At 38.9% G+C, this 124,403-nt stretch overlaps 13 protein-coding genes across 27 annotated transcripts; 8 read left to right on the top strand and 5 right to left on the bottom strand.

The window, feature by feature from the left end:
* The first annotated feature begins 2,287 nt into the window (after positions 1–2,287).
* Positions 2,288–11,606, top strand: LOC110159527 (epidermal growth factor receptor kinase substrate 8-like protein 1). Its single transcript, XM_020924083.2, has 19 exons — positions 2,288–2,365; positions 3,005–3,058; positions 3,175–3,333; positions 3,975–4,121; positions 4,211–4,272; positions 6,082–6,185; positions 6,457–6,509; positions 6,592–6,721; positions 7,119–7,207; positions 7,488–7,562; positions 8,411–8,559; positions 9,167–9,311; positions 9,801–9,847; positions 9,927–10,035; positions 10,137–10,259; positions 10,345–10,495; positions 10,852–11,023; positions 11,096–11,228; positions 11,313–11,606. Exons 2-19 carry the CDS (start codon positions 3,029–3,031, stop codon positions 11,397–11,399), a joined length of 1,965 nt encoding a protein of 654 aa, XP_020779742.1. The 5' UTR covers positions 2,288–2,365; positions 3,005–3,028; the 3' UTR covers positions 11,400–11,606.
* Positions 11,607–11,642: 36 nt separating this feature from the next.
* On the bottom strand, positions 11,643–15,863 carry luc7l (LUC7-like (S. cerevisiae)). Of its 4 annotated transcripts, none has more exons than XM_055150039.1 (10): positions 15,654–15,786; positions 14,939–15,009; positions 14,016–14,110; positions 13,841–13,939; positions 13,657–13,767; positions 13,436–13,579; positions 13,185–13,361; positions 12,957–13,087; positions 12,577–12,732; positions 11,643–12,492 (listed from the first exon to the last, which is right to left on the bottom strand). In XM_055150039.1, the coding sequence occupies exons 4-10, from the start codon at positions 13,934–13,936 to the stop codon at positions 12,345–12,347; spliced, it is 963 nt and encodes a 320-aa protein (XP_055006014.1). In that variant the 5' UTR covers positions 13,937–13,939; positions 14,016–14,110; positions 14,939–15,009; positions 15,654–15,786; the 3' UTR covers positions 11,643–12,344. The 4 variants fall into 4 exon arrangements, with proteins under 4 accessions (XP_055006014.1, XP_055006013.1, XP_020779743.1 ...); XM_055150038.1 differs by having other exon boundaries at positions 14,016–14,666; positions 14,745–15,009; positions 15,654–15,732; XM_020924084.2 differs by lacking the exon at positions 14,939–15,009 and having other exon boundaries at positions 15,654–15,863.
* Positions 15,864–15,890: 27 nt separating this feature from the next.
* Positions 15,891–20,260, top strand: fam234a (family with sequence similarity 234 member A). Of its 4 annotated transcripts, none has more exons than XM_055150035.1 (12): positions 15,891–16,029; positions 16,623–16,900; positions 16,968–17,078; positions 17,148–17,330; positions 17,393–17,517; positions 17,616–17,748; positions 17,865–17,994; positions 18,089–18,226; positions 18,299–18,380; positions 18,455–18,607; positions 18,696–18,798; positions 19,463–20,260. In XM_055150035.1, the coding sequence occupies exons 2-12, from the start codon at positions 16,639–16,641 to the stop codon at positions 19,672–19,674; spliced, it is 1,632 nt and encodes a 543-aa protein (XP_055006010.1). In that variant the 5' UTR covers positions 15,891–16,029; positions 16,623–16,638; the 3' UTR covers positions 19,675–20,260. The 4 variants fall into 4 exon arrangements, with proteins under 4 accessions (XP_055006010.1, XP_055006011.1, XP_055006009.1 ...); XM_055150036.1 differs by lacking the exon at positions 15,891–16,029 and adding an exon at positions 16,116–16,246; XM_055150034.1 differs by lacking the exon at positions 15,891–16,029 and adding an exon at positions 16,125–16,256.
* A 6,580-nt stretch (positions 20,261–26,840) lies between these two features.
* LOC110159632 (cytochrome c oxidase subunit 6B1) lies at positions 26,841–28,547 on the top strand. The gene is made up of 4 exons (XM_020924220.2): positions 26,841–27,095; positions 27,613–27,729; positions 27,968–28,068; positions 28,312–28,547. Exons 2-4 carry the CDS (start codon positions 27,624–27,626, stop codon positions 28,363–28,365), a joined length of 261 nt encoding a protein of 86 aa, XP_020779879.1. The 5' UTR covers positions 26,841–27,095; positions 27,613–27,623; the 3' UTR covers positions 28,366–28,547.
* Positions 28,548–28,610: 63 nt separating this feature from the next.
* Positions 28,611–39,600, bottom strand: katnip (katanin interacting protein). 4 transcript variants are annotated; one of them, XM_055150056.1, is made up of 28 exons: positions 39,500–39,600; positions 38,949–39,029; positions 38,117–38,205; positions 37,735–37,913; positions 37,237–37,349; positions 37,056–37,157; positions 36,794–36,931; positions 36,440–36,668; positions 36,109–36,237; positions 35,878–36,026; positions 35,674–35,780; positions 35,508–35,604; positions 35,222–35,431; positions 34,994–35,131; positions 33,712–34,516; positions 32,871–33,605; positions 32,588–32,817; positions 32,415–32,493; positions 32,166–32,343; positions 31,913–32,078; positions 31,604–31,773; positions 31,458–31,522; positions 31,238–31,348; positions 30,952–31,091; positions 30,770–30,871; positions 30,522–30,682; positions 29,993–30,078; positions 28,611–29,887 (listed from the first exon to the last, which is right to left on the bottom strand). In XM_055150056.1, the coding sequence occupies exons 2-28, from the start codon at positions 38,958–38,960 to the stop codon at positions 29,829–29,831; spliced, it is 4,779 nt and encodes a 1,592-aa protein (XP_055006031.1). In that variant the 5' UTR covers positions 38,961–39,029; positions 39,500–39,600; the 3' UTR covers positions 28,611–29,828. The 4 variants fall into 4 exon arrangements, with proteins under 4 accessions (XP_055006031.1, XP_055006034.1, XP_055006033.1 ...); XM_055150059.1 differs by having other exon boundaries at positions 32,588–32,796; XM_055150058.1 differs by having other exon boundaries at positions 39,492–39,584.
* A 351-nt stretch (positions 39,601–39,951) lies between these two features.
* On the bottom strand, positions 39,952–44,070 carry dcun1d3 (defective in cullin neddylation 1 domain containing 3). 2 transcript variants are annotated; one of them, XM_020924300.2, is made up of 4 exons: positions 43,930–44,070; positions 43,191–43,273; positions 42,442–42,992; positions 39,952–41,843 (listed from the first exon to the last, which is right to left on the bottom strand). In XM_020924300.2, exons 3-4 carry the CDS (start codon positions 42,879–42,881, stop codon positions 41,303–41,305), a joined length of 981 nt encoding a protein of 326 aa, XP_020779959.1. In that variant the 5' UTR covers positions 42,882–42,992; positions 43,191–43,273; positions 43,930–44,070; the 3' UTR covers positions 39,952–41,302. The 2 variants fall into 2 exon arrangements, with proteins under 2 accessions (XP_020779959.1, XP_020779960.1); XM_020924301.2 differs by having other exon boundaries at positions 43,191–43,270; positions 43,930–44,067.
* Positions 43,651–46,013, top strand: lyrm1 (LYR motif containing 1). 4 transcript variants are annotated; one of them, XM_055150365.1, is made up of 6 exons: positions 44,194–44,324; positions 44,607–44,717; positions 45,156–45,319; positions 45,385–45,445; positions 45,526–45,557; positions 45,637–46,010. In XM_055150365.1, exons 3-6 carry the CDS (start codon positions 45,161–45,163, stop codon positions 45,748–45,750), a joined length of 366 nt encoding a protein of 121 aa, XP_055006340.1. In that variant the 5' UTR covers positions 44,194–44,324; positions 44,607–44,717; positions 45,156–45,160; the 3' UTR covers positions 45,751–46,010. The 4 variants fall into 4 exon arrangements, with proteins under 4 accessions (XP_020779964.2, XP_020779963.1, XP_055006340.1 ...); XM_020924305.2 differs by lacking the exons at positions 44,194–44,324; positions 44,607–44,717 and adding an exon at positions 43,651–43,955 and having other exon boundaries at positions 45,637–46,013; XM_020924304.2 differs by lacking the exon at positions 44,607–44,717 and having other exon boundaries at positions 44,183–44,324; positions 45,637–46,012.
* Positions 46,014–65,374: 19,361 nt separating this feature from the next.
* On the top strand, positions 65,375–66,676 carry kcnj12a (potassium inwardly rectifying channel subfamily J member 12a). Its single transcript, XM_020924242.1, has one exon. The coding sequence runs from the start codon at positions 65,375–65,377 to the stop codon at positions 66,674–66,676; it is 1,302 nt and encodes a 433-aa protein (XP_020779901.1).
* Positions 66,677–72,304: 5,628 nt separating this feature from the next.
* Positions 72,305–81,186, top strand: med24 (mediator complex subunit 24). 2 transcript variants are annotated; one of them, XM_055150320.1, is made up of 26 exons: positions 72,305–72,436; positions 72,581–72,733; positions 72,814–72,896; positions 72,988–73,026; positions 73,347–73,420; positions 73,522–73,745; positions 73,837–73,948; positions 74,181–74,331; positions 74,723–74,836; positions 74,918–74,971; positions 75,076–75,158; positions 75,350–75,436; positions 75,526–75,637; positions 75,765–75,907; positions 75,986–76,023; positions 76,106–76,188; positions 76,320–76,498; positions 76,582–76,681; positions 76,967–77,145; positions 77,215–77,479; positions 78,552–78,733; positions 78,819–78,912; positions 79,619–79,718; positions 80,032–80,112; positions 80,286–80,431; positions 80,907–81,186. In XM_055150320.1, the coding sequence occupies exons 2-26, from the start codon at positions 72,604–72,606 to the stop codon at positions 81,021–81,023; spliced, it is 2,970 nt and encodes a 989-aa protein (XP_055006295.1). In that variant the 5' UTR covers positions 72,305–72,436; positions 72,581–72,603; the 3' UTR covers positions 81,024–81,186. The 2 variants fall into 2 exon arrangements, with proteins under 2 accessions (XP_055006295.1, XP_055006294.1); XM_055150319.1 differs by having other exon boundaries at positions 75,350–75,454.
* A 292-nt stretch (positions 81,187–81,478) lies between these two features.
* On the bottom strand, positions 81,479–83,861 carry csf3a (colony stimulating factor 3 (granulocyte) a). Its single transcript, XM_020924368.2, has 5 exons — positions 83,703–83,861; positions 83,003–83,178; positions 82,779–82,886; positions 82,323–82,463; positions 81,479–82,244 (listed from the first exon to the last, which is right to left on the bottom strand). The coding sequence occupies exons 1-5, from the start codon at positions 83,716–83,718 to the stop codon at positions 82,053–82,055; spliced, it is 633 nt and encodes a 210-aa protein (XP_020780027.1). The 5' UTR covers positions 83,719–83,861; the 3' UTR covers positions 81,479–82,052.
* A 3,460-nt stretch (positions 83,862–87,321) lies between these two features.
* Positions 87,322–91,700, bottom strand: lrrc3ca (leucine rich repeat containing 3Ca). The gene is made up of 2 exons (XM_020924306.2): positions 91,089–91,700; positions 87,322–88,812 (listed from the first exon to the last, which is right to left on the bottom strand). The coding sequence occupies exon 2, from the start codon at positions 88,737–88,739 to the stop codon at positions 87,948–87,950; it is 792 nt and encodes a 263-aa protein (XP_020779965.1). The 5' UTR covers positions 88,740–88,812; positions 91,089–91,700; the 3' UTR covers positions 87,322–87,947.
* Positions 91,701–95,763: 4,063 nt separating this feature from the next.
* top2a (DNA topoisomerase II alpha) lies at positions 95,764–104,841 on the top strand. The gene is made up of 35 exons (XM_055150401.1): positions 95,764–95,927; positions 96,247–96,393; positions 96,472–96,562; positions 96,639–96,702; positions 96,775–96,920; positions 96,987–97,084; positions 97,163–97,375; positions 97,517–97,690; positions 97,982–98,083; positions 98,355–98,492; positions 98,575–98,713; positions 98,785–98,942; positions 99,051–99,176; positions 99,258–99,368; positions 99,547–99,652; positions 99,783–99,892; positions 99,978–100,070; positions 100,147–100,261; positions 100,334–100,455; positions 100,542–100,690; positions 100,758–100,989; positions 101,061–101,195; positions 101,280–101,480; positions 101,552–101,747; positions 101,829–101,920; positions 102,007–102,153; positions 102,247–102,330; positions 102,421–102,600; positions 102,676–102,886; positions 102,950–103,108; positions 103,285–103,456; positions 103,529–103,581; positions 103,673–103,792; positions 104,179–104,408; positions 104,487–104,841. Exons 1-35 carry the CDS (start codon positions 95,910–95,912, stop codon positions 104,598–104,600), a joined length of 4,746 nt encoding a protein of 1,581 aa, XP_055006376.1. The 5' UTR covers positions 95,764–95,909; the 3' UTR covers positions 104,601–104,841.
* An 884-nt stretch (positions 104,842–105,725) lies between these two features.
* On the top strand, positions 105,726–108,168 carry LOC110159712 (gap junction delta-3 protein). The gene is made up of 2 exons (XM_055150354.1): positions 105,726–105,914; positions 105,994–108,168. Exon 2 carries the CDS (start codon positions 106,126–106,128, stop codon positions 106,951–106,953), a length of 828 nt encoding a protein of 275 aa, XP_055006329.1. The 5' UTR covers positions 105,726–105,914; positions 105,994–106,125; the 3' UTR covers positions 106,954–108,168.
* The last annotated feature ends 16,235 nt before the right edge of the window (positions 108,169–124,403 follow it).

Genomic DNA, 124,403 nt, shown 5'->3' with positions numbered 1-124,403 from the left:
AGTGCATTTCTGTTTACATATTGCAAACATAACACGTGGCACAGATAGCCCACCGAGACTTGCTTAAAAAAGTCCAACGCAAATTTTAGGCAGTCTTAAGGACTAATCACGAGCAAAGACTTTAAAAACACATCAGCATCAGAAATCTGAAAGTCATGATCCGTAATGAGTGAGAGACACTGACGGGAATACTAGTCTTATGTAAATAGACTATGCACTGCACTGGACGGAGACGGGTTGGTTCTTACGCGCATTGCCACGTAGAAAAACTAAAACCAAAAATGGTTATTATTAATGGAAAAAGATCCATTCTAAATATTTAGTCGGAATAGTATGTTGTCGGACACAACATAGAGCAGCATCATGAAACATACCTTGAAAACAGTTCAAAGGAGAAAATGTCGAAAAGTTGTTGGAGTCAAATCAAAGTCAAGTGGTGACGCGCGGCTGCTTTACATAGACCGTCCCACAGCCTCTCCTCATCCAATCACATATTTCTAATGACATCCCTCAAATAAGCTATCTTCTCTCAAGTTCTGAAACATTGCCTGAAACGATCTACTCGACAGGACAATTTGAAACTAGCAGTTAAAAAAGTAGGCATACTCCCCAGAATTATGTGGACCAATTCACCAAATTTTTTTTCCTGAGGGCTGAGAAAAATGTGACCCCCAGGGCCATGGTGTGGACACCCCTGAAATACATTATTAACGTTTGAGAAAGAAAATATTGCTGAAGTACCGAGTCAGGAATTTGCATTGTAGTGGCTACTGGCTATTGCATTGCCTGGAAAGTTCCTCAATATGGGATTAGTCTATCTTGTAACTATAGTTTTTTAAACCAATAACTAAATAAATAAAACACCTGACCTGGTGTCTCCATGAAGATGCATTTAATGCCATATTGTAACTGTGAAACATTCTACGCAAACATTAACATCACAGAGACAAGCAGCTGGCGGACCATCCACCAGAAAAGTTACACAATGCGCATTTAACTAACAATTTAGTTTACAACTTGTTTATTTTGCTACAACAACTATTGTTCTTTGTGAGCAGTGTCCAAGCATTTTACTTGTGGATTAATAAAGTTTGTGTACGTGTAGATAGGTCCACTATTGATCAGAGTAAACAAATTTTGCCCGACCAGCCAGTCAATTTAAAACAAATTCCAATACATTTAAATGGTCACCAGATGTCCCCCTCTCCAAATATTTCTTTTCAGCAGCCTCCACCCATCCACTTTTCACAAAATTACTTCAAAATCAACACTAGAAATCGTGAAATAAATGTAAACATTTGAAACGTTTAAACAAGTAAAACAATGTTTTCTCTGAAACAAATTAGGCTAACTAATGGAAAATAGTCACCATGATTGTTTATCTTCAGTTCTGACCAATTATCTTTGCTGTATAGAAACTGTAGGTAAGTGTATGGACCTTGTTGTTATAGCACATTTAGACTGCGTTCCTTGTTACTGGTCTGTAGAGATTCATTAGACATTATTTACTCCTCTTTACTTTCTCGTGGGATTCCTCTGCGGATGACAGAGCAAAGAGAACAGAGGGGACATTGCTTTCGATGAAACTTTTGAAAGTCCTGATTGAAAGTGCAGGCAGTGCACACATAATGGGGGGATGGGTATTTAGTGAATTGGAGCTCCTGAGCCTGAGTTTTAGGAATATGGCAATCTTTTGTTAGTTGTAAAATATGTCTTGACTTTGATTGGAAAGTATGTGGTTTATGAAGATGATGAATGCTGTAAAGTTGTATAAATAGCGACCATATATATTGGTAATACATATTTTTATTTTATATTTAGTCATTTAGTGAAGAAAAAAAAAAAAATTCAAAACGTTTTTCTGAAAAAGTTTTAATATTAAAGGTCCACCAAGCTATATTTCTGACAGAGAGTACACTACATACTTTATGAAGATGTTATTGCATTGATTAGAATGATTAGAAATATGGCATAAACTATGAATCTCAATGGAGACAAGAAGTTGACATTACCAGGCCAAATTACAAGTTAGATGTGAGAATAGTAGGTGCTGCTCTCAGTATACATGTTTTTCAAGGGTTTTTTGATCAATTGAACCACTCATTTAAAAATGCCAAATACTTAAGTTTACAAAAGTTTCTTAGTGCACTTTAAAAAATATATAAATGTCTTTATGTTTGGACTTGCATGTTGCTGAGTGCACAGAGAGGGGAGCAGAGTGAGTAGTCCCTGAGGTGGGACTCAGGGGCGGGGCCTACTTTGGTACTAATACCACAGTGAGGAGTGACCTGCAGTCAAGTCACACTACTGCACTCAGACAGGTGCTTTCAAAAGACAATACTTCTCTGGAGACTGGGACAAAATAGTAAGTACAACAAATATATGTGCTTTTTCATAGTCAAGGTGAATGAGTGATTGATTGTTTTTTTGTTTTGTTTTTGTTTCTTTGCTAAAATAGCTAGCATATGTTAGCATGAAGTTGCACCACTACATCCACAGCTCAAGAGTAGGCTGTTCTTGTGTGACTTTCAAAGGGCGTGTTCATATTCATCATGACAATAGAGCTCTTTATTTACTTTTCCTATTTTCCCATCCGTTTAATCATTTGATATTTCAATCTACTATGGCTATGACTGTTTACTGAATGTTTAATAACTTTTTTAGAGAGGTGTAGGCTTACTATATTCAGACTAATATTCAGAGGAGGCTAATACTATTTCACCAGATGTCACTCTAGTCAGTGAAACCGCTAATGAGGGAGTGTTAGTGATACTGGTTACATGTTACTCCCATTGACAGGTTTGATGTAGTCTGAGGAGTTCTGAATGGTGAGGTGCACAGTACTGTTGCATAACTGGTTTGGCAGCTCTCCATCTTGTACTCATGCACTGTGGTGTTGTCCCATGTTAGTGGATCACAAATGGGAATCAGCTGACGTAATGTGACTTTGTAGGAGATGTCTTTTCATGTACATCATAGGTTACATTGTCATTTGTATTTTTAGGTAATTGAGAAAGAGACTCAAAAGATGACAAACATTTCACGTCACCTTGTGAACGTAAGTTCAGTTTCGGTAATCATGTCTTTGCTCTTGTATCATGTATCCAAGAAAGAAAGTAGCTAACTACAGATCATCCTTAAAACAGTAACACCAGTTTTCGTGTTGTTCTACAGCACCTCCTGACCTTCTCGCTCCAGGACGGAGATGTACAAAGTGTGGAGGAGGCCCGGGACCGGCTCTCATTTTTGGCCCAAAACAAGAAGTTGTGGAGTCAACAGATGTTTCTGGATGTCACGTTAGACTCTGTCATTCTACGGGACATTCAAAGTCAGGTGAGAGTAACACTCATGTATACTTATTTTAAGGTGAAATTATTAACATATATAACTGTGAAATTTAATACATAAAATATTAGAATAGACAGACACATCACATAACATGTTTTTTGCCTAGAGAATGCTGCTTAAAAGTAAAAAAAAAAAAAAAAAGTCTGGGTAAAATAGCTACTGAATTCTGATCTCACCCTATGGCGACATGCTTTTTGCTGATATTGTCATATTGTGCTTGTTTCTCAGTTTAAACAAGCTATCTGCTCAAAAACATTGACTTTTTGCTACTCACTCCTCATATTCGTCAGCTTTCTACATGTTCTGAGTGTGTGAGAGGTGGATTTAATCAATCATAATGAACTATGACCTCTTAGAAGAAGTGGATGGCTTTAATTACACTTAAACAGACATATATCACTGGCTGTCCACACTGCAAAAAAGCTTGGCCAAAATTTAAGATATAAACACTAGTATGAAGTAGTCTCTGGTCTAGTAAGTAGATAATAAATCTGAAAACAAGATGAATAACCTATTATAAGTCTTGGCCAGATCAGAGAAATTTGCAGTGCATGGACTGATAAAAATATTCAGTAAAATATATTGTATTCTGTTAATTTATTTTTGTATAATGGCATTTTGTTCAGGATGAGCTGGAGAAATACACTTTCAAATCTATTCTACGCTGCGACTCCAAAACAGAGAAGCATTTCCCCTCCTTACTGCTCCTCGTATGTCAAAGTCCCGATCAGAAAAAGCCCGACATTCACTTCTTTAACTGTGAGATGGTGAAGGTAAGCCACACACAACAACCACAAAATAACTCTGCCATGGCTTCATCGCTTCAGGTTTTACAAGTGTGTCTGCTTTTGGATCCCTGCAGGCCGAGCAGATCTGCCAGGACATCTCACATGCACTTTCAGGTCAATATGCCAACAGAAGCAGGTACTGTAAATGTCACTTATAATATAACATATCTTTGTGTCTTCTTGGTACAAGTCAAGTAACAAGCAATTGCAAGAAATGAGCAACACACCAGTACTCAACTGATTAGCATAAAACCATACATTTAATAACAGTGGACCGAGTTTTAAATTTTTTTGAGTGTAGTAAATTTACAGCTTTCAAACAGAGGTCTTTATCATCTGTTTATAAAAGATGTTAGGTTTCTGATCAATATCTCTTAGCTGATAAAAATATTTATTTATAGCTATGTCATATCATCAAGAGGTGATAACTAAGAATATAAAAACAATATAATACAGAAAATTATAAAAACATTTCTTTTCAAACAATAGTTCAAAAAAAGTAAGCATAGATGTAGACAGATGTGTTCAGAGTTCATGTTCAAAGTGCTTACTGTTTATATGTTTCAGCAAGATACATACATCACCATATTACTTGGCTGGTTGTCAACGGAAGGGCATCCAGCATAATTATCTTGAAATATAAGTTGAGATCATTACAGTAAATATTTATGTTGTTAACAGTTGCAAATTAGGATCATTGTCTTAGCAGAGGTCTGTGCTGTACAGATTATTTTTGTTGTTGGATATGTTATGTGATTGATACACCTGTCTTTATTCAAATTCTTAACCTGTCTAAAAAAATTACATACATCCTTCACCCCTCAATATTTGATCTGTATTTGCTTTTCATACTATTTACTGTGCGGCTCCTTTGGCTGTCCATTATTATGTTCCCACTGAATCAAAGTTCCCATTGAGCGGCTCCAGCCACACACAGAGACAGAGGGGACAGTGTAAACAGCTGAGAGACGAGAGAGGAGAGAGGGACTCGTTTTACCGGTTTGCACATAACTCAAGAAGGTGTGACACAGATAACCAGGCCTTTGTGACAGAAAGAGCAGTGAGCGGAGGAGTGATAAGTGGCCTAGTGTGCTCTGGACTTTAGGAAGCTTTGAACAGCTCTCATGTAAAGGACGACTGAAGGACAGATGGATGTGGTGAGACTGATGGATCATTGGTTTTAAAAGGTATTTACATTTTCTGCATGTGTTCAGGAATAGCGTTGACCTCTGGCTCGCACCTGTGGGGTTGTCTAAAGAAAGTTGTTTGATTTGAAATTGAAACATTAGAGAGTCAAAGTAACTGTGTTTGCTTGGCTTTGATCAGTTGAAATAGGATTTGCTTTGACAGCTAGTAGACACTTGTATTCTGTCATGTCTGTCAATGAACATCTTTTTAATCAAGAGGTCCACAGCCAATCAGTCAGTCACAGAAAAACATGTTGTTTGCAAGAGTTCAGTGTTTGGAGGAACTATTTTATACATTTTAAATTATGAAGACTGTATTATTTATGTTCAAAATATATATATTGTAATTAGCAAATAATGTTAATAATATTAAATAACATTAAATAAAAAAATCTAATTGAAACATTTGAGGAAAAATATTTTAATATGCACATATTCCAGATTCATTTGACAGCCAAATTTCCTTTTAGATCAAATGTATGATAAGATCTAACTACATAATGAGTATTGGTTCCTGTTCATTGTTGTTAAAATTGGACTGAGGAGTATGCCATTGTTGCTCAGAATATTTTATTGTATCATATTTCACTATGATATATTTTTTTATTTTTATTACTAATTACAAACACATTTTCCTATCCAGGTAGGTTTATTAAGATTTAAATAGTAAAATAATAATACAGTAATTTATGAACAATGGATGACACCTAAGTGAAGTATTTATATTTAATTATGTAGTGTATGTTTTGATATTTCAGAGGCATTGGAGACATGACTGACCCGCAGGAAATTCCGAGTCCTCCTCACCCACATGCCCCAAACCCTCCACCGGCCAACCCTCCACCTTACCCCGGGCCTAGAGGTAAGAGTTTAAAACCCAACTAGTGCAAGAAAAGTGTTTTAGGTGAGGATAGTGATTAGGCATGATAAGAAGCCAGGCCAACACACAGAAAGAGGCATTTGTGGTAGAGGCCTTGGTTCAGCACAGAGATATCATTGTTAGTTTATGTGTGTAAAGGGGGGTGTTGTGTAGCAGGGGCTGGATGTGGGTAAAAAGGGGACAGGAATGCCAAATGCTGGGAAGTCATGAATGAAAATGGATGCACTGAAACCTCTCCTCTCTCCCAAAACAGCAAACGGCGTCAATGGTCCAGATATTGCTCTCCTGCGCGCGGAAAGAGAAGTGGTAGGAATATGCAACATATCTTATTGCTGTATAAATGTGTGTAAAGTCTAGACAGTTTCATAATGGGCATTTTTATCTTCAGGGTATTTTAAATCACTGCTTTGATGACATCGAAAGCTTCATGGCCAAGCTGCAGCAGACAGCAGAGGCAGCCACAGTCTTGAACCAGAGGAAGAAGAAAAAGAAAAAGAGCAAAAAGCAAAGTGCTGAAGGTAAATGGAGAAGAAGGAGATATATTTGTGTATTTAAGGTACACTGTGTAACATTTCTGGCTTGTTTCCATGGAGATGTTACTGCTTTACCTGGAATGTTCCACAGTATTAAACCTGTCAGTGTAGACAGGTAGATGGCACTACCAGGCCAAGTTACAGGTCAAGTCTGTAGAGCGGTGAGCTCTCTCACAGTAAGTAAACAAAAATAACTGTGAAACACATGTAAATGAATAAATGAGAGGTATACACATACATTTAATGCCATACTGTGAAATATTCCAGTCAAAAGTCCATGGACGGACAGGTGGCGTGTTTTCTGTGAAAGTTATATACTGCATCTTTAAACTGATGCGTTTTATTTAGAAGAATAACAGAACTAACATACTTTTTTTCACAGAGGACCTACTAACTGCAAAAGCCAAGCCACCACCAGAAGAGGAGTTTGTCGATATCTTTCAGAAGTTCAAATATTGCTTCAGTCTATTGGTGAGTAAGATGCAGGAAGAAAAGGTATTTATGAAATATCTAGAAATGTTTCTAGCTAAGGGGTAAATGCTTTTTTCTAAACCACAAATCCCATGTACCTTTTTTCTTATTTTTTTTATCTATAATGGTATACAATACAACATATATTAAATACATATATTTAAACCTACTGATTTCTAATTATGGTACAGTATCAAGACAGTCAGGCAGTGTTTTACCGATATGTTATTGTGCTACCAGTTAATACCAAAAATATGTGTGTATATGTATTTTTCTATAGGCTCGTTTGAAATCAACCATCTCCAACCCATCATCAGAGGAACTTGTACATCATGTATTTAAACCTCTGGACATGGTAAGTCAAAGCACTTTGTTACTCTTGCTATTACTACAAATCTGTACAAGTCAGCCTAAAATATCCATGGCCTCAGATAAGTAAGCGGGAGGAATTGTGTAAAGATGTAATAGTACATAAGATTTGTGATTCTTGGATAAAGCAGTGGTTGTTGTCATTGGACACCAAGTGGAAAGTAACTGTAAGCATGTATCAGGTCAAAATAGTTGTCGTCACAACTCTGGTACTGGAGTGCAATTGTGCGGAACGAACTATGAATGTTGGAACATATTAGTATCAGACATAATATTTAGTGGTTTTATGGAAATAAAATGTATAAAATCAACTGGAATAAACAGTATGTACAAGCACTACTAGATATATGTGGCTCTGTTTTGGCTGTTTTTTTATACTTTAAGATGTGTACTCTACAAGACCAATTATTTATGAAAATTGTATCAATAACAGTAAAACATCAACAAGGCACCCTAAATATGTTATGAGCCTTTTGCTATGTATGCTAGGTTAAACTGGGTCAATAAGCCCATGTATTCAGTCAGAATGGCTCTCAAGACAAATCAGCATAGACTGATTGAGGGAATGATGTGTGATTTGACAATGTTTCCTTTTTACTAAAATGTTAACTGTAGCTAAATAATACACTATAGAAAAGGGACTTGCATGAGAACAAGATTTAATGTAAAGTGTACACCAGTGTCCAGTAAATGCATGGTGTAATACTAGTATTTCTAGTATTAATCTTTTGCTGGTTAATGTTCGATAAGAAGTGTATTTTGAGTGCCACACCTGAATGACACACAAACCTTAGGACTAGTTTTAAATGTTGCTTCTTATGTGTGTGCTTACAGATGGTGAGAACTACAGGTGGGCCAACTATGGGGGCATCAGTGACCAGTCCTGCTCTGACCACTTCAGCCGTGACCCTGCTACAGGACACTCTCAATGAGGAGGAGAGGCAGCTGTGGACATCTCTGGGACCCAACTGGACACAGTCACGGTCAGTATCAACATCATGGAGTTGAGGAGTTAAGTGAACAAACATGGAGCATGGAATCATTACAGCATGATTCCAGACTAACCTTGTGAAGTCTGGAAATATTTTTACTTTCATCTTTGAGCTGGAAAACTCCTATTGTGAAACATTAAAAGAGTATCTGTCAACATTATGGCAAGCAGAGACACCTGATTTATGCTTAGAAGGAGACACTTGAAAGCAGTCCAAATATGTAACGTGATTAACTGATTTAGATACAAGAGAAACTGACTCATATTTGTTCACATACAACTTGATTCAAAGTCATACTGCCACCTTGAACAAATATTTGGAGTAAGTGTGGTGATATAAGACCTCGGAATACAATGTTATGTACTGTATGTTGGATATGGTCTATTGCTCTATTTTGTTTTGCATTTTTACACAATGAATGAACCCCTCAAAGATTGTATAAGGAATCAGATTTCCAAATTTCCATGTGACAACAATACATTGTTAATCCACTTCTAGCGTTATTTCCTAAAGTGTTTAAATGTTTTATAAAACCATGGTATTAGAAGACTTTTAATATATTAAGTGGTTACTGTAATTGCTGCTAATTGTCTCACAGCTCTCAACTCAGAGAACCAATAGCTCCCTACAGCCCTGTGTTCCTGGATGGGTGGAAGCCGGAAGCCTCAAGGCCAGACGGGCAGGTTTGGGAGGATCCAGTCGAGTCAGCACACAAACATGAAGCTCTCCGAGAAAAACAAGAGGTACCAAATACCAAAGTACATGACAGAGACTGGTACTACAAGGCACAATACACATCAAAATGAAAGCAATACAAACTCTTAAGACAACATAGTTGTATAAAATATTAGTACACCGGAGTTACTTGGTCAAAAAAGTTTGGTGAAAATACATTGGTTGAGTTACTTTTACACAGTATGTTTCACTAACTATAATCTGTTTTTGCTTAATTATGCTTGATTATTTTAGGTTGATTAATCTCTAACTGAATACTACTTTTTTCATATATCAGTAACACTTTAAAATAAATCAGGAATATTTTCAGTTACAATTGAAAATTACAATTACAATTACAAAGTACTTCAATACATGGGATAACTTATGGACACCACATAAACAAGCTGCTTTTATACGGAAATATTTTTAAATAATGTGCGTTACCTCATAAATGTTGTCTCTGTTCAAATGGCAAATAGCTTTTATACATTTATATTCTGCTTTCCTACCCACAGCAAGAGCGGCTATCCCAGCTGGCCAAACCCTCAGTTAACGATGAAATGTAAGTCCACCCTAAATGCATTTAAAAATGCTGTTATTGTCCCATCCATTTTAACAAATAATGTTTTGTTTGCTCTCAGAGATAGCTATGGACAGCCCCCACAACCCGACAGACTATACTGCTGCAGTTATGACTTCATAGCGAGAAACAACAGTGAACTTTCAATTCAAAAAGGGGAAGTACTTGAGGTAAGGCTACACTTACACACTATTTTATATTTTATGTATATATAAATATGTTCCTTCATGAGAGGCCAACTGTACTCAGAGCATGCCATCTATCATTGCAGGTGCTTGAATCATCCAAACGTTGGTGGAAATGTCGCAATCGGTATGACCAAGTGGGTTTTGTTCCTCACAACATGCTCGAACCTCTGGCTCATGTGGACAGCCCGGTCGCCAGTGTCCCACATGTAAACAATACGATTTGCACAACATGACATTTGTATACTATACATATCTGTGCATGCCTGATTGTTCCTGTATTGTTCCTCCCAGGTACCAGCCGCTCCTCCTGCTCCTAAGCTTGATAACAGACTGTCACTGATCCCACTTGCCCCGCCACCAGCTTCCTCTCCTTCACCCCAGAGGCCCGTCAGCATGCCTCCATACCTCCCACATGCACCTGCCACAGAGGACACAGACAAAGGTACCACAAGCCTTGAGTCAGGAGAACTGAGGGTGTGGAAATATTTTGGAAACATTTGGCTTGCTTCTGACATTGGTTATATTTTAACAGAGCAATTAGTTTTGTGTTTTCATTCATTTTAAAGTAGCCTACAAAAAATCCTAATTGAGAACTTGAGGTGGAGGAACATAAAACCACACCCCCCTTAAATTAAATATTTGCACACAAGTAAAATAAGACATGGATGTAGTTAATATGTTTTTGTCCAAAGCAGTATATTTCTAAATGTACACCACAAAAGTAAATCATGTTGAATTAAAAACAAAATTTTAAAGTGAACTATAACATATATGTACATATCTGTTGCTGATTTTTAGAAGTTATGAATGAGGTGAATGAGGAGCTGCTCCAGAGGCTGACTAATGGGAAGGCCAATCTGAATAAGCTGCTGGTCATTCCCCGCTCCACAGAGACCAGTGTGCCACTGGACTACCACTCTCCCCCGGAAGAGGTCGCCGAGTGGCTTAGAGGGAAGGGCTTCACTGATGCGTAAGGAACAACTGACATGGAGGCATGGAGTTGGTTAGGTGTACATCATGTTAATATTTTCCTTTCGTTTAGAACTGTTGATTGTTTGGGTGTGTTGACTGGGGCACAGCTTTTCTCCCTAAATAAAGAAGAGCTACGCGCTGTTATTCCAAAAGAGGGCGCCAGAGTCTACAGCCAGCTGACTGTCCAGAAAGCACTGCTAGAGGTAAAAACAATTTAAGTTTGGTCTGTGCAGGTAAAATAAATGCATGCGATAAAATATATGCTTTTTTTTTTTGTTTGTCTACAGGATGCTAGGAGAGCCACAGAGCTGGAAGCAGTTATGGAGAAGCAGAAAATGAAAGTTGATCATAATTTAGAGAGCGGCACATTGTAAAAAAACAAAACAAAAAACAGATAAAGCACGATTGTCACAATTTAAAAAAATCATTAACCAGCTTTTTGGTGTGAAAACATACTGCCAGTCATTAATTTTTAAAATGACATGAGCTTTCATCTTTAATGTATAGCAGAACATAACATGCAAATTTATGCTTATGTTGCACAGTACTAAATTAAACAAACTGTATTTATCTGTGTTTTTAATCTGAGTAAAGGAATAATGTAAAACAAAAACAAATAATGTTGCAGTTTTTAATAACACTTCAAAAAAAGACTATCTCAAGGTAACAATGCAATGACAGCACATATGAAGGTCAAGTAATGCATCCATTTCAATTGCTTTTATTTATTTGTGATGTCTGGTGTAGAGGCCAAAGATAAACTATATACATACAAAAATCAAAAGTAAAAAAAAGATGTCACCAGTACTCCCTAAACTAACGGTGACACTAAAAACTTTATTTTTAAAACTGGCTGAATATTTGTTTGCTGGCCACAACATTGTATTTCAGTCCGATTTTAATTTGGATTTATGTAAAATACAGCCCCATTTTTTTAAATGAAAGATGTTCATTGGGCACCAAGCCTAAATACTAAATATTTTATAAATGTACATTTTGACTTGCTTTTTAGAGTGTAATACATAACAAAACAATAATAATAATAATGTAATGATGTAAAACAAACAACCCATTAACCACATATCTTGATATTACAGTAAGCTACTGAACAAAAACAACCTGTTCAAAATATATTCAGTGGACTTCTGGATGCTTAAAAAAAATAAATCAAACATAAGATGACTGTCCAGTAAAATCAAAGAAATTATACAAGCAGAAAACACATTGGTCAAAGTGAAGGCTGAATGTGACATTGGGTAGTTTGAAAAGAACTGAGAGGTGATGAACACAGAAAGAGGTGGGATGGTGGACGTTTGTCTTCAGAGATCTCCCGTATCCTTGTCTTCTGCTCGTCTGGAGTCTGACTTTCCATTCACACCATCCCTCCTGTCCCGGTCTCGCTCACGAGAGCGGTCTCTAGATGAGCGCTCTCTGTCTCTGGAGGAACGCTCTCGGTCCCTTGATGACCTTGAGTTACAGGAGACACATATGATCAAGAAAGGGTTTATTTAGAACAACACTAGAACGGACCTCAGGTTTGTGACCACTCACTTATGCCTAGAGCTGCGCTCATGACTGTGGCGATGGCCGCGGCTGCGAGAGCGACTGCGGTGCCTCCTCCTTCGATCCCTGGAGCGTGACCGGGACCGACGCCTCTCCCGAGAAGAGGAGCGTGAGCGCCTCCTTCTGCGGTCACGTGAGCGGGACCTAACCAGTTCACAGTATTTAAAAATTATGCTTTTTTTAGAAGAAGCCACACAGACATTTTAGGCCAGGGGTTCTTAACCTTTTCAATCTTGGGGCCTTTTCTGAACAAAGTTAACCTGGGGGCCCTATCTCATATTAAATGTCTTATATAGTACTGATTGTGGGGCCCCCAAGGAGGTGGTCCCGGCCCTATGGTTAAGAATCTGTTTTAGGCCAGAACTTACCGCTTGTGCTCTCGCTCCCGCTCCCTGCTGCGTGACCTTGTCTTCCTTTTCATCCGCTCCTCTTTTTCTCTCTCTTCTCGTCTCTTCAACCTTTCCTGGTTTCTTTTCTCCTGCTTATCACCAACAATTTTCTAAAAACAAGAACATACAAAGACATTTATAAAGAAGATATGTAGGACGGGTGAGATTATGTGACTATACTTGAATGATGGTGTGAATCCTCCATACCTTCAGTTGGTCTAGCTTCTCCCTAATCTGAATGAAACCCAGGTGGAGTTTCCCTCCAAAGTGGTCCGCCAGGCGCCGATCATTGTCATGCAAACCGAGGTAGGCCGAGCAAACCTCACACACACGCAGCTTCTGTTGCTGATAGCTAGAGGCTGGCATTGAATTTCTGTACTCTTCCTAATAGTAAAAGTAAAAATGCAATTTAGATCAGCAAAGACAAAAATGGCACACATGCACACACCCTCTCTTACCTCAGCATCCTTCTTCTTCGTGCGAACCTTTTCTACTTCCTGAAGGACCTTCTGAGCTTCATCCACATTACCCTCAGCTCCCAACTGCTCAGCTTTGGCCAGAAGTTTTCCAATTTCCTCATTTAGCTCATGGACTTTTTCTGCCTACATCAACAAAGTGCAGTGTAAACATAAAAATGCATATTGTCATAATATGCTCAATATGAGACAATGTAACTCACTTTTGCTGCAACTTCAGCACTGATCTCCTCTTGAGTTTCAGTCAAACGCTTTTTGGCCAATTCTGTCCTTCCATCACAGTCAGCGATGAAAGACTCCAGATGTTCCACAGCCTGAACACATGACACATCATAGATGAGGATGAGGATAGGATAGTTGACCACACTGTTTGGTCATTTTACTTACATCCAACTCAAAAAACAGATCCCGCTCCTTGGAAGCAATTTCATAATCAGCTCGAAGGGCCAGGTCATGAATCTTTGCACACTCTCCTAGGTCCATACGCTATAAAAGGTAGAAAAGGGCACAATTAATGCTAAACAGTGATGTAGATGTTAAGCATGGATAAAGATCTACTTACCGTCCCGGACAGAATGTCATGTGGACAGCAGTTAAGAAGATGGCTTTTACACACCCGGTCATCAGTAAACTTCACCCTCTGCCGCGTCTCATCCCCTGAAACAACGAGAAGGACAAACTGAGCGAGAACTCATAACTCAATTGCTTGTTTGGCCTGTATATCCAACAATGTAAAAAATCTGACACATTTGTGTGCATGATTAGCATTCAGAAAAGCACATAATGAGTTTTTTTTTCTTCTTTTATTGTTTTTAAGACGCCTAGTTTGATCTTGTTGTGCACACTGTTGGTAGATAAAATAGTGTCTTTAAAAAAATAATTAAATTTAAGCAGGCTTTGCGTTGAAATTTGTGTTTGAAATTAGTCCTCGGAGAAAGGTTCTATTCTAATTGCAAAATGTCCACAAAATGTGAAAGTTTTTGCAGTCTGCAGACTGCAACAGTAATTTCTTCCTTTAGTCACAGCAATGTCCTTTACAAGTGTCAATGAAAGCACAGTCACAAAATGCAGAAAACAAGCGAAGAAAGAAAGTGTTGTATACACACTGCGATCTGCACCACATACTGTACCCATCTGCATCTTCAAGACCTCAGTTGCAGAATTTAAACCCGCTGTAGAAAAGTTTTAATTGGAACACTGTTCTTGCCCATACCTGCAGTAAGAAGTTGTCATACACAAGTCAGATTGTAAATGAGTTGTGAAAAGGCTTTCTTTGGACTGCTAAAATTACCTTAAGGAAAGGTTCCTGTTTACACTTGAGGCCAGATGTCTTAGCTGAAACTGTATACTACTCCAATGGTTAAGAATCGTGCCACTGAAGCCTTACGCAAGGTTTTCAGTAAAATAAAAACTACAATAACTTCCGGAAGGCAAACAAATTGTTTGGATATGATTTATAACAGCTTTAAAAATTGTATGACTCACGGCTCGATGAACATGAGGCTTTTCTGCAACTCCTTTGCAGATTGGTGTGGGCTGGCAAAGATACACTGAACCTTAATGAATAAAATAAAGGGGCCACAATTGTTCAGTTTGTATGCAACATACGCATGGGAAGAATTTTAAAATAACTTCATCACACACACAACCACAAAGTTACAACACAAATTTCCTATTAAAAATTGAATACAGCTATTCAAGAAGTCTGTCCAAAATTGCCTAGGCTGGTATACCATTTAATGTTTGTAACCATTTAGCTACATGGTCCTACTACAGTCTCTGACTCAAAAGCCAAAAGCCAGGGAAAATACGCTCATTAATGACAAGGCATTGTTTCAGGCGATAGTATCGATTGGGATGTTGTCGAACAAACAGATTCCCCTTTTCCAATACGACTTGTGCATCTACCCTCCCCAGACAGCAGAGAACTAGCCGTTGCAACTTTAGCCCGTGCAAGACATAAATAACAACGCATTAAGCGGGAGAAAAATCGAAAGAACAAAGATTAACGCGTAACCGATGCTAAATCGCTACAAACATTAAATCTAGAATAATCGCTTTTTGAAAATAATGACAATGTAATCAATAGAGCCTCATGTTCTTCACACTCATGCTGCTCTTTAAGATTACAGTCAGCACTTGCAAGTGTTAGCGGTGACTCCATATTGGCTAGCATAGCTAACAGGCTACGGCAACTCACCATCCCTCGCTGTTCCCATCAGCTGGTCGAGCAAAGCTCTCATTTGAGCTTGAGCAGACATGGTTGTGAGTCCGTCGTGGGCTGTTTATAAAACCAATATAACGATATGCAGTCTCCTGATTAGTGTTTATGGCGCTCGTTTGTTAGTTCCTGCGAGCATCACCTCCTCTTGCTGGTTAGCGTTTCTTCTTCGCCCGTTTCCGTTTTGACTTTGGAATTGACGACACTTCCGTTTCGGGTCAGGGTGAGCGGTGGCGATTATCGGGTCCAATCAGAAGCAATAATAACCAGTAACACGTATTTATCTAGGTCGACTCCTGTGTATGGATGTGTCTTTGCACCTGGCAGTCCAAAGAAAAGCCGTGCGCATAAACAGGTCAGCGGTCAGTCATTACTTTGTGGTCTATTAGCGCTAGACTTCACTGTGGAGTGTACACAGTGCAGACTTGTTTGACTGAATCTCAGCGATTGGTCTACGCATGTGACGCTGTCGATCTGTTTTTGGGAGGTCTGTCAGCTCAATACAGGAAGAGAAAAGTTTTCCTGCCTGTTAAACAGCCTACTCTTCCCTTCGGAAACTATTCCTGTCCATGGCAAGTTAAGGTAGTCTGTAATGTTATTTGACTGGGTATGTGAACCTAACTTGCATACATTATTATTACTAATACTTATTTTTTAAGATAGTAATGCAGACGTTTCGTATTGTGACATTAACAGCTGGTCTAAGTACTAGATGGGGTTATTGCTCAGTTTGAACAAACAAGTCGTGTTAGCATTGTAGCAAAGTGGCTTTTGTGCGAGGAAGTCTCTGGAGCTACAGGCAGCTGTCAAAAGGCACAGCATAGCACGAACGTAACACAAATAGCCTGAAACTCGCTGCTGCGGTCACAATTTTAATATAACAAAAACTAATGGATGCCTTTGTTATTTTTACATTTCTGTCTCAAATTATTAACTTGTTATTATTAGGTAATGCACTGCAAAGATGGAACATTCGGACAATCCTGCTGAAGGAGACCCTTTAAAAAGAGAAGATGGGGCAGAGGCAGGCCCGCCTACATCCACTACTGAACTAAAGAAGGGCTGTAAAGACTTGGGCTTTGCCAAGCTCACACACTGGCGCACAGCAGTGTTTTTCTTCTCCTTGTTCCTCTGTCTCACTGTAGTCTTTGCCTTCTCCTTCATCATCCCCTGTCCGGTCAGACCACAGTACCTTATAGCATGGAACAGGATATTCAATGAAACAGGTATTACTAATGTTACTGGGTATTACTAATGTTATTACTAAATTCTGTCTTTTCCTTTCTGTTACAGCCACATATGACTTTCTAGCAGTTGAAGATGCAAGCAAAGACAAGGTGATGGATGTGCTATTTGTCATCAAGAGTAGTGAAGGAAGTCAGAACAATACTTGTGCTGGTGAAGGTATAGAGTCCACATTACTAACACCTGATTATTGCTGAGAAATCTGTGACAATGAGCTTCGCCTTTCAGGTCTGCCATCTCCATGCATCTTTGTGTTCGCTGTTGATGGGACAGATGGAGAGACTCTGTGGGAGCGACCACTGGAGCCAGAGTTACACTGGGCTCAATGTGGTCTGGAGAAAGGCCGTAGCAGGAGCTGGGACTGTCTGGTGTCGCACTCTGATAAACTCACTGCTATCGATAAATACAAAGGTTTGAACTAAAAGGCAACATTGGTGTTGTTTCATCTTGACTAAATTACATTCTTTTTTCAGGAGAAGTTCAGTGGCAACAGCCACACCCAGCTGGGCAGCCCAGCACTATTCCTGTTCTGAGCCTTCCAGATCTGGACGGGGACAAGGTCGGGGATGTTGCTCTCATAGCTCATGAATCTGAAAATGTAAGTTACTTAACTTAAACCGTGTGTGCTTCACATACAGCTAATGCACTTTCACATACTTGTACTGTAACAAATGTATGTTTTTTTGTCTTTCATAGACCAAGATAATTTTTCTCTCAGGGAAAACTGGTTTGCAAATTGGTTCAACAGTTCCTCTTGATGCAACAAAAAATGACAATCACCTTCTCTATCAAACCGAAGGTGGTTCCTTCTATATACTTCTTGAAAAAGGTTTGTTACTAAGTGTTGCTGTATGAGTCCGCAATAATTAATAAATTGAGTGTATATTTACTTGGTAAATAGAGATGAAAACAATATGATTTCATATTTTATTATGTTGCTCACAGACACAGGACTGTTTGGACTTGCACTTTGGAGAGTTGCTGCTAAAGCTAAAGCAGGAATTGATGCAGGTCTCACCAAAGACAAACACTGGGAGAGCAAAGCCAGTGCAAGAGGACTTGTGCACATTTTCAAGTAAGAAAGGATTTATAGATATTTAATTTATCTTGACTTTATTCTTCAGCAGGAGCTTGTTATGATTTATGGAATATTCTTTTTCCTTCCACAGGTCTGAACAAGTAAGACAAGTGTTAAAAACAACAGAAAAAGATGGTGCAAATGTGCTTGTCGTGACTAAAACAGAAGTGGTACAAATTGATAGAAACTTGGAGATATTGTGGATTTATAATACCAGCTCTGTCCTTGGGTAAGAAGTTGTTGATACTGTACTTATGGTATAAATGGGTGCACTAGATAAAATGTGTTCTGTTTATTTTAGAATACCATCTTTTGGCCACTTCAACAAAGATCAAATTCTTGATGTTGTTATTGAGGAGGGTATTGGCAATAACACAAAGAAGGTGAGATGAATGTATATTTGACCTAACATCAACATTTGAAAATTTTGATTTAACATGTAGTGAATTGAGCTTAGGTGATCATTTTGGATGGGAAGTCTGGAGTTGTAGTATGGGAAGTCACTCTTGAGGCCAGTCCAAATTCACCACGACCTGCTTCCATTCACACTACCAATTCCTTCTCAGTTTTTATGTTCTGGGGCCTTGTGCGAGCAGAGACCAACTCATCTGTAATTATGCCAGTTTCTATATTTTTACTCATAAACACGTAGTACATAAGATAAAAAAATATTTTTAAGTAATTGTTATTTCTTTTAGATGCAAATAACAAGCAACCGACGTGCCTACATGCTCCATCCGTTGTATTCTAAAGTGCTTCTTGAGTCGCCCAATGTTGTGGACTATATTATCGCATTCAGAGGTACAAGGCTTAAATTTATATTCTTGGGTTGATGAAACACTATGACCTCAAACATTAAAATGGGAGAAAGTAATGTGCAAACAGACAATGGTCCCTCACTGGTAAAATTCATATTAATCAAATGGAAATGTGTTTGTAATGTCACAATTCCATTATTAGCGGCTATTTGACTGTAACTCTGAGTCCTTTATCTTTTCTGGAGAAGGACCACCAGCCAACATTACTTACATAGTTTGTCACATCTCTTAAGTCAGAATAATCTGTAGAAAATTGTATTTGTATCAAAAGTAGAGATTCGTGCATCACGACTAGGTGAATTTGTGTGGCAAAAATCTGTCTTTTGTGGAGAATAGAGCAACTGTTCACAAATGTTTGTTTGCACCCTGCGTCCCTGATTAGTAATATGACTAGTTGTGCAAGACTGAGAGCTGAGTGGCATTTTAACACATTTGTTCATTAGTCACTGCAAAGTTGAACCATCCCAAATGAGGGTAGCTCGATTTGTTTCAGCTTTTAATACTGACATAATGTGCACCTGCTACAAAATACAATACATCCCATTACAAGTCTGGTAATCCAGATTTTTGGATCCAGATTATTGTAAAGATGATATAGGCTGTCTGTGCTATGTAGCTAATGAAATTTGTATTCTCTTAAATTGCAGCCACATTGTTGGAGCATGGGCGCCACGCTGCCTACTTCACGCTCAGTGGTCCTGGGTCAGAGGGGACGGAGGGGACTGTGATCCTCAGCAAGAGAAAACTGAAGCAGGATGTTCCTGAGAGCCGAGTCATTCGGATTGGCACTGGAGGAGACACAGACACGAATGAGAACATCAAAGAGGCCTTCAACAGACTGCGTTTCAGTGATGAGTGAATAAAGCTGCATTTGTGGTAAATACATAGGATAAGAGACCGTGCAAATAACTATTAAAACTGCTGACAGCCAAAGAGACTTCCAAGGTACAAGGGCTTTTCCTTATCTTACCTCGCTGCAAAATGGGCATTATGTAGTTTTTGTTATTACTTCTTCTCTGACAATCACACCACTGATTGCAAGAAAAATATAGGTCTATTTATATTCTATGTAGTTGTATGTACTAGTCTGTTGTTCAGTCAACGTGTTTGTATGGGGTAAAAGGTTTTTGTTACTTCTGGATGGGAATGTTATGGGTGTGTTTGGTGAAATATAGGCTACTGTACAGTGGAATAATTGATAATATATATTATATAAAGAGTGGAATATACAGAGTTTGAACTTGAGATCAGGCCCTGCTGAGGTGGTGAACTGAGTAGCCAAATAGCTAATTTTGGCAATAAATTCATATGTAATTTAATCCAGAATGCTGGAACTCATGAATGTGGACAGGTCAGACCCAAAGTTTTTTTTTATTGCTGTGGTTTTATTTAAAATTTAAGTATGTTTGATATGCAACAACAACATTAAAACACAACTGAAAATAGTTTATGTGTTTATACATTTAGTAATGTATCTATCTAATATATATATATATATATATATATATATATATATATATATATATATATATATATATATATATATATATATATATATATATATATATATATATATATATATATATATATATATATATATATATATAATATAATATAGATATAGATAGATAGATATATGTGTGTGTGTGTGTGTGTGTATATATATAATACATATACAGACAAAATGTGGACAAAATTGTTGGTACCTCTCTGGGCAATGAAAGAAAAATCTACAAATTTCACTGAAATAACATGACTAAGAAAAGCAATAATAAATAAAAATGTTCTGAAAAATAGCCACTGAAAATCAGACACCGCTTTTGAATTGTTGTTCAACAGAATTATTTTAAAAAAGAAACTAATGACTGGCCTGGACAAAAATGATGGTACCTCTGGAAAAGATTGTCAGTAATTGGACAATATGGACATTTTAAATTTAGTGTTGGGAGTAACGCGTTATAAAAGTAACGAATTACAGTAATGCATTGCTTTTTGCTGTAACGCAGTAATGTAAGGCATTACAGGGGGGAAAATTGTAATATTTTACTCGGTACAAATGTGAGTAACGCGCGTTACAATGCTTTTTTAACCTGGATCGAAGTGGTGTGTTTTTCTTCATACAAATTCGCTAAAATCACCGCGATATCAGCAGCGGGGAAACACCGGAGACGTGGCCGAGTAGACCTTCAGGTAACCGCGGGGAAAGGACTGACACAGAACTCTACGCTGTTTAGACCTGGCTTAGACCTGGGTCAGTTCTGGTTTAGACCTGGGTTACAGTCGTCCGAAGTGCTGTATGTTTGCAAGTTTTCTCTCCGACAAAACCCACAACGTCGACAAAACGTTCTGCACTGACAAAGGCTCCTGCGCTCGCACCCAAAAGGCAGAGGAAGATGCTCACTATCGCACAAAAAGTTGGACTTCTGGACACGCTGAAGGAAGGTAGAAGTTACGTGCTGTAGCAGAGTCTTACACCGGGTCGGGTACTAGAGATGCGCGGATTGCGGTTACAACCGCGGTATCCGCGGTTAATCCGCGGGTCGGGCGGATGACGTGACGAAAAATTATATTTTAATTAAATTCAGGCGGGTGGCGGTTTAACTACTAAAAAAAAAAAAAAAAAAAGTTATTGTTAGTATTGTTACCTACATCTGAAAAGGCGAGTCTCATTGTCTATGCTTGTAGTATGAAGTGTACGTCATGTCCTTAATTAGCCTATTTGACCTCGTTTTTATGTTCTGAAGGTTAAGGTTGTGTCGGGTTATTGATGCCTAAGGTTTACGAGGCACATATTATATGCAGTTTATTTTATTATTTCTAATTTATTTCAGCTGTTTGCCAACACGTAAGTGGCTATAGGGCCATATTTATTTAGTTATGCTTTTTTTTTTTTTTTTTTCGATATCAGATATATTTTAAAACACGCAGACATTATAGCGTAGACTGCCACTCGGGGGATTTAAAACTTAAAGAAAGACCGATGGAGTGAGGCTATGACTTTGAAATAACGTCGGGCAATGGCAGAATGTTCAGAATGTAACAACATCCAACACGAAGGCAAGAAGGTTCAAAAACAGCCTAGTCGGAAAACGTTGTCAGTTAATTAGCTGCGCAAGAAAACCAGGTAAGTTTGGGGTTGTTACGGACAATTAACTGTGTCGGCGGCAAGGTGGGGCATTTGAGGGCCGTGCCCCCCCTAGCGGCCACTGGTGCCCCTCTTGCAACAGGCCGTTATTATTACTATTTTAAAATGATTTTGATTGGCGCATTTCACTTCGGGCCGAGGGCACAAACTTTACTGTGACATCAATGACATCACAGTCTCTGTTTATTTAGTGTAGTGTGATTGGACAACTGTCCTGTCACTTACGTCACGTCACGTCAACCTGCTGCGTCAACTCGTAGCAGCTCCACGATTAGCGGCAGCTGCTACTTTAGCCTAAAGCGCCACACAGGAAATGGCGAGAACAGAGTCAAAGACACTGACAGACCCGCCGCCGGGACCCGGGACTGTCGCCGCTGGGACCCGGGACTGTCTCCGCCCGGACTCGGGGCAGTCGCCGCTGGGACTCTCGCTGCCGCCGCCGGGGCCAGGGCAGTCGCTCGCTCCTCTATCCGCCTTTGCCCGCTCGTTTCTGGGTGTACAAGTTTGACCTGAGCATAGCGCGCAGAGGCATAATTCTACCTGGTGTCCTGGTGCTGATATGGACTGACCGTAACTTTCAGATTTAAGTGGGAAGTGGGATTAAGACTAATTTTACAACCGCTCGTGCACTCGGCTCCCGGACCTCGCGTCACGGACCAGACTGGACCAGGATTTGGACCAGTTTCATCTCTTCATATTGGACAATAGACTTTTGGAAACAGAACCAGTGGGACAGTGGATAGAGGAAACATTCTGCTTCAGTCTCTGGAGAAGGTAAGAGGCTGGTTTTCATTAGTTTGCGGCAAATCTGAACTTGGAGCCTCACAGGTAAAGAGTGTTATAGTTTTAATAGTTAAATAGTGTTATAGTGTTAATAGTTAATAGTTAATAGTGCGTAAATGAGCTGGTGGGTGCGATGGAGCTGCTCTGGTTGTTCTGTCGTGTGCTGTAGGAGCGGCATCTGTGTTCATGTCTTATTGTAGTTTTGCTGACGTTGTTGGGTCTGGGTGTGAGCGGCGTGTTCCGTTGTGTTGTTGCATAAAGTTTGCACTTGGCTGTTCATTGTGCTCTGATCGATACTGTTCAGCCAATACTAACCAAAATGTCTGTTTCTGGTATTTGTTATAATACTACAGCCTATATATATATATATATATATATATATATATATATATATATATATATATATATATATATATATATATATATATCATATATATATATATATATATATTTATAATTTTGCCCTTGGTGCCCCTCCCAAAAATTATACCATCAGCCGCCACTGGTCCTGGTTTAGTCCTGGTTTAGTCCTGGTTTAGTCCTGGTTTAGTCCTGGTTTCGTCCTGGTTTAGTCCTGGTTTAGTCCCGGTCCCTCAAGTCTCAGGTCTCTATAGGACAGGACTGGACGGCGACTCGCGTACCACGCCCATTACAGCCCTGGTGCTGTCCGATGCGTGGCTATTTCTAGTTCAGAGGTGTTTTTGACGAGAGGCTGTTGTTTAATGTTTACAACCAGTGGCAGGACTTATTGTTTTTTAATAAACCTCAACCTTTTATTATTGTCTTGTGTGCCTATCGTCTACCACACAGCCTCAACAACTATTGCAGCTAATAATAATAATAATCTTAATATAATAATGATTATAATAACAACACATAATTAGCCTAATACTGTTAAAGAAAAACGTGTTTGATAGCATGTCTGCTGTGTATGACTCCACTGCGTTAAAATATTTCTCAAATGGCAGTGCCCCCCCTGCTGGTGACCCATGCCCCTCCAGTAGATGTGCTCTGACGCCGACTCTGACAATTAAGAATGCGAACATACACGCTGAGCGAATTTTGGAATGAATGAGCTATAGTTTGCATTTTTATCGAGGCTCCTTAGTTTGTTTGCTGTATGATTGTTCTAAAATCTAAAATCAATCGGCGGATGGCGGGCGGGTGCGGTTTTGAAAACCTTCGGTGCAAAATGGGTAGCGGGCGGATGATGAGTTTTGTGTCGCGGTTGCGGATGAAAAAATAGCCCATCCGCGCATCTCTATCGGGTACCCGCAAATAGTTGCTGAAATCAGGGCCGCGAGCCCGCGGAGCACGGTGTCCATAAAGCGCGATCGGGCGACAGCCGCTCTTACCTCCGTGAGGTGCGGAGCAGAGCCGCTCCTTTCTCCTGCGGTCACCTTCGAGCCCATCCCGACAGTGAGTCCTGTTTTAGTCCTAGTTCAGTTTTGGTTTAGTCCTGGTTTTGTTCTGGTTTAGTTCTGGTTTAGTCCTGTTTTAGTCCTAGTTCAGTTCTGGTTTAGTTCTCCTCTTCAGTCCTGGAATCAGTCCGAGGTTAGTCCTGTTATAGTCCTGGTTTAGTCCTGGTTCAGCTCTGGTTTAGTCCTGGTTTAGACCTGGTTTAGACCTGGTTTAGTCCTGGTTCAGTCCATATACGGCGCAAAAGTTCAGCATCTTCGCAGTTATTTTGGTGAGAGTAACTTAAAGTAATGCAATAGTAATGTAATGCCTTACATTTTAAATGCAGTAATATTGTAATGTAATGAATTACTTTGAAATTACAGTAATAAGTAATAAATAACGCATTACGTTTTTAAAGTAACTTGCCCAACAGTGGTCTTCAACCTTGTCCTCAGTCAGTCTGCCTGTTTAAAGGGGGACGTGTCATTGTGCTGTTTGGAGACATGATGGACCAGAGAAAGTGAAGAAGAAAACTGTGTCAGGAGACTAGAAAGAAAATGATAGAAGCAGGTTAAGCATAAAGGCCATAAGACCATCTCCGAGCAGCTTGATGTTCCTGTGATTATAGTTACACATGTTATTCAGAAGTTTAAGGTCCACAGGACTGTAACCAACCTCCCTGGATGTAGCCGCAAGAGGAAAATTGATGACAAATTGAAGAAATGGATCATACGAATGGAACCAAAAAGCTAAAACAACCTCCAAACAAATTAAATGTGAACTCGAAGGGCAAGGTACATCAGTGTCAGATCACACTATCCGTCACTGTTTGAGATGCAAATCATAAAGTGAAACTGGAATTTGCCACGATGCATATTGACAAGCCACAAAGCTTCTGGGAGAATGTCCTTTGCACAGATGAGACAAAACTGGAGCTCTTTGGCAAGGCACATCAGCTCTATGTTCACAGATGCAAAAATGAAGCACACCAAGCAAAGAACATTGTCCCTACTGTGAAGCATGAAGCAGGCTATATATATATTCATGTTATTCATGTTATATTCTGGGGCTGTTTTGCTCTGGCACAGGGTGTCTTGAATTGTATTTTGGAACGAAATGTGTTGACTAGTGTCAGAAAGCTTGGTCTCAGTCATAGGTCATGGGACTTCCAACAGGATAATGACCCTAAAAACACACAAGAATGGCTAAGAACAAAACATTTGACTGTTCTGGAGTGGTCTTCTGTGAGCCCAGGTCTCAATCCTATTGAACATTTGTGGAAGCAGCTGAAACATGCTGTCTGGAGAAGGCACCCTTTAAAGCTAAGGCAACTAGAGAATTTTGCTTATGAGAAATGGGTCAAAATACCTGCTGATCAGTGCAGAAGTCTCATTGACAGAAATCATTTGTTTGCAAAGTTTGCCTCAAAAGGTTGTGTAACAAAATATTAAGTTAAGGGTACCGTCATTTTTGTCCAGGCCAGTTTCTTTATTTTTGTTTTTCTGTTTAACCATAGGTGAAAAGCAATGTTTGATTTTCATGGGGCAATTTTCAGTAAAATTTTATTTATTATTACTTTTATCAGTTTCAAGTTATTTCAGTGATGATTGTCGATTTTTCTTTCATTGCCAGAGGGGTACCAACAATTTTGTCCACAGACGTGGACAAAATTGTATATTGTATTTATATTATATACACATATGTATGCGCGCGCAGAATAATAAACATAATAAAACCACAGCGGCGCTTGCATGTGCAGTTTTTCTTCTTTAAAAACACTGAAACAAAAATAAAGTTGCTTGTAATATTATATTACATGTTTTTTTTTTTTTTTTTATTATTATTATAGAATACGTTTACACTAAATTGCATTAAGAATACAGTACTGTAATTGGGCCATGTAGCGGAATACGTTACAAAATACATAATTCGGGTATTCAGTATTCTGTAACTCAATACATTTTCAAAGTATTCTTCCTATACCTAACCTTTGATTTGAATAACACGTTTAATCCAAAAGTAGAAACATTTTGTCTCCATCTTGTGTTCAAACAAAGACACTGCATGCATACGTGCCGTTTCATGCAATAAAAACGTCTGACATGCGCACTGAGAAGCCGTTGCCGGTTCAAATCAGTCCATAGATGTATGTGAGAGTGGCACGTACTACTGGGCTGGTCCTGGAGTTTACACCCGGAATAACGCGTGAATCATGACTCAGCGTCCTGCAATGTTCACTCCTATTCTCTCGTGGAAAAGTAACCCTTTGTAGTGTAGTGAAGACTAACATTTTAATATAAAAGTGCAACAATAAAAGGCACTGCGGATAAATGAAATAATCATAAAAATGGGGTCTGATAGAAAAATCAACGTTGCGACATTCACCTACATTCAAGCAAGTCACACACTACCATGGCCATCGACGCTGACCCTATTTGAACCCACAAGAAGTGAGTCGACTCCATGATAATCAGAGGTGATGGGTTTTGACAGGTTGGTTCATTGACAAAGAAATAGAGAGCATATGTCCCAAGCTTTCAGATTGAGCCAAGGTTATCACAACATAATTATTTTTGTCAAGGTAATACGAGCCCAGATACAGGAACAAGTCTGGGCCAATGATTAACAAGTCAGTGAGTGCTTCCGCATTTGCAGAGAACTTTCTATCAAATAAATTATATTTAATAATGAAAACCACCGCCCTTGTAGTCTCTTCATGTGTCTCTTCAGAAGCGGTCCTGTTGCAGCCCATCACCTGAACTTGACCTGCTAAGTGCTCTTATTGTGTGGCCGTCAATTCAATGTGACCTAAGTCCGCCATACCGTTATGATAGCACCGCACGGCACCAGTCTCCAGAAGTGAGCGCGCGTCACGCGTGGAGCGCACAGTGCATCAGAGTCGGACATTCCCGCACCGTTCTTTTCAAGTGTCTTTTTGGGGTCGACACAAGGTATGTTGTGCGTGGCTTATCTTTACTTCAATACGTTTATCTTAGAATTGTATTAGTGTATTGAGCAATGAATGAATATATTGCCTACTACTGGTATTCTCCGCGCCTGAAACGAAAGTGCTAGGCTTATGGCACTATCAGATTATTAAAACTCAATTAGTTCTTCTTTACTTCAGAATGCTTGTGAAATTATTCGCATTTAGTTGACTAACACCTTGATATGTATGATGAAACAAACCTGAATATAGGCTAGATGTAAAGATGAAAGCATGTGAGGCCTGCTGTTGGCATTAGATTGTAATCGAATGGCATGATGGTTTTGCATTTATAATGTCTACAGGGTCATCAGCTGGCCTGTAAACGCGTGGTCATGTTTGGTCAGCAAACCCACGCAACCTGTGTGTCTGCACTTGCCCCTTTCTGATAATTTGTCTATACCAATTTACTGTGTCGAAGACGAGATAATGCTTGTTGACGCTTCAAGGCCTGTTTACATGTTGAAATATCCTATGTTCAGTGGAGGCGCAAATGGCTGAAGAAATACAAGCCAAAATTGAGAACTATCGCACGGCGCCTTTTGATGCCAGATTCCCAAACCAGAACCAAACCAGGAACTGCTGGTCCAACTATCTAGGTAAGATGACAACAAGGTCACAGAAGTGGACATGTTTATGAGCTAAATATGTTAATATTAAGTGATTCTCGATGCCATGCTTTATTTGTATACGTATAGCCAAAAACACATCGCCTATAGACCTACCGGAAATGAATAACAAGAGTGCCAAAAGAAGCATGGCAGTCTGTGACCTGTAATTAACGCAGGTGACCTTTTTATTCGTCATTTGTGATTAACTTATTTTTCTTATCTGCAGATTTTCACAGATGTGAGAAGGCTTTAGACGCAAAGGGGGTAGACACAGCCCCATGTGACTGGTACAAGAGGGTCTACACATCACTCTGTCCTGCATCTTGGGTAAAGATGTTTTTACATATCAGACCAAATTTACTTTGCAAGGACTTTTCTCACTGTATTTTTTATAAAGCTGTATTCCTTTATCATTCCTCTTACTGTATCAATTTGGGAAGTGTCTAAAAGAACTATAGTTTCAAATTCTTTGGAAATTTGTTAGTTTTTTCTGATGTTATAGTAATAACATCTTTACGTTACATACTGCACATGGATACATAAGCTTGAACATTGTGTCTGATACAACAGGTCCAGAAGTGGGAAGAACAGAAAGATGACGGGACCTTTCCAGGGAAGATGTAGGACTGCCACTTCTCTAGGATTATACTGTGTCTTCAGCTACTGTTTGGTCAGTGAAATGACCTTGAGTGGCTTCAGATTCTCTTTGAGATCATAATTCTCCTAAACAGAGCATTATAAGTGTTCATTCCCCACAACTGCTTTGAAATGTACAGCAGATTAATAAATATATTTATGAAACTCTGGTTGGTTTTGGGATTTGAACAAACTTGGTTAAAATCAGGGCCTTTTTAGACTTTTACAATCCATACATTAATCAAGTTTATTGATTGAAATAAATTCTACATCAATTATACACATTAAATAAAATTAGAAAAATAAATGTCACTTATACAACAATGCTCAACAGAAAGGGACCGTTAAACAGAGTAATGTCTATTGTTGCAGTTCAAATAAAATACAAAAAACTGCATTTCATATATGTATTTACACATGTACAATATCTTTACTCCATCTGAGGAGAAGGAAAATGTGTGATGAGGCGCATTGTAGCATAACATAACAATGGTCATTGCTGAAAACACTTTGTCATGCGAGCACTGGAAAAACATTGAACTACAACAGCTACTGATAAGTGTTGTGTTGAATGTAGAAGAACATTTCATCCTTTTAAAAGATTGCTCTGAGGTAAGTTTTAGGTATTTGCATAACAGGTTAACTATGATCCCAAAATCTAAACTAGTAAATGTAGACCTTACCATTTTAAATTGACTTATCAAAGCTGCTTTACAGGCTCAATAACTCGGGAGTATTTTAAAAAGGTCACTTGATTTTCAAACAAGATTCTCTGTCTGGTTCAAAGAAGAGTATTTGGGATTTCAGAAAAACATCTCATAAACTAATCTGTATAGCTAGAGATGTCCGTTTACAAAAGTGAAGAGTTTGAGCCTTGACCCATCAATATAAATCTTAAAGCGCTTCCATGTAAAACCCATACACATTACATACAACATGTTAAGCAAGTAGCCAACAAATAAATAAACAACTACATCTAGGCTAGAATACATATGGATATTAGCGTCTGCATAGCATTGCAATTGTCTGTGAACTGGCAAAGTGTAAATTAGCCAAGGATTCATGACCCAGGCTCATCAGTAGTTGAATAAAAAGTGATTTGGGCATCGCTTTGAGTAGTTACACATCACAAAGCAGCATTTTAATGTGCAGCACAGGTCACAAGTAGCAGCCACAATAATAGTGTAGAGTAGTAGGCACATTAACATGGCTGATGAATGCAGCCTGACTGGTAAAACCTGGTATAGTCACCCACGGCAACGGTACAGCACATGTGAGGCCTAAAGTGAGCTCAGCTGCAAACCCAACTATCCAACCATAAAATGACTGAATCACTGTATAGACATCTATGGTCACTCTTGTCTTCAGTGTGAGCTTTAACTGCCTACAATGGCTCCGCTCCTTTAATTAAATTCACCAACCAGAAATAAGATGACTCCAATTACGTGTAGTCAATACCTCCTCTTTCCATGTTTTCCACCATCGGTCATACATGTTTTAGGCCGAAGAGCTGCAAGAAGGAAACATGTATTAGCAACGGCACAGATAAAAGTACAATATCCATTTCGTTAAACCAGTGCTACAGGTTTGTCATAGGTTTCTTTGTACCACTCACCTGGATCTGCAGTCTGTTTCTTTTTGTTGTAATGGACAATCTGATTCTCATTGGTCATTTTGACATCTTGATCTTCCACATAATTGCTGTAACACAGGAACAATACATACAAACATTGTAAGACAGTTGTAGGGTTGGAGAATAAGAAAAAAGGAAAAGGTTCAAATGGCTAACAGATGGCAAAAGTTGAGTCCAGCTGGTCCAGAGCTTGGGTTCAAGAATGATACAAAAGATGTCATGGAGGGAAAGTGAAACAAGGAGGAATAAGGCATCACAAGAGTATAGAAGAGGTGAGGGGCGAGTGTGGGTTTCTTTCTAAGAATTATCATTGCAGGGATTGACCACAGGGGGGAGCTAACACTGCGCTATTTAGGCTGTTACTCACTGAAGGTGGTATCGGCTGCCACGGGGGCTGAAGTGAGGAAGAGTACAGTTTGTTCCATTTAAATGTTAGAACCATTCAGAAAAATCCCCATGCAGAATAAAAACAGTATGTGTTCCATAAGGTTTAGCTCAGTAATAGAAATACCTGATAACAGTGTTTCTTTCCCTGTGTGCAATGTAAGCATCATCAGTGAAAAGGATAGTGTGGTAAGGTACAAATGGGTCACAGGTTGGCAAAATGCCTCTTGTCACATGAATTACACAGTCCAATATCCCATTATACACTAAGAGGTCATCCACCAGCAACTGTAAAAAAAAGGAAAAAAAAACAAAACAAAGAAAGCCTGATTAGAAGTTCAAGTTCAAAACATTTTGCAAAACAAGACAACCTACCCCAAACTCCTTGACTCCCCGTTGTGGAGTCTTAGAGTAGTTCCATAACTTTATCATAGATACGGTGACTGGCTGATCAAATATCACATATACACGATTGACCTATAAAAAATAAAAATTGTTTTCATATCACTCAAATGAAAAGGAGAATTATATCATGAAATCAACGTGTATGTTCTCACCAGTCCTGGAAGAACTGGAGCCAACCACATGTGTCTCCCATCATGGGTATTGTTAACCCCATCGATTAATTTATCTGGGGTCCGCACATCGCCTGTTACATTGTCCAGTACATTCACACTGTCAGGAAATGCAGCAATGTCTAGAAAGGTTAACAGTTAGGAAGAGTAATTTAAATATGATACAGCCTAAATGAGATCTGGACAGATATTGCATTGCAACTAAAAAAAACACCCTGTAAAAAACAAAACAAAAGAAAAAACCCTGCCAAAAGAAGCTAAAGGATACTGTTGTCACTCAGTGTGATTTTTTCATGGTTCTGGTCATAAAACTCGAGGCCATTGAGACCAATGTAATAAGGGTCACCCCATGTGGTTAAAAGCTGCAACTGAAAGATGACTGACAGAAGAAGGTCAAGGACTATACAGACAATGAAAAAGCATTTACTGAATATGAAAAAGTGTCAGAGAATCAACTCCACACAAAACAACACAAATCTAAAGGATACATCCAGAAGGCATAATAAGAGCCTCATAGTCCATACTAGCCTCTTCTTGTTTCTTAGCATTTTCTCTGAATAACAAAACACAATCCATGTGTGTTAAACTGTTTTTCTTACCAAAGAATATGAGAGCAACATTGTCAGGACAGTACTTGTAAGGGAAGATCTCTGCACACTTTGTTTCAGTTGGTGTCTGAAGAAAATCAACAAAGAGGAGCTCCTGAGCAAAGTCAAAATGGCAGTTACCAGGTCCTTTTCTTATGAGAAAGCCGTCAGATGGAGAGATAGCCACATCATCCATTAACACATGGATCAATTTCACCTGAAAAAAACAACAACAAAAAAAACGCAAGAAACCCAGACAGAGAGTTAGATTAAGTTTAATTTTTACAGAAGTTTAGAAAATTCTAATTGTTGTAGAATTTGAACTGATAAGACGATAGTATGGGTATGTTCTTTACCCCTCTGTAGGAATCCTCAGGTGACTTGTTGTAGTTCCAGATTCGAAGTCCAGCAATGGTCTGGACTTTGTTAAAATTAATGATTAAGGTGTGAGGTTCTCCATAGGAGAAAGGGATCAGCCACATGTGCTGATCATCAGTTGTTATATTATGGCCATCTATAAGTCTATAAGGTGAAGAGAAATACAGTTTTTAGACTCAGTAAGAGGTATCTAACAACACGTAAACAGTACAATCTAACCATGTGACGTACTTATCTAAGGTCCGCAGATCATGTCCATACTCAGGCAGGTCATTGACGTCTCTGGGTGAAGCAGCCATAATGCTGAGGTCTAACGGTAAACTGTCGCCTTCCTTGCCCACCACCTCCAGCCCCGTCAAGCCCATGTAGTAAGAGTCCCCCCAAGTCAACACCATCTCTATTCTAAGGCCTGAAAGAAGTGCAGCGTCAGGTCAGCAACATCTACAACACTGAAAACTGTCCATGTGTCTAGATACTCACACTTTCCAGTGTACAACCCAGGAACATGCTCCACACAGTCTGTTGACTGAGTACTGGAGGGGTTCAGCTGGAGTTTCAGCTAAGATTAAATATATCAAATTGTAATCAAACCAGTATACACTGATTTATATTCATATCCTTTAAGTATTATGATTCATAGAGATGGTGCATACAATGAGATCTTCTTCTCTGAATCCTGCTTGAGTAAACGGTCTTTCCTCTCCCTCTCCATCTGCAGTGCGTGGCCTTTGGAGTTCCTCCTCATACACCAGGTTATCTGGACACTCAGCCTCAGTGAGAAATGTTTCATCATATCGAGACATTGCCTCCAAAATGTCATCATCAGTGGTGAACAGAATAGTGTCACCAAACTGGTCTAGCCCTACAATGGAACAATCAAAAACTGAATTTAACTATATTTAGAAACAGATAAACATGTTCTGACCAGTGACTTACCACCAGAGAGGGTCCCTGATGCTTTGGCAATTTCACCTCTAAATATACAAATGCCATCCAGCAGCATCTCTACCTCCTTCACTCCACGGAATGAGTGAATACGGGACTTGTTGTAGTTCCACACACGGATCATGGCCACATGAAACGGAGCACCAAAGTCAAGAAAAACTGTGTGATTTCGTCCAGGAGTGAAAGGAGCCAGCCAAAGGTGCATGTCGTCCTGTGTGCGATTTACTCCATCAATCAGGTTTGTGACCACACGTGGGTCCTTGCCATAAGCAGGCAGGATGTTAATATCTGGAGGGTCAGCGCTAATGTGAATTGGTTTAAGGGGCTCTCCACTGGAGCTGAACACTTCCAGTCCATTGAGACCCACATAATGGCGATCACCCCAAGTGGACAATATGTTGATCACCAGCCTCTGGCCCTTAGGCAGCACAGGAATCTCAAACTCCTCCTCCCGCTCCATAGAGGGGTCTTCATCAGGAAGAACAAAGGAGGAGGACAAGGGGCTTCTGGGAGCTGTTGAAGGGTTAGTTTGAACAGTGGGTGGGCCACGGCCCTGGCGCTGTAGGAACTCATCAAAGATATCCCCTTCAAACCCCATATTTGAGATGCGTCCCCGCTGGTGCTGATTGAACTTTATGAGGGAGTCCCAAGACTCCATGAGGCTGTCGTCCTGCTGGCTGTGGGCACTCTGTGTTCTACTTGTGTTTACATTAGAAAGGGGGTCATCTATCAAAATAAGAAGGCATGTAAACAAAAACTCTGACTTAAGCATTTATAAGGTATTTAAGATAATTATTTTGCACTACTCATTAGAGAAAAGAATAGATGAGACCTGTGCTGGATAATGCAGACGATCTGAAGGATATTTCTTCTGCCCTTCTGGAAGTGTTTCGGAATGAACTCCTACGTCCACTGATGGGTTTGTCCGGTTTTGATTCTACAAACTCCTCCAGCAGATCACAGTCCAAAGATTCTGCTCTCCGCTGGCCACCATTGGCAGCTCTTTCCCCTCCTCGACACACGCGGCCTGGATTACATGGGAGCTCCGGAAGCATGGAGCTTGATGAGACTGGGGAAGCTTTAGGCTCTGCAGATTGCTGAGGAACTAACCATCTGGGCTTCTCTCTGCTGGTCTCACAGCCTTCAGGGGCTCCTCGATTTAAGGGCTGCAGCCACTGCGGGGCCACTCTAGTAGAGGCAGGCTGAGTAGTGACTGTCTGCTCCAAGACTGCAGATGGCTCCTCAGTGGCAGACAGGACAAAAGAGTTTCTCTGAGGTGAACACACAGAAGATGAAGAGGCCCCAAAAGAGGAGATGGGTGGTAGCGGGGAATGAGAGTCCTGCATGTCCATCATTGCCTGTCCCAAAATCTCTGGTGATGGATTATAGCTTTGGTGTCGCTGAATAATGCTGTCATTACTGGCTCTACGTTCCTCATTGCGCTGAGGGCTAACACCTCGCAGACTGTGTCCCGAGGACACCGGGCTAGAGATCAGGTCTGAGACCTGAAAATCCTGCAGATCGATGGTAGTACTGTAGTCAAAAACCTGGTTACCACAGCCCTTGTCTAGGTCTCCTTCAAACACCAATGTGCTGTTGAGGTACAGCTTTATATGCTTTGCACCAATGTCAAGGTCCTGAAAAAGAGGAAATGTCTATGTATACAAGTTTCATGACACAGTAAGGACAAAGCAAGTACCAGTATAAAAACTACTGTCGGTCATACAAACAAATCTCTAAAATCCAGTTTGTAGCAATTCCATACTAAATCTAATAGCTTCTTACCTTTCAGGCTTGGTTTATCAATCCTAGTTCAACAAAGACATTTATTTATTGGTAATAAATCAAAGCAAGTCACAACTTAGTCCTTGTACCCCTCTATAAACAGTAGAAAGGTTGGGAGAAGCAGCCCACATTTGCCTAACACTAATCCTCTACAGCTAATCTCTAACTGTTCTACATTTGGACAGAATGACTGCTTAAAGAGCCACACCACTACAGCTCCCATCTGAAATGACAATCTGCAAGCATTGAGGATTTATGATTGCTATCAGCAAATATGAGGCAAAATTCATCATCATAGTGTGAATAAATAGCTCAAACCGAACACTAACATTGAGGCTTCGGTTGTAGTTCCAGATTTTTATGCGAGATATCCCAAAATCCAGGGTGCGTTCAGTGTTTCTGATGATGAAATAAAGCTGGATAGGAGGGTGGAAGGGACATGTCCACATATGACGGTCTTTCGTGGTCTTTGAAAATACACATAAAAGTTAGAATATACTGATATAATGAGTGTATTCATTAATATAAATTCTAGTAAAATTAATAAAACAATTTACCTTCATTTTACCATTTACAAGTGCTCCTAGATTGCCAGGGAAGTCAGTGTTTCTAATGTCCAAGTCATGAGGTGACACATACAGCTTCTTGTTTTTAAGGCAGAAAAACTGTAGCTCAGTCAGGCCAACCTGCAGAGCATTCCCCCAGTTGGAAAGAATCTCCATGGTAACATAAAGAGCTGAAGTGACCTCTGTGGAAGACTGTCTTCTCTACAATGACAACAAACTATTCACTCTCTCTCAGCATAAACACTGCCACATACTGAACCATGCAAGTCTGACTTACCAACTGTTTGCTGTGGTCCAGTTTGCCACACTGAGAAAAGTTATACCTAGGGCTAGTTTCCAGCTGTTCCAAAGCCTTGAGAAGTTTCTGCTGCTGTCTGCAAAAGTGGGAGAAATTATTCTATTCTTTTGTCTATGTCTAAATATGCAGTGTCCTTTTTGCCTACCTTGGGCCCATAAGCGTTATTCGTTGCATAGCCATTGTGACACTGTTGTCCTGCTTGTCATGAGCAGTGCTATGCATTAAACCATTCATCAGATTAGGCCCCCTGCCCTATATATAAATATATAAAGGACAAATTTGAAACTGTATACAAGATAAAACCAGGAGGTAATACACATTGGAAATAGAAATTACAAATTGTACTGACCAGGCTGCGATTGAAAGCATCAGAACTCTGCACAGAGCTGTTTTCTTTCTGGATGGCTTGACGCACATTGCATGCCATGTTGTCTGGGTCACGCTCCTCCAGGGAAGTCTTTCTCACTACAGACAGGGGTCTCTCTACTCTCCTTGTTCCTGAAAGATTATGAAAGTGAAGATCATACTTTTGATATTAAATTACATAGCAATGTACATATTATTCACAATGAAATCTTACTCTGACTATCCCAGTCCTTTGATGGGGGTCTGTCTAATGTTTTGCTTTTTACCAACATAGGCTTCGTTGGTATAAAGCTGTCCACATTGTCTTTCCTTTTTGCTGATATAGAGCGTTCAATCTTACGACCTGAAACAGCATGGTAACATTTACAATAACATAAAAAATAAAACACATGTTCATGTTTGAGTAGACACAATTGTTGTGCATCACACATATTTGCCTTCATCCATAGTAAATGTGCTGTCAAAGCAGACAGGAAGGACACACTGCCCAAACAAAAAAGATTGCCCCTAAAATCAGTACTGATTTGCATAGAAATAATACTTGCCTTTAGGTGAGGGTCCAAAGTCTAAGACTACAAGGTTATGGCTATGGGATTCGTTGGCTCGAGAGTTTGACGAAGACTTGGATGAAGTCAGAGGAAGCCCCAGTTCATCCAGGCTCTCTGTACTCTCATCTCTTTCAATGTGTTCATCCACCCACTCCTCCTCAGACTCCTCCCCAGCTGAGCCACGGTTGCTCCGCCGCATGCTAACCTCAAGGCTACGTCGCAAAACCTGTAATATAAATGGGGTCACTACATGCAGCATGGGGTCATTTGAACACAGCAAATAGTATTACATCAAAATAGCAAGTTTGCAATTTGATGATTATGATTCCTAAATCTTTGGCGATTTGTTACCTTAACTTCCTCAAGGTTCAGAAGTACTTTTTCGTTCTGTTCCTCACTATGACTGCCTTGGCTCTCGGATCTGGACCGTGAAAGTTGGCAGGTATTTCTGGGAGAACGCGGGCTGCGAGGTGAGTGAGGACTGGTTCTCTGAGGGAAACATCATGATTAGATGGTGAGGCTAAACTGTGCAGACAGCTGTATCTGGCACACAGCCCCTCCCCTTAAAATCACCCACACAAGCTTAGAAGACACAAGACATGGGCGTATTTACCTCCATATCCATGCTTTCATATGGCTCAAAATCGTCTGAATAGCGTTTTTCTGAGGTTATTTTCAAACTCTGCCCAGTCTCTGAGCGTATTTTCACTGAATCCTGCAAAATATCAAGAAATATTTACATTTACAATATATTTCATGAAGTAAAATAAAGGCAAAACAAAGAATGACTGGACCTGCATCCATTGTTTCCGTTGGACTTTCCCTGGGGCAGTGTGACTCCTTTGCTTCTGAGTATATTCCAGATTATGGCTATCTTCAGTTAACTGGTGGGCGCTTCTACAGGCATCTGCCGATGAGTCAGAGCACAAAAAGGAACATGAGCGGCGCAGAATAGACATTGCCTGAAAGGACAACTCGCGATGCAGTCACATTCGCAGATGGTCTGTAGCTCACTGAGGAAGACCAAAACACTGGCTGCCAGCTAGAACTGTCACTATCATTTATTTACTCAAGCTGGTCATTGAAGCATGCATTGTGAACTACAAGATTTGGGAGTGGGGCCAATAAGATGACGTCCTATACACTCACAAAACAGAGCAACATTCAGATGAATACTTCATAGAAATTACTCTTACATGATACAGATGTTTAATAAATAAAAACTGATTACATAAGATATTACATGGGAGTGTCTTGGTGTTTTTTCTCTGTTTTAACATGCAATGGTGTACCTGCTGTCCGCGCAGGCCTCCAGGAAGGCGGGGAAGTGGTGGCCTTGTGGAGAAAGTTCTTTGGAGCCTCTTTCCGGTTGACTTCAGCATTGGCACCATTAAGATAAATAGAAAAGCCTTGCTCAAGTCGCTCCAACTCAATTTCCTTTGGATCTTTCTCTTTAAGGCGTTTTAGGATTCTGAAACATAAAAATGAACATATGACAATTACCCAGGAAATTTGTTTGTGGTTAAAGTTATTTTATGCATTTTATATGCTTTGAGTTGGTGTCTGACAAGAAAGCAAGCAATCTGAGCAAATACCAACTTAAAAGTCAAGCAGGAAATAAACACCTTTGAGTGTAATCCTATCACTGCTTAACAGGTTGTGCTCACACCTCACCTGTTTTTGTGCTGGAGGGCAATTAAATATTCATCCAGATTGTCACCTGCAGTAGAGGCCAGCCTCCCTCCTTGGCACGTCTTACACTCCTTCATAAACATCAGACAAAGACACATAACAAAAAAAGTAAGTCAGAAGAGCAGTGTTTATTCTGTAAGGCAGCAGACTTTACACAAAATACAACACATACATTAGCTAGTGTAATGCATTAGCATGCATGTGCCGTTTTCACTCTTCACATACATTGTATAATTTACACAATTTCCATGCCATTGGCACAAAGTTTTAAACAAACATGCCACAAATTGCTGTGGGACAAGACAAAAATGTAGCTAAAAGTACCCAGATGCATTGATTTAATTTAAAGGCCTTGTAAAATTACTAGCAGCACTAGTTATATTTATTATTATAGACATAATCATGTCTGTAAATGATGTTGCTGTAAGAATTTTGTCAACATCTATGTCTTCAGAAGTTTTATGGATGCTATAATTTTACTTCTGTGTGTTTGAGTACAACTGAAAGGCAAACAAATAATCAAACCAAATACAACTGCTCATGACACAAGACATGACTGGTTCATACCATTTCATCACAATATGTATATTTTTCATGCAAGACTTGAATAGAAGCAAATACAGATAAAACAGGACCACAGCCCTTACTTGGCCTTAAGTTTTGAGACCAGTCAACTACTCTAGACAGAGCTTCTGCCATTGCCTGTCAGAGGCACAAGAGCTACAAAATGTTTAAGACAGAAGGATGCAAGTCAATGTTAAAAAAGCGAAGTTAAGTTTGAAATTTGTTTAACAGTTGTTGCTGTTCTTCTTACCTTGTTGTCCATTGTGTTCGTGCATTCCCATTTTAAATCACGGAGGGTGATGGCTCCATCATCTTCAGTAATTTAGCTTCACTGCAAACCAACACATGAATATTCCAATGCTTATTCTGGCATCAGTACTAGACCCGCCCGCAAGTGTCTCTAAAAGGACATGGGGCATTTATGACATCCATTCAAAAATAAAATAAAATAAAATAAAATTTATATTTAGTGAATCTATAGCAAAAACAGGCCCACAGTATGTTTCTTGTAACCATTGTGTTGTAACACAGAGGTAGAAGTGTTTGATATCATTTATTTGCAAAGGTAACATGACGTTATTAAGAGGAAACAAAGCGAGTAACAAACATTTTCAGACAGTGAGCCAAATGAAGCCAAGCCATTAGATAAAGTAACACCCAGCTCTGAGGGCTAGCATATGCGGTAATAACAAACTGATATGCTAAGCTACAAAGAGTTAGCCTCTAACGTTAGCTAGTAAACATCAAAACAAAACTATTCATAGTTGGCCGTTTCTAAGTCGGTGATGCTTACATACTTACTCGTTGAGCTAAATGATGCCTTTTCCATTTTTCTCTGAGCGACAGGCCATTTTTCCTCGTTTTTCATGTGTTGTGTTGGTTGGTAACCAGGATGGTTGTCCACCAATGGGAGAGCAGCATAAGTAAGTGAACACGCCCTGAGAGGCAGCCTGAACCTACCACACAGTATCAAATTATTTTAACTACACGTTTTTATATTTGACGATAAAGACATAGAAGACACCATAAATACACACCAGATACACAACAGAGCAATAATAGTAGCAGAGTTTAAACTATATTATATTTACATAATATTTTAGTGAACATCTTTCAACAACTTCTAATTTGCCCCATGACAATCCAGATTAAGTAGTTTTTCTAACAAAAAAATATGCTAAAAAATATAAAACTCTGCCACAGGAATGTCAAAGGTTTGTTAGACAGGTTGTCAAGAAAAAAAAACAGACTCATTTGAAGACAAAAGTTGAACACTGTTTTTATTTATTATAAATCAATACATTTTATATAAAAAGACAAGGGGTCAGAAATAAAATCATTGTAGGTAGGTGTAAACCAAAGGTTATGTCCAACCATCTCCCACAAAGGGGATGGACCAATGACAAGCATGTAAGTCTAAGTAACAATCATCCACTCATTCATCCCCAAATGCTAGCTATACTTAATATCAATCTACTATCTGGAAAGGTTTGAAATGGAAAAAAATGCAGTTGATATCAATCTCTCAGCAAAGCGTTGCAAGAATAGAGACTTAGCATGCCATTAGGTTTTTGTGCAATCCATTACCAGCAGCAGCTATCAGTACTTTGTGAGGTGCACACACATTTTGATAGCAGTACAAAGAAGTCAAGATTTTATTGCCCCCATTTTTCACAATAACAGGGTTGGTAAGTTGTGTTCAGAAATGATCAAAACCAGTTTCCCAACAGACATATACAAGAGTGAGGATAAATCTGGAATATTTGAATTTACAGTTAACCACTTGCAATAATTCAGATGAAACCTACATCACAGAGGCCACAGCAGCACAGTTAAATGCCCAGACAAACCAAGGTGATCACTGCACCTCAAGAACTCAGTCAAGACATACTCCGAGGGGCTGGTGTGTTGAAAATAACAACACTTTTCAGTGTTTTAGTTTTATTTGTTGATACATAGTTTTAGCAACTTTTCCAGGTTCCAACAATAATACTACCATGTGAATACATCACTGTTTGCAGTTTAGGAGGGCAACAGTTGTGAAGGCAACTCAAGTATAGCCAATTCATCCTCACAACACGGCAAAGGCATACAAATTCAAACAAAACTTAATGCAGTCTGAAAAATGTGATTGATCCCAAGCCTCATAGTAACATTCATCTTACCATTTAAAACATATTTTTTAGACATGATCCAATTTCCCTTCTTTACTCAAAGCAAGTCCTTGTACAAAACAAATAGGCAAATGGACTGTGTGTATAATAAAAGATGTTATGGCTTTCTGTTGCATGTTTTAATACCAAACTGCTGGGTTATGGTAGGTAGATAAATGTTAAAAAAAAATTGACTAACATGTCCATTTGCTAAAAGACAAGAAAAATTAAAACAATAAATAGAAGTGCTTAAAACATAAACGTTTTTAGAGCCCTTTCAAAAAACAAAATGTATTGTTGCAAAGCAAGAATCCCAGCCCAACAGAAATGTGGAGAGGACAGCTGAGATGATAATACTAAAATGCGCCCAATGATTCACAGAGTTCACACAGTTCATTTATAGGTCATATGCTTAACTTCGCTTCTTTCAAATTTGTCATGTTTCCACCAATCAGTGACCCCCCCACGTCTGTGAGCCACGGCTTCCCTCTGTTTCCAGTCTGTCTGTTGTGGGAGAGCATTCTGTCTCAGTACATTGCCCCTCTTCCTCCTTCGCCATCAAAGCCTGTTCTGCCTTTTTTCTGTGTTCCAGTTCCCATTCAACAAATGTGTCAAAAAGACTGGGCCATGCCTCATCTTCACTGTAGTTGCTTAGATCTGGCCCAATTGCTTGTGTAAAATTAAGGAACATGTTCCATGTGTCCCTAGAAATGCCACGAATACCTGATGGATTCTCAGCCAGGAAGTCCAGCCAGCGCTCCAAAATTGCAGGTGTGTCCTGTGTAAAAACCAGGCGCCACAAAGCAATGGCAATATCCCGCTGCAATGACCGTTGCCCCTCCTCAGCATCTAACCCAAACTGAAAGGTGAATCGATACAGGTCCTTGAAGTTCTCCTCTCCCTGGGCCTCCAGCAGCATAAAGGGAAAACGTGAGCAGATGCCTTCCAGACTGTCCGCTTGGATGGCCTTGCAACCTTCAACAAACTCCTTCCTGGGGAATTAAAAAGACAACAGAGCAAAATTAGAAAATGTGTTAATTTGACATAGGACGGAAAAAAAAAAATCTTCCTAAGTAGTAGTAATAGTAAAAAGTACTTGCTGGGTCAAAAAACAAAACAAAACACGGAGTATGGAGAAACAGCATAAATGTCAACAAAATGAACAAGCACAAAACTAAAAATCTGAGGTAAACAGAAGTTAGACTTCTGGTTCTGAATAGAGAATATTCAATGGGGGGTGTCTTCCAAAATTGAGAGACATGCTACATCAGACAGCAGCTGTGACTGGTACATCCCAATTGGTACAAGTAAGCATGATAGTTTCAAATCAAGATTCAGTGCAGAGTTCATACATTATTAGATGATGTTTGTAAAGGTCCTAACTGAAGTGTAAATTTTTTCTCTTAAAAAATATAAGTTGTTTTTAACGGAGGACCTTACTGCAATTAGTAGCAGTATACCTTGGCATTGCCAACAAGTAACAATGGAAGTCTTTGTTTTCACTAATAAGCAAACCAACTCACTGATGGCAGCTGTACCAAATTAGGGAGTGCAAAAATATGTTAATGTGTAATTTAAACAGTGTCTTACCGTGTAAACTTGCACATGGTGGCTGCTTGAAACTTCCATGCAAGAACCAGCACTCTAAATTCTGCAGGGTCCACACACAGGTCATTGCAGAATCTTTCCATTCCCTCTTCCAGAATAGCATCTTCCTGTTCATCCTTGTAGCAGGAGAAAAGCTCGTCTATACGTCTCAATGAAAGCCCACCTTCTAGGCACTCCTCTTTGCGTGGTTCCCCCATCACTGCCGGGATGACAGGTGTCTCCACTGTCACCTCCAAAGCCTTGGTTCCATTTGATAACTCGTTGTTGCTTTTGCTACATGGGGCTATGGACTCTTCTTTGTGGCCACCAAAACCTATGGCACAGCCACCTTTCTTGTGGGACTTGGAACCACCTTCCTTGTCTCCACTCTTGCTGCCCAGTGAAGATGTCGGATTCTTACACTTGGTGACACACTGGCCCATGTCTTTCTACCTGGTCCCTCTGCTGTAGTTCCTCCTCACCTTCAGTCCCCGCCCAAGCCACCTAAACGCCTCAGCTCTGGCCTGGTGAGACGTCTCAACATGCCCTCAGTCCTAAGGTAAAGAACAGTGAGATTTGTTATCACAATACAACACAAATTAGAATTATAAAGTACCCAAACAAGCCACTTCTAACAGAATGCCACTGACTATGTCCACAGGGAGCAACTTTAGAAGTAATTCTGATTTGTAAATAAAAGAATTCTGCTGCTGTGGGTTTACTAACGAGTTAATGTTAGGGTATTAACTTACAGAGAGTCCCTCAGATGGCAGGGGCCACAGACCAAAGTGTCTTTCTATTCTTCTCCATCACTGCAACCTTGACATCTGCACTGCTGTAAAGACACATTATCTTGTCATCATAAGCAGAAAATGATATCACTCCCAGTCCCACAAGCCTATTTTTGGTAGCAGTGTTTTAATATTCGCAATCGGTCAAAACATGATAATGCTATTCACTTCTGGGAAATCTTTTAGTTAATAGACACACGAAGTAACGCCCTGTATGAATGGTTCTACAACTAATCATTTTGTGGTAGTCTTTTTAAATTGCAACTTGCGCAAATTTCTTACAGCCAATAATTATTAGTTTAGTACTGATTAAAGGTAGTGACAAGGGACAGCGTCGCTGAAATTACCATTTATAAATGTAACTTTTACTTTTATTTAGACTCAGCAGTTGAATATGAATCAATTCGTTAGTTCAATATTCGTAAATCTAGACAATAACATCTTGTTTTGAGTTTTAACTATTGTAGTGAAGATGTTAACAATCAGTTGATATCCAGAATGACTGGTATTCTATGACTGCTAAAGAGAGTTGTGGTAAGAGATTTAGTAATATAAAATTGCCTGGCCCTGACGGCGTCGCCATAGCTAACACTAGCTAAGCTCGCTTTACCAAAAGTTAGCTAAAGGCTAAGCTAGGTCTTTCGAATAAACACACACAATAACCATAACGCTACTGTATACAGACACACATCACGCCTACCTTTTCGATGAGACTCGCTTTGCCAGGTATGATGCACATCACTCCAGAATAGCACACGATCAAATTAATAAGTTGATTAAGATGGCAAGAGGCGAACTGAGAAACTCGTCGCGTTAGGTTTAACTCGGATTGTTAGCCACCATAGCAAGCCGGAAACTTCCCTATTTCTTTTACAGAAACTCAGCTTTTGAAAAACATACGCACAACCCTTACAGCCTCTGTGTGCTTGGCAATCTGAGTTTTTTCCTGTTCTCACGTCGATGTGAGTAAGACGACCAGTTTGGATAAAAGCAGCCAATTTCTTTGTCATTGAGTGAAGCTACATTTTGGGCATTTTCCTGCATCACTTCCTCCCTCCTCCTACAAGCAGTCAACAGCTGATCTTCATCTCGATGGTACTGATCATGTGTCATTTATTGAACAGTTTACGATTATTACCGGTTAATTACTTATATACTAATATTAAATTTGAAACAGACTAAGAAACAAGTGGAACGATTTGCGAATCGCGATTATTAGAATGTAAAGAAAATTCAACGTAAATTTAAAAATAAGTTTGAACGTAATAACAGTATTTAACATAAAAAAGCATTAAAGATCTGTGTTAAAAGTACTGTGTGTGCTAAGAGTTTGGGGTTAGTTTTTGTACTGTATTTTGAGCAGACCTTACTGTTTAGGTCAGAAAGACGTCATAAGCATGCGACAAATGTTTTAAAAGACAGGGCATACATAGCTATACGTAACAGAGAGGTTGCATCTGGAATCCTGGTAAATAAGCTCAAGAAACAGTAAGTAAAACACATTTGACCATTTCCATAGCAAAATATCTACATGTTATTTACGTTTTCTTGCTTCCACAGCCAACCCCAGTAAACATTTATTCACAATGTTAGAAATTTGGACAGAACACTACTAAATATACCGAGTACATTTATGTTATATGACAATAAATAGATTACAGATTTCATTAACATGTAGGTTCATTGTTATTCCAAAAGCCAAGTTAGATCCAGTGTAATATATATTGTAGTAGTAGTAGAAGTAGTTGCATTCACACATACACATAATATACTACAGCTGCCCTGGGGGGCAAATCACTCATACAAATTCCAAAACACATTGGTGGTGTCTTAATACTCTGGTGTTTAAATGTGTGTGTTTGTGGAACTGAACTACTAACTACTGTAAAATTTAAAAGTGAATGTTTCTGTTCTTCTCATATTCAGACCCCATGACGTCCTCCACCAGAAACACTGTGTTGTCTCTCTATAAGCGTATATTTCGAATTGCAAGGGTTTGGAAGTCTCAAAGTGGTGTCGCAAGTGACACAGACACAGAGAAAAAGTATATTCTCCAAGAAGCTCGCATGTTGTTTAGAAAAAACCAACAGGTGTGTATTTTATTAAACAAATAGATTCAGATTTGTTTATATACTAATCCTGATTGTACTTTTAGCTGTCTGACCCAAAATTGATAAATAGGAGCATAGAAGAATGTGAAGCCCGAATAGAAATTGGTAAATGCAGTGAATGATTCATGTATGATATTTGTCTCTCTATTTCATTTACAAGCTAAGTGCAGATTAACTTTCCACAGGCCTTCATTATAGAAACCCATATCCAAGGGCTGTATGTACCTTTAATTTACAGCATATATGTATATTAATTAATTTGTGAGGTTTTGACCTTTTTTTTTTCTTTTTCCCAGACCTATTTGCCTCCATTAGGATTGGCAACCCAGAAAGGTAGAATGCTCCGAGCTCAACAGCGCCTAAGAAGGCAGGCCAAGCCAGTTTACTTACAGTCACATGAAGAGACCTGATGCTCAGGATCCTGCACCATTAGCAACAGTTTAGATTACCACACACAAGACACTGGAGTATAATGACAAATTGAACTCTTAGGTTTATCAGTCTTTGTGTACATGAAACAGCTGTGCACTAACAAAAGCATGATGTCAGTAAAAGTGAAACCTTCAAAATGTGTATATTTGCATAATCGATGGAATGTTTGTATTTATGTTTTTTGTACAATGCAATTTGAAGATAAAGTTTAGCTAATGAAAAAAAAATGTGTTTGGTAATTTTGGTCTATGGGTCTATGAATACAAACTATTTTGCACTGTACAGGGTTATGTTATGATGCATATTTTAAACTATACTTTCTTTGAATATCAGTTTGGCAGTAGAGGATGAGAAACACTGGCATTTGTCTTAAAAAAACATCCAACCAACATGATGAATATTGGTACTTACTGGAATTGTAAAGACAAGTCTTAAAGTAGGGTGAGATGATACAGTGCTAAAAATCAAATCACCCTGCGATGATCTGCCATTTTGGTAAAATCGTCACATTGTGATTCACTGTTCCTCTGTTTGATGCAGCTGCCTGCTCAAACACTTGACATTTTCCGCATCCATTGGGCAGCCTCTGTAAGGCTCTTACAAGTGGCGAATGGATTTAACCAATCACAGTAAAATGTGAAATCTCAGAAGCAGCAGATGTCTGTATTAACCTTATAGAGGCAATTGAATAATACAAAGTGTGCATGAGTCATGGTAAAATAAAAATATTTTTTGCCATATCACCCACCCCTATGTTAAAGGTACCCTATATAACTTTTCTAGTCAAGGGTCCGTCATCATCTATAGAAAAAAAGGAAAAGAATTAAAAGAATGCCCCCCAGATGGCGCCAGTAGTCTGTTTGATTCGTACGCTGTCCACAAACCTGCATATTAGGTCAAGATGAGCTGTTTATATTACTAGCTTGCAGTTTCAAAACAAAACAACAAAAGTTACTTTGAGTAGATTTAATATTTAAAATGATTATTTTATGCAAAATTAAAAAAATAAATAAAGGGAAGGTTCTCTATGTCCTCTGTTCACCTTGACCTTTTTTTGTCTCGTGCTTCTTCACTAAACCTGCTTATTTTTTATACTAGTGTGACACAATATTTACTTCATAACCATGAATATATTACTTTCCATACCTATATTTTACAACAAGTGACAAATTGGGTGGCAGACTACAGTGGCGGGAAGAGGGCAAGAAAAGGGGCATTTAACTGAATAATTTACCATTTTGGACAGAGCTACTACTACAAACTGCCAAAAAGAACCAGGCACAGAGATAATGAAAATGTTTGGAAGTGTTTTACTGGGTCGTGTGTCACTGAATCTTTTAATTAAAATACTGCAACTCAAAGAATGTAAAACACTGACCTATGGCGTCTCTATACTCTGATTTAAAACGTGTATGTGTTTGTGTGTGAGAGCCCAAATAGATGGAAATCAAACATATTTCCCATTTGGCGTGTTCATTAAGATGCACTGTCCTGATGCATAGCTTTTCAAAAGTACCTTGGCTTAATGTGTGTCTTATCAGACAATTAAGCTACATGCATTTTCCCAGAGAATAGTACATTATCATGTAGATCCTGCATGCTTTCTGGTGATAAATGACTAACTTATAAATAATAAACATTATGTTCACTGATGCTGACATGATATGCCTCAAGTATTATTTAGAACATATTACAATTACAGCTGCAATTTAGATATGTTTCATGACAGTAAGAAGCCTTCTATTTTTGAGTGAAGGTGTTAGGCACAACAGCTGTTTCAAATATGTAAATTGAACAGTATAAACTCATGGAGCCACACAAAACTCTGTGCCATAGGTTAATGTTATAGCAGTTTTAATGGCTGGGCAGTATTATAAGTTTGTTTATTCGATACAATGCCACAGAATATTATCCAGTGGGACTATTTAAAAATTAGAATGTTGTTTGTCTTGACATTCAGGCAAGAGAGAACTGACCTTTTGATCTCCTGAGTACATTGTGAAAAAATATCAACAAATGTTATGAATAGCAGAATGCTAAAAAAGTTTGAGGCTGTGCATTTCAATACAAGTTATGTTAATTATATTGAGCTGTGCTTACTATAGCTGAGCTTTTCTCATGGGTATATTTTTTAAATAACTGAATACAACTTTAAATGAGTAATTCAGGGAATATACTATACCCAGAGATGTCACTAGATTAAACAATTTCATCTTTGCTCTTAAAAGAGTCTATGCTCAGTTTACATGACAAATCCAACAAAAAATATAAGGGTTAACTTCTGTCATCTTTCAAATGCAATCAAAACAAGCTATTAAATGTAAATGTAATTCACTGTTTCAACTAAAAATACTGCATAAAGGCATGTGACCCACTTGGGTAGTGACGTCATGTGCTTAAGGGCTGGGATTGAGGGGAGAAATGGTTCTGTCTGATACAAATATAGACATTTGAAGGTTCACCTGAGAGCAGTGTCATTATGAACATGATAAATAATCTTCAAAAGCACGAAGAATACACAGCGCCAAAAAGAGCACAGTGATCCATCATACAGGCCCTATAAGCCCTTCACTCGCCGTGCATTATTTAGGGGCTTCAGCGAGACCCCGCGGGAAATATGGTGCAAGAAACAGAATATGGGAAAGGAGCCAAAACTAAAAGGAGATGGACATTTGAAGATGTATTTAAATATCCACAGTAAGTTAATGAGGTGATTGTAAATAGGGACTTCTATGTGATCATCTTACCTGGTCAACTTACTGCTACAATGCAGGTCACATTTTCGGTCATCCCACTTGAGCCATCATTAAATAAATATCAAGCTTGTTTCCAGTTCACCAGTGGTCACAACACAGAAGATAAGGGAAACAACAGTGAACAAAAGGTTAGTTGGTCAAATGAGTTGACCAGTAACAATATACAACAAATAATCAAAATAATACTATGAGATATTACTTCTGATTTGCCCTGTGAGGTACAGTATGTAAGGGTTATGTGGAGTGGCTCTGTCTGGATGTCATCCAACTGAGAGGCAATGCTCTGTTAAGTTTTGTCCACTGAGAAGCAGCACTGCAGGATCTCTGCGTCAAGGTGAGGTCATGGGCAGTGTAAAATATTGATGAAAAAGAATGTCTGGAGTACTTCAACAATAAAATAAACATCAAATGTCTAGGGAAGTTTTGTTAACCAATCATGAATATGATCAGCATTATTTGTTATTGTTACATGCACAGGTAAAGCTGGTGGTATGTTATAAAAATATGCATTAGGTAGGGCCTCACAATCAGTGCATAGTTTGTAATGGGTCACAAATGTCGGTAATGACATCTTAGCTGCACTTTATACCTGATACATGAAATGTCAAAGTATGATTGGCAACAATGGGATAGATGTGAGCCAGAGCAGTGTAGAGGTGTTTAACGTTGACTGAATGTGGTGAGGTCCAACTCAAGTGTTGGGTCACAGGGTGAGGGTAACTTGAAGAAGTCATTAACTATTTAGCTGGCCTCCTGATCATGGTATGTAAACAAACATATTCCATGTGAGGGACACAGGATCTTTTGGCTTGGCACACCAGTGAAAGCTTAGATCTCTGAAATCTAAAAATGCCTGCAACAGTCAGAAAAGAGTTCATAATCAAATAGATTTCTGTATGGTTGGTCAGCATCATGCACCAGTGTAAATGCAGAGTGTAAACATGTAGTCACATGCACACACTAATATCAGCAAGCAGTGAGGGAATAATTGTTTTTGTCCTGTGCAGGCTTGCATCTCCACAAAACTGACTCTTATTTGGCCTGAAGTAATTGGCCTGAACAATGTTTCAAAGTAAATTTTTTTCTATTTTCATGGAATCATGCAATCATGCAGGTAACATGTTGGTGCGACCCCCAAAAGTGATGAAGTAATGCTTTAACATGAAAAAAATCTGAAAACAACACCAAAAAACACACATAAGTTATTTATAATAATTTTTAAAATGTTCTGGTTTGTGGCTTATATACTTGATAATGTACTGCATGTTTCAGTATGTTCCATGTTATAATTTCTGCCTTCCGTTTTTGGTTCGATGAACAACAACAACAACAAAAAAATCTTCATTATTATTCATTTTAAAAACAGAACATGTAAACCATCTCCAACAAATTAAATCAATGTTAACAAACGTATCCTTGACTTGATTGTGCTGGCTGTATGCAGGTAGATGGAAAACTCATTAAAGAAGCAGATGAATAATAGAGGAGGTCTTGTTGGTGTTAGACATGCTTGGATTACATCTTTACTGAATGTCATGGGGGGGGGGCAGGCAGGGTGGTTTGGATAAGAAGAGGACATCGAGAAGGAGCCAACACAGTGAAAGTGAGGAGACTGTAAACTCATTGGGCAAAAATGGAACAAAACTTTAGAGTTCCAGACACAAGATGCAAGAATTGGATGCGCACAAGTTCATTGTGCTACGAGAAATTCTCAGTGTAACGCAACCCACCATCACATTTTCTGTGCCAATTACAAAATATATTTCTAATTATGGCTTGGCAATTAATCACATTTTAATTAATTCTTTCATGTCTAATTGTCAATGATCAGCTTGAGTCTTCCTAATTAAGCTGTCTACAACCAATCCTTTGCCAATGAAAGCATGTGATTTTAAGTAGTTTGGAGGAAGACATTGGGCTATTTTGAGTTAAACTTAAAGTCTGCCTTGTTAACATTCACAGAGTCAGTTCTGAAAACCATTTTATTTTGTTCTGGAAAAAAGATATATATGTACTTTTTTTTGCCTTACTACTTTACCTATTTCTAGCTAACTAGATTTTTTTTTTAGAAATACTTACAGATTTTTCATATGAAGCTGAGGCCCTGTAGTGAAAGTGACAACTGAAGCGAACCAGTAGTAGTTCACTTTGCGTGTCAAGTTTCAAGAGACAAGTGTTGCCTGGTCAGCTCTGCAACCAGATCTGTCGAGCTACAGCAAGAAAATAGAGATGGCTATCAAGATATTTACCACAAATTAATACATTAGACCACATCTAAATTAACACCAGTTGATAATGCAAAGTGTCATGGATGTGATTCCAGCCATACTTCCTTCTCTGAGGTGTCAGGGAGCTTAGTGAAAAGTGAAAATGAATAATCACAGGTCTGAAAGTGTGATCCTCGCCACATCCTTTACATATGCCTTGTTACGGGGAGCAGCAAAGTGCAAAGCTAATTTTAGAAAGGACTGAAAAAGCTGATGTCACATCATCTGCCACATTAACATTTTTTTCACACAATAGAAAGCACATTTGTGGCAGATTACTAAACTTTACAAACCAGAATGACACCACTATCTGTATGCTCTTATCCTCTTAATTTTAACAAATAGGTCCACGTGTGGAGGTAATGTATTATGAGGCATCATGCCCCTAAAGTTCCTAGTAACTCCTTTGTCACTTGTATTTTTCAGTGCATTGCTGACATACACAAAGGAAAATGTGAAGCTGTTCCCAATCCATGAAAAGATCCATTTGAAATGATCCATGTTTGGATGAGACTGGGGTCACCATCAATGTGACAGGTAACCAGGTTTGGACCATCACACACAGCTAGTGATTCACTCCAAAGTGAGATTACACAGCACTGCATCAAGGGAGTGTGGATGTAAAAGCACTTTGAATAGGACCAGCATTTTTCAACACAGTCACAATGGTTGGTTTTTAATGCAGGGGCATAGATAGAAGTGTGGTGTTAAAACACATACAGCAATAAAAGGCATGCTGTATTGATGGTAGCGTGTGCACATATTGCATTTTGGGCTTGTTAAGGTTGTTTTTGAAGCCTGTATACTGAGGACCAGGAAATGGGCAGGTTGGTAAAACCCTGGTGTATTTACCAACCTGCCCTGACCCATAAACTAAAAATAGCTGCAAACACAGTTAATTAGCAGTAATGTGATTAGTTAACTTGATTTGGGAGAAAGTGACAGTTGCTGCAGTATCTAATGCATCTCATGCATTTTAGAGTTTATCTTCAAACTTCAGACATGTAAATAATATATTTCCAATAGAATATGAGTACATATACATAGAAATTACACCCGGGGTGGGGGGGTGGGTTCTCAGGTTGGAAATAAGATGCTTTTCATAACTGGCAGACAGAAACTGACAGTCACTCAATGTATTTCTGTAATGCGTTTTGATTAGATGTGGGCCTGAAACAGCATTTAGCTGTTGGCTGAGGTAACTATAGCATCCATAAAAAGACAAGAGGCGTCAAGGAAGCAGATGGCAAATGTGGGCAAAATGCGCCACAGAAAGAAAAAGGACAGTTCACCTGTGACATTCAACAAGTTATCCATTTTAGACTTCAAATCAAATCCTTTTTAATTCTATCATAATAATTTACCTTCAGTGGCTGATTTTAAGAGTGCATTGCCCATTTGTCATAACACCACCAAGCACTAAATTCGTCTTACAAAAGACATGATTGCAAAACAGAACAATTACACAGTTCATTTGATTTGGATTTGCAGATACAGATACAATAATGAGAAATGCATTGCTTTGTCATTTTAAGTATTACACAATGCAACATATTCACTTTATTAGCTAAAAAATCAATATAATAAAAGTAAAAATGGTGGAAACTACAGCTATCTATTAGTGTGCTCTTCCTAAAGACAACTGATTCTCTGAAGTGTCCAAAAGGGACCAGTGTGAAGTAATTATTGCACTGCAGTGTGTCAGTGTTTGCCTCCTCAGATCATCGTAACACAGCTCCAATTACACACAAGCTGATGAGATGCTCCTGCAGAAGAGGCAGAGGGCAACACATGAACCACACATATGTACATAATCAGCTAAAAGGACTCCACTTTTTGAGATGATTAGCATATATATAAGGAAGTACCATTATTAAAATTTTTAATAGACACTGATATTATGTAATGTTATGATTGGAAATTTATGTGTATTGTGAGTGTCAGCTTCTCTTGGAATTTACAATGGAACTCAACCATCATGGGCTGTCCACCTCAAAGCTTACAGTTCAGAAGTAAATTTCCATTAGGCTATTTCATAACCTTTCATAAAAAATAAACAAACAACCAAAAAAAAAAAAAAAAACATAAACTGTAAGCAGCGGTCCAAACTCATTTCAGGGATTTCCTAAAGCATTCCGAGCATCACAACTTTCAAATGGCAAAGTACAGTTTTGGTGTCCTGCCACAGCTAACAACTAGTATGATACTTTGCTTTATAATTTGTTTTATAATTAGACACAGACAGTGCCTATGCCTGATTCTGACCCTAAGAGTAGCTTTTATATCTGAGGCAAAACATTTTATTTTACCACATGAAAAAAAAGTGCGTCCTTTTAATTGCTCATATGGGATGAATACATTTATAAATCCAAAATCTATAATCTACTGTTCCTCTATGCTATAAATCACATTATATTTCCTATTGCAGCTTAGGTCTATGCAAACCAAATAAAGGGAAATATAACTGCAGCGTTAAAGCTAACACACTGTTTGCAGACAGAAGCCTCTGGAGACCATGACGCGGTATAACCAACAGAGACTGTAAATGGTGTCATCTCTCCAGCTTGTACCATGCTGACAAAGTTTGCACTTAGACTCTTATCCCTCCAGTCCACCTACTGTACACTAAAGCTCTGGGGGTAACTCTCCAGTCTTCACACCCACTCAGAAGAGGTGTCCATGCAGTTTATGGGAATACTTAGTGGTGAGAGAAGTGAGACATATAGGGGTAGTTCGCACATTTGGGGAGGTACAATGGAGTTAACAATGGACAGGTCTTGACATTTGGTAGATTTTAAATGTGCAAAACATTATTTTGTCTAGTTCGGGTAACTCCACTTCGCACAATGTAGTTTTATGTAAAGCAGCAGCTCTTTGAGGAAAAAAAGTGAGTGTGAAACATCATATTACCTATCCATAATAAACTCTTTTTGTACCTTTTTGTACCTTTGTACCAGAGACATTTTTCTGTCCAATCAGGTGCTTAGTCAAATGTGGAGACTGCTGCCTGTTACTTATAGACAGTTGTTTCTTGGTCATAGTTCAACAGTAGAGTGAGAGAACGGACCAAGTGTTCTTCACTGGTCTAAGATCAAATTATTAATGACATTTGAAAAAAAGGGGTATGGTATAGGCTAGGAGTTAAGATCATTTTAAGTTTTAGTTTAAAGGTTCTATATTATACAATATTGATTCTTGTGAGCTTTATGCCATGTTCTAATGTTGTTACCTCATCAAAAACATACAGGGAGTTGTGTTTTGTTTCACACATGTTTGAGTGATACTGCATTATATTACTGTCTACATATTCAAAGCTCAAAATGCTGTGTTCCCCCTTGTGATGTCATGTAGTGGTAGATTTCAAGTTGACAGCTACCTTTTACCTTTTTAGTTCAGTAGATTGGCAAATCCAGGGGTGAAATTATCCAAATGATTCTAGTGAAGGTGTAGGGAATTTATAAACAGTGGAGCACTTACTGTATTATCTCATGACATCACAAGTTTGAACAGTGTTTGTGTTTTCTGTTTGACAGAACTGCCTAAATATGCAGGATTTGTGTGTTAAACATGTATGAATTAATTAGATGTGCCATACAATTTACCCGGGGATTATGTTTTCTTCAAAAGACCCTCATTTATCGATTGTGAACAAAAGTACAATGGGACAAAGCCAACATTGGTTGGAAAGCTGTAACATTGTCTTGTATTGACTTAAGTGACTGATTAATGGTTTAGGTCCTTGGTGAACTGGCATAATAGGTCTGGCTGTATGATCACTTAACTCTTAAAATAATGAAGCTACAATTTTGAATTTTGTCCCAAGTAAAAATATCCCTCTGTATTTCATTACTGTTACAGTTACACTTCAGGAGGATGAGAGCTGAAATGAGTTGCAGAAATGGTCCATGTGGGGTCCAGTGGGGGTGCACTAGTGTAACTGTATCCCAGAGAATTTAGAGGTGCTGACGTGGAGAGGACAGTTGGTGATCAGGGTGCCAACAACGCTCTTCCATGCCACCACAACCGCTGCCTCACCCACCAATTACAGGAATTAGATGATTGTTTCCACTTGATAAAAGATTAAACGCTCAATTTCCTCCATGGCCTTGGCTGTTTTAGCTAGACATAGACAACATGGAAAGTGGGATGTTTAGGAAGCAATACGTTTTAATAATGGATACAGATACTGGTTACACACAAGAAGATGAATTAGAATCTAAATAGAGCTTTTTACTTAACCAAAGTCACCACAGTTAACAGTTTGTAACACTGTATGTTGGAGTGTAGAGGTTGAAGCACATTTCTATTAACAAAATCAATAGAGCTCTTGTATGTGCATGCAAGGGCCAAAAATATGCCAGTCCTCCAAATGGAGAGCATGAGGCATCGCCACTTGGGACCATCCTGTCCTTTCACCGTTATTGCCTTTGATGCAGCACAATGAATAATCCTACAGTTGTTTGGATAATTCTATCATCATGACAAGACTGCACCGACATCTGGAATCTGCTCAAGTTGAACAAAAAAAAACCTATGATGAACATTTTAAAACATGTAACTTTTTTGCTGTAATTTTGAAGACACAGAATCCAGTGGTGCATTATATTAAAAAGGGGTATTTTAGTTCTATGGGGTGTTAACTGCTAACACATAACATAATCATAGATCACATGTTACCTTTCATTGTTTTGAAAATGCTATATTCACCCAAAAGAACATGTTTGATAAGTTTCAATTTCGTTTTTGATGCACTGAGTCTCCATTAAGTTTTGCACTTACTCCCCCTTCAGAGCGCTACCACAAAACAATCAGTCTCCTGCTAATGAAATTGCTGCACATTGCAAGTTTCAAATTGTTTATCAAATTATGTGTGTTTTATTATGTGTACAGTTTTGTATCATGCTTTTATATATTTATGGAGAATTGTCATGTGGGAGCATGGACGAAGGAGGCTTTTGAGCTGAGAATTGCGCAGAATCTTACAGCTAACCATAAATAGGGTTTGAATAGGGCCCGAGAGATCACAAAATTACTGAAACATGCATGGAAGACATCTAAAACCTCTTCAGGCAAGGTTTTTTTTTTTTGTTTTTTTTTTTTTTCCCCCATAAAATCCCTCAGTTCCAAAATTTGCTAAATCTATGAGGCCAAATAAAACCAACAAGACAAGGCTTGTTGTATTCCAAGGCAGTGTTTTCTTTCTTTCTCTTTACTGTTCTCACACTCTGTTTGTCTGCTACAATGTGGTAATAATAGTAAAATAAACTATCCAATCCACCAACAAACTGACCAATATTAAAACTTGCTTTAGGGGAGGTAATAATGAAATCAAAGTTAAGATGCTCATTAATAAATATCAAATGAAAAAAACCCTGTGACAGAGTACATGTAGTAGTAACACAATGGCGGCATTTGGGAGTGCTGAGATGGAGTTACAGGTGAGACAAAACCTCAGTGGGTGCAGTGGGTTTCTGGCAGGGCTGACGCAGGTATTGTCGTCTTAATAAGCGCTTCTCTCCATCACGGTGAAACAGAGACGGTTGCTCAATGTCACTTGGCACCTCTTCTTTCACACAGCCGCCGCACTGACCCCATCGGATGACATGCGGACTCCCTCACTGCTGTAACCACTATCCCGGTGGGATAATATTATGAGTGTGCGGCTTTAGGCTTCAACTGAGCAAGGTTAGCCACTTTTTGTTTGTGTCCTTGCGTCTTTATCCTGGTCGTTATATAACGATGCAAATTTGAAAGAGCTAATTATCCGATGAAGAAGTCAGTAAAGCCACGTATTAATCTCATTATATCCACTCTAATTAAAAATGTAATTTGCATTTTTATATTTACTGTTAAGTGTATTTATGTCTCCTCATTGAGCACTGTAGCACTCCAATGAAGGGTGACTTTTAATAATTTTCACACAGCCTCTAGTCTATTTCTCACTTCTTGTCCACACGCCCACAGTGAAAGCTGTTGTGGGATGATGACTTAAAAAGCTCAAAGCCAGACACAACTTAAGTAGATCGTAGGTCAGTGACACCAACTTCTAGGACTCATGGATGACCGAGAGTGTGAAATTCAAATGTGTTAACCACCGTAACAGTGACCAAAAATGCTGAATGTCCTCCCCTTACCCGGGTGTCCCTTCAAATCCGGCCTCTCTGGGGGGAACAAAGGCAGAAATGTTAGGCCTCTGCAGCCGGTGAGCGGGGGCCATTGAGCAATCTTGCCGCTGGATCGGATGCAGTGAATTAGTGTAAAGCCTCGGTAGAAAATAAAGCTGACACAACCACACGGCTATGGCAGCATTCTGAGCTCATGCCACGCAACGCCAAACCCGACATGAAAAAGTCCCACGTCAGGAACAACTAACTGATCAATGCATTCAAAGACTATTGTAGTTGTAGCTGGATGTGAAAAATGTTTCTGGGAAAAATTCAACTGACAAAACTGATGTTACTGTTAATGATTTTGATACCAAAATTGGAATACAAACTAAACAATTTTACCAAAATTGTAGTTAGATTTTAACTCTTAAAAATCATCTTAATTTCATTACAAAGAAAACGGTTTAATTTTTGTGTCAATCGTACAGCATTAACTATTCTCGGCATGTTGCCCTTCTTCACATTCAAACATCTCATGAATGGCCTTTTGCAAGCATCCCCAAAAAGCCCCTAAGCAAAAGCATATGCCTGCACAAAGCCACCATATGCCCTGTTGGTTAATTCATTTTTCCAATACCACAGCCCTATTTTTACCTTGAACCAAAGCCAACATGTTTTTGAATCTTTGTCCAGTCTTCCATATTAGGAAAATAGAAGTATTCTTTTTTTCAAGAAGAACTGTTTTTCAATTACTTTTTACATCTAATAAAAAGAATATTGAACATGAGAAGTGAAGAATGGATCAAAGAATTGCAATCTATGCAAGCACACATTTTTACTTCACCTCCACTAAAGATAAGCATGTATTTATAATGGAGACAGGCACATAGAGGACAAAGCTTAAAAAAGATTCACATTGAGAAAGATTGAGTGGGGAAGTAAGAAGGGTCAATGCACCAAAATAATGTAGTTTATGAAGCCTTTGAGAAAAAGGGTCAGTAGCTGGTAAATTTAGGGTAAAATTAGGGCTTCACTGGGCTCTGCTGCGCAGAATCGACAGATGGAAGATGAGTTCCCAGGGAGTCGGACCTGCTACAAATAGCCCTGTGTGCACACACTCTTATGAGCGCTACACATGCATGCTAACATAAAGAAAGCTAAGATAGGTTTGAACACAGATGCACAAACTCCCACACACCATCCATGAAAACAAGTGTATGTAAGGTTGGTATTCTGGACAACACACCTTCTAATGCCTTTTTTGGTATTTTGACATTCTGATTAAAATACAATTTCAGATTCTCTTTCTTAAAGTGTTTGATCTAAAAGAACTGCTATGAACTGATGAGTAATGGGTGGAACAACTGGGCAGTATAAATTGCCAAACATAAATAGTAGGATGATTTCTTCTTTTATCTCTAAAAAGATGAGCCTAATAGAGAGAAGCCAACATTTAAGATGTAATCAGTTCACACAAGACACTCAACTTGTGTCAGGAGTGACAACATCTGTTACAGCAAACTGCCAGTTTGAGATGGATTCAGATCAGCTGAATCCATCTCTAATGTTACATCACACATTTTCATTTGATGCAGTAGTAAGGTTTATAGGGGGCAACATAATATGATTACTTCTTGCAGAATTGTATGACAAAAATAATATTCTTTTAAACTCTGGTTCTCTGAAGTAGGTTAACACAATATAATACGCTAGTACGAGGCTTGACTGGAGTTTGATCACTACAGGACGAGCCCATCATCTGGGCAGGGGTCAGGGTCAGTGGAGGGAGCAGGAGGGAGTAGGAAGGAGCCAGGACATTGGATCCTGAGCCGATTAATTCCCTCACCCACAGAGTATCAGAGCAGAGGCAGACAGAAGCTTTTCTCAGCAGACCTGTCAGGTGACGATATGGTGAACCATGGACACCCCCAGCATAGAACCACGGCTCATTAGGTAATGAAGAGTCACACTGTAGGTTATAGTGTAGCATGTGAAATTTTTTAATTTTGATTGCATTTTATAACATTTATTTACCCTCCGTTAGAATGTTAATGCTATTTAAATAAGCAATGTGATAGCATGAAACGTGCATATAAAATAAGGGTTTGTTTATGAATTAGTAATGCTTCAAAGTGACCAGCCTCAAAAGGTATAAAATCCAATGCCAAACACAACAGCCTCAATGAAGCCTGAGGTGATCTAACTTACAAGATATACTTATCTGTCTGTGTTTGTCTAAGAGTCAAACAAATAACCAGTCCTCTTCAGTGCACTGACCCAGCTGGGCCCAAGAACAAGAAGGCCTTTTCACAACTGCTGGAGCTAGTGTGAATATAGCAATATCACATTCCTAATCCCTGCAGACACCAGATGAAGTTGCAAAAATTAAATGAACAGGAATTGATCCAAAAGCCTGGAATATCAGACGGATACTCTAAAAATGAAAAACAACAACAACAACAACAACAAAATGTTTATGCTCAAATTAAGGTCCTGTATCTGATTTTTACGATCTCTGAAACATAAAAACAGATGTAGTTCAGTTTGTACAGGCTCAAAGTCAATCCTCACTTTCCAAACAAATTCCTACCATCTCACCACAATGGGTTTATAATTGCTTTTCACAACCTTCTGAAGCCAGATAGGAGTCTTCCCATCACAAAATGTTAACAACAACTATCATGTTAACAGCACATCAGTCTTACTTCCTGGTTTGAGGTCAATAAAAATGATTTATAATTAGATGCAGCACACTCATTTGAACCCTGAGAGTTGCTTTTACAGTATATACCATATGTACTGGAGCAAAACAAATAGCTCTGCATTACATGAAAATACATGATTATAGCCCCTTTAAACACTCAAAAAGTACTGCCAATGATAAAGCTAAAAGCACTAAATGAACTGAGTGGAAAAATTAAGATATCAATAAGGACAAATGATTGTTGTGAGGACAAAGAACACGTCCAAATTACATTATGTCTTATAAAACAGAGACTTCCTATTGAATTATGCTGACAGGGACATTGTGATGGAGAGAGATGGGGCTGTCAACAGCAATAAATGGGCCTAGCTCCTCTGTGGTGTCAGGCCTGGTGAGACTCATTGTAAAAAGATGAAATGCCACAATCACTATCACCACAAAGAGTCTGAGACATTTATTCTTAGACTCCGCTGTATGATACATGCAAATTACACCTTGCTGCAAACTTACTTGACTTCCCACTCTGGTTTGTGTTCTTTTTATACTTGTGTGTTTTTACTAGTTGTGGGTTCTGATACAGGTACAGTGGTCCTCTTATAACCAGTAGATACCATTTCTGTGTCCTTGGGCAAGACACTTTCCCAATATAATATGAATGCGTTATGATGTGAGTGAGTGATAGATGGTATTTGGACAGGCACATTGGCAAGCGTTGCTTGCCAGTGGCCTGGCACATTTCTGTTTTTGAATCTCAGCTATACTGTATGTGTGGCTATATTAGTACTGCACAAATGTACAGAATCAATAAACAATGCATTGCAAATCTGTGGTGAAAAATAATTGAATGCACTATATGAATTAACATTTTTTAAAGGTGCCATCAGTGAAGTGAATCCTCCACTTCTCATTGGTCTGCAATGATAAAAATTTGTTATACCTGTATCCATGGGAGCAGCATCACACTTATCCCTCTCTCTGGGAGGCAATACCCTCTTATTTAAACACAGACATGCAGAGGATATATGATCTGCCACCTGTGATTATAGCGGTCTTATATAACAAGCTTGTGAATGTGTGAACCTTGTGATCTACTGTTCTTTAGACATGGTTGTGTGGAAGCCTTTACATTGTGCAGAAGCCGCCATGCTACCTGTTGCTACCACAGATTCAAATGCACTTTAAAGGGGCATTTTGGGCTCCATTAGTTGACGTTCAGTGCCAAACACAATAGCCTAGTGATGATCGCACACAGGCTACTGCAAAATCACCCTCACAAGCCTGAAATCAGAGAGGCAAAAAGAAAAGCAGACGAAAGAGAGAAAGAGAGAGAAAGGGAAAAGAGAGGGTTCCTGTGCTGATGAATCATTAGTGATAAAGCTGGTGCTGAGCCAGTTCTGCTGTATTTAGAAATTTCTCACTCCTTCAGCCTTCTCCCGTACTAATTGTCATCTCTTTTAGTGTTTGACAGATGACAGCCTCTCACTGTAAGGTTGTGAGAGTCATCTATGTGAATGTCAAACTTCACGGGAGCTGCTAATGTAACCGCTGCAGCAACAGGGAGCAGAAACACCTGTTAGCCTGCATTAAAAACATAATATATGATATTATGAAATCTACTCATAGCTTATAAAGAGCAGAGAGAGCCTTGGTATTTTCATTTCCACAAAGTGTCTTATTGAGAACAGGCTGTCATATTCACAGACTCATGTCCTCAGGTTAAATGCTGTTGATTAGTTGTTGGTGACAAGTGTGAAAGGCAGGAGTCTGTACAGAGATACAGCAGCTGGCAGCAGCATGGACCAGCAGAAACACAGAGCTCCATTACCTACGTCAGAGGTCAATCAGAGCCTTGAGGGGCTGACCCAGTCTTGTGGTCAGTGTGACACTCCACTGGGTAATAAACAAAAGCTCTCTCTTAAGCCTTGATTAAGGGTAACCCTATGAGGTCAATTATGTTATGTATATTATGTTTTACTATATCTATCTATATCTATATCTATATCTATATCTATATCTATCTATCTATATATATATATATATATATATATATATATATATATATATATATATATATATATATATATATATATATATATATAAATATATAAATAATCTTAGCAAAAATATTGGTCAATTGGTCAAAAAGCTTTGGCAATTTTTATTATTTTTTTAATTATTTGTATTTATGTTGATATATTGATATGAAAAGACAAATCTTTCAAATACTTACTTAAAAAACATACATCTAATCTTGTTGATTAGATGTATGTTTGTTATGTATGTTTTATGTAAAAGTTGTAGAAAACAGGTAGTACCATCATGCGAGCAACAGAGAGAGAAGGAGGCTGCAAATGACAGCCTCTGTGACACTATGGAGAGGGAGGGAAGAGGGAGGAAGAACTCGTCGGTGTGAGAGAGGGAGAGAGAGAGAGAGGGAGAGAGAGAGAGACATACTCTCCAACTAGATCGAATTGCAAAGGACTGATATAGAGATAGAGAGAGCTGTACTCAAAAGTGCTAGGGAAGTATTCATCAGTTTAATGAAAATGACCAAGCACTTTCAGAACAATTAGTACCAAAAGACTGTGAAGATGGAGCTATAACAACCTATTTTTTTACCCGGATCACACTTTTTTCTTAATAGCCAGAGGTTTTACTGATGCTTCCTACAAAGCAGTAACAATGAAGACATGTAAAAGAGGCTGCGTGTCTCGGGGTTAAAGCGATGGAGTGGTTTACACAGTTTTGGTGTAACATGTGAAGACGGAGCAGTGGTGGCGGCCGAAGCAAAGAATGCCTCAGTTTGGTTAACGCGGACGCAGAGAGAGAAGAAACTATTGTTAAGTTGTGCTTTCTCAGGAGCAACAAATATTACAGGTAAGGGTAACTGAACCAATATCAGATGGAGAGCTTCCTAAATAAGAAAGAATCAAATAAAAGAAGGATTGTTTAGGTTGACATGGACACCAAAATAATATCTACAGTAAGGTCTTTATAAAAGTAGGGGTGATATTGTGTTTTGCAAGTGTAAGCATGAGTTTTTTGAAGAATCCCACCACAGCAAGATTTTAAACAAGTCAAGAAGCAAGTTAATTAAGAATGAAATATGTCAAAGTGGTACTGCAATTCTATTTTGTGCAAATGATGTGGTTGTTTAGTGAGACATCTAATCTGGTCTCATCCACAGTGTCTTATCAATTGAACACATAAAATAATTGTAATATATAAATTGTTAAGAGTTATCAGTATTTTGGAAATGCCAGAAAGAATTGTAGTACATCAACTAATCACAAGCACAGTGAATCAATCAGCAACTGCACTGAATGTAACACAAAACCAGAGGACAGGTATGAATAAATACACTGCTCTGTCCATCAGCGCACTAAGAGAATCCTTGATGTCAAAGATGAAGAGGACACAGATTATGCAGCATTGTCTGTTAATTCAATGACCCCAACCTGCTTTTATCTTGGCTTAGTTAGTTTACTTTGATTCAATCTGTTCACAAATAGATGTGTACAGAAAACTCAAAAAAACATATTTAAGATACACGATACCCCTTATAGTAATACAAATTGATGAAGCATTCAAAATGTTGCATGTAATATGTGTGATTAAGCCTTAACAAAGGAGTGTAAGTAATTAAAAACAAACACAAAAAAGATGAAAAAGCCGAGTGAAGCATTTGCCTGTGCGAATGATCAATCAATGGCACACAGGTGTGTGAACAGTGGAAAGGCTACAGGTGCAGCAAGTAGACTCTGCTGAGTATACAGCTGTAATGACAGTGGAAGAGGCTGACTCAGACCTCTACCAATCTCTCCACCTCATCACCTGGGACTGCATGGTTGCACAGTCCACGGCACACACTCCTACTTCTTATCATTGCAATTTCAATGTTTAACTCTAAACGATAAACTCACATGGCACATTAAAATGCCCATCTGCATGGTTAAGTGGTGTGTCTTTCTATAGGAAAATACCTGTAGGTTACTTGAGAGCAGACAGGTTGCGTGTGGTGAACTATAGGAAAATACAATGACATTCGAGCCTGTGTTCCTCTTAACAATGGCCCTGGGAGGTGGGCAGGGACCGCAGTGGTACAGCTCAGTTTCCCTGTTTGTCTTTAGATGAGCTCCTCTCTCTTCTCTCATCTCATTGTTTTTGTTAATTCCTTCACTCATTTCGCACATTGAATTATTCACTCTATTCATCCTTAACTGCCTGACAAAAACAGGACAACAAAAGTACCTAAAAGCACCTATGTTATATTATGGTCTGTGGTGTTGTTAGAGCAATGGTTTTTATTTTTAACCTGACTGAAATACTACAAACCCAACAGTAGATAAGCGACATATTATTATTATAATTATATTATGCATTACATGCATGAGCTTTGATAGGGACAACAGTCTTTACATTTGATTACTTACTCCCACAGAACAGGACACTTACCTAATGACCTGAGGGCATTGTAACATCTCATATTTCACTCTATTGATGAGACATGATGCTGCGTTGCAATGATATAATAGGGATTTAGCACTGTGGTTGTGGTGCTGTGGTTGTTTGTCCTGTTAGGGTCAAGATATTAAGTGAAACAATGAGGCAAAAAGCAAGCCTAAGATTAAACTCTTACATAACCAAGTCAGTTTGTTTAGACATTATGTTACCTGCTACTAAGCTTATGTGTGTATATGCCACAGTTTCTTCTGCACTAGCAATGGTTAACACTTGTGTGGTCACACATGTGCACAGTTGTTATCAGAGTCTTGCGCTTGCTAATTCAGGAAAAACAGCTGCACACCTTTGGGAAGTTGAAAAAGTGCAAAAATCTAAAAATAGCATTTTAGCTACAGTACATTTTCCCAGAGCAGTTGTGAGTCAGATCCCAGTGGGGCACATGTAGCCATCATGAGGTAATAAGGTGGACAACTGTAGTAAACTTTCACCTGAGACACAGAAATAGGATGTGTGGCGGACAGAGGGGCACCTGGGACCAAAAAGCAGTCAGGGCAGGACCAAGGCAAACACTATGAACTCTCGCACATCATGGACTCACAAATAAACACCTTGTATGTTAGGACAACCTTACAAAACGAAACACCATAAGGACCAAGTATATAGGGCAATTTACAGGCCCCAGAAAATGATTAATCACTAATCATTCTACAGAACGGGGACACATTTTATAAGGTACATGCAAGTCCTCACACAGTGAGTGTATTAGTCCAAAATACATTTCGAATAACCCTAACCAAAACTCTAACAATATTGTTAAAGGGAACTCAACTTAAATTCAATAGAAAATATGGCAGGTCATTATTAATAAACAGGGTGTCAGCATATACAAATGCAGTGTATACTGTGGACTGTCTCCATCATCTGAAAGAAAGGAGAGAAACTGTCATGTGCCTGAAGAGGATCAGTTGGAGGCCAGTACTTCACTAATGCAACTGACATGAAAAGACACAAGTGCCCTTCATGAAGAGTAATTGTGTTTCAGTGTTTAATGTTTAAATTGGACATGAGAAAGGGAGATAAACAATCACGCAATAATCAAATTTATCAATGTAAAAAGAGAAGTTAAGATTAGACATGTGACAGCAGGGCATAAGTTAGTGAACGATGAATACATAAGCTGCATATATCACTCATGTTTGTCCTTTCCTGACTTTGTATAGGGCCAGGATTAAAGCGGTGTGTGTGAGGAAATGCAGCTCAGACTGTGATCCTGCTGCTAGGGGCTTCGGTCACACACCAGGAGCATGAGTGTGGGCCGCATCAACCGCTACAGCATTGTGTCGTCTGAGGAAGAGGGCCTGCGCCTCAGTACCATGCATGGTATGAATGGCTTTGGAAACGGCAAGATCCACACACGCCGAAAGTGCCGCAATCGCTTTGTCAAGAAAAATGGCCAGTGCAACGTGCAGTTCGCCAACATGGACGACAAATCCCAGCGCTACATGGCAGACATCTTCACAACATGTGTGGACATTCGCTGGCGTTGGATGCTGGTAATATTTACTCTGGTGTTTGTGGTCTCATGGTTGGCTTTTGGTGTAGCATTCTGGGTTATTGCATTATTACATGGAGATTTGGATAATCCTGCAGGAGATGACAACTTTACTCCATGTGTGCTACAGGTCAATGGATTTGTGGCTGCATTTTTATTTTCAATTGAAACACAATCTACAATTGGCTATGGCTACCGTTGTGTGACAGAGGAATGCCCAGTGGCTGTCTTTATGGTGGTATTTCAGTCAATCGTTGGCTGCATCATTGACTGTTTTATGATTGGCGCCATCATGGCCAAGATGGCAAGACCTAAAAAGCGAGCAGAAACTCTTTTGTTCAGCCACAATGCAGTTATTGCCATGCGGGATGGAAAACTGTGCCTCATGTGGAGAGTAGGGAACCTTCGCAAAAGCCACATAGTGGAGGCACACGTGCGAGCACAGCTGATCAAGCCTCGGGTCACAGAGGAGGGAGAGTACATCCCTTTGGACCAAATAGACATCAATGTAGGATTTGACAAAGGTCTGGACAGGATCTTTTTGGTTTCTCCAATAACCATTCTCCATGAGATTGATGAAGAAAGTCCACTGTTTGGGATCAGCCAACAGGACCTGGAGTCAGCAGACTTTGAGATTGTAGTTATCTTGGAGGGTATGGTGGAAGCCACTGCCATGACCACTCAGGCACGCAGCTCATATTTGGCCTCTGAGGTCCTGTGGGGTCACAGGTTTGAGCCTGTTCTGTTTGAGGAGAAGAGTGTGTATAAGGTGGATTACTCACACTTTCATAAAACCTATGAGGTGCCGTCCACCCCTCGCTGCAGTGCCAAGGATATGGTAGAGAACAAATACCTGGTCCCTAACTCAAACTCTTTCTGTTATGAAAATGAGTTGGCCTTCCTCAACCGTGAAGAGGAGGAGGAGGAAGTGGGAGGTGGAAGCAGACCACTAGCAAACCTCAGTCCAGACAGAAACAGCCGGCATGAATTTGAACGATTACAAGCCACCAGGCCACTAGACCAGCGATCATATCGCAGAGAATCAGAAATATGACCCAGGACTGACCTCTGAGGCTAAGATGCAGAACAATGCAAGGTGCCATATGAAAGAAAGACTAGTACTATGATAAAGGTATAAAGTAAAATGAAATTACATGCAAAGAACTGTCAAAACAGTACACAGATTAAAGGAATGTCTTCAGATAAGGAAAAGGTGGACTACAAGACTACTTCCTTCATAGAAACTTGAATCTTTTTTGACAATGTCATTGTTTGGGGCGGGAAGTCATAGAGCTATATTCAGAAATTCTTTATTAAGAAATTTTAGGTGTAAATAAATGGCTTAGATAACTTGTTTTGTGTGCGGTATCAGTTTCCAAAAAAATTTAATCACATAGTAAATATATTTTACATTTTCTGCAGAGTATTGAAGAACACGTAACTCATTCATGTTCTTCTTATATTGCTGTTAGGGTTTTAGTGAAAGAGAAATAAAACAAAGCAATGCATTTAGATGCAATGATGAGCCATGATACAACCCTTCCCTGCAACATTATACTCCAAAATCAACTGAACTGAACTATAATTTTCCAGTACTTACAAGTTGCTTTCAATTCCACAGCTAAAATGAAAAGCACAGACCTTGTCTGGCTATTCAACCGACTGTTGAGTTACTGCTAAAAATAGTACAGAGCAACCACTTTCATTTAAGGCAATACTAGACAGAAATGTTAGTTTTATGTTCCATTTCCTTTAAAACTCAAACTATGCATGTTTTAAACTAAATAAATGCGGAAACTCACTCTGATCTGACACACTTTGTTCTGTATGAACAATGCTAAATTTGAGGACAGCAAATTCTCAAACTTGCTCACTTGAATACATCAAATACAGCAGCCTCAAATATTAGCAATACATTAAATGGTGAGATAACACAAAAAGATGAGACACTACCAGTGTTTCAAAATAAGCAATACACTAAAAAACAAATATATGCTTCTTTTCAGGACAGAATTTTTGGAAATGTTTCTTTCACATTTTACATATTGTACGAGTCATACTGTAACTGTACAGTATCTCCAGTATTTCTCAACCACTGGATACCAAAGTTATAAATATACACAGAGCACATGTTTAATTTAATGAGTTAATATTGTAATTGAATTAAATATATAATATAAGATCTAACTTTCAGTTCCTCCTAAGTTTTCTTACAATTCATCTTTCTGTAAAGACTATATTTATGAATACAGTTTAAACTGGTTATAAAAATTCTAGACTAATGTAAACTTAATCTGTGTGATGACTGATTGTAAAAGCTTGACTATAAAATCCCAGCATGTAAATGCAAAGTCACATATCATTGGTAGCCTCCTTAAGTTATTCCTTTTTTAATAAACTAGCAAACTAAATGTTACTACAAATAATCTGATTGTGTGTATGAAGAAAGAAAAGAGGGTAAATTAAGAACCATAAAATGGTTGTAATGTTGGTCACAATGACTGATATTTTCATAAGTAACTTCACCCATATGATGCTACATATTCTTTTAATGACTTTTTTTAGCTCTTTCTAGTATGAAGTAAAATAGCTTTTTTAGTGAGACTGCTCTGACCGACACAAAACTTGTATTATGCTAATTACCTTCTGGGAAGGTTGTGCACACTGGTGTGTTATTCATGAAGTTTTGGTGGAAACAGAACTGAAATCTTTGTCCTGAGCAGCAGAACTGAACTGTTTCTGTGGCAATATTGCCACTTGAGCCTTTAAAATGAAACCTTATCTAATCATATGCTCATTGTAAACACAGATTATAAATGAATGATGCAGTAAAGGTATAAAACTGCTTATTTTTATATAAAGAAAATTTTTGATAGATGGGAATGAATGCACACGTTATGAAGTGATTACTGAGAAGCAGAAATGTAAACATTTTGGCACCGCCATTTTCAAATAAACATGTATTTCTCTTAAAGGGATGATTGGAATAACTTTTGACCTCTGTAGAAGTCTTCCTATGTCCAGAATAATATCTGCTGGACTTCTTTTCTCATTTAAATGACTTAATTAAAAAGCTATTCAAACTGTTTTGGAGTTTGTCGTTAATAACAAAACACAGTTGCTCACCGGTGTGAGGTGAATGTGAAATCATTAAAGCCCCTCGCCACCTTAGGGTGATCTAATCATGTGATCAGAGAAGGAGCTGCGGTCATGCATCATCATGAGTCCTGGGTCACTACAGGAGCAACACTCATGTCACCTCCTCTAGGAGACTCCAGTGCAGAGCCAATTATTCAAGAAGCCTCATCAATTAATCACTGCAACACTCTAGCCACTGTGAGGCTAGGGCCCTTCATCAGATCAATGAGGGACCATTACTTCACTGTTCTTATTTCTCTCTGAGAGATGACCACAGCCCAGACCTGAATAGAATAATGTGTTTAAATGAGTAGTTGGGAAGAAATTTTAAAAACACTCCAGATGTACATACCAGTGCATAGATTTAAAAAGTGTATTACAGGCTAAAACCTGACATGGCCAAAAATGCCAGTTTAAAGGTGCCGGCTGGACATCACAGTGAGTGACAGATGCAGCATTACGGAAAAGAAAGGAAGGGATAGGTACAGGGTGGGCTGAGCTCAGAGAATAGGTCTCAGCACAAACGCACACTGGAATCAGAGCAGCACAACAAGAAACTTTAGTTATGTTGCAAATCTATGCGTGGCTTGATATTACAAACCGAAAGTCAATTTCAACTTTTAATTTTTCAGGTTAAGAAACTGGTGCATGATTTACAGATGATAGGGTGAATTTCGTTACTGAAATTACCAGTTCGTGTTTTTCTTGTGCAAATTTACAATAAACTAACTAAAGGCTACTAATCCAATCAGTGGATTAATTGAAAGCATTTCAGCATTTTCACACTGACGCCTAAGAAACCCTGATAGAGAGTTGTAATGTAACTCAGTGGTTGAACTCACGTTGCAGCTGGGGCATAAGAGTAGACACAAGAGACAGATACATATATAACAGTTCTTTGGGATACTATTATATTATATATAAATCGCACAACAAAATTAACATTCATAATCCCTTGGGACGGTCCCTTCTGTGTTGTGCCACAGAACAGTTGATTGAGCCACCTGAGGTTGTCGCTCACACATTCATTCACATTCACAAAAAGGCAGCACACTCACCCAACTGCTCTGGTCTAATGAGTTCACCAAGAAGTGACCTTTGAGAAATGCTTGCTTTCAGAAGATGAGGACAGACATGTTTCTGACTGTATGGCACCAATCAGCTGTAAAGGCAGAAAAAAATTAATAAAAAACAAAGTCCTTATTCAACATTGGGTTCATCTATTGTCAGCATTGATTTTAATACTGACCACATGTCTCTCCTTGTATCGAGGCATGTGATTTATTGGAATACAACAAAATGAATGTATTATTTTATTAAGTTGATATTAACTCAAAGTGGCAGGTTTACATTTTAAAAATAATTTAAATGTTGTGTTGAAAAACATGAAATCAGTGTTGCCTAATCTTTAGCAAAAAAACATAACTGTGTATTTTGATATTTAATAAGAGGTTGTCGGCTTCCATTGTTAAGCCCTATTTTTAAATGCTGGGCCAAACTCCCTGTATTCTGGGGTCTTTATGACAGTCAAATGAGGAGAAATTGTGCTAAGGGGGCTATATTAAGCTCTTCAGTTTCAAGCAGCCTGAAGCTCATTGACCAATATACCCCCCATTCTGAAGTCCTGTGAGAGAAGCTGGTGTTTCAAATCCAACTGTTCAGTGGCATTACAACTGATTAAGTTAATAAACACTTCATTATCTATAAATCTGTCTCTAGGGATCCCAAATTACATAAGGCTGCATCATATGCACTCTAATTACAAACAAGTCAGTACTGTATCTTTCATACATTCCTAATACCTCTAATTTACAGAGAATGAGTTGCTGAACTAGCTAAATAAAAACATTTAAATGTTTTTTTGTCCAAATGAACACAATGGCACTGCACTCCCACCTACACTTGTGGTCTAGTGTTACCACAAACCAGTCAAGAGTCCACTAGCCCACTATCTGTCAACAAAAGTGTATTGAGGCTGCCTCGCTGACTCACTGTCAGGTAAGAGCATAGGTGTTACTGTACATGTGACACAAACTGATGACAATATCAACTCACACACAGTTGTTTACTTTTTAGCCATTGTGGATAGTCCTTATCCTGAGTCATGGATGGACAACCTGAGGGAACGTCAGTGGGATGCTCTCATTTCCTGGCTCTAGACCCAGGTAATTACTTAGTTCTGTGAGCCCAAAGGCCTGCAGACTTAAGGGCAGAAAGTAATGTGGATGCACTCATAGGTCATGCAGAGTTTATGAAATGACAACAAATAGTGGGAGATTAAGCCTAGGATAATAATAATACTTAGCACATCTTAGTTATATAATTGTGAGTGTTACTGCAGCTAACTTTCTGACGATGCCCTTCAAACTCAGCTTTATAGAAATCTGTACTGTTACTGTTACATAATCCAGTTGATCTAAACAGTCATGGTTATGAAAATATTAAAAACCAGCAGACACAGGGAACTGCTGGTATCCATATAACCAAGGGTGCTTATGAAAATGGGTGCAGTTCATTGAGAGAAAAAGAAAAATGCCAGACATTCACTTGTATTAAAATCAAGGCTTTTTTTTCCAATATTCAATATTTTCAATATTTTCTAACTAAGTGAGAGGTTTTTTTTCTGTCTCTATGAAAATATAATCATGACAAAGGTAATAAGAGTCAGCAAATCGTCAGTCCATCAGTGAAGTCATGAGAACAGTTAGAACACCTCTGGACTCTCTGGACTCCCCAGGGGTACTCTCATACCTGTCAGCGTTCTTTGCTAATGCATCTTTGGACAGAGGAAGACAGACAGTTCTCTCAAAATACCCTTTCATACAAACACAAGCGTCCCACACGCCCCGTCTGAGTCCTACCTTCACCTTTGCCAGCATGTATGGGTCATCTTTGGCCCACTGGCATCTCTGCTTTAGAACAGAGACCTCAAACAACCTGAGCTTGTCTCCAGTGTCCTCAAGCAGAATGCTGGTCTTTGTATCTAAAGATGCAATACACGATGCTGGCTCTAAAGTGGACGTTGACTGAGATGAGAGAGCAGTCTGCCTTCTAATATGACATAGGCCTGAATACACAGAAATTAGACAGGTTTAACTGAGATGAACTTTCACAGGGGGTTTACAGTGCGTACTTTTAAATACTCAACTATTCATGTATATTACTTTTTTTTTTTTTTTTATACTATGAATAGTTACCATACACGTGTTCTATTAATCAATACACGTGTTCTATCAATTAAGCTAATTAGCAAATTTGTTAAAGGTAATAAACTGCATAAATTGTGCTGCAACATATTTTTAAGAATTTAAGAAACCTCTGGCTGGGCCGCATGATGAGGTCCAAACTTTTTTACGGGCGAGTGTAATTCATGGATCTATAATATTATGGTTTCATGGTGCAATCCAATGATTTACCTTTTTAAGCACGGATGCTTTACTTCGAGTTAAAATGCAATCAAGTCTGACATCTTGTGGTTAAAATTGTTCATGGCGCTGGCCTCTCTTCTCTTAAGCCTTCTAACCAATCAGTGGCAACAATACACAAACCTCAGCTAGTGAACCAATCAACGCCCTGGATCTTTAGAAGAAAGATGGTCTCTGTGGCATTGGTATGAAGCAGTCTGTCCGTAAAATATGAATTAAACAGCTAAAAAACGTATAGAAACTACTGACCGGTAAGCGTTAATAATTAAAATATAATGCATGTAGTAACATTTATATCTGGTCACTGATTCTAAACTCGAATAAATTTACAACACGAGTTGCTAATGGCTAACAATGAAGGAATTGGTTTTGATCTCATCTTTGCTGTTTTTTAGCCTGACTTCCTATAGATTTCCATATGAAGGTTGTAAATCTGAAGCAAGCCATTCTGCAGGCTTGGAAAGAGCGCTGGAGTGACTACCAATGGGCAATCAATATAAAGAGAAACTTCCCCAAAGGAGCGACATGGGACTACCTGAACTTGGCTGGTTAGAGAACTATACCTGAATGGATATCTACTGAGTGTACGGGTAACTTTCTTCAACTAACGTGATTTTGTTCATTCCAGAGGCCCTGATGGAGCAGGCAATGATTGGCCCGTCTCCCAATCCTCTCATTCTCTCTTACCTCAAATATGCCATAAGCTCCCAGGTAAATGTACAGAGCCATGTACTAATTGTGATAGCAATACTGTTTTGTCTTCTAACTTCAAATAACATTTACTTATTTATTGTCGCTTCAGATGGTGTCTTATTCCAGTGTGCTTGCTGCTATTAGCAAGGTAACAAACCTTTAATCACACTAGTGTTAAATACTAGAATTTGAAACTTGATTTTATATGTTTATGTAATTTTCTGCACAAAATATTACTAGTTTTCTTATTATTTTCATATGGTTTTATAATAGTTCTGATAAAAATAGGACAATCAGTACAAACTAGTCATAAAATTTCAAATGTAATTTGTTTACAGTTTTGATACTTCTATGCATTTAGCTTCAGTACTGATTGTATATGGGTATAGCTTTTTGTGACAACACTAATATACACTGGGCTTCTAATATTTTATTTTAGTAATATAGATTGTTTTTTTTTTCTTTTAGTTTGATGATTTTTCTCGAGAACTTTGTGTTAAATCTTTGTTGGAAATAATGGACATGTTCTGCCATCGCCTCAGGTACACTTAATTTTATTTTTATTTTTTTTGTAGAGCATTTATAGTTTTATTATTCTAATCTGTTCTTCATTTTACTTTTCTTCAACACTTGACTTTCAAAGCTGTCATGGAAAAGCGGAGGAATGCATTGGTCTATGTCGTGCCCTATTGGGGATAACTGTGTGGCTGCTGCAGGGCTGTGCTTTTTACTGTGAGAAGCTTCGAGAGCTTGGTCAATTGGCGAGTACAGAAACTAGTCTCATAGCCTGTCAGGAGAGACTTCACACCCTTCTCAACAGTACCAAGAACAGAGCTCTTGTACACATTGCACGGCTAGAGGAACAAAGTAAGTATCTGATAATTATTCCCATTAATATTACAGTTGCAAATGTGTATTTTGCATGATGTATTCTGAATAAAAGTGAATATTTCTGTAGGTTTTTGGAGCAATGTGGAGCAAGCTATGCTTAAAGTGAGTGAGGGTCTAAGCAGTGTTTCTAACCAGGCATTAAAGACTAAGATTGAAGAAAGCCTTTCACTTGTGAAAAGGTGAGATTTGAATAGTTTTTAAACAATGTCAATGGCATAATTAAATGTTTTTATGTTTTTAAATATTAGACAAGTGGCTTACAGACTCTGTCATTCTCTGTTTTGAAGGGCAGGATAAATGCTAATATAATCCACAATAGAATTAATTGACTCACTAACTGCAATTACAGTGAAATGATTCATTGCATATTCCTGTATTTAAGGTGTGATTCTCCTCTCTCTATTCTCATAGTGTTCCACAGATGTTGTCCATGCAGTCAGACCCTCCTGTTAATGTGTCCTTCCCTTCAGTCCATGCCTTTATAATGTTAGAAGGAACCATGAACCTGACTGGAGAATTACAGCCTCTTGTGGAGCAGCTTATGATGATTAAGCGAATGCAGGTGGATTAGACATATTTGTAACATTTTTGGTGGAGCGTCCGTCGAAATGCTTTGCTTAAGAATGTTAGTGCTCTGTCTGGAATGTTTCACAGTATGGTGCTAAACAATTCTATCTTAATGGTGACCAACCCAGACCAAATTGCAGGTCAGATCTGTGGAGAGGCAACCCTGCTCACAGTTAGAATGCCTGTTATTTTTGAGGTATTAAACCACTTGTGATTAAATAAATGTAAGGTAGAGCTGTTTATTGTCATACTGTGGAACGCAATAACATCTCCATGGAAAAAGCAGGTGACGGACTCTCCACCAGAAAAATTACACATGGCACCTTTTATTTAAATGGAAACCTTGACAAACACTAATTTTGTGGGTGTTGTTTTGTTGTATATAGCAAATACCAACACCACTGTTTGTACTGGAGATTTGGAAAGCCTGCTTCACTGGCCTTATTGAGTCACCAGAGGGCACAGAAGAGCTAAAATGGACAGCTTTCACATTCCTCAAAGTATGATATGTCTTAATTGTTAATATTGTTTAAATGTCCTTATTTTAATATCCTATAATATATTTTGATTTTTTTTTCTAGATCCCACAAGTTTTACTGAGACTAAAGAAGTACCCAATGGGGGAAAGGGGACAGGTAAATTTGTCAATTTGCATTTTGTGCTTTTGTTTCACAAATGATCCACTGTGAAAACATAAACATATACTTATATATACATATATCTGTGGTACATTTTGAAGGATTTCATGGATGATGTTAACATTGCATTTGAGTATTTACTAAAGCTTACACCACTGCTGGACAAAGCTGATCAAAGATGCAAGTAAGTGCATATTTGACTGTTGATCAATCTGCCTTGTATTCACTGACTCTGTGAAAACCTATGAGGTTACTGCTGTTGTAATACTGGGCTATACAAAAGTAGATAGAATTGAAGTCTACCAGAATCTTTCAACATAATTTTTCAGATTAATGAATTATTTTATGTTGAAATCTGTGTTTTCCACTCCATAGCTGTGATTGCCTTGGAATGCTGCTACAGGAATGCCATAAGCTGGTACTTTTATCAGAAACAAATACAGCCAATTTAACAGCCAAAAGGTACAGAAATAATGTAACGTATGTGTTTTCTTTTTAACGCATTCTTTTCACTCTGTGCTTTCAATGTAACACAACCTCCTTTTTTTTAGGACGGAGGACAGGGAATATGCCCCAAAGTTGAAAACTGCAGAGAATGCAAACATCCAACCAAATCCTGGTCTTATCCTGAGAGCTGAGCCTACTGTCACTAATATCCTCAAGGTGCAATTCCATAATCCAGTGCAATCCATTTAAATTTTAATGTAGTTTAGAATTAATTTAGCATTATATTGATAACCATTCTTAATTAATCTAACCTATAGGACTATCTTGTGCTCTGTTGTTTTAGACTGTTGATGCAGACCACTCCAAGTCTCCTGAGGGCCTTCTTGGGGTCCTTGGCCACATGTTGTCTGGCAAGAGCCTGGACTTGCTTCTTGCAGCAGCTGCAGCTACTGGGAAGCTCAAATCTTTTGCCCGAAAGTTTATTAAGTACATAAATAATACTTATATATAATTACACTATCATTCACTGTACTTTTTCGTGATACATTTGTTGCCTTTTTTTAGATTGAATGAGTTTCCAAAACATATTGCTGGTGAAGGATGTGAGTGACATCTTCCATTAAGAAATGTTCCTTTGTTGTTTTTATTTTAAGAACTGCATAACAACAGTGCTCTTTTCCTCAGCTAAGTCAGCATCAGTGCGATCTCTTCTCTTTGACATCTCTTTCCTCATGCTGTGTCATGTGGTGCAGACATATGGGTCAGAGGTTTGTCCATGTCACTTTTGATTCTTGTTCCTAAAACAAACCCAACAGTCAAAAGTCATATTATACACCTTTACAAAATATCATCCAAATGTTGGGAATTAAACATTTACAATCTTTATGTGTCACATCAGGTAATACTATCAGAACCCAGTCCTTCTGGAGAGACCCCTTTCTTTGAAACATGGCTGCAGACATGTATGCCAGAAGAAGGTAAGATCCTAAACCCAGATCACCCCTGCTTCAAACCAGAGCCTGGTAAAGTGGAGAGCTTGGTGACCCTTCTCAACAACTCCTCTGAAATGAAGCTAGTGTAAGTTCAGCTTTTTCCTTGCTACATATTTGTGTTATTACCAGTTTCTTTTAATCACAATCCAGTTTCTGTTGTTTTTTTAGTCAGGTGAAATGGCATGAAATTTGTCTGAACATTCCAGCAGCCATCTTAGAAGTTTTGAATGCCTGGGAGAATGGTGTGCTTTCAGTGGAGGCTGTGCAGGTAACCATTCTTTGTACTGTATTGTACTTAATATTGCTATTTTGCTTAAGAAATAACTCAAAGTTCTCACACAGCATAAGACACTACTCAGAAGGGACATATTTGGAAAATGACATTGTCTTTAGTTACTCAAAAATGCAGAAGGATGCTGTGTCATTTCCACTTTCTTTGTCATTTGTAGCAATGCATGACAATATGGAAGAATGTTTTTAATAAGAATCCCCTTTTTCAGCACATCCTTCTCTTTTCTTTCTTTCTGTCTGTTTCACATCTCTGCAAGTGTAGAGGATAACAGATAACATAAAGGGGAAAGTATGTAGCATGGCCATTTGTGCTGTTGCGTGGCTGGTAGCTCATGTCCGAATGTTGGGCCGAGATGAGAGGGAGAAGCCACAGACAATGATTCGACATCTTGTGACACCTCTGTATCATGGAGAAAATACACATCAGTTTTACAATGAACGGTATGACGCAGCATTTATAATCCACACATGCTAAATACTCATTTTAAATTTCCCTTTCTCTCACTCCAGTGTCATAATCATGAGTTCCATCATGGAACACATGTGTGCAGACATCTTTCAGCAAACAGGAGCAACATTGCGCCCCCCAGTGGAAGGTCATGAACCCATCCCATACCGCAACCTTCTACCAACCAAGGAACCGATTCATGCTACTTTGAGTCAACAGTTCCAGGCAGTTTTACGGAAAGGATGGGTTGACAGTCGAGCACTGCATCTCTTTGAGAGTCTCCTGAACATGGGAGGGGTCTTCTGGTTTACTAATAATTTAGTTAAGGTTAGTTTATTTATCATAATGTTGGTAATTTGGAAAATAGTATGTACTGTTGTTGTGTCTTTGAGCAATTGGCAGCACCATATGGTATATGAGTGGTTCGGAATGCTGTTGATGTACATTGGTAGCTGCTGTACTGTCAGTCAACCCCAGGGCAGCTGTAGTTAACCATCAAAGTACCATGGGTATTGACTTTAGTGCAATGCAGTGAGTGTCCAAAAAAGTGCCATCTAAAATATAAATATATATATACTTTCTATGACACAAATTACTAACTTAATTTTTGTGTGTGCGTGTGTGTGCGTGCATGTATGTATGTATATATATATATATATATATATATATGTGTGTGTGTGTATATATATATATGTATGTATGTATGTATGTATATATATTTTATACATACATACATTATTTATATATATATTTACACACACATGTATATGTGTGTATATATATATATATATATTTTTTTTTTAAAATAACCATTATGCAAGGGCAAGTGTAACCTCTCTCCCTCCAGGTACCTGTTTCCAAATGATGAAGCAATTTACAGCATTTCTTTGTTTCGTTTTTTGTGGACGGACATTTGGTTTTGGTTTAACTATTGTGTTTATTCAAACATTCACAGATGAGTAATTAGAGGAAGAATGAGTTTGACTTTCATTTACAGAACATAAGGAATACAATATATACATAAATGAAGAAGTCAATAGCAAAAGCAGATAACTACGTTTGGAAAATTGCCAAAAAGTGTCTTGTCTTTTTGTTACCATATTCTAGAGATTTTAGCAATTACAATAATGTATAGCGTATTTTATCAATAAGGGATGCAATAATATTTTGATAACAGTAATGTAGATTTGGCTGCAGTAAACTACGAACCTCCGATGACTTTTTCAAATGGCACTTTTGCAAATTAACTCTTCAGTATTTCCCTTTCGTTGCAACTTTCAGAACCCAACTGAGTCTTGAATCAGTATTTTGAGTTTAGTATACTCGATCCACACCAAATGTTTGTTATATCGGTCTACTTGCTTTTTTGGCTTATCTTAAAAGTATGTTGCGATTTTAGGAGCTGCTAAAGGAGACTCGTCAGGAGTGGGCCAATCGGGTGGTCGAGCTCCTCTACAGTATCTTCTGTCTGGACACTCATCAGATCACACTGACTTTGCTTGGCACCATTCTTCCCAACCTGCTCACAGACTCAGCCCACTGGCACAGCCTGGCTGACCCACCGGGAAAGGCATTGGCAAAGTATAAAGCCATTACAATGTTCTCTATAATTGTGGTTTAAAATGTTCTATCCTATTTTAAAATGAAATGTTCTTCCACAAATTAGGTTGGCTGTGTGGTGTGCACTCAGCTCTTACTCTTCTCAACATAAAGGCCCGTTATCAGCTCGCCAACGTAAGAGACAGCGGGAGGATATTGAGGTAATAGAAGAGTGTTTTGCCTCTCATGAGATGCTATCTGCTGTCTGACATTTGTTCAAGCATATATAGTGACATTTAACACTAGTGTTAAATGTCACTATTGCAGAATAAACTGTAGTAGCCCGAGTTGAAGAGAAGAGGCATGATGCTGGAGTTTTAACACAGGAAAAGATAATTTACCATCAGTACGTCCAGCAGGCATGCCCTCGGAAACGTAAACCTTCAGAACACTGTGATAGTATTGTCCATTCCAGTTTACTGCAGTCCAATCTGGCGATGCTTCAGTTGTAGGGAGTATTATACTTCCATAGTAACCAGATTGATATGTGTAGCACAGTTCTATACATTATCAGTCTGGGATGTCTCTCACTGAAAGCGATCAGAAAATGCAGAACACCATGATGATTATTTGAATCTGCATCACAACAATGGAACAAGCCAAAAAAATAAAACTTTTGTTACATCCAGTTGAGAGAAAAGCACAGACATCTCCCCTGTCTATGCATAAAGGGCTTCACTGTATGTTTTTCACAAACAATATTCTGTATTGATGCTTGTGGGTTGCTTGAGCGCTTGACCTTTGGCGTTTCATACAGACTTGACTGTTGCTGTGTGATTGGTGTGCCCACCCAATTAACCTTACACACAAATATTGCGAAAGTCTTGCTGTAGAGTCTCTTACTGTAGAATTTCTCTTCATCCACAGGATTACAACAGCCTCTTTCCTTTGGATGACACACAACCATCTAAACTCATGCGTTTGCTCAGCTCGAATGAAGATGAGCCAGTAGCCCTTTCCAGTCCTGGTAAGTTTCAGATTCAGCAATGTTCATATTTTTGAGATGTGGATTATGAAATCTACTTTCTGATGTGGAATTTAGTTACAAGCAGGAAGCAGAATTTCTTATCTAACAGTCTTGCAGGTTTTAACCTGCCCTAAGGGCACACATATCTTTTTTCTCACCAAGAAATCCTAGCTATTATTGAAACCCAAGAAACATATCTTACATTAATGTATTTACATTATATAATTTGTGAAAGTCATCATTTGAAATTTTGGGCATTGCCTTCTTTAAAACAACCTTTTACATTTGTTTCTGTGTGATTATCTATATATAGGAGATCGGTCCATGAGCACTTCACTGTCTGCGTCACAGCTCCACACTGTGAATATGAGAGACCCTCTAAACAGAGTCCTGGGTATGTAGTAAAAATGCTTAAAATGTAACCACTAATCCTAGTAATAGAAGGCTACTGCATAATTGTATTATAAATTACCAACTTTTTCAGCACACCTGAATCAAAACCCAACGTGTCTGATGTTACTGAATGTTGTAAAATACTTTCAGACTTAATATACATTTTCTTCTCAGCCAACCTATTCCTCCTGATTTCTTCAATCCTTGGCTCAAAGATGGCTGGGCCTCACACCCAGTTTGTGCAGAGTTTTATTGAGGAGTGTGAATGCCTGGAGCAGGGAAGTCGTGGAAGCATTCTACAGTTTATGCCCTTTACCATGGTGAGTAGTAGAGAGTCAGGCAGTCATGTTCAGATAAGAAAGATGTATTACTGGAGAAGTGATAAGGAAGGCTTGTCCTACCTTGTTACATCTTCTGCTGGTCTTAATTTGGCAATTCTTAGCATTCCTCGTCGTGTAGGTCGTTGTGGAAAAAATATCTATTATATATCTTTCTTGAAGAATTAGTAATTAAGCAAAGCTTGGTGAGTTTTTGGAATACAAAGGTTTATTATTCTTTGTTACAGCAGATATAGACAGGGCAAAGACTGCCCTGGCCAGAGACAAACAACCTTTCTGCCTCTTTCTCTCGTCATGTAGAGACCCAGACCACAATATAAATTTCCATCACAATACTTAGGGTTAGGGTTATTATTATTATGATATTTTATACCCCATAGATTAAGTATATATACCTATTATATTTTCAGAAATAGATTAACGGATTAATCTCAAATTTGTGTGTCTTTATGTACAGGTCTCGGAGCTGGTGAAGCTGCCTGCTCTTGCCAAACCAAAAGTTGTCTTAGCCATCACAGACCTGTCTTTGCCCCTGGGGAGGAGAGTAGCAGCCAAAGCCATCTCTGCCTTGTGAAAAGTGTTACCGGGATGACTGATACATTTTATATTCAAGTGCGAAAAAACATGGTTACATCTAAGTGAATATTTATATGTATTGACTACTTTTGGTTTAAAATGTGTTTCAAAACTATAAATATATATTTTTTATTTTTAATAAAATCCATTGTAAAAGTCCATTCCATTTGTTTTGTTATTCAGTGTTATTAAAGGAAGTAATTAATTCCCAAGTTTAAACAAAACTTGCACTAGTCAGTAGGAAAAGGTGAAGTCATAGTCAGATGACTGATCACATGTTACTGAAGCATATGACAACACAGAGGTGCCCTCATCTGATTGACAAACTGCAGGTCATCAGTGTGGAGCAATACTCCCACTGCTTTCATGTGAAATACACTCCATGTCTCTAAAAACTTCAAGAACTTGTGAAAAACAGGTATACAGTGCTTCAAAGAATTTACCACTCAGACATCTTATTAACTTATTTATTGCTTAAAGATATTAATATTTTTATGAAAAATATCACAAATAATACAAAATGGCAACCTCTTCAAGGTTAATGTGAGATGTTTTTGGCGGAGCTATATAAAATACATAACATGGTGATACATGGTCAAAAGAGCTGGTTCTTGTTAAAACACAATGAGCCAAGTCTGAATTATTAAAAACACTTGCCACGTGTAACTTTGTTGGTGAAGGTCCATCATCTGCTTGTTTCTGTGGATATGTTACTGCTCTGTCTGGAATTTTCAACAATATGGTATTAAACAGCTCTACCTTACATTTATTCAATTACACGTGGTTTTATGGTTTGCCTCTCAACAGATCTAGCAAGTAATTTAGTCAGGTTTGGTCTTCATGACGATAGAAAAGTTTAATACCGTACTGTGATTGATCCTCCACCAGAAAAGTTACACAATGCACCTTTAAATAAATATTACATAAATAAATAAATACACATAGTTTATGTAAAAAAAATAAATACCTTTAAAAATAAATATGACATATTACTGAAAATGTGTTAAAAAATCTCAGTTGAATATTGTCAGCTGTCTATTTCCTCTTCCTCATTGTGCTCCATGCTGTGTAGACAATCCACCACAACCTGCCCAAAGTCACTCAGCTGCACCAGGGTTAAGTGGGCTGCCACCTGGATTTTATATTCCTCAGAGAGACGGAGCACCACAGGCTGTGGCATGGGGGTGGGCACAGTTGTATTCTTGATCAGTTCCAGCATCTGAAATACCAAGGTTGTCACAGTCATAATATAATGCAACCTTAGTCTTCGCTTTTAGCAGTAATGTGTGCTTAATACCTTGTGGATTTGCAGGTCCAAGTCGCCAATGTCATTTGACAGTTCAGCCATTTTCATATTATTGTTGAGGTGAGGCATGACAGCATTCAGCAGCTCCCGGTGTAACTGGAGGCCCTCCGACATGTGCTTCACACTGGTCTCCTGTCCAAGCAAAACACACACACACATACATGCCATTCAGAATTCAACATCTCAATCTGTTGTTTTGACTGTTACTTTATATCATGTTATTTCATAAATGGACTGAACAAACTATACATAACCATAGCTTAGTTTGCTGCAGCTTTGTTGACAAACATTTAATGATAAAATGTAAAATATATGCATTTAAACAATGTTCCATGTACAAAGGGATGTGTGTTTATGAATTACACTGCCAATTATTTTTTACCACACTGAAAAAAGTATTTAGTATGGTATGATCTACTCTAAAGTCATGTGTATGGAGATTCTTACCAGAGAGCAGTTTTCTGACACCACTCTAAGAACAGGGGCTTTTGGAATGCCAATATCAGAGGCCATTATCTCCATATTTCTGTTCTCTGGAGAGTTAAGCTTCAGTGTCTATGACAAGACAAAAACAAGTTATGAAGAGATTATCATTTTATTGGCTGTTCTTGTCATTTGATATCATATGCAGCGGTGCCTACAAACATGCAACACATGCAACCAAGGCTTACCTTAATATGAACAGAAGAACTATGCACATCTGAAATGGAGAGCAAGATCTTTTGTATCAAACTGTGGCTCTTTTGTACTAAATCCTGAAACTTCTCCTGGTCAACAAGTGCAGTAACACCAAAGACAGGTGCACAGTGCGTCATAGTGGCCATGAAGGAGAGAACGCTCATGCACACTGCAACCAAAATAACAAGAGGAAAATCAACAAAGACACATCCACATAGAGCAGCCAGATAGACACGGAGCTGCAGTGGACATGTGGGAGAGGCAGAACAAAGCCAGCCTCTCTCTGCACTATGTTTGTGTGTGTGTGAGAGAGAAAGAGAGAGAGAGAGAGGGAGAGAGAGAGAAAGAAAGAGAGAGAGAGAGAGAGAGAGAGAGAGAGAGAGAGAGAGAGAGAGAGAGAGAGAGAGAGAGAGAGAGAAAGAGAGAGAGAGAGAGAGAGAGAGAGAGAGAGAGAGAGAGAGAGAGAGAGAGAGTGAGAGCAGTACTGGGCATGCCTCCCTCCAGGCCAAAATAGCTGAAGTGCTGGAGATGAGAATATTGCCTGTAAAGTGAAACTCAACTCAACCATTAAATCTGTCCAAATGCAGAGGCCCATGACTAAATATATAATTTTAAAAAGAGATCTCAAAATTGTCCAGAGGGTAATCCAATGTCTCAGAAGAGGAGACTGATACAAGGAGGAGCAGTACTTACCAGTGAGGATGTTCATGACCTCTGTCAGGGGAATGTCTGTAACTATTGATCTGAGAGGACGCTTTTCACAGTTTATACTGACACTTTAAATGCTGTCTCAGGGTATATATAGCTCTTGGTTTGTGCAGATTTGGGTTTCCCCATGAAACCACAAGGATTCTGTGAAAATTACAAACGTATCACATCAGGACACAACAATTTACAGCTCATGTGTGACGTCATTACTTTTTTTTTTTTTTTTTTTTTTCAAAAGGAAGTTAGATTTTCATTTCTAGTAGTCATTAGTGCCTAAGATTCTATGTCTGGGCCCAAAGGAAGCAGGCATTTCCTTTAACAACTTTGTGGAAATTGAAAGTGTCTGCTTATGCTGTTACTATCAGATTATTTTTATTGAGAGGAAGTCCTGGGTTTCTACCCTTGTGATATTGTGATGTCACAATGACTGAGCATTTGGCTCTATAAAAAAGAGAAAGGTTTTGTTCTGTTTTATTCTTGTCTTACAAGATGACACAGATCCATACCTGGGATATTAATTATTTTTAAATACTCTAAATAAACATAGATTAAGTGACATATTATTATTAAAAACTCCTTACACAAAAGTATTTCAACATTGCTACAATTATTAACAGCACCACCTTGTGGACCCACACTGCATCTGCAAAAATGTTATACGAGGGTTTCTTTGCCTACTACTACAAATATTACTGCTAGAAAATGTTCAATGAGACAGACCCATTTGAGTGGAGCTGTGATCCCTGCAATCCCTACAATAAGCTCCCTCCAATCAATGCCAAAATAATGCACCCATTATGTAGCTCCATATGACCCACATATTCTTACAGAGGCAACAATGTGAAGCTTTGCCAAAGGCAAGTCAGGGCTTGGAGAGGTTTGTGAGGGCATGTCCAGGCAACTCCAACAACTTGATGATTATAAGATTTAGGAAATATTTCACTTCCCTTTTCTTCTGGAGTTTAAAGGCTTTTGGAAATTGGAGGATGTGAATAACTAGTTGCAACAGTTTTGCTGAGGGGGGTAAAAAGAAGAAGTGTATGTGCCACTGTGGCATCATAGGAGTTGAAGTTAAAAAAAAAAAAAAGTTTCTATTTGACTCTTTCTATCACTCCATCATTGCAACAAAAATAAAAAATAAAGTATAGGTTATTATATGTTTTAATGGTTAAAAGTTATTTAAATGGCCCCAATAACAGGAAAAGCTACTACAAAAATATGAATATTATAACTTAATTTAAATGATTTTTATAAATGTATTATAAAGCATAAAAAACATGACATGAAACACTCCCTGCTCTAAATATTATTTTTACATTATTTTATGCTCATTAGAATGAGCATAAAAGTTCAAATACTTCTTTGGGGCTTCTTTAGCTCACCTGCCAGAGAACTTGAGTAGCTATCACTCACACGCAAGAAGATTCCAGGTTCAATTCTTTTCTGTGCATGTTGTCCCCAAACCTAATAACAAGATCAGAGATGGGTACCCCACTGCTCCTGATGAGGTGCCCCTGCTGCATTGAAGGGTCAAATGTAGAGGACAAATTTCCCCATGGAAACAATAACTTAACTAAACTAGTTGTTCAGTTCTCAAATAAAGATGCACAAGGAAAATATTCATTTAAATTGCTGATCATGCTGAGTTGACCTTTGACCTTTTTGCTCTTGTTGCTGTGGGTTTTGCTTGCTTACTGGGGAAATAAGAATGATCTGGTTTCTTAATTTATATCATTAAACACTAAGGCTTATACAGATTTAGGAAGTGATGATTCAGATCAGAGAGGCATTTGTAGATTAGACAACTTTTAACGCGGAAACGTTCAACCCAAATGAGACTTACGTGACTAATGCTCATTTTTCATTCTGATTGAATAAGCGTCTTGAGAACTAAAACACCTTATTATATTATAAATGTGTGACACCATGTCCAATGTTTTTGTATGATAATTAAGAATAAATTAACATTCCAGTTGTTATCAGAAAGCTATATTTGATTTGAACAAATATACCTACCTCGCATCTGGGAGACACAGACAGATTAAGTCAAGTTCATGACATTTTAAATACATTTTTACATGTTTTCCTTCCTCTTTAACACTGACCAAGAGAGGGCGCTGCAAGAGAGATAGGCTCCTGTGCCTTTCATTTGGCTCAGTTAAAAATAAAATATATACTTTATCATTTACTGTTCAATTAAACTTAATTATTTCGATTTCTTAGTGCAATTTATCTACTTTTTGTGAGAAATGGTCCCTTTGGACAAGGAGCCAAGAAACACATGTAACCAAACCCAGTGCGCGCGGCGCTCTGTGAGATTGGATGCGTCACCTTATCCTCCACTTTGTGTCCCATTACCCCGCACTTGTAATGCTCACACCAGTGTAACGTGTCTAAGGCAGCGGGCAGGGCAAAGCGAGCTGCTCAGAAATTTAAATTAACCTCAGCGACATTTGTGTGCGCTTGGGAACCGGGGTGTTGTGTTACCAGAGTACCCTCGCTGGGACTATGCACACACACCTGTCGTACATCCAGATGAACAAAAGAAGCGCACACGAGTTGAAAGAGCGGCATCGGTGATGTTTATGTCCGGTTCTATGTATTTTTGTGTTTTGTTTGTTTGTTTGTTTGTTTGTTTCACTCCCAGCAGTAAGATTAAGCACGAAGAAAAAACAGATTCTGACTGGAAAATGATGACGAGTGTATTGTGGGCCTAGTATCCTGCAGCCAGGGATGGTCTAGCATTATACTAGTGTAAGTATAATGAGCTATAGCAAAGCAAATGTAGCATGAAATGCTGGTTGAAAAGCCAGTAGTGTATAAAATCTGCAGGAGTCAAGGTGGGGCTCTGAGCTGCTTTTTGGACACTGCATTTGGATAACCGTATTGACACCTGCAAAGTTATTTATACCAAAAAAGCAGCACAGAGCAGTGCATCCTTTCCAAAATAAGAAGTAGGTCAAACAAACATGACAGGTGCATTCCCAGACTTTTCTCTCGAGTGTTGTCATGCATTATTTAACAGCCAGGCCTTGCTCATGAGACATTTGTGTCTGAGACAGGGATACCCTTGTTGACAATCCTTTTTCCACATCTCGAAACATCAGATTTCATTATTCAGCAGGGTGTGGACTTCTTACCTCACTGAAAGGAAAAGACAAAATCCTGCCAGTGTGATCTCAGTCTGATTCAATTATCTCTGCATGAAACACATTTTTCTCAATGCTCCCACTGATGTCGGTTTTAAAGGAGATGCAAATGCACCAGAAATAAAGAGATTCACATTCAGGGAGAGCTTTCAAATTGTTCCTCCAGCCAAGTCAGTATAAATGTTCAATGTCCTTGAAGTGACCACACTGGACAAATGTTCTAATTTAAAGGGTTAGTGGGTTTATGTCCACTAAGCTTATATTTCAGTTTATAGGGTCTTTGCACTGTATCGATTACAAAACTATTTTACTTGAGGAATATGTAACCTTCTAAAAATAGAGGATAAGGATCTCTGTCTACAAAGCTATATGAAGGCTTCAATTCCAAGTGGAATTTATTATCTAGTTTATTGAGAACAAAACTTAAATTGGCACAACATACATTGTCTGTCCGTAGTCAGAAATATTTTTATTCTATTCATAAACATAATCAGTGAATATAGAAATTCACAATTTCACAAAATCAGCTCATAAAAATATATCTCCCAAATTACATTTTTAAAACTGTGAGTACAATACCACTGTGCTAACTGAAGCATTGTTATTACTGAAGTAAAAGCTATAATAAAACATTATCTTGTAGACTTCTGCAATGGCACCAAGAGGAAACCCACACATTAGTCAAAACATTTTACTGATTATAATTTGTAGATTATTAAATACTGTAAAATTGTACTGAGCATACTCCTGCAGTCTGACAATACAGGAGCAGTTTGTGGCTGCTGTTACACGTGGCTGGTTCAATAGCACGTGTGAATAAGATAGAAGAGCGTTGAGCACATGCACCACTGGGTATATTCCATTTAGATTTCCAAAACTGGAGTACACCAAGTTGTCCTGCTGCTTTTACTCCTTTGACATAGGCCCATCAGCTTAAGCCACACTAGCCTTAATGGGCCTCCGACACATGAATCATTCATTGGCTCTGGGTTGCATCTGCCTTGTTTTCCATTCCAGCTGATAGATAGATAGTCTCCCACCTTGGATCTGACTGTCCATGCACACAATGACTTTTTAGGTGCTATACCACAGTACTAATGGTGGAAGACTCTTCAGATTTGCCCTGTCTGCTGGGCAAAGACTTTAGATATTCCAAGTGTCTGCGGGCATCCTCCTGGTTAGCTCGGACGTAATAAACCAGGTAGGAAATGACCATAGTGAACCAGCCAAACATGACCACCAACATGGCCACATCTGTAGTCCTCCTCATATAAAGACAGAGGTCTATGTCTGGTGCTAGCAGGAAGGCCAGCCCTTGGACTCCTATCTCTTCTGGCTCAGCAGTGTGGCACACGATGCCTGTAAGAGAAGCAGGCTCCAGGTCCACACGCAGCAGCGCCATCTGCAGGTTACAGTCACAATGCCAGGGATTGTTGGTGAGGTTGGCACGAGCCCTCAAGCCCTCAAAGGGCTCAGCCTTAAAGTTCATTAACTTGTTGAATGAAAGATCTAAAATCTGTAATGATCCCAGTCCACGAAAAGCCCCTGGTTCAAGCTGTGTTAACTCATTGTGTGATAGATCCAGTTCAACTAAATGTGGCAGAGCTGCAAATGCGTTCATTGGTATTTTTTTAATAGAATTATTGTCCAGATAAATGCGTCTGGTGTCATTGGGAAGGTCTTGGGGGATCTCGGTTAGATGTAGTTTGCTACAGCGCACAGTTATGCCATTGTTGTCGCTCTCAGTGCAGTAGCAGTTCTTAGAGCAGCTTGTGGCAGCATGGTGAAAGCAGAAGGTCATTAGCACCAGGCTGTGCAGCAGTAAACACATGACCACTGAATGGCGCAAGAGCCAGTCCGCCAGCAAGGCCATAGTGCACCATGGGCATGCCTCGAGCAGGACCCCTGTGTGCAGCTCACATCAGCCTCCACAGTAGCATTTCTCTCTGAAACACACCAAGAGGATATAGTCATTTGAAGTGAGGGAAAGCTCAAAGAACATCATAGTAGAGTATCAATTCATTCAGTACATAGGGTGTTCTATAGAAGCAACAATATTACATAACACAGAGGAACAGTATCTGCAGCCAACTTGGGAGCTTTTCATGCTGGTTTCATCATGTTTGTTGGGAGAAATGACTGTTGTTCTGTGCAAGTGGGTAAGTTGCAAGATCAAACAGCCCCTCCACAGCAGCACAAAAAACAAGCTGGAAGATCCTTTGGTGTCACTGTTCCTCTTCATAATTGACATTTCTGTAGTACAACCCTATTTCAGTGCTCACCGACTAGAATACAAAAAGTGTACAACAAAACACACTTTTACCCACAGAAAAAAACTGTAGCATCTGTCGATCATAGTCTACAATGCTCCAATTCACTCAATCTGAGAAAATGTAGATTCATTGGTATCTCATTAAGGTTCCATAAGAGACTAATTAGTATTCATTGTTCAACATGAGCAGTTACCAAAACAATGTACAGACAGGCCAAGAAACCACACAGGTTAACAGGACTCCTTAATTTGCTCCAAAATGACCCTAGGCTGAGCAAGATCCACTTACCAAGATTAAAAAATGAAACCGATCTCTAAGTAAGTGCCAGTATCACATGACGTTGGGGGGTAGAGGCCGGGGTGTAATGGCAATGCATGTTAAAGAAAAGGGGGCTAATGATTTGTCAAACAGGACATGACTAATAATGTTGTTGTGTTACGGCCATGGACACGGCTGCCAGACAACCCCAATAATGAGCTGCTTGGTCCGATGGAGAGCGATGCACCGGAGGGGAAGCTAACATTAAGTCTGTCATTATAAACCTGCACTGCTGTACTGCACCTCCCATTCAAATGCAACATGCTTCAATGGATCAAAAGGCCAAGGCTAATTTCAAGCTAATTTCATTTTGAGTCAATGGGGGCATGCAAGTAAAACTACCGACCATCTGACAGGTATTTTTCTGTGTGTACAAAAGGGAGGAACACAAACAATGTCAGTGAAATACAAGAGAAAGTGGTGGACTTTGAATCAGAGGGGAGTTAGATTACATTAACAACTCATAGAACATTGTGTAACACTGAGAAGACAGCAAGGAGAGGAAGACGGGAGATGTAGAAGGCAGATTGGAGTCTAATTAACAACAAGAATGAAAAAATACAGTATTAAACGTGTTCAGTAGTCATGAACAACTTTCTATACAAACCTTGTCAAGCACTGAAGATCTCTAATTTCAGTGTTCAGTCATGGTAACTGCTCTACTTAAACAAATGATAAACAATATCTCATACTGTGTGTACCTTGTCTTTTAGGATTATTGTTCTTTATGTGTCAGTGACCTTAGGTATTTTCAGTAGCAATGTATTACTGCAAGCCTACAGTACTGTATTATCACAATGGCACAGTTCCTAGATATGTCATGATATGCAAAATAAAGACTCCATTATCGCATGTTGGTCTGGTTGTTTTCCCATACTCAACTCGTTATGTTTTCTAATGACAAATGATGGCCAACTGAATTATGAAGCAATTCAATTAACTGCTCCCAACATTAAATCACCATTACAGTTTATGAAATTGTGTTGTCTTTATATACCTTCAGATATCTGGTCCACTTATTCAGTTAGTCCAGGGTAGATGAAATTAACCCCTGACAGGTTTAACTTGAAAACACATGCTTTAATGCAGGTGTAATCATATCTCGGTGCTCTCAGCCCCATTCCACTCTCTTAGCCGGTGTCTCCATTACTTCTCCTCTGTTCCTCTGGGCAAAAACGCAGCCTGTGCTTGGCCCATGTCCAGTTTAAATGAAGACCATATTTTCTTGAACTATGTCAACATTGAATCTAATTGTACTTATATAGTCTTGGTAAGCTGAAGTTGCCTCCAGTTTTGGTTGTATTGGGATATATTTTACAATTTTACAGCTTTATGTATCAAAATGATTTATATCCATATTCACCTGCCTTCAATTGTGTGGTGTCATTAACAGAACAGAAAATTTCCTGAGCATTAATAATATTTTTTTTAAAAGTGCTACCTGTGGAAAAGTACCTCGAAAGGACAAACTATAAAGACGATGCCTCTTTGGAACTGATACCCTGGTTGTAAAGTTTGTCTTAATGTCTTGAAATGGCGCACTAATAGGCAAAATTATTTCCAACTTATCCACTGTCCACAGCCATTGAACTACAAAGCTAAACAAAACATAAGCTAATAGGTGCACTCACGTGTTTGGTGCTTCTCTTCGCCTTTCCATGGTGGTGCTCCGTAAGAATTAAACTATTTATTCCGCGAACTTAAAACAGTTTTTCGATAAAATTAGCTGCATTATTTCCATACGCTGCCTCGTCCCTCTTGCAACCCATCAAATTTATTCTCCGGGGGTCGTCCGAAAAGCTAGATAGGACGTGCCACGGCTCTGTCAATGCTTCCACAGTTCAAGACTCTTCGTCAGTGCGCGCAGCTTTTTTAGTTTCCAACCAGTAAAGGAGTAAGCCAGCTCCAACTGCCAAGGGCGAGAGACGCAGCGCAAGTGACTGGCTGTGGTATGTCCCCAAGTCGAGCCGAGCGCATCAAACATTTATATGTAAGCAAAGTTTTAAATGGCAAGACCGTGGCGCGCAAGGGATTTTACGCACAGGAGAAACGCACAGAGAGAAACTCAAATAACCAGACCCCCTTGTCCTCTGCCTGACCTCTCTCGCGTCTCTCCTCACGTCACCAACCTCCAAACATTAATTTATGTCATTTATTGTATCGTAGTATCGTTTTTTTCTCCAATATATACCCTATTCATTTTGTTGGTTAATAGCCTTTATGGCAATTGAAACCAGGTCAATATTTAAAAGGAGCACTATGTATATGGTTTTTTTTTTAGGAAACTCCATCACCTGCTAAGTTTCCATCGATATGCTAGTGGTTTGTCTGGAATTCTCCATATTATGCATTAAATTGAGCTATCTTACTTTTTTACATTGCATCCTTAAAAACATGCATTATTACTGTGAGCGGGTAGCTTCTCCACAGATTTGACCTGTAACTTGACCTGGTAGTGTGACCTGCTCGAGATAAATAAGTTAAATGTCATACATGCTGTTTAACTTCAGGCAAAGCAATAACATTATCATGGAGACAAACAGGTGGCGACCCACTAGAAAATGTACAGTGGACATTTTCAAAAATCTATATCTTCTAAACCGTAACTACATCGGTATGGCTGTGTCATTTCCTCCATCAGATTTTCCTCAGTCTATATATATTGTGGATCAGGTTTCAACCACTCAACTACCAGGTCTCTGCTTTAACTCCATCTATGTCTCTAATAATAATAATGTTAAAGATTAAAATCTGAAAAAGCAATGCATTGTTTGAGGAACTTATAAAAACGGTAGCATGGATTTTTGAATATATATATATTTTTTTAGCTTTTTTCCATCTTTGCTTTGCTTCTGTGACTCACCCTGTTCCTGATAATGATGACCTGTTGCTAAGTACCTGAGTGACTGCATGCTTTAATTCTCTAAGGCTCTATAGTCCGGAGTCTTGTGTAATCGTGTATGATCAGCAGCTTGTTGTTTTCACTCTTCTGTCTGCTCCAGGACCTGTGCCCGTCTCCAGGCCCTTTTCCTGCCTGCTACCAGCTGATAAGAACAGCCACTCTAATCCAACATGAAAACAGTGTACGCCTTCTGCTTTCAAGCATAGGTATTAACTCATTTCAAATCAATAGCCCCTATACAGTACTCTACACTGTCAGCAGAAGGAACAGTGTGTATTGTTTATTTTAAAGATACGCTATAACTTTTGGGGGTAGGTCTGCAACTTGCTGTCTCCATTAAAGTGTATTTGCATCACTTGGAATGCCCCACAGTATGTAAATCTTGAGTTTTATTGCTATTAAAAATCTCTTGAAAAACATGCATTATTATGAGCATGCCCATCTTACCACAGATGAGATCTGTAACTGTTGCACCTTCTTCATGGAGTTATATAACAATAATGCCATACTGGGAAAACAAGCAAGTGGCACACCCTCTACAAGTTACACAATGCATCTTTAAATGACTCTAATTGAAAAGAAAATGTATCTTACCTTCCCCACTTTAACAATGCAACTTTATTGGATATTTCTGACACAGTTTTGTATTTTCTTTGTTTTTTTAATAGGCTCTATCACATTATGCGTACATCCCTGTGATGTTCATGGCATTATATTAGTTCTAGCCAATCTTACGCCCTTATAGGACCCATAATTCAGCAATTACCATACGATCAGATATGTGGAAAAGCATATGACAGGGAAAAAGTGGAAAACATGATTACACTTGGGGGAAAATGCACTATAGGCCTATCTTTATCTACTTCAAAAGCTGCACTGTGGTTGGCAGATTTAGATGCGCATATGTATTATCAGTAAAGCGTTAAGGCAGATAGACAAGACTTAAGTGCTCTGAGATTTTTTATTTTTTTGCCTTGTTGAAATAACTCACTTTTATAGCTTTTAAGTTAAGTTCTCTAAAACATATACTCAATTAATCAAAGTCCACAACTAAAAGTAAGCAAAATTTCCAGACATTACTGCAGTGTCCTTTTCCCCTGACATTCTCTCTCTCAATGCATGTACAAAAAGCATAACAAAATCTAAAGACAGGAGTGGAACAAAGGAGCTCTCCAGTTCACTCTTCTATGCACTGTGCTGTGTCTGTGCTAAGATCAAAGTCCTGCTTTGTCTTTGAGAGCACAATGTTGCAGTCAAAATTATTTATTTATTATTTTTGCACAGTTTGAACCTTTTTCATCCAAAAATCATCTCACAACTTGTGCAGAAAGGATTAACCCTTTTGCTGAGTCATCTTCCTTATATCATTTGATGTCCAAAGTCATGATATACGCAAAAAACAGTCAGAAAAGGGTACAGTTAAATTTCTGCATATATATTCTCTGATATTAAAGCCTTAGTATGTAACTTATTAAATGTATCACAGGAGATGAATACACAGATTGATTAACATGTTATGACATGTGGCAAATAAACTATTTTGTTTGGATGTCGTCATCAAGAAACCAGCAGACAATAGCGACATTTGCTTGATATCAGTGCTGCGGGCAATTATCATAACCATTACTGTTGTACATAGCTGTCAACAAGAAGGGCTATTTTTTATTTTTTATTATTAGATTTTTTAAATTATTATTTTGTACAGATATGTTGTATTTTAATTCTGATGCTTGTCAACTGCAGAATAAAATGTTGATACATTCTACTTTCTACTTTCTGCTTCTACATTCTTTAGCAACACAGACTTGATGCTGGTTCTACTGCCCTTTCCAAGTAATTAATAATTCTTTGTCCTTTACAGAGTCTTTCCGCCATATTCACAATGTCAGCAGGGAGGAGAGCTAGCCTTAAAGGTCATGTGGACACAGCAGGAGAGCTGACCATCAAAACATTATTCAGGAAAATGAATGCATGTATAGACTAGAATGGAAATACTAAAATATATATTTTTACCATTGTTATCAATTCACTGACATCTTACTATATTTTTCAACTCTATGAGAGCTTATAAGCTAACATGTCCATCAATGAAAAGTGTGTTTTGTCTCTAAAGATCTGTACAACATGCACCTAATTTCCAGTTTAACCAATAATGGTGACAGCATAGCTTAATTGGTAGAGCTTCTGAAGTTCAGGGACTTGAATCTCAATCCTGGCATGAACATCCCTGGTAGAGTGGTCAGATCAGATCCTCTGAACCACAAGTTGGTGTCCTTGGACAAGAAACTTAATCTGCCTTGCCTCGTGTATCTGTGTACACTGGTGTATGAATGTGTGTATGAATGAGCGAGTGGTTCCTTGATATAAAGTGTTTTAAGTGCCTTGAAGGCAGAAAAGTACTATATGGGGTATAAATGTGAACATTTACTATTACTCTTGGAGCAATTAGCACACCTTCCACATTTCGACCAGGCTGGTTTCCTGCTGTTCTTAAAACATGTCCTGGTTTGATGCAGGTGAAGTGAGCAGTGACCAGCTACATCAACATCAGCTGTCCATGCCATTCTCTGGCTAACAGTGATGCTGCAGCTTATAGGCCCACAGCATTGTGGGTCATTAATAAATAAGCAGAGACCAGGTGGCGTGGCTGGCTACTATGAGTTGTCTTTATACAGTGTGCACTAGTACCGAGTTCTAGGGTCAGAAAAAGGCTAGTTGTCTCATCGATTACGATAGCCTTGCATATGCAATTTTATAAAGTATTTGTGGTGTGAATTAATGTAGGCCAAACATGTTTGGTTAATTACAGGCAACAGTACAAACCTACCCTATGGTTATTAGAAAATTATAAAGAAATACGCTTTGAAGCATTTGAAAAGGGTTTAGATTTAACAAAAATAAATATATTCAACCACTGAGACATAAGGTTGTACACAATTTCCCTATTTAAAAAAAAGGGGGGAAAAAAGCTTAATTGATAAAGACTTTTTTTTTATCTAAAGCAAGTGATATTTTACTTATATTTTATTTTAACTTACATAACTTAATTTTTTCTTACACTTAGATAAACTTTATTGATCCACAATGACTATTCTTCTGCTGGTTGGCTACAAATGAAATTGGATTGTTTGAAGAATTTCATCTTGAGGATGAAAAGTAATTCTTTTTTTTTTTTTTTTTTTAATGAGAAGTAATTCTGATACACATCCAGGAATCAAAATGACGTGTACTCATTGTTGATTGGTTCCCGGGCTTTAGGTAGGCGGGCTTTAGCCTCTATAGACTTCACTGATTCGTCTCGACTTCACTAATAGCAAAAGCAGCGCTTTTATTGGTTAAAGCCATAAAGCGGACTTTCATCTGATTGGTCCACAGGGTTGGCGCGAGCAATGCCGTGAACGTTTTGAATTTTTAAAACACTGGTGAGAGGAGCTGGTCCTGTTCGCGACTGTTCAGCTTTCAAAGAGTTTACGTTAGGTGTCTAAAACCTTCATTGACTTTACGATATAAATACTTTTTCGTTAGGCAAAGTTCTCAGTGCACAAAAAACATGGCAGAGCCACTAAAGGTAAGAGTGTCGCTTCTTTTTCTTCTTAAAAACGTGACAATATTTACTAAGCTGACGTTGCTAATCGTAACTATAACAGTCTCCAAAAGTAACAGTAAATCCTCGATCATAGCAATTTGAACACTTAGTGTTTTGTTTTTTTAGTTTTTTTTACTATAGTTTGTTTTCAGTAATGCACGTTGTATATTCTCTCAATTCATCTTAATGTATTCATCTTAATTCATCCAATCAAGTATGTTTCACAATGCAAAACAAAATGCTGTCTAACAAAGCTACAATTTCTGAATATAACTAAATCATATCCTTATGTTTCATGTAGTCCCTGTTTGAAAACAAGCCAGTGGAAAAGACAAAGAAGGACCCAAAACGGTTGTCTGTGGAGAGGATCTATCAGAAGAAAACTCAGCTGGAGCACATTTTGCTTAGACCAGACTCCTACATTGGCTCTGTTGAGCCTGTTACACAGGTAAAATGGTGCATTGAAAAATCTGGACTAGATTATATTTGGAACAATCATTTATAGAGTTTGTTTGTTTCCTTTCAGCAAATGTGGGTCTATGATGAGGATGTGGGATTGAACTGTCGTGATATAACATTTGTCCCTGGTCTTTACAAAATCTTTGATGAAATTCTTGGTGAGTATATTTTTTGTTGATGTGAAAGCTCTTTTAATATAATACATTTTCCTCTCACATTTTATCTCTCTTACAGTAAATGCTGCTGACAATAAGCAGAGGGATTCGAGCATGTCATGTATCAAAGTCAACATTGATGTGTAAATACAATTTTATTTATGTATTTGCTTTACTTAATAATAAATTAATAAATTCCATTTGTTTGTTTCCAGTGAAAACAACACCATCAGTGTTTGGAATAATGGAAAGGGTATACCTGTCGTGGAGCATAAAGTTGAAAAAGTGTATGTGCCTGCTCTCATTTTTGGGCAGCTCCTCACCTCCAGCAACTACAATGACGACCAGAAGAAAGTCACAGGTCGGGCAATTTTTCACTTTTACATGCATATATAGACTCACTCAACACATATGCATTGTAATTTAGGTGGACGTAACGGTTATGGAGCCAAGCTTTGCAACATCTTTAGTACCAAGTTCACTGTGCAGACTGCATGTAAAGAATCGGGCAAGGCTTTTAAGCAGGTGAGAACACATTTCACTCTTGACTTCCTAAAGAGTTAAACAATATACCTTACATTTGAGCGATTATATATTTTATAGACCTGGTATGACAACATGGGCAGGGCTGGGGATGTCAGCATCAAACCCTTTAGTGGAGAAGATCACACTTGCATCACCTTCAAACCAGATCTGCCCAAGTTCAAGATGACCATTTTGGACAAGGACACTGTTGCTCTGATGACTCGCAGGGCTTATGATATTGCTGGCTCCACTAAAGGGGTCCGTGTGTTCCTTAATGGGAATCGGCTGCCAGTAAGTTTTGCTTTACCAAACAGCACAAATATCACTCACACAGTCTGATCTGTAATCTGTTAATATAATCCTATGTGTCCTTTGTACTATTGTAGGTGCATGTTTCACATACAGAATTAAGAAGTTTTGTTTGCCTCCTAGATTGTGGATTTCCGCAGTTATGTGGACTTGTATTTGAAGGACAAAGTGAATGAGGTGGGAGAGCCCCTTAAAGTAATCCATGAAGCTGTCAATGGGCGTTGGGAGGTCTGCCTTACCATGAGTGAAAAGGGTTTCCAACAAGTCAGCTTTGTCAACAGCATTGCTACAACAAAGGTAATTTATTGAGAAATGATGCATGCATTATGACTTTTAAGCAGGGGCTGGTAGGGGCTGCCTAAATGGTCTCTTAAATGAATGGGTTCATTTCTTCATTATATAACTTGGTCTGTTGGCATTCAAAGTGCCAATTAAGTCTTTAATAGTAATAGTAAAAGCTTGTGCCTATTTAAGTAGATATAAATGAAATACACTCTGGCTTCCTTCACTGCTAAGTACATATTTGGCTTCTGTCCCAGCCACGGTCATAATGAAGAATCATAACACTTGCTTTTTGTCTCCATCCAGGGTGGAAGACATGTTGACTATGTCGCTGACCAGGTCATTTCAAAGCTCATAGATGTGGTCAAGAAGAAAAACAAAGCTGGAGTTATTGTCAAGCCATTTCAGGTATTTATTTATACAGAACGATTGATACTATATGTATATTTTACTTCTACAGGAACACTAACACTTGATCATTAAATATATATATATAATTTTATATATATATACTGTATATTAAGATATTTATTTATTTATTTATTTTTTCGGCATTAACTAAAATTAAACAAAAAAAATCCCTTCAGTTTTGATTTGATTGTCATTCTATCTAATTTTAATCTCTATCTGTATTCCTGGGATATCTTTTACAGTCGCATTGTATATCATTGGTTTTCAGGTGAAGAACCACATGTGGCTCTTTGTGAACTGTCTGATTGAGAATCCAACCTTTGACTCTCAGACCAAAGAAAACATGACTCTGCAGCAGAAAAGCTTTGGCTCTACCTGCCCCCTCACTGAAAAATTTATCAAACAGGTACCTATAAAGTCACTTTGAGTGTCTTCAAAAGCTACTTTTTCAGTAATTTACAATGAGCTCATCAGTTCTAATTCCATAGGCTATCACCTGTGGCATTGTGGAAAGTGTTATGAACTGGGTCAGATTTAAGGCTCAGACACAGCTCAACAAGAAATGCTCTGCTGTCAAACACACAAAAATCAAAGGGGTACCGAAACTGGATGATGCCAATGATGCGGGTATTAAGATGCTTCTCAGGTTTAAGCAAAGCTTTTTGCCACTTCTTCTGACTGTGGTTTATTTCTTGCAGGAGGAAAGAATTCCATTGGCTGTACTCTTATCCTCACTGAGGGAGACTCGGCCAAAACACTGGCTGTGTCTGGTCTTGGTGTAATTGGTAGGGACCGCTATGGTGTCTTCCCTCTCAGAGGAAAAATGCTCAATGTTCGAGAAGCCTCTCATAAACAGGTTGGTCCCTTATTAAATAAACCACTTTAATTGCAAAATTGAAGGATATATGGTAGCTTTTTTTGTTTTTGTTTTTTTTTTAAACAAAAATCTACTTCTGTATTGTAGATAATGGAGAATGCTGAGATCAACAATATCATAAAAATTCTTGGACTGCAGTACAAGAAAAACTACACTGACCCTGAATCTCTGAAGACCTTGCGGTATGGCAAGCTCATGATTATGACAGATCAGGTATAGTTTTATTTATCACTAATGTAAATGTTTAAGTGTTATATAAACCAATTTGGCTCATGCATTTTTATAATGTATCAGGATCAAGATGGCTCCCACATTAAAGGCCTACTCATCAACTTCATTCACCACAACTGGCCTTCACTGCTGCGTCACAACTTTCTGGAAGAGTTCATAACTCCCATTATCAAGGCAAGCTGCACTTGTCTAATAACTGAGGAATGCTGTTATTTGTTCATCTTTCTTGTATTTGTTAGGATTTACCAGTAACAATCACAGAACAATTCCATTGCAAAGTCTGCCATCTGGTGGCAAAAAAGCTCTCTTTGTCACTGATAACATTTCTCAAGTTTTTCTTTTTTGTTTTTAGGCATCCCACAAGAAAACACAGCTGTCCTTTTACAGTATTCCAGAGTTCAATGAATGGAAAGAAAGCCAGGCAAACATCAAATCTTGGAAAATCAAATACTACAAAGGTTTGTTCTAAACCCCTGTGTGGTAGTATTCCACCCAAGTAAGCAGCTTTTATGACCAGAACTATGACATGGTCTCACATGTGTGTGAGCCTTTTATTAGCCTAATATTTCATTTGATTTGACAATGTAGGTTTGGGTACTAGCACATCACAGGAGGCCAAGGAATACTTCTCCGATATGCATAGACATCGCATTCCATTTAAATACTCTGGGCCTGAGGATGATGAAGCTATTACACTTGTGGGTTTTTCAACTACAGTGTTAAGTTATACTTGAATTAATGTTACATGTATTAGAGATTTTGATGGATGTATTGTTTTCCTAGGCCTTTAGCAAGAAAAAATGTGATGAGCGTAAAGAATGGCTTACAAAGTTCATGACTGACAGGCGACAGCGCCGAGAGCACAACTTGCCAGAGGTATATTGAAATCTTTGACTCTTTATTAATTTTATTGTTGCCACATGTTATTAATATTTCATGCTTATTCTAACAGGACTACCTGTATGGTCAGGCCACCAAATCTCTTTCCTACAACGACTTTGTCAACAAAGAACTTGTCCTTTTCTCCAACTCTGACAATGAAAGGTCTATTCCTTGCCTTGTGGATGGTAAGCATAATGTTACCTGGTAACAGAATTGGCAAAAGTTGCTTTATACTAACTAGAATGACTGTATATCAGGCCTCAAACCTGGCCAGAGGAAGGTGATGTTCTGTTGCTTCAAGAGGAATGACAAACGTGAGGTCAAGGTGGCACAGTTGGCTGGTTCTGTGGCAGAGATGTCTGCATACCATCATGGAGAGGTGACTTTCTTTTAACTGTTAAAATGCTGCTCATTGTTATGCCTTGCATCATGAACATTAGTGACATAATTTCTTTTCTTCACTAGGGCTCCCTGATGATGACCATTGTTGGTTTGGCTCAGAATTTTGTTGGCAGCAACAACTTGAATCTTTTGCAGCCTCTTGGTCAGTTTGGTACTCGGCTGCATGGTGGCAAAGACTCTGCCAGCCCTCGATATATTTTCACTATGCTCAGGTACTAAATCTAAACCTGTACCCAGGCTGTCCTTTGTAGCGCTAATCATTTTTCTTTCATTTTAAAGTCCTCTGGCTCGCCTTGTTTTCCCTCAAATGGATGACAACTTGTTGAAGTACAACTATGATGATAACCAGCGTGTTGAGCCCGAGTGGTACATTCCCATCATCCCCACAGTGCTGGTGAATGGATCAGACGGCATTGGCACAGGGTGGGCCAGCAAGATCCCCAACTATGACATCCGAGAGATCATCACCAACATCTACCGCATGCTGAATGGAGAGGAGCCCCAGCCCATGGTGTTCCCCTGTGACTATTCGGTGAATCTTTTTTTTATATGGATAAAAGTAAACACGTTTTTGTTTCACAGCTCCCAAGCTACAAAGGCTTCAGGGGCACAATAGATCAGGTCATGGATAACAGTTACTTGAACAGTGGAGAAGTCTCTATCATTGACTCAGAGACCATTGAGATCTCTGAATTACCCATCAAAATATGGACACAGGTTTGTTAAAGAAGTTGTTTTACAAATGCACAAAGGAACATTCCTAAAGAAGACATTTTTGATTATATGCCTGCTTTGATCCAGACCTACAAGGAGAATGTACTGGAGCCAATGTTAAATGGCACAGAAAAGGTCCCTGCTCTGATCACAGACTACAAGGACTACCACACAGACACCACAGTGCGTTTTGTGGTGAAGATGACCCCAGAGAAACTGAGGGAGGCTGAAGCTGCAGGACTTCATAAAGTCTTTAAGCTACAAAACAGCCTCACCTGTAACTCCATGGTAATCCTCATTACAAGTGAGTGGCCAGTTTGGCAGGGTGAATGTACTTAACAGAAATGCTTGTGATTTAGGTCCTGTTTGACCATGTGGGCAGTCTGAAGAAATACGAGACAGTACAAGAAATAATGAAGGATTTCTTTGAGTTGAGAATGAAGTACTATGTGCTCAGGAAAGACTGGATGACAGGCATGCTGAAAGCAGAGAACTCAAAGCTCAGCAACCAGGCCCGCTTCATCCTAGAGAAGATCCAAGGGACCTTGGTTATCGGTTGGTAGATGACAATCTTGGGTGTAACAACAGCTGATAATACAGACAGAAAGTTGATCATGATTTTCTATTTGCATCTAGAAAACAAGCCAAAGAAGGAGTTGATCCGAATGCTACAGGAGATGGGCTACGATTCTGACCCAGTTAAAGCCTGGAAACAAGCACAAGAGAAGGTATTAGGTCAACTGTCATATTCAGTGTTATTTGATAATAGTTTAAAGTTTAAAAGTTTAAAGTAAATACAATTGGTTTATTACAGAATGAAGAGGAGATGGAAGAAGATGGAGATGAGGAGAAGGAGAAAGAAGACACAACTGGGCCAGATTACAACTACCTTCTGTCTATGCCTATGTGGTACTTGACCAAAGAAAAGAAGGATGAGCTCTGCAAACAAAGGGATGCCAAGGTAGGATGCTTTACATTCATCTCATTGTTTGTGTTAACACATGAACACCAGTATTTAAGTAAATAAATGTATTAACTGCTGGATGTTATTTAGTGCGCAGAGCTGAACACGCTAAAGAACAAGTCTCCATCTGATCTATGGAGAGAAGATCTTGCTGCTTTCTCTGAAGAATTAGAGGTAACTTTCAATGTTGCAGTACAAAGAGTGGAACTTTGTTTTATTTTCATTCTTATCCTTATGCCTTAAAATTTGAAATGTCTTCCTTAGCGCATTGAAGCCAAAGAGAAGGAAGAAGCTGCTGCACCTGCAAAGGGAGCAAAAGGCAAATTGATGAAAGTCAAAAAGGAGACTCTTCCTACCCCCCAAGGCCGACGTGTGATTCCCCGGGTCACCAGCACAATGAAGGCTGAGGCCCACAAAAAGAAAGGAGTGGGCAAGAGAGTCAAGGTTTGGACTGATGGATACACTTTTTTTTACCCATATAACATGCATGTTTGCTAAATGGTATGTTTGTAATTGCAGGGTGAAGATATAGTGATGAAAATGGAATTTGGGGATGATGGAGAGCCAATAGAAGTACCCACAGAGAGTGGCCTTGTAGTACCCCCCACTAAGAAAGCAAGGGCCCCCAAAAAGCCCAAAGTGGCGGATGGAGATCCTGTAGAGGTGTCTGAGGAGATGGGACTTGCAGCACGACTAACGAAGAAAACCAAAACTACAACTAAGGAGAAGGGTAAATGATGGAAAAGAGATTGATGTTAGATGACAAAATGGCTGATGTGGTACTTCATTTCAGCCCAATCAAAGACTGGAAAACAAACCACTCTTTCCTTTAAACCTGCGGAAAATAAACTGAAGAAAAATAAGTGGTCAGATGATGAGGGAGAATCTGAGGACTCCATGGAAACCAAAGAACCAGCAGCCTCAAGAGAAAGAGTTGTACGCAAAGCTAAAGGTAACTAATTTAGCCTATTTTAGTGTTCTGGGATTTTGTCTGCTTCCTTGAGATGCAATCAAACCCCAAATATTTTCAAAAACAATGACTCGCAATTTCCTGTGGGCAATTTTGCACCTAGCAACATCCAACGTAAAATAAAAACAAGGTTAATGCATGTGTTTTTGTTTCATAAGCTGCGGTCAAGTACAGCATGTCCAGCGATGAGGATAGTGAGGATGATTTTGATGACTGGGGAAAGACAAACAAAACAAGCAAAAAAATGGGAATGAGTGATGATGACAGCTTTGCACCGGATTTTAGCCTTAACAAAAGCGATATGGACTCTCCTGTACGCAAACCAGCTGCGTGAGTAGAGACAAGATGATAAAAAGTTGTATGAATGTTACATGTATGTATATATATTTTTTTAATTTACAGTAAGAAACCTGCAAAGAGCAAGATGGCTAAAACAACAGAGGTCAAAGTCAATTGTATGTATTTAATCCCAGTTACATTTAAATTGCCAGCTAATGCATGTAATGAAACTAGGGTTAATAGCAATTTTTTATTCTGATATTGCAGCTTCTGACGGTCAAGAGGCTCCATCCAAACCAGTGGCTCAACCTAAAGCAAAGACGGCTGCAGCAAAGAAACCTGCTGGGGCCAAGAAAGCTCCTGCACCCAAGAAGAAGACACTAGGAGGTAAGTAAAGACTGTCAGTTAGGGATATCAAAATAATTAGGTTAACTGATAATCATACCCAGGTCACCATTAAATCATACCTCAAAAAATAAATAAATAAATACAAATCTTTGAGTAAACTAAAGATTTATGATGTGTTTAAGAACATGAGGACATACCCAAGTAAGGACAACGTATTAGACAATGTGAATGAAAGTAATTTTAAGGATTTCACTGTTGGTCAGGATGTCAATAATTGCAACTCATAAAATCGCAATATTCAATGAAATTTTATCATGTGACATGAGTCAATCTGTTGATTGCTTGAAACAATGTAAAGTGCAGTGTTATTCCTCACAGTAGCCAAGGTAGTCTCCTGTCAGTGTCATGTGTATTTGCTCTCCTAGACGCAAAGCAGCCCTCCATCTTGGATGCCCTCTCAAAACCCAAAGCTACGTCCAAGATGACAGACAAGAAAGTGCCTTCATTCAATTCCAGTGACTCTGAGGCTGAAGTGAAAGCACCTGCTCCGAAGGACAAGGTACTCAAACGCAAGCAGGCAATGAGCGATGACTCAGACAGTGAATCGGACAACCTCATGGTGCGACTCAAAGCTAAAAACACAGCTGGAAACAAGGTGAGCTACCACAACTTGCGCAATTATTATGTTGGTTCAAAATTGTCATTGTAACTTTTTTTTTTCTTTTTTCTTCAGAAAACAAAAAAGTGGGAGGATGATGAGAGTTTTGAGGCAGAACCACCAGTACAAGTGAAATCCTCTCGAACTAAGAAAACAAATTACGTCCTGGATTCAGACTCTGATGAATAATCTCACTGGTTACAATGTAGACAACAGATTCTTCACCATTTTATATATATTTTTAAAATATGGTTTACTCTACTCTAACTTGTTGCACAAATAGACTGTATTCAAAATATAGAATTGTAAATATTTTCTCATGAAGTTATTAGTAGTTTTAAATACTTGTGCGTTAAATTGTTTGTCTTGTACATATTTTTATGGCTGTTCATTTAATTAATAAAGCTAACACTGTTTCATCACAAATGTATCACTTGTGTTGAAGCTTTTTGTATATGTTCTAAATGTCCTGTATTATGCAAATTTGACTCTTGAGCTTTTAGCCATGTTGTGATGTTGTTACCTCATCAAAACATAGTTGGAGTTGTATTTTGTTTCATGCACACGTTTGAGTAATCCTTTATTATTAGTCTGTCTATGGCTCAAAATGCTCTGTTCCACCTTGTCATCAAGAGGTAGTTTTCAAGGTAATAACTGCCTTTTACCTTTTTTGTTTAGCAGAGATTGGTAATTCCAGGGCTGAAATGATCCAAATGATTCTAGTAAAGATGTAAGGAGTTTAAAAACACAAGCAGTTCCTGTGTTATATGAAATCACATAGTGGGAACAGTATTTTATATTTGAGAGACAAACTAAGACTAAATATGCAGGGCTTTTGTGTTAAACGTGTGAATTAAAACAAAACTGGGTATGTCTTTGAGGGGAAAAAAACATCAGAAAATAGGGTAAAATGGGCAATATGGGTACAATAAAAATAGGATATTGGGTTTGTTTTATTTCTATAGCTGGGTAATTGGCAGATCATTTAAGAAATATTTTTATTCAAATCAAGTATCTGACTTTTAGAAAGAATTAAGAAGCCTTTCTGTATCCACTGTAAAGTAGATTGGTGAGAGATAAAAACAACACACTGAATGACTGGTAGTCCCTTGTCTCAGATTCTTCCTGCCATTTCCTAAACTCTTTGAACTGTTCATCAAGACTTTGCCATTCTTGGGTAAACATGAGCCGTGTCTGGGCTTCTTGATGGGTCCAGATTAGAACAGGAATTTCCTCGTGTTGCCGCCCACTCAATTAAAGTCAGGAGAAAAGCTCAAACACATGCTTATTAGGAGCAAACTGACCGTGCTTGTGGTATCATCGAGCTTACAATATCAAATCAATTGTAAGTCGATGCATTTTTGTGAAAAATATGTCTAACCTCTTATGTCTTTACTTGGCATTTTGAGTTGCTTATCTTTAAACTGTTCTGAAAGCAGTTGTACAACCAGTTCTTCATTTGGAGCATGTAGGAGCAGCTCTGAAGAATACATTTTTAAAAAGGTAATATTATTCAGGTTGTCTCTGCTTCTTGTCTCAAATTGCATTTTTTATTTTTTATTTTTATTATTCTTGATTTCAGGTGATACTTTTGTGACTACATGAAGGAACCAAAGGGACCTACACCTGTCTGTGCTACAACCAGTTCTCAATTTGGGTGATGTTAAAGATTTTTTATTTTATTTTTTAATTAAAGAGTTTTAACTAAATCAGTATGGGTGAATGGGCCTTCCTCGGCGGGCTATTTGACAGCCTCCAAGCCCACTCCCCTATGCTGGGACGCTTTTGGCTTTTACTCATGCTGGTTTTTCGCATTTTAATCCTCGGAACCGTGGCTAGTGACTTATTCGAGGATGAACAAGAAGAATTTGCCTGTAACACCCTTCAACCCGGATGCAAGCAAGTGTGCTATGACATGGCATTCCCTATTTCACAGTACAGATTTTGGGTTTTCCACATTGTTCTAATTGCTACTCCTTCCTTGCTTTTTCTTATGTATGCTATGCACCATCACAGCAAGAAGACTGGTAGATCCAAGAGCAGTCAAAGTAGTTGTATTGACTACAGAGAGGAGGCCAGAATACGAAGGTTCTACTTGATCAATGTAGCTTTCAGACTTACTGCTGAAGTTGGCTTTTTGGTTGGCCAATGGTTGCTATATGGTTTCAAAGTTGAAGCACAATTCCCTTGTAGCCGCTTCCCATGCCCTTACACTGTAGATTGCTTCACATCACGTCCTGCTGAAAAGACAGTCTTCCTATGCTTTTACTTCATCGTGGGGCTGGTGGCAGCGATTTCCAGCTGTGCAGAACTCTTCTACGGCTCAATGAAGTGGTTTTGTACAAGCCAGGGACATGAGCAAGCCTGTGACTGTCAAAATCTGCGCAATTTTAAGCAGGAGGATGAAGGGAGCAAGATTCAAGTTAATGATCAGAACAGTGTCAAGCTAAAGGGAGCATCTCTGAGGAGTGACACCCCCAGAAAGGGCACTAATCAAGGACAAAAACATAGGACTGGAAGCACACGAATGCTCACAGTGTAATTTAATACTACTAAATACTGGATACTGGTTTGCATTCATCATATTCATCATTCTCCATACAACTGCACAACTTACCCTTATGTTATGGATATCTTACATCTTGTCAAAGTCACCATTTTCATCTCATATATAGCCTATTTTTAATATACGTCTTTGCTGTTTTTGCCATGTTAATTATTTAGATGTTTTTTCACTGTTTATATTTTGCTCTTTGCTATTATAATGTGTGAGCTACTGTATCCAAGTAATTACCCTTGTGTATTCATAACGTTTGTCCAAGTCTGCCCATTCTACAATTTCAAAGTTTAAAGTGTAGGCCTACTAATATTGCTTTAACTAACTTAACTCACTTAAATGAACTTACTACTCCTAAAATTAGAATTATTATGCACCCTTTTGGAAAACACATTTGTTCTATACAGGCCTACAGTACATCTTTGAGTATGGAATGGTGTGACTTTCACTCATTTTAGAACAGGAAGTTGCACAGAAAGGCTTTGATGAGAAGAGGACATGCCACACATTGTTTCTTCAGATGAGTCATTATGTCACTGAAACAATCAACTAGGAAAAAACTCCTAAATTTCAGTCAAATTTGTTTTCAAACTTTTCCTTTGTTTCCAGATCAAGGGATGTCCAGCTTGGAATTAGGCCTTATTTCTCTGATTTATTTATCTACTTTGTCTTGTTTTATTTTTTATTTTTTGAAATTTTATATTTTAGTTCCACTGGGGATAATTTGGCCCCAATTCAAAGCTAATAAATAAATAAACTAGAAAAGCACTCAGAGAGCGCAGACCTCCGCCAAGGACTACCCCCATTTTTTATATAAATTGCGATAAAATCAGTCTTCTGCATCAGATCCGGATCAGCCTTTGGAATATGAAAGAGGATCCCATTGTCCATCCCTCAGTCAAATTTCATGGGGTTTGGTCAATAATTAACCGAGATATTGAGAAACAAAATTTTTGGCCCCATTTACCACAATGTTAACTAAAATTTCAAAGTGATCCAGAATCCAGGATTTCTTCCGGATCACCCCCAAAATGAAATCAGTTCATTTCCAACAAATCCTGAAAATTTCATCAAAATCGGTCCATAACTTTTTAAGTTATGTTACTAACAGACAAACAAACAAACAGACAAACGCCGGCAAAAACATAACCTCCTTGGCGGAGGTAATAAATTCTTTGAAAAATGAACTGAATACAGTGGCCATTTCCCACTCATTTTTATGGGTATGTACTACATAATGTTAACTACATTTCTGGATTTATGAAAAATGAAAATTGTGTAAATCTCTAATATGTTACTTGCTTGCTTAGAAGTTTTGAAATAAATAAATGAACAAGGCTGTGTTTCTGTGCTGGACTATCTAAAATTAATTAAATACTTTATTATACAAGAGTAGCCACAATTTTTCCATCAGTTTTAAGTGCATGACAATATTTTAAACTACCAGCAGAGGGAGACATTGGACCAGGAAAAATTTGAATCTATTACAAACATTAATAAGTCTTTAAAATATAAATAAACCCTAAATATAGAAGACTTCATTTGTTAGTTGCCAGTCATATATATAGTATAGGCCTATATAACATCAGTGGCCAACCCAACACTTTCTAATCACAAATCACAGCCTGATATATTAAAAGGTTACCTAGATTAGACCTGTCTTTACAATTCAAGGCTATTTCTGAACAGCAAAGGCCTCCTGCTGTTCTCTGGACATGTCCCATATGCAGATTCAGAGCTATGTGTAAATCCTTTGAAGTGCACACAGTTGAATTTTAGATGTTTTTATGTAACGCAAGAGCTCCTCAATGGAACAAGGAAGTCAATGAGGATTAACGTCAAAGCACAGTATCTTTTTGTCTCTTCATCCTTTGTATGTGAGATTCAATGTATAGATGTTCTTTTTGTATGTGGGAAGGGAGGCATGACGGCACAAGATGTAGTGGAATGTAGGTCACGATTTGTTTTTGCAGTAGATGGAAGCGCTAACATCTTTCTCAGGATCTGCGGTTTGGATGAGACACTTCAGGGGGTCCCAGCGCTGTACCTGTGTTCCCTGTCATACTCACAGAGGCGCACTCAGGCAATGCAAAGTCATTCCCACACCACACAACACAGCATGCTACTACCAACTCAGTCTCAGTTTATCAGTTTTGGGTTATTTCTGGTCTGGCAGACTGGCACAGTGGTGGCACAACTACCTTTTGATGCAGTAAACAAGTTCATTTTTTGTACATCCTGAGAATTTCTGCAGGAATGGTCACACAAAAACTAAATAAGATAGTCACTAACAGTTTACAGTTAGTGATTCAAAAGATTTCCCTGTGTCACTGAGATTCAATGATGAGTCATAATTAAATGTGATTACTTGGTTAGTGTTTACGTGTGGAGTTATGTATACTATGTAAAATAAATGCTTAGGATTCACACTGTGCTATAAGCTTCAGTAAACCACATTGGCAGTGATTAGTCACCTCTCTAGCCATAGCTGCCCTGGTGCTGACTGAGAGGTGGCTGTCAAACTACCCCAACAACATCTCCGACCACTACCAATCACTCACAACACATTCACAGCTGTCCAAGAACAGACCTGAGCAACTGTCAAAGCGTCCTCCAGAAGGTGAGTTGATGATGGACCATCAGAACCTTTGGCATGTATATACCCCACATGGGACATATGGACTTGTATGAATTTCTGTAACTACAGCAATGTATTACTGGAAGCTACAAGCTTTATCCCAAACAAATAAATCGCAGCAACACATACTTCTAAATTTGTACAGATCAATCACAGTCAGTCTTGCCTCCAACTATAGACATGTATTGACAGATTATGTCCAATTATTAATCTGTCAAAACACTTATTTGTATTTGACACTGGTTTTATCCCCGATGTAAATGCCCTTCCTGAAGCAACTTCCTACATTGCAGGTGAACAGTTTTTTTTCTAACCTGTGTGACATCCAGTGCACAGTACTAGATATCTTAATATAGACTTGTTACAATAGCATTATTAGTCCATGGCCTCTGATATGAAAGAGAACATATCATCATTTGAATTCAATAATTTGCGTTGAAAACTTCAGACTAGTTCAACAGCAGTGACCTCTCTGACCTGCTGGGTAATGCTCACTTGTTTGTGAGGACTGGTTAACCTTGGTCCTATGACAAATCTTGTCAGCGTGCCTCTTGTTTTGTCCATTTAACTGCTCACACAGTTTAGACACATGAGGTCCAGCATTATAGTAAAACATCCCATATATTTTCCCCTATATTTTATCTGCCAAAAGAGGGCGCAATTTGGAAACAGTCTCATTTCTTTAGAACAGTCTTTCAAAGCCATATTGAGATTGTTTTAGAGATGCATATCATACAGTCATAGGTTATTTTTAATTCTTTATTTTAATTTAATGCATAAAGTGTGTATGTTCGTTGGAAACAGATGCATAGTCTGTTGTTATGTTTTTTGTTTTGTTTTTTTTGCTCTGCGTGTTCTTCACATCTGGAAAGCCTTTTGCCCTCGAGCTTATAAGCTAATAACTGCACATATTTACTTGTTTCCACGCAAAATGTATTTTTTTAACCTATTTTAATGAAAGGGGGAGAGTTGTGTCTGGGACTTTAACATTTTTGTAGTACCCTTATCTAATTTATAGGGGAAAAAATCACAGTACTTTAATACATTAATTTGCTCATCTAATCTCCTGGCGTGCTTGTCTTTATATTTTAGAGCAGTTTAAATGCATGACACGACACTGGCAGTCCACTATTTCCACCATCTGTTTTGGAAAACATTTAGAGCACTTTTATTTGACCTGACTGCATCAATTTGTAAATGTAAAAGAGGCTGGAAACCAAACAAGCTTAGAACATACTCTCTGAGGGCAAAAACTACTGGTCTTATGAATAAAAGTACATTTTAGTGATGCCAGGTGTGGAGTTACGCACAGAGCTGAAAGAGCGCCTGCTTGGTTGGGGGTAAGGTTGAGGGGCTGAGGTCTCTCCCCTGGTTTCTGTCAGAGCTCCTTCGGTGCTCACTTGTTTTTGGATGTCCTTGCGGGCCTCGTGGGACATTACGGCGTATATGTGACCACTCAAGTGTAGGCCCCGTGCGTCCTTGTGGATTCAATTGTGTGTGTGAGCGCGCGACCCGGGTGTGTTGCAGGCCTGTCCAGAGTGGTGCGCTCAGCAGTCGAGCTTGGCTGCACACTAACGCGATGTGACAGCCCAGAAATACCAGCACGGACCACGCTTTTCGCCCACCCACCATCTCGCATACACACTGCACGGGCATCTCCAGCTACCGCTCCCCTCCACCCCATTGGCTGCCTCTCTCAGTCATTCTCCATCTTCTGCTCGGAGACAGGGCCATAAGCTCTCCTCTACTTCCATGTTGTATCGCAGATGAACTTAAAATCCCTCACCCAGCGATCTGAACATGCATGAGTGAGTGACGCGGTATCAAATGTATTACGCAATGTCCAAATGTTACGCAACACGGTATTTTCGAGTACTCATTCGCCCAGTTATCGCCCCTACTTCCTCTAAGTACTTCCGGTATTTCATGTTGCTGATGGTTGACTTCCCCAAAGATGAATCAAGGTGACATTCCCAGTAGGTGAAGAGGCATTTGACATTTACCGCTTTCACAGTTTGAACCTTGACCTCTACAGCTTCACAGTATGAGCGCAGGATGACAGTGCGAGAAGATATTGTGAAGAAAATGTTATCATTTTTAACTAAAACACATACTCACACATTTTAAAGTGTAAGTAAAACAGGTGTCTGCCATACTGCATTTTGGGTTTATTTAAAAAGGAAATTGATCAGTTCCTGAACATTGCTTGGAGAGATCTTAAATTTATTTATTTATTTTTTTTCTGCATTACAGTTTTCTTATTTTGATAATAGATTTTTTTTCTATTCTCTGGGAGACTGTTGCATGAGGCCCTATGTATCACTGAGCTTCAAATATCTAAGAATGCTCAGTTTGCACGTTGAGTAGAATACACAAAATAATATAATGCCACTGCTATCACTTCCTAAAACAAGAATAGGACAGAGTAATATTTATGTGTCTTACGGATAATGTTGTGTGCAAATTGAACATCACCTTTACTTTATTATTATGGGGTGAAAGCTGAGCCTTGCAGCAGTGATGCAAACCTCCTCTGCTCCAGATTTACAATAGTATAAGTTACACAGCTGTTGAGCCCTGAAGGCATCCATCTTGAATCTTCTTCCCTGGCTTGTGGATAATGCGTGGGGGTGTGAGCAACTGAATTTTTGGCTTCCTTCCAGTCCAGTGGGCATGAAGCAGGCCTTGGTAGCTCCTGGGATTTCCCTTTTTACAACAAACCTCCATGCCTCCTATTAAAGGAACCACATCAGACTATTTTCTGATTTATCATGCTGTTTCCTCATCAAAAACATACCTGAAGTTGTGTGTTGTTTCATTCATACACTTAACACACAAATCCTGCATATTTAGAGTTCTTCTCTCAAACTTAAAACATTCTGTTCTACCTTGTGATGTCATGTTGTAATATAAAAAGTGCTCCACTACATACAACTTCACTAGAATCATTTAGTTAATTACAGCCCTGGAATTGCCTATCTCTATTAAACAAAAGGGGAAAAAAAATGCTGTTAACTTGAAAACTACAGCTACATGACATTGCAAGGTGCAAAAGAGAATTCTGATCTTCGGAGATGTAGACAGAATAATAACGCAGGACTACTAAAACATGTGCGAATGAAGCAACACACAAATCCAGGTCTGTTTTTGAGGAGATAACACCATTCTAACATGGCAAAACGCTCACTAAAGTGAATTTTGTTTAATATAAGATCTTTAACCAAAGGGAGGAGAGATAATTGTTAACTGGACAAACATACAAAAGGCTTGCAGACTGGAAATGAATCAGGAAGTAAGAGGAAGACATAAATGATAGAGAGAAAGAGGAGGAGAGAGCTGCACTGCTATAAAACATAAAAATACCATAATGTAGCCCCCTTCTGCTCCATTGCATCTGCCTCACATTCCTCCTGCAGCGCCCGCCGGAACGTGTGTTGCCAAATACACAGTGCGGTGATAGATGTTTATGAGCTAATGTCAATTTTCTTGTGTGAATTTACTGTCAGCGGATGATGAATGCGCTCAATATCACTGGTTATTTATCTCATATATTCTCCAGCCTGCTTCTACACACACAGCAGAGTCGTTACCCACGTATGCCAATAGGTGGGGACATTGCCAAGCTTGTATGCAGGTCACTTAGTAGTTGATGACATTGAAAAGGCTTTGTAAAAAATGTAATCCTGAAACGTTAACATAGCGGTGTCAGTGTAAAAGTGACATACAAGGGTGATCTTTGTGTGCGCATGCGTTGCCTCAATACAGACATACTTTGAGGGCATGTGTGCAGATGACATAGACCATACGTTTATTCCAGATGACAGCGGGTGACAGTTGAAGGACATTTCACGTTCGCTCCGTCATCTCACCTTTCTATTTCACCTTTGTACGAGTGTGCGCGTACTTGCGAGGGGCCTGTCCTTGTCCCGGGCGCGCTCCTGTAAGTGACCCACATCAATTCAAGAGGCCTCTGCCCTTTTCCTGAGGCTGGCCGGGAAATGTGATGTGACATGCGGGATGAGCAGGACAGGGCAGGGTGAGGGGGGAGGGGGGTGGAAAGGGAGAGAGGTGAGGTTAGGTAAATTCAGAGGACGTTTCAACACAGTCTGGAACATGCACAAAGTCAATCTGTACAGCTCCGTCTCTGGGACTTTGGCAAGCTTAGATATTATTGAATGTGTAATGTATGCTTCCCATTGACATGTGCTCAGTTGTTGTGGTGCATACAAAAAAGGAACAAGACCATGTTTTAAAGAAGTAAATCATTCCCAATTCCCCATTCCCAACTGAAATACTTTGATGTTGTATTAATTTCCCCACAAATATAGGTTACTATAATATTAGCATTCACAGAAGAATAATGAGCAACTGAGGTGAAGCTACTTCCAGTTTAAACGGTGTGGCTTTATCAGAGAAAGGTCATCATAAGCTAAAACCAAACACTGGACGTCTGGATAAATATTGCATGTGAAGTTTCCTCGTTGCGTACAGTCCATTGGGTACAGTGCTAATAGATCCGTGGGTACAGTCCTGTCCGTGCGGCCCATGAAATGTGTCACATACACACGATTCTTCTTCACAGTACGGCCCTCATGAAGACTTTATGGTAATGTGCTGCAAGTTTAAAAATATGACGCTACAGTTGTAATTCTGTCTTTTGTCAAATGCTAATTTACAGATTTCTTACCGCAAATATCGTGTTGATTAGTTCGTGTTAGCATGAAGCCGCCATGCCTTTAACACGACTTAGCCCCAACCCTGTCCTGTGTAAATGGATGTAAGTAAGACAGTTAAAATCCCTTTATTTGTTATTTTGCTGTCCTGTCCAATAGCAACTAAAAGCTTTAGGCCTATAATGTAGGTCAAAATATATTCTTGCAGTCCAAAGGATGTCCTCGGAACATGTTAATTCCTTCTGTACAAGGCTCTCTAATCGTGTAATTGGTGTGCAGATACTCCTGGGTGTAAGAATATACTTTTGTGTGGAAGAAGAGAAATAGGTTGACAGCGGGAGAAATGAGGGAGGTAAAATCTATTAGTGTGACAGACCTCTGAGTCCCTGAGAGAAACCTCCAGGGACATGCTCCTCCAGGGAGACACTTTAAAGCTTAAAGCTGCAGCCAGGACAAAATGTACAGGAGACACATGTTGTGCAGTATTATGCAGTGGAGTTACAGCATTGCAACACACAGTGGGTACACCTCTTAATCTGTGCCACTGGCTGTGGAGATAGGGTGACCAGACATCTCTATTTATACAGGACAGTCCCAGTTTTAAGCCCTTTGTCCCCAGATTTGTCCAAAACCATTGATTTGTTTTATACAATCTGGTGTATAAATTTTATACAAGAAATATCCAAGGTGTCCATATTTTTGGCAAATTTTCTTACCAACAGTAAAGGACGCAATATATTGTCATTTGTTTAGGTAAATACAGAAAACAGTGCTTGAAAATGACCGTAAGGCAAAAAATGTTCTCCGGTGCACTGGCAAACCCTGAGATTATATACTGTCCCACAAATGAAATGAGAATGGACAGTGGTCTTTTCACAATTTTATTTATATAAACCATCCCAAAAATCTGCTCACCCTACGTGCATATGTAGTGCATCTAACAATGTTCATAAATAGAGACTGATAATTCTATATATGTATATGTTCTTCCCTCCCCCAGTGCCTTTATGAGTGCAACCAAGATCAGCGCTCCATATGTATGTCAGCCCCGATCACTCAAGAGAGCAGAAGAACGCAGGGGAGGGGAGGGTCTATGGGCTTGCCTTACACTGCTTTTACTCATGACTTAACATCTCAGTTTAAAAAAAAAAATCTTAAATTGGTGAGTCAAGCTTGCATAGAAATATTCTTTTGGTTTCTCATGAGATTGTAATTTTTTATTGCTAACTTTTCCCCTTTACTCTCCCCTGTATTTGTTTTTCCTTCTTGACATATATTTGTCATTCACACTCATTTCTCTTTGCATACGCTCTAGCTCCCTGTGCTGCCCCTCCCATGTGTACTTTGACACCCAAATCCTGCTTGGAGTGGCACGGTGGGCCAGCCCCCAGTCCATGATGTCCTAGACCTTAGTCATGTGACGCTGACCTGCATGTTTTACAAGACTGCAGCCAAGCAAAGGAGGGCCTCTGTGGAGAAAAGCCCAGCACTCACCAATGACAGGAAACTAAGGCGACACAAGGAGCAGAGGTTTGTAGTGTGTGAGTGAAGGGGGCAGGAAGCAATATTTCATGGGATGGACTACAATAAAAGTTCTCAAACAGGTCTCGTTGTTGTCCGTCTGCAATGGAAAAAATCTGTGATCAAAGAAAAGTTGGATTTTTTTTCCACCTGGCCTGATGTGAGATTTCTCAGCCCCTATTGACATGCTTAGAACTCTGGCCTTAATCTACTTTCCCCTCTCTGTGCATTAAATCTCCAGCATCTGAGACTCCCCTCTTCTCCTCATCTCTCTGGTTTATTCCCCAAAGACTTGACCTTCCCCATCTCTCTGCTCTTTAGAGTTGTAAGTCTGCTCTCGCTTGCTCTGCAGCCATAATCTATGGCTGGAGCTGCAGACGTATCCTGTTGCTCTATCCCAGCCTCCCACGCACATTTGCTTTTGTGCACACACGCAAAATCATAAGTGAAAGATGGCCCTGGATACATAGAGGCTCGGACAGCACTGAAAACACACACACGCTGATACACACTAGTGTGTCATTCCTGGGAGATTTTGGCCCATTAAATTAGAGCAGCCCAGTCCAGTCTCTCAGATCGCTGCCGTTCCCCCCTCTTTGTTCCCCAAATCAGGAACAGCTGTGCTCCTCCACAGTTGTAAGTCACTCACTCAGTGGAAATTTAAAAGCCATTAACTGCGCCCCTCACTGCTACCCCACCCCAGTGTGTGTTTGAGGATCTGTCCCGCTTATCTCCTTCTGCCCACAAACTTCTAGAAGTGCGCTTGTATGTACATGTTGAAATTCCAAATACCCCCTTGTTCCATATGTTTCACATAGGGCTGAGTATTGCCAAGTACCTCACATTACAATACATACTAGACAAATTATTCCCAAGAAGTCTGTCACGATATATCGCCTTATCAGTATTTTGAGTTCAGGTCTGTGCGACTTAACAAAAAAAAAAGTTAATTTCCTAAATGATTAAATAAAAGAATTTTTAAAAGTTATCTTTTGAACATAAAACATATAGAGCTGTAATAATGTATATTAAAAATATATAGTCAGAACCACATGCTTATACTGAGAACTGGCTCTAGACCTCATTAATTCATTTCAATTCAAATTTAATTACGGTAATTGGAAGCCCTAGTTTCACAAACAAATCAGCAATCAAGTTTACACTTACTAAGTTTACAGTTGGTCTTTTACTCTGCTTCCACTGAGTGATAGAATAGAATGGATTCTCTACTAGCTGATCCTTTTTTCACCTGGTTAGTGGACTTGTGTCAGCATTTTCCCAAGAGTTAACAGGAAGATTAGGAGAAAATAGAAAACATGTAGTATGTAAGTTTAGCCATTTGCTTGTATGTTACCTGAGTGCTGGGGTAGGTAAGTTTTCAGTATTTTTATTGTGTGTATATTTGGCTTACTGGGCTAAAGCTCTAAGTAATCTCTGTATAATGCAAACATACAATGGTCGCTGTATAAATGCTACAGGTTAGTGGTACAATTCCCTGACTCATGCAGTTGAGATCTGAGGGTACATGTTTGATGCAAGACTTATTGGTTTGCAGTGTTCCTGCCGTGAGGAGCTAAGGCGGGTCACATGAGGTCATGTTGTCTTTGAGCGTGGAACAACAAAAACAAGGTCTCGCTGAAATAGCTCCCTGCTTGTCCACTTTCTTGGCTTAGGCTGCGTATTACCGCGCCAGGAAAGAACAACAAGCCTCCAGCCCTTCATAAGCGACTGGTTCGAGCTCACTCTGCAGAACAGGCCCCAGCTGCATGCAATGAACACACAGTCTGCAGATGTTTGTAGAGGGCAAACATAAAGACAAGCCGACGAGGAGATAAAGTAAAGGGAGGTGACTATGACAAGCACAGTGAACAATCGGATGCCAAATGTCAAGTCTATGCTTCTTTTCTGCTGTTATTCTTCAGTCTCCTCCTCCTCCTCCCGCCCTTCTCTATCTCCTGTGGAGATCTCTCATTTCCTGCAGGCCCAATGTTGATTTCATACTGGAGCTCAGGGCTTAGAGCTGGAGTCTGGGAGATGGAGAGAGGAACACTGGGGAGGTGGATTGTGGGGTTTTTGGGGCTGTGCCAAAAGCAACTTTCACCTCCACTTTTCTCAACTGTTCCACAGTAATGTGAAAAATACGAGTGTGCCTGTAGACTTTTTTCATGTCCTACACACCTCAGAAAGACCACAGAACAACCGCAGTCCTCCATAAGCCCACCTAAAGACTTTTAATATATGCTCAAATCCAACAGCTGGACAAGCCTTCTTCTCTACTCACAGCCAGTGCTGTTTACTTTGACTGGAGTCACATTGAAAATTGAAAGTAAACAAAGTGGAGCAGGTCCAGTGTGTCTTGTTGCTGTGTCATTGTGGCGTTTTATGAGTGCAAGCAGCAGGACAGCGGTTTACACTGCGTGGACATGTGCTATAACACAGGGTTTATTTGAACAGGCCCGTTTATGTTAGAGATTCTGTCCAACACCAGCACACAGCGTCTGCTAAAGGAAAGCTAGCTTTATTTGCCTTTCAATCTGAGGTCTTCCTTTTGCTTTGGAGATAATGGAGCTTTGCTCATGTAATAATCACACTCACCTTTCTATGCCAGTCACAATTAGACACATCATCTAAAATGTAACATTTACTTCAGAGATAGTTACGATTATCAACATGCCTTATAACACTGTAGTGTCCTCTTTAGACTGATGCTGGGAAGGGGGGACTCGCTGATATACATAGACAATAATAAAATATGAATTTTCAAACCTGTCAGTGACTAGCCATGTCAGTGCATATTTGTTCCTAATTGTAGAATGTCAAAAAATAAACTAAATAGATACATAGCCAGGGCATCCATTTAGAAGCTGTCAGGGGCTGCGTGCAGCCTATCATCAGAAGTCAGGGCTGCACATAGTCGACTCAGCCTCAACAGTTTTTAAAGTTTATCAGAAAATAACTACTAATTCAATCTACTGCATTCTGTTTGAGTATACATTTAGGGCCGGATTCAGGATTTGGGACAACAGCTTAGATTTTGGGTCTGTACCGAATTTTTCGGGACGTCTGGACACCCCAGGTACCAATTGTGTGTGTTTTGTGTTTTATGTATCACTCCCCAAGATATTCTAAACCTGAATTACACTTTTTTAAACCAAAGGCATATTATAACACTTTGATATGTGTGTGGCACATGGGAAATTTGTGCTGTTGACTTCCTTTCTCTCTGTGTTGGCGCATACGAGACCTTCTAGACATGAACAGCTGCAGCCCACAGCTTTCACTTCCCCTTCTATGAAACCACACATGTATCTGTTACCACAACAAGTTCCCTAAACATTGCCTGTGATGCCCCCTGTGTTTTGTAGTGCTTCACATGCATAACGGCAGTACAGGTTCAGTTCAGGTAAGCAATCAATTATTTTCCAAAAACTAGTAATTGAATAGTAATTGAGACCTATTACAAGGTTTGCTCACTTTGACAGATATTGTAAGAGATTTCTCACCAGATTGAATTTGAGGCGGTGCCATGAACTGTCACTTCCTGCCACATGCTTGGTAGTAACCTTTTATATGCAAAGCCACACACCCATGTCTTTTTGTCATGGCCCCAAAAACACACACACAGCCCAAAATGAATAGCATTGCGTGACTGGGGGTTCACACCTCTCTTTCTCTCTTTCACTCAACGAAAGCTTGACAAAAAGGCCCATCACCCACAGTAATGTGAGATCTGTGTGTTCTCGCTACAGTGTGCGCAAGGGTGTTCAGTGTCTGCGTGGGCTCCAGACGCACTCTGCCCTGGTTTGGCCTCTCGCTTTGGCATTTACACACGTCCTATATACTAGGCATGCACCAAAATAGAAGTGTCCTCTCACACACCTACGCCAAGTTTGTTAGCATATAGACACCTCTTTTTACATAGGGCTCCAATACACACCTACACAGTGGTACAGCAGTGTCAAAACCACTTGGTAATTTGTGAATGAACTTGATTACACATTAGGTTTACTATATTTTTGTTGCAGACATCTTTTGATGAATCCTGTGAAGCACTTTGTGATTATATGTCTGTGAAAAATGCTGTAGAAATAAAGTGTACCTAGGTTCATGTAACATTACAACATTCTATAGTCCCTATAGTTTATAATTGCACTTGAGGACAGGTCAGTTTTCTGTGGTGAAATTTTCTGTTTAACTGTCATATTGCAGGACCTATCAACATGAAACAGGAACTGGCTCAAAGTTCAACATCTTCTCTGTCAGCATAAACAGACAAAAATGAAAGTGGTACCATTATTTAACCCTGTAGCGGTGATTGTTGTCAGTTGGAAGGACTTTAAACTATAAGATGAATATATGTAGTCAATCCCAAACAAATAATGATGCGGTTTAACATTTTTGGATTATACATTTGGATATTTCCTTCAAAAACTGTGTATCTGTCATAGAGTTACACTGGCCCCTGCCCCATTAAATTCTGGAGCGTGAATGCAAGATATGGCTGGTCTTTGCCTTCTGGGATTTAGGTTAAAACTATGTGAACATTGTGAACAATAGGGTGGTCTTATTTTCTGCACTAGACTGTAAAGGTTGATTAGTAAAATTAAAAAAACTGAAAATAACACTAAATGTCGAAGGACATTTAAGGGCCATTATTAGGCCCATTATTAGGCAATTTTCTGATCTATGTTATAGTATTGTTTCCTCATCACATACATTCCTGGAGTTGTGTTTTGTTTCATTCATACATTATTTAGGCTGAGTTCTTCTCTCAAACAGAAAACTCTCTCATGATATGATGTGGTAATAAAGGAAGTGTTCCACTGTGTTTTTTAAACTGCACACACACCTTCAGTAGAATCATTTGGATGATTTCAGCTCTGGGAGTGACGATCTCTCCTGAACTAAAGGTAAACTGTTGCTGTTAACTTGAAAACTATGATGGTATAGAGCATTTAGAGACGTAGGCAGACCAACACAGGATTACGCAAACGTGTGACTGAAACAAAACACAACTCTGGGTATGTGTTTGAGAAGATAACATTCTAACATGACTTAAAGCTGACAAGAGTAAATTTTGCTTAATATAGGAGCTTTAAGCCATTGCTCTGCTCAACCATCCCGTCATCTTGATGTATTGCACCTCTGCCAGTGGGTTGAATGGGCTGGGTTCCGTGATGGGCCAGGTGGTTAATTGAGCTGTTCTCGGGGCAGTGCGTGACAGTGTGCCATCCTGTGCCAAGGAGCGGGCTTTCCCAGAGAGGGCTAATGGATGGTGATTGAGTCCCCAAAACGTGTATCAAATCGCCCTGTCTCCCTGCTATTAATTGGACCGATGATAGGACGTCCCAGACAAATTAGTCACTCCTTTTAAAATAGAAACACAAGTTAAGTGGTCATTTGTCAGTAAGATGACTCACACAATGGCTGTTTGTTCTGAAATCCAATGCCAATGCAAAATTAGAACAAAACTGTAAGCTTTAAATAATAATTTGTCTCTCTTTATATAGTGATTCTACTCTCATTGGGCACTCAAATAAATATTTTAGACCATGTTTAAGTGCATATATATATATATATATATATATATATATATATATATATATATATATATATATATATATATTTCTACCATGTTTTTCACCCTCATGTCAGTTCTCTATAAATATACAAAAACATAATAAAACTAAAATGCACATGGCAACTTGACAAATCTGATGTAATGTGCAGTAGTTTCATTAGCGGGATGCACGCTAAAAAAGTTGTTTTCAGTAAATATAGCATTTTCAAAACAATGAAAGGTATCATGGTGACCTAAATATGTTATGTATTTAGCAATTAACACCCCATAGAAATAAAATGTCCTCTCTTGCATTTTGCGGAAGCTGTATCAATATTTAATGTAATAATAGATTTTATAGTGTATTTAGTTTTATTTTAGAAATAAGTTGTGCATATTTGAACTTTTTAAAGTCAGTTTTCACGTCCACATTGGGTTTAGTATGTGCAGCTGGGCATATGTGTGAATGCATGATCGTAATGTCCTCACTCATGTTGGCATTTAAGGTTCATCGGGCTTCAGAAAGCAAAGGTTATAGTGCCCTACTGCACTGTTGTTGGATCAGCCAATATTGTCTTTTTTGTAATGCTTACCCTTTCAGTTCATTTTTTTTCTCTTTTGTCTTCTTGGCCTTATTGAACTAAGTCTAATATTTCTTCCTCTTCCACTAAAGCAGCAGATCAGTTTCATAAGTTTTGTAACAGGATCATTGTGAGCTCTGGTGACACACGCTACAAGTACAGACATTTGAAACATTCATATATCAAAACAGCAATTTCCTGCATACTTTGAGTGTGTGCGTTTCTTTTTTCTCTTTCTGGGGGCTGCTGTGGAGGAGTGGCGCAGCTGAAGCTAGAGGGGATTCGCCGGCTGTGAGAGATCAGTTACAGGATTGTAAACATGGAGGGGACCCCCACCAACCAAGCACTCGCACACAACTACACACACACAGACACACATAGACACACACATAGACACACACACACATATGTGGCAGAAGTGCCTCTTTTGAAATGGGCCAGGCAAAATGGGCGCCCCCCCCCCCATTGCCCCCCCCCCCCCCCCCCCCCCTTTCCTCTTCGTGTTTCCTGTTGAGCTGGCTAGACTCCTTTGACAGATTTACAACTCTGGGGTCAAAGTTTTCCGACGGCAGCAGATAAATCTTACACCCGCTCCCCCTCCAAAAACCTCCTCCCGCTTCTCCCTCACCTGATAAAAAGACATGCAGTACCCCCCCCCCTTAGCCTGCGCCCCCTCAGCCTGCACCCCACATCCTTTCATGTGTAATGTGCGTCTTTTCCCCCATAAAGAAAAGCTGGGCCTGTGCGTGTACACTGCCACAGTGCAGGGGATGGAGCGTGTGCATGCTCCAAAGCGCCCGGCCGTTTTGTGGTTGAAAGGAAGAATGCAGGACATTGTTCTTAAACCATAAAAGCAGGCTAGTTGTGTTCCAAGTGTGTTTTTTTTCTCCCAGGTCTGGCATGAGTTTCCCCGTCTTCTTTTTTCTACATCTGATTTTTATGTTTTGGTCCCTGTGTGACACTCATGGCTCTGCTTTCTTCTTCTCCTCCTCCTCCCCCAGACAGATAAGAGAAACAGGAGAGTGCTTCATTCCACTAGCATGCCATCATTTGTATATACTTATATTCTGCAACTCAACACGAGATTACTATTCTGTTACTGTCTATCAGATATACATGGTTGTAGTGTTCTGCAAGACTAAGTCAAGTAACCTGATACACCTAATTAAAATATGACATTAACCATTAAAATTGATGATAAATTAATTTGATGAAGGATAAAATGTATTGATTATATTGGATGTTATAGCATCCTTCCTATGTTATTTTTCTCTATTGTAACTGACCTTTTCAGACAACTTTGTAATAACCTTTTTTTAATACACCTTAAGCTAGTGATATGCCATCTACGGCATCTTTCCTGTGAGTATTCAGGGTCGTATATTGCGATGGCGGTTTGAATGCTGAGTCTCTTTGCTGGCCTTGGCATAGCCTTCCTCTGAGTTAACCGACATCTTTTACACTGAAGGCCTTCAGAGCTCCTGCTGTTTTATTGAGTAAGCAGAGAACCATCTTGCGTTTTTTTCTCCAACCTTGTAAATCAGCATTGATTTTCAACTAATTTGAACCTTACAGTAATATCATATTCTTTATAGCCCACAACAACAACCCTCTGATAAACACACACATTCTTCCTATGTGCTGGATCAATAGACATGATTGATTTGGCGGTCGGTTGGCAGCCCTTGCTGATCAATGTTAGGCCGGCTGATAGCTGAAACCGTACATCACTGTCATTCACAATGTGTGTCGAAATAAGTATGAGTGAGTCCTCTATCTCTTCTATCATATTTGATGGATAGGGGGTGTTTTCAGTGCAGCACATTAGCGTGGCCTTCCGGCGATGCTTGGTGAAGGACAGAAATGTAGTCTTAAACAGGTTACAGTGTATTATTCTTCGCTAACATACATCAACTTTAGCTCCAAAAAGGGTTACTTGTTTTTTATTTTCAAAATAATGTTGCCCAGAAAAAAGCAGACAGTTTCTGTTGGAGCTCACATATTGCAGTTAGTACACATGGCAGCCCGCTCTATGGTATTCAAGATTTGTTATTAATATGTATACTTTCATGGAATATAATTTCATTTCATTCATGTAGCACTTGCAAAACTACGGACGTCATCAAAGATTCTTTTATAGAATATAGGCATTAAACACTTCTTGTGCCTTTACGAATGTTAGCACAATTCCATACAATTTGGACTTCCAACTCTGTATATGCTGTCGGCTTCACAGAAGGTGCAGCTTTTGTATCATTTGCAGGAGGCAATGTTTGCTTGTGAATCAAAATATTAACTCTACCTGTTAGTCACAGCCTGAAAAAACAACAGCACAGTGTGTGTGGTTATGGAATCCCACATGGATCCAGGAGTTGAATTCAATTATGAATCCAGATCCAAGAGGTCAATAAAGAAACATAAGAGTTCATTTTGATGCAGTCTCTTGTTAATTGATCATTAAT

This window comes from Boleophthalmus pectinirostris, unplaced genomic scaffold (genome assembly GCF_026225935.1).
Source record: "Boleophthalmus pectinirostris isolate CB_2022bp ecotype Guang Dong unplaced genomic scaffold, ASM2622593v1 HiC_scaffold_14, whole genome shotgun sequence".
Taxonomy (NCBI): domain Eukaryota; kingdom Metazoa; phylum Chordata; class Actinopteri; order Gobiiformes; family Gobiidae; genus Boleophthalmus; species Boleophthalmus pectinirostris.
This window is presented reverse-complemented; position numbering and strand designations above follow the sequence as displayed.

Excerpts from the sequence above, each read along its gene's own strand:
- LOC110159527 (XM_020924083.2), top strand. The coding sequence starts at position 3,029 with ATGACAAACATTTCACGTCACCTTGTGAAC. Across the intron at positions 8,560-9,166 it reads CCCAACTGGACACAGTCACG|CTCTCAACTCAGAGAACCAA; the intron begins GTCAGTATCAAC and ends ATTGTCTCACAG. Across the intron at positions 11,229-11,312 it reads TCCAGAAAGCACTGCTAGAG|GATGCTAGGAGAGCCACAGA; the intron begins GTAAAAACAATT and ends GTTTGTCTACAG.
- lrrc3ca (XM_020924306.2), bottom strand. The coding sequence starts at position 88,739 with ATGGCCTTGCTGGCGGACTGGCTCTTGCGCCATTCAGTGGTCATGTGT.
- csf3a (XM_020924368.2), bottom strand. Across the intron at positions 82,887-83,002 it reads GTTCTTCTGTTCATATTAAG|ACACTGAAGCTTAACTCTCC; the intron begins GTAAGCCTTGGT and ends GTCTTGTCATAG. Across the intron at positions 82,245-82,322 it reads TGGACCTGCAAATCCACAAG|ATGCTGGAACTGATCAAGAA; the intron begins GTATTAAGCACA and ends TTGGTATTTCAG.
- fam234a (XM_055150035.1), top strand. The coding sequence starts at position 16,639 with ATGGAACATTCGGACAATCCTGCTGAAGGAGACCCTTTAAAAAGAGAA. Across the intron at positions 17,518-17,615 it reads TAGCTCATGAATCTGAAAAT|ACCAAGATAATTTTTCTCTC; the intron begins GTAAGTTACTTA and ends TGTCTTTCATAG. Across the intron at positions 18,608-18,695 it reads GAGCAGAGACCAACTCATCT|ATGCAAATAACAAGCAACCG; the intron begins GTAATTATGCCA and ends TATTTCTTTTAG.
- top2a (XM_055150401.1), top strand. Across the intron at positions 97,376-97,516 it reads TTAATGGGAATCGGCTGCCA|ATTGTGGATTTCCGCAGTTA; the intron begins GTAAGTTTTGCT and ends TTTGCCTCCTAG. Across the intron at positions 101,921-102,006 it reads GGAAACAAGCACAAGAGAAG|AATGAAGAGGAGATGGAAGA; the intron begins GTATTAGGTCAA and ends GGTTTATTACAG.
- lyrm1 (XM_020924305.2), top strand. Across the intron at positions 45,446-45,525 it reads TGAAGCCCGAATAGAAATTG|GCCTTCATTATAGAAACCCA; the intron begins GTAAATGCAGTG and ends AACTTTCCACAG. Across the intron at positions 45,558-45,636 it reads GAAACCCATATCCAAGGGCT|ACCTATTTGCCTCCATTAGG; the intron begins GTATGTACCTTT and ends TCTTTTTCCCAG.
- med24 (XM_055150319.1), top strand. The coding sequence starts at position 72,604 with ATGAAGGTTGTAAATCTGAAGCAAGCCATTCTGCAGGCTTGGAAAGAG. Across the intron at positions 77,146-77,214 it reads CATCAGTTTTACAATGAACG|TGTCATAATCATGAGTTCCA; the intron begins GTATGACGCAGC and ends CTCTCACTCCAG. Across the intron at positions 80,113-80,285 it reads CCCTCTAAACAGAGTCCTGG|CCAACCTATTCCTCCTGATT; the intron begins GTATGTAGTAAA and ends TTTTCTTCTCAG.
- katnip (XM_055150056.1), bottom strand. Across the intron at positions 35,132-35,221 it reads TTGTAAATGGTAAAATGAAG|ACCACGAAAGACCGTCATAT; the intron begins GTAAATTGTTTT and ends GTATTTTCAAAG. Across the intron at positions 32,344-32,414 it reads TGGGTTGTACACTGGAAAGT|GCCTTAGAATAGAGATGGTG; the intron begins GTGAGTATCTAG and ends CACTTCTTTCAG.
- dcun1d3 (XM_020924300.2), bottom strand. The coding sequence starts at position 42,881 with ATGGGCCAGTGTGTCACCAAGTGTAAGAATCCGACATCTTCACTGGGC. Across the intron at positions 41,844-42,441 it reads ACCATGTGCAAGTTTACACG|GAAGGAGTTTGTTGAAGGTT; the intron begins GTAAGACACTGT and ends TTAATTCCCCAG.
- kcnj12a (XM_020924242.1), top strand. The coding sequence starts at position 65,375 with ATGAGTGTGGGCCGCATCAACCGCTACAGCATTGTGTCGTCTGAGGAA.
- luc7l (XM_020924084.2), bottom strand. The coding sequence starts at position 15,714 with ATGTCTGCTCAAGCTCAAATGAGAGCTTTGCTCGACCAGCTGATGGGA. Across the intron at positions 13,768-13,840 it reads ATCTGTTTTTTGAGTTGGAT|GCTGTGGAACATCTGGAGTC; the intron begins GTAAGTAAAATG and ends TCATGTGTTCAG. Across the intron at positions 12,493-12,576 it reads GAGCGCAGCTCTAGGCATAA|GTCATCAAGGGACCGAGAGC; the intron begins GTGAGTGGTCAC and ends CTGTAACTCAAG.
- LOC110159632 (XM_020924220.2), top strand. The coding sequence starts at position 27,624 with ATGGCTGAAGAAATACAAGCCAAAATTGAGAACTATCGCACGGCGCCT. Across the intron at positions 27,730-27,967 it reads CTGCTGGTCCAACTATCTAG|ATTTTCACAGATGTGAGAAG; the intron begins GTAAGATGACAA and ends TCTTATCTGCAG. Across the intron at positions 28,069-28,311 it reads CACTCTGTCCTGCATCTTGG|GTCCAGAAGTGGGAAGAACA; the intron begins GTAAAGATGTTT and ends CTGATACAACAG.
- LOC110159712 (XM_055150354.1), top strand. The coding sequence starts at position 106,126 with ATGGGTGAATGGGCCTTCCTCGGCGGGCTATTTGACAGCCTCCAAGCC.